Source organism: Python bivittatus, unplaced genomic scaffold, assembly GCF_059951505.1.
Source record: "Python bivittatus isolate LINGU-HERP-01145 unplaced genomic scaffold, Pbiv_v1 ctg000080_np1212, whole genome shotgun sequence".
Lineage (NCBI taxonomy): Eukaryota > Metazoa > Chordata > Lepidosauria > Squamata > Pythonidae > Python > Python bivittatus.
Window position 1 is genome coordinate 8,598,602 of NW_028277035.1, and position 121,896 is coordinate 8,720,497.

A 121,896-nucleotide genomic window follows, 5' to 3' on the forward strand; every position below is an offset into this window, starting at 1 on the left:
ATGGTGCTCAACATTTTACTGAGAAACAGCAAAGGATATTTTGGAGTACTAATGATGTCTATGATGTGACTAGATTAAAGCCTTTGGGATGTTTAGTTACTCATGTTGCCGTACAGGAACAGAAAATCCATAGCTGCAAAGACAGAATTACAGTGGGAACATGGAACGTAAGAAGCATGAACGCTGGAAAGCTCAACATAGTGAAAGTTGAAGTGAACTGACTTCAAATTGACATCTTAGGCAACAGCAAATTGAGATGGACTAGACTAGCACTTGATAGAGCAGCCACGAAGGCCTTGGGAAAAAAATATTCAAATGCCATGATGTGTCTATACCTACAAAGATCAGAATCATGCAAGCCATGGTATTCCCTGTGACACTCTATGCAAAAGTTAACCTCTGAAGAAGCAGGATGGGAAGAGTATTGATGCTTTTCAGCTTTGGTGCTGGAGAAAACTCCTGAGAATACCGTGGACAGCAAAAAAAACAACCGATGGATCATCAAACAAATCAACCCAGAATTCTCACTTGAGGCACAAATGACCAGGCTCAAATTATCCTACTCTGGGCACAATATGTGTGAAGACCCAGTTCTCTGGAAAAGGCTCTAATGCTGGGAAAGGTAGAAGGAAAGGGAAGAAGAGGATGACCAGTAGCAAGGGGGATGGGCCCAGCTATGTTGGCAGCGCTGTTGGAAGGCCTGAAAGACCAGGTTAGGAACAGATTGTCATGCAGAAAATCTATTTTTTGTGGTTGCTAATGGTCAATGATGACTTGATGGCACATAATCAATCAATTTTGGGATTCTTTGGGATATTAAAAAAAAAAAAAAACTCATGCAGTGCAACAGAGAGCACTGTTCTTAACTGTTAGGGTCGTTTGCTTATACTAGAATTCCAAGACTGATTTTTGAAATGATTCTGTCCTTTAGATTGTGATTGAATAACTCTTCTTAGAAGTAAGTGCTAAACATATTTCAGTGTGAGTGGTCACAATGAGAGCTCGTAGTAAGTCTTGTTAACTCAACAAAAACAAAGGGAAGGAGGTTTTCCCCCTCCCCATATAATTAAACAAAACTAAATGCTTCCTAAAACAAAGCATTGAAAGTAGACTATATAGATGTGTAATTAATTGGGGGGGAGGGAACCAGGATGTTCTTTTATATTAGCTCCACAAATCAAAATTTACCATCATTCAGTTAGGCTGGCAATTTATCTAACTCTATTCATGTAAACCAGAAACTTAATGAAACATCTTTAGTTTTCTTGGTAAGACTATTTTTTAAAAAGGCAAAGAGTCCATAGCAATCATATCACAGCTCATATATTATTTCTTGATGCCCACCTATCTGGGCAAGTTAAAACTGTTACTGTAATTATTGTTAATATGGTTATTAGCCAAGTTGGTTGAAAAAGAAAGAAAAAGTAGAACTGTCAAAAAACACTCCCTTCAGCCATTTAGTAGCAGATTAATATCAACAGGATGAAATCATCTTCACAGCTCCACAAGATTAGTCTCTTGCATCAACAACTCACATTTGCACTGACAGCCTTTTATGGTACCATGCATTCTTGTGTAACTCATATTGAGTTTACCTGAGACTGCACAGAAGATGTCTTCTCATGTTAAATCTGATATTTTAGTTAGTATTTTGCATCGAAAGGCTCCACAAGTTTTCCTATTTCATGGCATCTCATGAGCAAAGGAAATTGGACTCCATCCTGTATGCTAAACTATCATTTGTTTTAATTATGGTTTGATTCTGGCTTATTCAAAATATTGCCAATGAGCAAAGTAATGTTTTTCTGGCCACTAGTAGATATCTCTCTCCCTCCCCCCACCCCCATTTTTTAGTTGATCTTGCTTTGTACTTCTATGGATCAGTTAGAGACCTTACTGGAATACAGAGCAAATCAGGAATAAGCTAAGAAAAACCACAAACAAGCTATATGGGTCTCTGCTCCAATTTACATGAAGCAACAATTGCAATCAGTAAAGCTACAAATGAATCGTGGCACAGTCATCAAATGAATGAACATGTGATTCAGGCCGCCCACTCGAAAATACAGAGGGCAAGGTTCCAGTGGGAATGTTCATTAGTACCAGCAATATAGTACAGCAAGGTTTTGCAAGCTGTGCTCCATGACTCCCTAGGATTCCACAAAATGGGGTTCTGTGACAGACTAAGGGCACACGCACATGCACACACACACACACACAAATTCACTTGAACGCAGCCAATTTTCTATCACTAGAATTTGGCTTTCGATCAGGGGTTCCAGGATGTGTTTGTTTTTTTTAAGTAACAGGTTCTGCAGCCTGAAAGAGTTGAAAACCCCTGTTGAAGGGTCATGATCCCCCCCCCCATTTTTAAGCCACCTCTTTGATTTTGAACAAATGCTTTAAAATGTTTTGCTATACTCTGTCTTACAGTCAAAACTGGCTGCCATTCATTAAACTCTTAATAAGTGAGGGAGATCTTTGCTATTAAGTCCTTTTTCTCTGTCTCTCATCTGTCTCTCATCATAAACTGCTTTACTGTGCCCCTAATGAGCAGCTGAGTTTTTAATCAGTGATTTGTGACTGTGAGGACATGTCTAGTTCTGTCCTTTCCGGATTGTTCTAGTAGCCCATGGGAACTGAAGGTGTCAAGATTAGATAAGCCAGAATTCCTCCTCCAGACCACTTGCCTATCTGATCTTTGCTTAGGTTACAGCTGAGCTGACATCCCTCTGAGTCAGTGTTGGCACTGAGTGGTAGAGCTTTATGTACATCTTGATGGCCTGTGCTAGTTTTGCTTCTGGAGCATGTGATAAAAATGGGGGGGGGGGACCAAAAAAGTGTACAGATATCATAGCTGCTCCTGGAAGCTGCCTGAAAACAAAATTGTTCCTCTGTTAAAATGAAATAAAAATTCCGACACCTTTGGGAGCCATGTAAGAGTATAGAAAGAAGAGATCAACAACAAACAAAAATACACTGTCCCATGTTAAAGGAAAGTGGAGTTGGACAACATCAAAATCAAATCAAAACAATAAAACCTATGTATTTGCTGAAGATGGATAAAAGCAAGCTGCAGGGAGTGTGACAGACAGTTTCCTTGTGTGCTAACTACCGCTAGAAGGCAATAAAGAAATACAGGGCAATATAAATCTTTGCTGCCACCTAGTAGTCATTCAGATTTATGCAGCTGAGCTTTGATCACTCCCATACCGATAGAACAGTGTTGTCCAAACTTGGCCATTTTAAGATGAGTGGACTTCAACTCCCAGAATTCCCCAGCCAGCCATGCTGGCTGGGGAATTCTGGGAGTTGAAGTCCACTCATCTTAAAGTGGCCAAGTTTGGACAACACTGCAATAGAACCTGCTGGTGCCATTCTGTCTCTGAGGGGCTTCCACAAACTATGCCATTTCCCTTCCTTCCAGACACCAGCTTCTGCATGGAAGCCCCGGGCCCCAGAGCAGCGGCTTACAGCCATGATTCTTCCTCTGCATCCTTTGAAACGAGGCCTCTTAAAATCTTCCTCCTGTTTCTGCTATGCTTGAGCAGGTGTTCTTCGAATGACCAGGGGCATCTGCTGGGCTTACTGCCTGATATGCTTCTCCCACTTTCCAGCCATGCCCAGAGATAAGTCTTCAAGTGCTGCTGCTCTAGCATGAAAGTTAGTCATAATAAAACATTCTCCATATTTACGGAGAAAATTGAAGGGACAATGCATTTCACCAAGGTGGCTGATCTGTCACCATGAAAAAAAAAAAGTTCTTGGGTTTTTTTAAAGTTAGTATTTGCTATAGTTCCACCAACCATCTGCCCAATGCATCTACCTCCAACATGGTGAATGCTTACTCAACCAATAAGTGCATGCACATGAACTGTGGAGAGAAATTCATGACCCAGGCATGCTTGACACTTTTTAAAGGCTTTGTTTTGTGTTTATGAATTCACAGAAGCTGGAAAGGGAGAGATATCAAATGGGAGAGTAGCAGGCTTGAGTTGGGAGACTTTTCAGGTATTTATTTATTTATTTATTTTATTATCAAACTTGTATGCCGCCCATCTCCCCCAACGGGTGACTCTGGGTGGCTCACAATAATAAAAAAAGAAATAACACAAGTCCCTCCAACCATGGATAAAATCTATAAATAATTAAAAAACATATATTAAAAATGCCCTAAAATCTCCTATAATTTTTAGCCCTAAAAACCTGCAAGATGCTGGGGGGGGGGAACAAACCCATCACCCCACCAGCCATCTCCACAGGTGCGGGCCCCCCTCTGGCCCCCAGGCCTTCTGGCAGAGCAAGGATTTATCCCTTTCCTGAAAGCCATGAGGGAGGGGGCACACCGGATCTCAGGAGGCAGGATGTTCCATAGGGCGGGAGCTGCAGCAGAAAAGGCTCTCTGCCTAGACCCCACCAATCGAAATTCCTTGACTGGTGGGGTCTGCAACCTGCCCCTTCTGCTTGACCGAGTGGGGCAGGCTGAGATGACTGGGGTGAGATGGCTCCTCAGATAACCTGGTCCTGTGCCATGAAGGGCTTTAAAGGTGATGACCAACACCTTGAATTGGACCCGGAAACAAACTGGTAACCAGTGCAGCTCATGCAACAGCAGTGTTATACGTGCCCTCCTAGGGGCACTGAGAACTGTCCACGCCATCGCATTCTGCACCAGAATGCACAGCTTCCGGATACTCTTCAATGTTGGCCTGCCATTCCCTGTGTTCAGCTACTGTATTTGACAGATGGCAGAATCGCCTGAAGTAACAAAAGAACTCTAAATATGCTTGGGAGTGCCAGAGATGAGGACAGCAAGGCACAAAGATACTTTGCAGTTGGGATGGATTGCCCTGTAGTAGGACTCTGGAAGGTTCTCCAATGAGCTCTCCCCTCTTGCCTTGCGTTCAGGACAGGTTGGCATCCTGAGTAGCAACTGATGACTGGCAAAGGTTACAGTGTGGGCCACCTTCTGGATGAGGTTCACTGGGGATTTTCCTAGAATAAAGGAATCATCATTAGGGCTGGTCAGTGCTTCAGATCCACAACCAAAAAAGTGTCAATAGAAGAGAATATCTATAGCTCAGGGTTGAATTGTGGAGTCCTTAGGGTTCTCTGAGCTTGGTTGTTTTCTTGCAGCTGTTTCGTTATGCAAGTAGGTAACTTCATCAGTGCTCTATAAGAGGTGCCACCAAGGACATCCCATGGTCTCCCTAAAAAGGTGCTTCAGAGCATGCAGACGTGCCCACATAGCTTTGTCTGCAACCATCACAGCATCTTTTCCTAGGGGCACGGGGCTGCCCTCTGCAGCCGCAGTACAATCCTGGGGGGATGTATATTTGGGTAAACAAGCTCTATTCATTATTAAATCAAAAGGACTCATGGAACTTGGAGAGGCCCTCCAGAGAGCATTATATTGAATTACGGCGTATTCTAGCCTTTCTGAATTTGGCAAAGGACTAGCAGTATTGCTGTAAGCAAATCTATCATTGTAATGGAGCCTTTTGGATAGTAATTTGCTCCTACTCCTTCCTTTTGGTTCTCTGAACTCACACTTTTTTTTTTTTTTTTGAACTCACACTGTTGTGAGCTGCCCAGAGTCGTTTGAAGTTGGGCAGCATCAAATCGAATACATAAATTAAATAAATAAATGTATCCAAAAGATGCCTTACTAGGCAGCAGACGTCTTCCCCTTCTGTAAACGGCTGCCTGCTATTTTGGAATAAGAAAAGGAATTCTTCCTTACTGAGGAAGACAAGAAAAGTCAGCCTTTTCTTTTTTTTAAGGCAAACAATCCAGTTGGATTTGATTTATATAGGCAAACTTGATGCCATGCATTATAGGGCAAGGTTTTTAAAGAACTAGCTTTCAAAAAGCAGTCCCAACAGCTTTTACAGACTAAGATTTTAATAGGACGCAAATGTCCTATCACATAAATACTCAAGACCAGAGGCCTTATGTTAAAAATTGTTCCCCTTTGCAGCTGAACCGGCTTTTCTCTTCAACAATGCCCACCAACCTGTCTTCTACCACCCATAATCTAAAAAAGCCTCTCTGCTGTCATTCTTCTTTCCTTCAGATCTCTCCCCCTTCTTCCTATTAAGAGCGGAGATTAACCCGTTATTGGCTTTCTACCACTACCATAATCTAGATTCAAGTGACTGGATCTATTGTGTTTCATCGCTGAAAAAACATGCATTTACAGAAACTGCTGAAAGTTTAAATAGTGGGCAAAAAGCAGCTTCTTTTTACTGATGCAGTCGAAGGGTCATTCTCTGAAACAGCCCAGCTGGCAAGGGATGCTGAAAATTTTAATCGGACACATCTGGAGGATGCTAGGTTAGGGATGGTTATAGTAGCACAAACTCATTTGTCTCCTTTTTCCAATTTCATTGAACATTTTAAAAGAAAACAAGCAGAATCAAAAAAAGGGGCACAAAGAAGAGGGGGAAAAAAGCACAACTTACTGTTCTAAGTACTGTTGTACTGTGCTTACTTGCTGATTAACTTGATTTTAACAGTGATTTGTAATTTTAAAATAATGTTAGATATTTAAATATATAAAACTAACTGAACATTATTCTGAGAATTTGGACTTAGTACAAAGTAAAAAAAATTACAGTCTTATTTAGTCAATAAGAAATCCATCTTTATTTAACAAACCATCTATGAACTATTAACTTTACCCATCAGTACTGGAGTGGCAAAATATCTTATACCAGTTTTCCTTAAATGTAATTTTCACTGTAAATTTAATGTTTTTCTTTTCAATGTTGCATGTTAATTGTTCTTTATAAGTTCTGCATCCATTTAATCATAGAGTCTTTTACTTGTTTGGTTGCTAAGTTTATTTCACCAGCAAGTTATAAATAAGGCCCAGTAAGTGCTCTGAGTTTTGTGTTATAAGGTTTCCAAATTCAGTCAAACCTCTAAGGGTTCCATCTTGTTTTTATAATTCCTTTAGAATAAGACTGCTTATTTGGAAACTTTGGAGTTGATCAGGTGGTTCTCAGCATTCCAAAGAGAGATTTTTATCTTTGTCTTATTGACAGTTCAATCTTGCAGTCTGTATGACTTATTTCTCCTCTGACCAGATTTCTTTGCATTTTCATATTCATAAAATAAAAATGAAGGAAGAGGTGATAAATCTTGGCTAATTCTTCTGCTCAATACGTTTAATGTACTGCTTATTATTGGATGGTTTCTTATTATTGTCTATTTCTGACTATATCAAACCAAAAGTATTTGCATAAACCATCTGGAAATCCTGCTCCCTCAACAGAGATAATGCAGCAATAAGATGATATACTATATTCCATTCTGTTATCCAACTTAGGCAACTGGCTTGATATGTTTGGTGCACCACACTGCCTTGTTCTTTTCAGTCTTGCAATATCTTGAATGAAATCCTTGGATGGCTTTTTTTTTTTTTTAACCCATAAAACAGTTGTAGACTAAGGATGCTCCTGAACTATTAGGGATAGATCATACAAGCCCCTGGAGAGGTTTCAGCACCTCAGGCAGACCAGACTCTTTTACCACCTGCAAAATGAAGATTGTCTACTATGACTTTGGCAAGGTATATTCTATAAAATATTCAGCTCCGGTGCCAGATTTGAGTAGCCTCTGAGCAAAGTAAGATCTATCGTATAGGCATCAGCTTCTAACCTTGGCAATGCCAAAATATGCATTGTAGTGTCATAACCAAGCTCCGCCCTTTCATACTCGCCTTGCAACGCCACAATGAATGTTTCATCCCTTGCCCACCTGCCCACCGCTCTTCCCATGGATGCCTATGCTCTTCTGCTGGGCCATTCCCCTGTTAGCGAGATGTGGCAGACTTGCCTGGTACACTGGTAGGCAGCTGTGCAGCACTTTAAGCCATCTGTTGTCTGAGTCAAATTCAAATCTTCTTTTTTGTGATGTCTCTCTTGAGCATTGAAGAAAATTAAAAAGGTAGTTAGATGCCATATTAACCATATTATTATGGTTAGGAGCTATGTAGGAACCACGGATGGGCAGTTTTCCTTATCCCAAAATTACAGAGGTTATCTGCAAGAATGCACTTTTTCTTAAGGAACAGGTGTGTAATCTGAGAACGCTCCAAGAATCATCGATACATTGCAGAGTATATTGTATAATACTTTAATGGTAGCAATACAATTTCCATATTATCATGCAAAGACTTTGGGGTCATACGAAGAGAAAGTGACATACAACATTACAATCACAGGGCATAAAACAAACCTTACAGAACGGAATATCTTTTTGCCAGGATAGATCAACTAACAAACCTGGCTCTTACTTGCAGAATCACAGTCTATGCACATCCTCTGAAGAGCCACAATAGCTCTGATTCTCTCACAGTCAGAACAAGCTCGGCCTTCTCAGAGCTCTACCTGGAAGCAGAGTTCTCAGAAGGCATAGCTTGTTTTAGCCACAAGATCTTAAATACACAAATACCTTCACAGTGCATCCTTGTCTATGCTGCACATATTCCTCTGCCTAAAAACACCATAATTGCTAATCCCTTTATGTGGGGGGGGGGGAGGGGGAGGTTGGCTTCTAAGTAAGGGAAATAAAATAAAATGAAATGAAATGGAGGATATCTCTGATTATCACACATGAGTGGGCCTCCTTCCCTCTCTCCTCCTTCCCCTTTCAGAGACATCTCCAGCAACAATGCAAGAGACCGGAAAGGAAAGCAACCCCCCTTCCCCCTCCTTTCCAGGCATAAAGAAATCACACTCCATTTCAAGAGCCCCGCTTGTCTAGTTCTCTTTGGGTCCAGCAGATTGTTCAGAGAGGAGGCGTTGTTTGCAATTCAAATGCTTGGAGCTCGAGGAAAATAAAACAATAAACTTAAGTCACAAGAGCATCCTGAACAAGCAAGCCGCTTGCACAAACAGAAAACCTTCCTCCTGCCTTGTTTTTTGGGGTGGGTGGGGGATAGGAGCTGCAGGAGAGATATTAGACAGGAGAATAAGGGAGCTCTTGTGGAGCTGAGAGCTTTTTACTCTGTGAAGTACAAACAAACATATTCTCTCTCCTCTAGGTGATGTCTTTAAACAAACGTGACTACACCAAAGGGGGCAGGTCAAACTCAGTCAAGTCTTCCCTTACCTGCCTCAGGCCTAGGCTGAATGTTGACCAAAGGATCAATGGATTTCAAGAAGTGCCAATTATTTCTTTGGTTGTCGATTCTAAATGATCTTTTTAATCAACAGTTGCCCTTTAGCAAATGCTTTTCAGTAGCTGATGTAAGCAAACTCTGCCAGTGGATCTCTTGATTCTGATGCTTTAAGGTTGCTTTAAAAGCAAGATTGGATTTACTGGGGTATTTGATTAGGAGAAATTATTTTTCTAAATTGTTTGACAATACTCACCTATATTAAGAAATAGTTTATTCCTCAGGAATGAATTCTAAAGAATTACAGTCGCCACCATTTATACTCATATTCATATACAGTATGTTCATAATTTCACCCTGCAGAGACAATATTTTTCAGTCTGATCTCTTGGCCTGGAGAAATTAAAGACTGATGGACAAACACTGATGGATGAACACAACATTACTTGTGTATAATACACAATTCACTATTCTTGAAACTGTATGATCAGTTAACTCAGAGTGATGTTGTGGCTAAAACTTATTCAGAATCCTATCTGAATCCTTAAGGTGGTTGTTCTGGGTTTATTTAAATGTGGTGGTTGTTGCCAGTCATTCAAGTTCTTTTAGACTGGGAATGTCAACATTAAATAAGTATTGATTCTTGTTTCATTAAACTTTCTGCTAGGAGGAGGAAGAGGAGGAGGAGAAGCAGCAGCAGCAGCCTTCACAAAAGTAACAGTAAGAGTAAGACAGGCCATTGTTCCACTATGGTAAACTTAAATGAGATGTTTAATAAATAAATATGTGCTGGTATTTTTAATGGATGATTTCCCCTCCCCTTTAGCTTAAGACTGATGACTTCTCTTAATTGAAGTGTCTGACAGAAAAACAGCTACAGCAAAGCAGAGTGGCACAATCTGTGTTGTCTTCTTTGTAAACACAAAAGTTTAAGCAACAAAAGAAAACATGGTCTAGCAGGAGCTTTGAAGGAGAAAAGGAGTTCACATGCTCTTCTGAATGCATCTCCAATAGTTGAGTTGTTAAGACATTCAGCACCATTAATGGGTAATGTACTGTCAGGCTCCATTGTAACCCATCCTTTAATCCCAGGCCTGTCAGTTTTGAAGGGAAGCTAAAGAAGAGACAGTAGTGCAGCAAATGGATGTCCATTGTCTATTCTCCTCCTTTAAAAGAAAAAATAAATTCCTTCCTAAAGGAAATTTTGTCCCACGTTAGCAAATTCTTTCTCCTCCGACTCCCTCCTCCAATGTTTTTCTTAATCATAAAACGCTTTGTGTCATCACATTTCCCAGCCTACCTATGTGAACAGGAAGTGCAAGGGGTAAATATCTACACAGTATCTTTGCAACTCTAAAACATGGTTACAGCCATGGCCATGAATCTTTTATCTCTATAATGCATAGAAGACTGAGACAGCACCATCACATTTCTGAATCTGCCCTTAGTCCCATAAGACTCACTCACATTTCTCCAGTTCTATTAAAAAGTTGGTTCATAATACGTGAAATGTTTCTAAGCCCCTTCATCCAGGCTCAGGTAATTGTCTGTAATGCTCCATTGCAAAGAGAGATATGTTAAGGGTGGCCGTTGGTCTGGGAGTAACTTGCTAAGGGCATCTTGAGGCCAGAATAAAGAAATGGTTTAGGCCAGGATAAGTACTAAACTTGATTTCATTAAATTCAAAGACAAAATAATTAATGATACTTAATGTGAATACTCCCACTGTATTCATTTTTCTTGTCACATCGAAATTTACTATTTCTAGAAATTTGGGAGAAGTGTCACAGTGCTATAGGGGTATATGCCAATGCTGTAAGGATTGCAGGTGGTAGACTGTGGTCTGAGAACTGTATTATTCTGGAAAACCTAAACAGTCTTTATTCTTGCTATTTCAGTTTCCCTCATTTTTGGTGTCCTCAACCAGGATGTCCCCATCTTTTTATTTTTCATGACATTTCTTCATAAATATAAAAAGGGGCACTGTATTAAAATAGTATAAATTAATTATAGACATATTAGCTAACCAAGTTTAGAGCTGGTTATTTACAATCTCAAAAGTAAAAATATCAGATGTAACAACCCCACCCCAATTTAACATATTTAGCCCTATATCCAGTGATATTCTATATGAAACAAGCAACACTGGCAGAGTGAATCGGGCTTCCTCCCTGCTATATGGGGATTATTCCTCTGTGTGTGTGTGTGTGTGTGTGTGTGTGTGTGTGTACGCATCTCCCCATGATGGATCTCACTGCAGAAAGCTTGCGAATAGTGAGATCAGAGAAAAATAATAGGCCATGCAGAAGAAGATACTTTCACATCACAAAATCTTTTATTTTCTTTAAAGAAAAAAGAAAACCCTAACCTCTTTTATAATCTGGCAGTGTCTGTCTAATTTTCATTAGACTGGAAAATCTGCTTTTTGCAATGTCCTGCTATTTGCTACTAGACTGTAGATGTACAATCTAGTTGTTGCTCCTTAAAATGTCAGATGATTTAATAATTAAAAAAAACATCAAAATTCATGGACAAAGAAACAATGGAGGACTGAGCTATTTGGGCAGGATATTGGATCATTCAGCCCTCCATTTTCTAGCCTGTGAAGGTCTGCTGTTTTACAAAGACCAAGTCCACAATTGAAAAGCAGTGTGTAGCAGGGAGGGGGTAAGCCTAAAAGATCAACAGATATGGCAGAAAAAGGAAGGCTGGGAGAGGGAACAAGGGCCACTGGAAAAAGAGAGCCTATTTCATGGCATTTTCGAACACTCTAGAGGAGTAAAAATGCAAGAAGAAGAAAGGGCATGCCTGCCTTCACAGTAGGGATCTTGCTCTGTGCCTGGCCCTCAGCTCGGCAAGACTGACATGGGCCCAGATCTTCTCGCAACCGTGAAAAAGAAATCATCTTTTTTTTTTTTAAAGGATCAGGCGGATGCTGAAGTGTTAAAATGCAAATTCCCCAATTTTTCTTGTCTGAAGGTGGAAGGGTCAAGGTCTGCAGATTCCTTCCTCCTTCCCCATCAGCTCCCATCTCAGTCCTCCCCACCCAACTTCTGTGGATGGCAGGACGGCAGAAGCAAGCGGGCTTTTTGTGTGAGCTTTTCAGGGCTCTGAAAGGGACAGAGCGGTCCCAGTGGAGGGAGCAAACTTTTGGAGGTCAGTGTGGTCAGCTTGGAATAAATGTGTCGTATTGTTTGTATTAAGGATAGGTTCTCAGCAGGGAGCTCTGGAGCCACTGCAGACAACACCAGGGACTATTTATTCAACACTGAATTATAAGGACTCCACTAGCAAGAAAAACATAAACTGCTGCAGTTAAGAGGAACGTCTCTTGCCTCCAGGGAGGCACAACTACCCCCTTTATATTTATAGATCATAAATAAACATAAAGGGCTGTGCTTATCCACTGACACATCTTCATAAAGAATAATTAGAGCTGAAAGTTAATGGTTTTAAAAAGACATCCCTTGCTCTCCAGATAAATAGATCAGGTCATTAAAGGGCCTAGGAGAGAAGCAGCTTATTTTAGCAATGTTTGGAAACAGGCCTTTGTTTCCATGGCAAATGTACAGGCCCTTTGGGGTTTGTCTCCACCAAACAAGTGTCACAGGCCCAGGGGTGTGGGGAGAAGCCGGGGAGGGAGAGGCGCAGGGGTCTCAAGCAGAATGGAACGCAGCTTTGGGCGCTTGAAGGCAGGAGACGGGCAAACATGAAATCAAAGTGGAAAAGCAACACAAACGGGAGTGTAAGTTACTCCTAGGTTGGAACTGGCTTCCCTACAGCTACATAGGATAGCAGTGTGGGAGTAGAGAGTGAGGAACAAGCATCTTATGCTTGAGGAAGCTGTACACTGAGATGCTGGTTGCTAAAGAGCTTGCTCCTTTTGCTCTGTAGGCATGTACCTCTGAAGTTGGGTGTGTGTGTGTGTGTGTGTGTGTGAAGACAAATATCCATCTAAATACAAATGGGGTGTGTGTGTATGTGCACCCCCTCATCTCATGTTTTATGTTTCTGAACTGTCATTTATTTAGCAAACCCTCTTTGAATGCTTGGAAACTCCAATTTTAATTACTGCCACAGCCATCCTAAAAGATAAATTTAGATTATTTCTAAATTATTAAAACAGAAATTAAATTATTTCTGGTTTTCAGATACAGAACAAAGGTTCCTCATTCTCTATCACTTCTCCCTTTTACATGAAGACAAGAAAATGCTGAAATTTAGAGGGGCTAATTTCTGTGTAGCACCAGTCTTGATTTCATTTAGTAAAAGTGTGAATATTACTCAAATGTTGGTTTTAGTGGTGTGGATACATGTGCTTTTTTTGTTTCTACCTTTCTTACCTCTGGAAAACAACATCCTTCACACTGATAAAGCACACGTGGATTCTGCAGGTGTAATCATGACAGACTGAAAAGCTCCTTGCTCTTTGTTCAGCAGTCTATGGAGTTGCCTTGGATCTTTGGTAGGAACTTACATTCTTCTTACTCACCTGCTGTACTTCAGAAGCTGTTTCTTGGTCACTATGCAACCTTGCTTCAAAAGAGTGTAGTTTAGTTTTACCCTTCAGAGTGACGTACAAGGCAGTATTTCTTTTTTTTTTTTTTTAAGTGCTCCATTTTATCTAGCTATTAAGGAAATGTACATATTTAAATATTCTTGAATGCAGAGCATTAGCCATCAGCCCTCATGACAGCTTCTCCGTCCCTTTATTTCAGAAGTAAAGAACCTGATATTGGATAATGTATCTTCATCTAGTCTGGCTCCAGATTCTCCAGATGTTCAAGCTTGAGCCTTCATGGAACTAGAAACCAGGCAGATAGATTGATTAACCTTGAATCAGGATAATATTTGGCTCCTATCCTGAAATATAGCTGGCTGGACTATATTTCTTTATATTTCCTTCAGGAGGTATATAATGCTGATATTATATTAATGTAAAAGATTTGGATTATTATATTAACGTAGAAGACTTGAACTGTTGCTCTGGTAGAGCTGAGTGGGTTTCATCTCCTGGGTTTGCAGGCCACCATAAGTGAAAAGAGAGGCAATTCCAAAGGAGGACTGGCTGTTTTGGTTTCCAGTAAACTATGGTCAGTGTTTAAAGAATTAGACCCTTGTGGTGATCTGGCTGTGGCTATCATGCTTCCAATTGGGCATTCTAGTCTGCCATTTGTTAATGTGTATTACTTCAGGGATATCTTAATCCTATGACAGTCTATTAGAAATTGCAACTGAAGGTATGTGAAGCTAGAGATGACAACTGATAGAGCCTGGGAAAAAATGACTAATTTATATCTTTGCCATTATCTTTTCTTTTTCTCACTGCTTTCTCCCTCTTTCAGGGTGTTTCCATCTGCTTCTGAGTTCTCTCTTCACACTTAAATGTTACTCATTCCAGCAATGCCACTATGAAGGACTATCATAACGGGACAGTATAAGTCTCAAATGTACTTATTTTTGATAATTGTTGGTAATCCTGACATTTATCTATTGCACATTTGCTCTGCACATTTTGGACTTTACCTAATCTTGTAAAGAATATATTTAACAGCCAGCCTTAGCTAAGGTGCTAAACATGTTTTTATGTTTAATGTTCAAGTTTCAAAAATGCAAGTAGCATTTATTATTTAATCCTTTTTTCTCTGCTCAGATAATGTTACAGATCATTACAGTGTATCACAATACAATGATATTACAGATCATTGCTGTAATCACAGTAGCTAAGTAATCTAATTCTTTCCTCCCAAAGCTTCATGAGAGAGATTTTTCCTCAGAAATGAGGAAATTTGTTATATGAACTGCATTGGTGGAGAGGATTTAAGTATCAGCTCATTCTTCCTTAAAACACACCTTCATGTAAAAACTAATTTAGTAATGATTTTTTAAATGTACAGGGAATAGGTAAGAATTATGCAGCAGATATTCCTGGGAAACACAAGTGTGCATATTCTAGAGCTTAGTGTGCAATTAGTTACTCATACTGTAGCCGCAGAATATCTCATGTATATTATTTCCACTGTGGAGGGATAACAACTTGTCCATATATACATACCCATTACACTATTCCCTTTGGTAGTAAACAACAGAGTGTCACAGGTTCAGTTAATATCAAGGATAGATTACCCAGACTCACCGAGATATTCCCAATGAGACACTGCACACAGACTTCTCTCTCCCCTTTTTATATTGGGGTTCCTTTACTTATAAAACCAATATTCACAGTACAAAAGTGTTCTTTTTTCTACCCAGGTGTCCCACTAATGCAGTTTTCACCTAACCTATATTTCTATTGCTCAACTTACTAATATACTACTCTAACTATTAAACACTACTGCTATCCCTAGAATATCTATTACTATTCCCAGGTACCAATGCTCCTTTATAAGGACAATGCTCCTGGCCTTTCCACAAACCTCGACTGCTGCTCTCTCCCTTGCTTCCTTCTGCCTCTCCTCTCCGCACCCAGCACACTACCACCACACAACCACCACCACCTGTTCCAAACACAGGGCTTTTTAAACAATCTCTCCAACATTTGGACACTGAGGTGCTTTAGAAATAAAGGGGAAGGTACACAATTTCCAGTTGCCTACACTCTTTACAACCCATCCTTCCACACAGGGAAAAAAGGATTAAGAAATAATAAACCAAAGAAATTAAAGGTATGAGGTATAAATGGCTAAACTGGTTTACACCAACACCATTCACTAGACATCTCCATAACATTTAGTTTTTATCCTTGCACTCTGTCCTTGCTTCAACCACATCTCTCCACTGCTTCATGCATTGTTTCTCTTCTTTGAACTTCTACCTCTATCTTTTTAAGGATCTCATCACTCCATTCAATCAAACTTTCAGGCTCTTCCTCTTGCTCTCAACCATTCACTTTTCTTTCATATATTTGTTTTGCAGTTCAGTATTCATACTCTTTCTCTAAATGAGCAACCCACCTCAACACAGTTCTTTTGTACTAGACACTTACTTTTATATTCAGTGCGATTCATCCATTCAATCTTAATGCTATTTTTATTGTTCTATCATGCATACTTCTGAAGTATCTTTTGCTTCCTATGCCAAACATTTATTTCTTGAAATAGATTATGTTCTACTCCCTGTCCTTCTTCCAGCATTTAATTTTTTTCCACACGTTTTCTCATTTTTAGTAAATATTCTACCAAGATACAGAGATTTATCCGTATGCTCTAGTTTTTTCACTGTTTATGCTGTTTTGCCTATCAAGCACCACTACTTTCATCTTTCATGCATTTAATTTCATAACTATACTCTTTGTTGTGTTATATAAACTATTTAACATTCACTACACATCATTCAGGTTCTCAGCCAACAACCTGGCATTAGCTGCATACACACTCAGGTCCCTAGCAACATATTTCTAACATCACCACAAACATTTATTATGAATTTGCATTAAACAGCCAAATGGACATCACATATTCTTATCTTACTCTTTGCTCAATGTTGAATATGCAGACTTAAAGCCCAAGGTAAGCCTAATCTCACATTGTGTCTGGCCAAAGGGTCTGGGTCAATCTTCTGTTTAAGGATTTAATGTGGCCATAAGAGACATTAGAACTCTTAAAGTAGCCTGGGTCCATTGTGCTAATGTACTCAAGACTTTAAGTTTGAGGTTTCATAACAAATACTTATTTGTTTTTTTAAAAGACTGCTCTATTACAATGATAAATACCTTGGAAATGTATCATCAGGGACGTAATTAAATTATTTTACTCCTAATGGGAAAAATAAATAAGACTATCTAGTCAATTAGACAACTTCTTACTTTCCACCACCAGCAGCTCAATGCTCTATTAATAATATTGTTTGCTCTGTTATTCTAATTTTATAAGCTCTGGTTAGCCTATATTGATAATCAAGAGAGATGCTTCAAGGAACTGGGTGGCTGCTTATGCACTATCAAAAAGGAGGACAAAAGGTTTACGTACAACTTCTATAGTACATGCATTGTCAATGTAAAATTAGATATAATTTTTACCTGTATTTTTTAACAGAAATACAATGCATCTTCCCAGAGCGGAGAATGTTAGGGCCAAGTGACATGTGGTCCTCCTGGCTCGGTCGGTATGTATTTATTTAAATAATTTCAATGTCTGCCCATCCTACCCAGTGGCTTCACGTAGACAGTAAATAGGAGCAACGAGAGAGTAGAGCCCTGATCTACTCTCAGCACCCACAGATCTCTTCTCCCCTACCAATGCTGATTAGAATTGGTCCTAAAAGGAGAACAGCCAAAATTATGCTTCCCATTTCTGACCTCCTGAGCAAGTCCAGAAGGATACATGGTCAATGGAATTGAAAGCAACTGAGAGATTAAGGAGGGCCAGGATGGATGCACCAACCCCATCCTGCTAAGGGTTATCAATAAGTGTGCTCAATGCCATTTCAGTGCTATAACCACATCTGAAAAGGATCATATAATCCACACTCTCCAGGACCCTCTTGAAGTATAAGCTAGCAACCTTCTCTAAAAAGAGAAGGTTAGAGACTGGCTAAAAATTTTCCAGTTCCATTGAATTCAGCTATTGCTTTTGGAGAGGGTGGACCATTGCCTCCTTCAAAGCATGTAAAACCACCTCTCCCTTAATGAAGTATTAGCCACTACATGGACCCAACCACATGTCACCTCCTGAAAAGTATTGACTAATCAGGAGGGACATGCATCTAAAACACAGGTGCTGAACTCACAGCTCCAAGGTTTCTGTTAACTTCATCAAGACTTACAGATTCAAACTCCTCACAGATAACCAGGCAAAATATGCTTAGGGCAACTCCATAGGAACTGGATCCAGTTTGGTGTAGTGGTGAAGGTGCTGGTCTAGAATCCAGGAGACCATGAGTTCTAGTCCCACCTTAGGCATGAAAGCTGGTTGGGTAACTTAGAGCCAGTCACTCTCTCTCTCAGCCCAGCTCACCCCACAAGGTGGTTGTTGTGGGGGAAAAAAGGAGGAGGAAGGAGTATTATGTATGTTGAGTTATTTATAAAAAAAATAATAAAGGCGGGATAAAAATAAAAAAAAAAAACTGTACAGCTGAACCCCTACTCTGTGCAAGTCTGAATGATTACATCCAACAGATGCCTAGAACAGTCCTCACAGCCCTGTAAATGTTCTCTTACCATGTTCTGTTGGGTTCACACTTCATCTATCTATCTATCTATCTATCTATCTATCTATCTATCTATCTATCTATCTATCTATCTATCTATGAAAAATTCACCTCTCACCCCTGTGGGTGGTATGTGTCTTTCTCAGTCTTGGGTTCTCTACCAGAGGCCTGGGAGTTTGAGGGTTCTGCACAGTATCTTAGCTGTTCCTAGCACTGCACTCTTCTGGACAGAGAGCTCTGATGTTTTTTCCTGGGATCTGTTGGAGCCACTCTCCCAGCTTAAGAGTCATGCCCCCAAGTGCTCCTACCACCACTAGGACCACTTTGGCCTTTACTTTCCACATCCCCTCTAGTTCTTTCTTCAGGCTCTGGTACTTCTCCAGCTTCTCATACTCTTTTTTCTTGATGTTGCTGTCACTTGGCACTGTTACATCTATCACCATTGCTGTCTTCTGGTCCTTGTCTACTATCACGATTTCTGGTTGATTGGCCAGTACCTGGCTGTCCATCAGGGTCTGGAAGTCCTGCAGGATCCTAGTCATGTTATTCTCCATGACCTTTTGTGGAATCTCCCATCTGGACTTGGGAAGGTCCAGCCCATACACTGTGCAGATGTTCCTGTATACAATGCCAGCTACTTGGTTGTGCCATTCAATGTATGCTGATCCTGCCTGCATCTTACATCCTGCCACTATGTGTTGGACTGTCTCTGAGGCCTCTCTGCAACTTGGGTCCTGTCTAGTGTGGTAGATCCTTGGTTCTATGGATCGGTGCTTAGTGCCTGTTCTTGTGCTGCTATGATCAATGTCTCAGTGCTGTCTTTTAGTCCAGCCCTTTCCAGCCACTGGTAGGTTTTCCCAGTGTCAGCCACCTCAGCTATCTGTCGATGGTACTTCCCATGCAGGGGCTTGTCTTGCCACGGCACTTCCTCCACTTGAACTTCCTCCCATGTCTGCTGCTGCCTCAGGCATTCTCTCAGCAGCTCATCTTTAGGTGACATCTTACTGATGTACTCCTGGATGCTCTGGGTTTCATTCAGGACAGTGGCTTTGACAGAGATATATATTTTCCTTCAGCAGCACTCTAGGTATCTCTTAACACCCTTCATCAACTGAATTCCTCTGAAAACCAGGGGGCCCCCCAGGATCCACACACATAGTATCCTCAATTCAATCCAAGGTTTTCATCACTCTCTTATACAAAACAATGACTGACTTCAACTGAACTTTGCACCAGAACCCCAAGAACAACCTGGGCGGGTATCTGGGGTGGATTGATCAAATAAGCCTTGCCTTTCTGTGTGGGGTGCAGCAACAGGAATTCCAAGGGAATGACCTGTACATGACCAGGGATTGATAGTAACATCCCCAATTTCAGATCACATCATCACTGCCCTGAGATAAAAACCAGAACAAATGTGTAAGCCCAAATGTGGGTTGGGCCAAAGATAAACAGGGCCGAGTCCATGGTGCCCATGGTGTCCATGAACTCCCCAGATTCCTCTGAGTTTGCACCCAAAATTGAAGTCCCCCAGTACCATATGCCTGGAGAATGTCACTGCCAAGCCAGCCATAGCCTCAAGCAACTCAGATAGGGAGGTTGCTATGCAGTAGGGAGGCTAGGACACTAGCATCAATCCCCCCTAATCCTTACAGCCCAATTTCACAAACAACTTCTCACAACTTGCTATATGCAATGCCCCTAGAATCCATCAGGGTTTTTCAGATAACAAAAACTATACCTCCATCCTTGTCCTGGAGTCACGGCTGATACCACATACAGAACCCAGCTTGGCACATCTCTAAAAGAAGACCTCACTCCCCCAGACAGGTTTTGTTAAGGCACACAAGGTTGGCCCTCTCACCTGCAATTAAGTTGAGGATGATGGGAGCTTTATTACAGCCTGACCACACATTAAGTAACAAAGGCACCACATAGCAAAGGCACTACATAATGGGACTAAAGAAAGATGGGCTATTTCAAGACCCCCTGCTCCATCTTTCTCTAGTTCTTCTAGTGCTGTCTTTAAATTGAACATTGCCTGGACAGTCCTTCAAATGAGCATGCTGTTAAATAGAGGCATCTGGTACAGCAAAGAAATAAATCTTGTGCAATAGACAGATTGCCTATTAAACATCACATCACCCTGTTTCTCTTTAAATCTGTCAAATTTCTATCTGATTGAAGTTAATTGCATGGATACACTGTTGTCAGGTGCTTGTTTAAACCCTAGATCAAGATCTCCTGAATGCTTTAATGTTTCCCGCCAGCCTCAGTGAGGAAAACTTTATCTGAAGTCTTTGCAGCTCTGTCTTTGGTGGAGTATTCCATATCTCCTCCCATTATCTATCATCCCTGAGAATCTTTTATTTCCTACACATGCCAAGATCTGAACTATAATTAGTTCCGTCACTTTCTGGTGGGAGGGTCTCTTTCTTTCTATTGCTCTTATCCAGTTGTCTTTTAGTATACAGCACATGGAGGATCTACCTGGCCTCCAAACAAAGGCATGATAATTGGACTAATAGTCATTACCATTTGAATGACAATGAGTATTGCATTGAAAAGCCCTTCAGTAGTGTGAACAGCCAGCATAGACCAGGGAATAAGATCACAAAAATTACACTCTGTACTCCCAGTGTTGACAGTGTCTCCAGGGGACAAGTGGTTATGTAGTAGCACTGCCAGCTGTGGCATGAGAATAATGAATAGTCAAAAAGGTGGTGTTTTTTGTTTGTTTGTTTGTTTAGAAAGAGCTAGTAGTGCTGTATCATTAGAGAGAGGAAGTAAATACCTTTTTAAAGGCATACTTTGACAGTCAGCTTCGACTACCTTATTTCATTCCCTTTTTCAGTGCAGAGTAGACTCAAAAAGAAAAGCTATCATCTGATACAAAGTTCATTCCATGAGAAAGAGAAAAATGAAGCCTGTTTCACTTTTCAGAAACCTTTTGCAGATTGCCAGAAATAAGTAAATACAGGCAAATGTAATGTTCCTCCATAGAACTTTAAAATATGCAGATACATGAATATCTGCAGAAGATGCAGATTTTAGACCCAGATACATTTTACTCTAGAGGAGACATGGATAGAATGAGATCTTTGATGTATGCTTCCTCCGAAGTAATTCCTAATAATACTTTATTTATATAATTTATTTACATAAATTTTAAAAACATTTGATTGTCAGAGACTAGGGGAGCTTTACACCATTAAAAATCAGAAGAATAAAGGAAAAGAACAGAGATGTGTACATCCAGAAACGTAACTGCACCAGACAAAAGCAAATCTTACAGGGCCTTACCACTATTCTATCACTTTCCTACCCTATCCCCACTATCCTGGGAGAATAACCTGGTTTTCATTGTCCCATCAGCAGGGTGGGAGCTATATGGATCTCTGGAGGGATACCATTCCAGAGGCCAGGCGGTGTGATAAAGGGGGCACGGTGATGCTGTAATGTTGCATAATCAATGGTCTCTATGATATCCATAGTACAAAGTGGCCATTACAGACAGAATAATTATACATTCAAAATGAAATCGATATATAGTGTGGAAAATGTTGGCTTATGATGGCATATTGTAACTTTACACTGCTGTGGTAAGTAGAGTTTGATATATTTTCATGATAATATTAATAAGTGCTAGTGGTATGATGGGGTTTGCCAGTAATGTAAATATTGTTGGCTAACAGAATTTAAAAAATAATCATCAACGTTTATTGCATTTTGAATCTAACCTTATGGATTGCATGTCAAATAAAGGTAAGTTCCACTGAGCTGGATGGACTTATTTATAAATAAATGTATATAGGGTTGCACCTTAATTCCTTCACAATCAATGATTACCTGGCTCTGGCTTTTCCTTAATGTAATAATGTCAAGGTTGCATTGTGAAACTGTATTGCAACTGAACAGAAAATTACCCTTTTCCTCTTTGATGACATATGATGGCCTTCAACTCCTAAAAGCTCAGGAGGAATGCAAGGCTGATTGTGTGTGTATGCATGCCTTTGAGATACATCCCCATAGAGCTTCCTGACCTCTAAATGGAAGTCATTGACCTTAAAAAGGTTCCATATACTTCTAATGCTGGTGATGATTTTCAAGGGTGTTTTCTGCTCTTTGGTGCTGAAGCACAGGCCCTTTTCATTCCCTCAAATGACAATCAGCGCCACAAAGTATTCTGTACTGAAGCATCAATTATTGTAGAATTTTCTACATTCAAGGGACCAGGACCTAACTGTTTGGCTTGTGCCCCTCTTTATAGGTTACAGCCCTAGTGAAGTAAGCCTCAATGGCTTCAAAAGAATTAATGACATTTGAGGTTGCTCAGAGAAAAGTGGGCAGGAGGGTTCCAGAAGAAAAAGTAGAAAAGGAGGAGGAGGAGGAGGAGAGAACAGCAGCAGCAGCAGCAGCTTCCTACAGGGAATTGAGATGAGGCAGAGTTGAGAATAAAAGCATAACTTTATATAGGTAGGGGCAACATGTTCAGAGCCTTAAAGAAAAGAATGAAGAGTTTGTGTTGAATGCAAGTGGAAAAGAATCTAAAGAGACTGTTGATGAGTGATGTACTGTAGATACACAAGAAGACAAATGGGATTATTTTAACCACAATGGTGTGCATATTGATAAGGGGCTAAAGGGAAAACATGGGAAGAATGTATGACTGTCAAAATAAGAAACAATTTCTGGGATTAAAAGCTTGGCAGATTATCTGGGGTATTTTCTTTCTTCATTTGAGTTGACCTGAAGAAAGGTTCCTGCCTGGTCACTGAAAGAGAGGCTACAAAAAGTTACAACATATCAAATTATCATGCTTTTTAATTTTACCCTCTAAAGTGGATGTGGATTTGGAACCCTTACTGATGCTACAAATCTATCAGGCAGCAAACCGAGTAGAGACAAACGTATCCCCCTCCCCCAGCCGATAATCCTGAAGTGTTTAGTGGATTTAAAACAGGGAGGAGGCTATCAGAACACAGTAGCAGTTGTTGCCCCAGACCTCAAGGATAGAAAAAATAAGCATATATTTGCTCTTCCTATGGATGCTTTTTGGTGAGATCTGTGAATTAGAAAGTATGTTTGAACATACATTGAAACAGCTCTATGATTTGATTTAGCTATATTCTTTTCTCTCCTTTAATCTTCCTCTTGAAACAAAATGTAGCCACTGTTATGAAAAGTTACATTGGGATCATCTTCTTTGAAAAATTTAGTCATTTCTTTCTTCTCTTGGTGAATGACAGCAAAATAAGCCTTTTCTCCAAGGCAGCAGTTTGCGAAGGTTGAGGAATAGAAGAATAAAGATTACACACTGATCATATAGAAGTAGGATTAGTAGTCACATGTGTCACTGTGTCAGGGGACAATGTGTCAGTTGGGAAATGAGTGGACTGACAATATGAAAGGAAAAGAAAATTGTGTATTTCATAGAGAATACTAGTGTTAGATTTTCAAAGACTCCTGTGTTTGCAAAGCCTTTGTACTAAATATGTAGAGATGGATTTTTCTTTCATTTTGGAAAAGTTATAACCATTTAGAAAATGGTTTTTTTCTAAACAGCCTTGATCTCCCATCTAGCTTGGTGGCAGATGCATTGCCCCTATTCCACCCACCCCCTACCCTCTTGCCACACAGAAAAGTTTGTTGATGTAGCTTTGGGGAATTCCTTCCATTTTGCTTGATTGCCAAATAGAACTTTGAGAAGTGCCTTAACAGACTAAAAATATTACTTTGCTAAAAACTGTTTAAAAAAGAAGGATATTGGGTTACTTTTTAATTGCCTGCAGACTTCAAGGCACAGTAGATATTGACCTGTTGGCACTAACCTCCCATGTTTATGTGGTGCCCCTGCAGTTGGTCTGATTTCCATTGAAAGTATCTAGAGTGAAATAAAAAATGCTTAAAAAATAAATCAGCTTAATGCTAAGATGTCTAAATATTTAATTGAGGATATAATGTTTCCCATAGAATTTTCTATAAAGTAGAAAGTAAAACATTCAGTATAGATGGAACCTAAAGAAGGAGAGTGTGCTAATTCTGCTATGGTATTTGTATGTGTTGGTATGTACTTAGAAGTGTTACAGAAGTACAGGGTACTTATGAGTGTTACAGTGATTGAAGGGAACTGCAGGATGATCCTGAGATTTACCTATGATCACAACATTATACAGTTTGTTGAAGTGTCCACAATTCCCATTTACATGTCTCTTCTCTTCTCTTCTCTTCTCTTCTCTTCTCTTCTCTTCTCTTCTCTTCTCTTCTCTTCTCTTCTCTTCTCTTCTCTTCTCTTCTCTTCTCTTCTCTTCTCTTCTCGTATCCAGTTCCCTGTTCTAAATTTTATCTCAACCCAGGGTAACAGTGCTGATTTACAAACCTTATTCAGGTACCTGAGCTCTGTGGGATGACTGCCCCTTTTTAAATAAATGGGGGTTGGGAGTCTTTAAACATAGTTTAAAGAATTATCTTGCAAGAAGGTTAGTGTACAATGCAATATGGGCTCACTTTGACAGCAATGTCACTGTCAGTATGTCCACTGAAGATTAATCTTTTTTTGGAGCTAAATGAGTATTTCTAAGATAAGAATGGAAATTCTGTCATTTTAATGGATATTTATTTACTTACTTATAGAATTTATATGGCCATCCAATGAAATTGTTATCTTCTTTTGTTTGGGGGGTTTATTGTACACTGCTCAATTTCAATTAAAATACAACCAGACATTCATAGGCAAGCAGAAACATACATTCATACCTCACTCCAGATGGGAATTCCAATCATCCTGGCCCCAAAGCCCAAGGAAAAAGCTAATTTTTTTTACTGCCTTTCTGAAGGCCAACTGGGTTTGGCCAACCGTACGTCAAGGAAGAGATGGTTCCAGAGGGCAGGTGCTGAAAAGGCCATTCTGCAGTCCCAAATGCATCTCATCCCCAGTGATATTGGAAGAGCATCCCAGGGCACCTGCAGTATATGCCCTTCATGCCACTCTACCCCTCTGTGATGCCACACTATTTTCTCTAATCTTCTATTCAGCTTTGGCTGAAGCATAAGAGGCCAGTTTTCAACTGGGAATGCTAAAGGCTCTACAAAGCAGAATGTAGAGCCTGATGATTTCCCTTTGGATTTCTTGCCTGACCGTGGATCCTGAATCCTGGTTCCTAAACTCTTCCTGCTCCCTGTAGAGCTATTTTCATAATTTGAGTGACCTTAAACTGAGCAGAGGGAGAGCACATTATCAAGTCTACTTTATACTGGCTGCTCATTTTTTTAAAAAAAGTATCAAATCCCATGCATGAATTCCTTACTTGTCACACATGAGGGGGGTGGTGGAACATTGATTGGATATTGTTTTCACCCTTCCCTATTAGTCAGTTGGATCAATTCATCTGGAATGTCAAGGTTGGCTACAGTAAGGACAACGTGGATCAGCTTTAAACTAGGTCTGGGGAATGGATATTGTGAAAGTGTGGAAGTGCTCTCAATTGTTTTGTTGAAAAATGATATCCTAAAGCTTGGCCAGATGAACATACCACACAGGTACAAAAAGTGAGATAAAACTGGTCATCACTTTGAAATGTAACAGAATGGCTGAATTAGGAAAAATAGAAAGTGAAGTTTCACATAATCTTGATTTCAAAACTGGTTCAGAAATGGCAAGCATTGTTTGTCTGAATGGCATTTTTAGTATCCATAGCTCCAAATTTACTTTTAAAGCACATCACCACCACCACCACCACCAAGTATTATCTGGAACACATCCCACCCCCCAGAAATATGCATGGGATCCTCTCTCCTGGGGTTCCAAAAAGCCCTGAAAATCTAGCTTTGCTCCCAGGCCTGGAGTTAATATCTTTGGAGGGGGGGCTGTTATTGCTGTGTTTCAGTGGCTGTTTTAGTCCAGGCTCTTTTGTTTTGTCTCTGTTTTTAATTGTTTTATCTTATATTAGATTGGGTAAGCCACCCGGACTCTGTGGGAGTTGGCAGCTATAATATATTTAATGAAATAAATAAATACATTATAATATTACAAAGCCAGGCGTGATATTTGTAGCATCTCAAAATAGCTAATAATAGACTTAGAAAATGATGGCCTACTTTGGGATAAAACTGACAGAGGTGGCACAAAGTGCATGTTAACATGGGATGAGTGAGTGTTTTGAGTTCCACTTCTCTGTTTTTCTCTTTTTTCCTGATCTTGGGTTCTTTAAGCCCCTTCTTCACATGAAGGTCCACATGAAAATTTGCAAACATTTTTTTTAATACATGTATTTGTGCACACTTTTCCCAACATACAATTTTAACAAGCAGTTTTCCCCTACATTTTCCTGACATATACAACACTGATGTGCACTTTTCCCTGAGTTATGAACTTTTGTATGAATTGCATTAGAGAATTCAGAAAATCTAAGATACCAAGATATAGTCAGCATATAGGTTCAGAAAAGTACAGTTGAGTAAGTTCATGTTAAATGACAAGAATACAAATTTCTCCACCCATCCATTTTTGATAGCTGCTAATCAATGTTTACAAAATATGAATTCAAACTTAATGTGTCTAAATCTATCCAGCTTCTGATTTTCAATGTTCAAAATATCAGTCTGTTGGGGAAAAGCTATCAACCACCCATGATAAAAAAGAAATGACCTCACCTCATTATAGTTGCTAACTGATCCAAAAGAATATGGACTGTTGGGAAAATGTGGTTTTTTATTTATTTATTACAGATTCATTTGTGACAGTCTACACATACCTCAATCAGAACTGGGTGTGCCTTGGTACTATTATAAAATTATCCTCTTAAGAAATCCATGTGCTTATTTAGGATTCAGGTGATCTGTTTTAGAGAGATCACTAATTGATGTACCCATCTGGGAAATGAGTTCCATGATTCACCAGTTTACCAGCAAGCTTTAACAAGCTTTTTTCCCCTTTTCACACATGTATGGATGTTGCACATAGGGTTCAGGGAAACTAACTCATATGCATAAGATGGTCAGAGTTGGGGAGGGATCTGCTTTGGCATAAGGATTCCTTGTGACCCATGTCCAGTCAACCATTTAGTCACTCACATCTGCTTTCTTTCCATTAGTACCCAAAGGTCCCAGTTTTAGTGCCAGGGCATGGGTTCTGAAGAAAAATTAACTAAATTTGAGAAAATAGAGCTTCCCCATCCACAGAAGGGCAAGAAACAAAGGGCATGTCTGTCTCTAATTCTCTACACTTAGAGCTTTTTAAATACCATCCTCCCCCAATGAAGGTCCTTCAGATTCACTGAAACTGCAACTCCTCTATATGTCAGCCAATATAAGGGAAAACAATACTGACTGGGACTTGGGGAATTTCAAGCTCTAGCCCATTTGAAGTGCACAAAAGGAGTGTCCTGGAAGAATGTGAGGAAAACCCGTTTGCCGTTTGTTAATTTTGGCCTATATTGGTAATATAGGATGACCCACAATCAGTAGTTGGGCTTGTCTCCCAGCATCATCTATTCTGAATGAGTTTTGATTTCTCTGTCATCAGTTCACTGATTGTCCTTGGGACTGGATGTTCCATCCCAGTATTCCTTCAAGAGGTTTTACAAATGCTTCATTCCTTGACCGTATGTAACTTGACTTGATTCATTTTTTCACATTCGATATGCTCTGAGCATTAGAACATGGAACAAACGGTTGTCTTTTGATTAGGGCATTTCTGATGACCAGCCTTTCTGTGTCCTGGATCTTCTTCATCCACTTTAAAACTCACCCAAGGATAATTTAGGCTGCTTTGACTATTTTCAGATCTACTCAGACATTAGGATGCTACGAACATAAGCCTGTTTATGTGCTTGTGAAACTACAGTACACTTAAGAACTGCCTGCCAATGGGTGCGCTCATTTTCTCTTTTTAGCCGGCAACAGAGTAGAGCAGAGCAGAGTAGAGCAGAGAGAACTTTCAGGAACTTAATGCCTGCTTGGCAACCGGTAACTGCCCTGTCATTTGTGTTGGTGATAAAACGTGGTGGCAAATCTCTGCCGCCCTTACCATATCTAATACTGGTTTGCTGACGGTTGGATTCATATAGGGACAGGCAACCAGAGGGCCATGGCTTGCATGCAACTCTTGACTCCCTTTTTTACTACTCTAGAGGCAGTGGTATCTGCAGGGAGGGTCAAAAAAGTCAAGATGGTGGCCATACCTTCATGGTCAAAGCCCTGCCCCTTTTTAATGTATGTCATGTATGTGGGAGCTGCAATGGGATTTCAGGAGGAGGGGAGCCAAGAGTCCCCTTTAGTAAGAAACAGACTCTTTGCAAGCACAAGGCAGTAATACGCTGCCATTTTTAAAGTTGCCTCAAAATACCTTTTCCCCATTCCCAGACAGACACAATGCCACTGATGTAGGTATGTATGGCTGGCAAGGGCAAGCCCCTGGTTGCAACGTTATTTAATTAATGGGGGACTCCTCTAGCATGAGCCTGAGATTGTGCCTTCCTTTGGATTACCTCACTGAACCAGTTCCTCTAAAAATGGACAAATTCCTTCTGGAATGCCTTCTAAAGGCATTTTAAAAATACTTCGTGGCTGCAATACAGCTGCCCTTTGACCAATATCATGTCTATGTGGCACTGCTTAGAATAGCTATAAAACTCAGATGAACAGGCCACTTTTAACTGATTGTTAACCACCAGACTGTATTCTGGGCATTCTAGTTCTCACTCAGCTAACTATGGGTCACTAAGCTTTTACTGCTGTCCTTCCTCACTGGGCCATCCCAAGGCTCCATCTGAGAGTTTTGGCTTACATCAGGATCTGTTGTGTAGTTAAATATATTGTAAAATACATGTAGAGGCATCGTTTTCATGAATGTTTAGTTATTGCTTCCTTTGAGGCTTTCCAACAATTCCTATTCGTCCTTCCATGTTTATGGCGTATCACTTTTTAACTTTGTCGTCATCGTCATCAAGATTGTCATGAATATGATTTCATCTCCCTGGGTCTGTCAAAAAATACTCTTTGAAGATTTCACAACTCTGAAAATAGGCTAAATGTTTTGGTTAATAGTAATTTACTTTTTGGAGGCGAATCATTGCTGAGTTTGAAGTGCCCTCTAGTGGCGAATAATGAAAAGAGAAAGGCAAAGGGACAGAAGAGCGTAGGACTGAATTCTTTTGAAGATCTCTAAAGAACATGATGTCCCCATCCCACTTCCCATCAAATGTGTTTTTGAAACTTCTGAATCACTGGTTTTCTTTTGGATTCTCCCTGATCTTTGAGAAATGAAAGAACTAGAATATTGGAGATGATGATGATGATGATGATGATGATGATGATGATGATGATGATGATGATGACGACGATGTGTTTGCAGCTCTGCTAAGACAAGAAATATATTACAAAAATTATTTCTATATTCTCCATAAATGCATTAATGTGCATTCATAATAATGAAAGATAGAGCATATCTTAGTGCAATTACGAATGCTTATATGGAACCACTCAGGTAACATTTAAATGAATCTGACTGAGACATTAGGATAAGTGAAGCCCCCTTTGGATTATGATGGTTCGTTTTTTGGTTCTGTCCGTTTGTCATCCTTGCCATTTTTTATTCTTATTTTCTGTTCATTATTTTATTTTTTTTCCTTGTTTTTAATGTTTTTATTTGTGAACTACCAGAGTAGTTGGGAGTCAGGCAGCATATACATTTAAATAAATAAATAAATTATCTATAGCACTTTCTGTTTTGTCCCGTTCATTTCATTTAGACCTAGATACAATTTGCTTTTTCTGTCATTAGAAAAATGTAGCATAAAGGGCTAATAAAACCATAATATTCCAGCTATGGGTGAGAATTCTAAGGATAGTAAGTGCCATTCAGTTCCTGATTCAGCACGTAGGAACCCTGAATTTAGATAGTTCATTTTCTCTTCCTTGTAGTACTAATTTACTTGGACAATGGCTTTTTACTGAAAGCAAATGAAACTGAACTAGAGAATTGTGAACAGATGGAAAGGCTAGGGCATGGGATCATTATCTCTTGCAGAATTGGTTGGGTGATTTAGTAATACATGTAGCCTCTCCCAGAAACCACAGTTCAGTCTGATCTCTGACACTGCACATGACTATATTGAGCAAATGCCAGTTTCTTGTCATTGCTCCAAAATCTGACGCTTTGCTTTGATGTTGAGGTGAAGATGGTTGCCATGGGTAGCTTTTAGCAATGAATTAATTGCTACTTGCAAGGTTTTGTCATTCATTTTGTGAAGGCCTGGGCAGACACTGTTCCCCTTCTCTACCCCAATCTCATTCTATGCCCCTATCTCATTCTATGGGAGGAAAGAAAGATTATTGGAGAGTTGCAGAATACAGGGCATCCTCTTCCTGAACTTCCATCTCTTGATATCATCTGGCCCACAAAGTAAGTGTCAGGTAAAAAATGGGCTTTTGGCCAGATGCAGTTCCTCACCCCTACACCAGGAAATTATACCTCCCCTTTCTTTCTGTGCAGTGGAAGGAAAATGCCATTCACTACTTTTTCTCAAGGGAGAAGTTTGTTATATTTTTAGGTATTAAGAGAAGATAATCTGGAATACAGATTATCTAGAGCATCATATGCAAGTGGGTTAATATTTGCAAGTATCATATACTATGTAATTACTATGTAATTATTGTGCTATGCAACTGGACAATTTATTGCAAACTTTCCCTACCCGGAGTCCTTCAGAGATGTTGTTCTCTGCTTTCTTTGTTATACTGTCTTGATTTTTCTAAGAATCATAGTCATGGCTTCTCACTCAGTGGTCAATTCCTTTTGTAGGCCACTCCCTCAGGACTGGTCTTATCATCCTCCCTGTCCTCATGGGAAGGACAAGGAAAGCTACAGGTTCAGATATCTCTTCCCTCATTATAACACGCAACAATATGGATGCCTTCTTCATCTGCTCTAGTTTTCCCCTGAATTGGCAGAAACAGAATACCTTTGTGACTTGCAGGCTTCAGATGATCAAATTAGCTCATCTGAACTTTCCTAACCCTTAAAATAGGGCTGTAAATTGTATGCCCAGGGTACTGCATGTGACCTGGCAACATCTATCTGTGGTCTTCAAAGCCATCTCCCTTAGTGAGTGGGGTCCAAAAAAATGGGCCTTTTCTCATAAGGATGGGGGCTGAAAGAATAGGCACCTTAAGATTTGTAGTTGCTTAAGGACATCCATCTCTCATTTTAAAACTCTTGAACCTCTTCTCAAAACAGCCCCTGGTCTCACTCCCTCTGGCGTGTGAGTCTGGTGAGGGCCTTGAGTCAATGGATGTTGCACTCATCTGCTTTTGTCCTAATCATTTTGCTGTTATCAAGATGGCCATATTACAGTTTCCTGTACTTGTTTTATTTTGAAAAACATAGCCTTTTCTCAAATGTGAGATGACTGAGAATATATACAGACCTGCCAAAAAGTGTGCTGTAATGTGGATTTGCATAGGGGAATTAGAGTGTATTCTGGTTTTGCTTTTCAAGTTGTTTTCTTAATAGTTCCCAACAAGCTTTTGCCTGTTCTTTTTCCCTTTTTTCCTTGACAGCTTCAGTGCATGAAGGAGATGTTTTCTGGCTGGCTCTCTAAGATCTCTTTCTTGAATGGCAATGCACATAAACACGAGCATAAAGAGTGAGTCTGATTCCTCCCAGAGAGCTGTGTTTAGACGAGTCTGTTTTATAGTGAACCTCACGGATCTGATGAACAGACAATAAAAGGCAGCAGAGAAAGGAGACAATGTGCTTTTTCTCTATTGGAGTTTGGCTTCAGGCAGTCCATTCAGCGCCTCTCCCAAGAGAACCAAATAGGCATTAAGGCACAAAGATTCAAACAGCCTTGACTGAAGATCTCCTGTTTGATGGAAAACAACATGACTTTCTGGTAAATATTTAACCCAGGGAACTCCCCTCCATATGGATCCAACTTGCTGAGGTAGCAAAAGGGCACTTTGCCCCGGGGAACATGCCAGCACTTTCCAGTATAAATACCCATCATAATGATAAAAACCATCAAGGCAATGGAGTGCTGTGTTATCATTCCAGGGTGACCTAGGAGGCCTGGCAGAGCAGTGGAAGAAAATGAGCCTGCAGCCACATCAGCCTCTTTTTCCATGCTTTACACTGGTATCAATTTAGAGATGCACGTGACTGGCATTCTGAATTTGTGCTTCAAATCATAACACCCAAAATGCAATGGAGCAAGCCAAGATGGAATTTGGTTTCCCAACGCATATAATCACATACAGGCGTGAAGGAAGAAATCAACACAAGGATATGGATGAATAAGGACCACGAGTTTATTCAGCTGTCAATAGGATTTTCAGTAAGGTACATTTGAACAATTCGTTCAAACCACCTTTCAGTTGAGGCATTTTACTTTGGGGAATGAGGCAGTTGGAGCAAATTTCTTCCTCAGCAACTCAGAAGTTGTCAGTTTCGGGTCCTCAGACAGGTCATGGTATCAGGCAATCAGTCTCTCTGGCTGCTATTTTCTAGCAACTTTCATCCAGAAACATGTGGCTGCTAATCATGAAGACTTTAAACTCTATCACCTCCATAAATTTGTCTAATCTCCTTGAAAAAAGTCATCCAAGTTGCTGGCGATCATCAGTTAGCTTACTAGATCTGGGCTGAAAAACTATTCATTGCCATCTAGCAGTTGTCCAGATGTTTGCAGCTCAGATCTCTAGCCCTAATAATTGCATTGTACTTCATCTTCTGTAAATAATCACTCACCGTGTAGGTTATTTAGATGATTCCGGATCATCCCCATGTTTGAGCAATCAGTTTTTATCTCAGACTTCTGAATATTAGTTGATACTTTTCTTGGGTTACCACTTCCAAATGTTTCAGTGTGAATTAAGGGAAGCCTTTCTGAATTAGTGTCCCCTTCAGCCAAACAGCCCTGAGTTTGAGTAGGCAATGGGGAAACATCTCATGTTCATTCTTGCCTCTGTTACTCTAAATCATGTAGCTGTAGGAGCTTGGGCTGAAGAAACTTCCTGTGATCCTCTCAAACAGTCCTCATGGTATTTACCATGATTACTGTCTTTCTCTTACTTTCTTAGCCTATGGTGACTCTGACTAGCAGAGCAATAAAATGGACTATCCAAATAAGTAATCTTTATCACAACCCTGAGACAAAATAGTGGAGTTTTCTGTGTTAGTATGAAGATCAAGGAATAACAACATAATTCTTGCAAACAGTCAGGTTCAAGTGGGAGAACATCTCTGCTTGACTCTCAAGTCTTTCTCTGTTAAGCCAAAGAATGTGTGTGTATGAGTCTTTGGACTTCAGTAGTGTGGCCCATTGATGACTCTCACTGGCTGCCTTGCATGAAGTAGCAGGGAGATACAGTGCTAAATCATGGCTGCGTGGTCTCTCCCATCTCAGCTCCATATATAATTTCCATCCCAGGTTCTTCCTACCTGAGGAAGAAAAAAAACAATTCAAAATGAAACTAACATTCTTTTTACAGATAAATGCAGTCATGAGAGTTGATCAGCCTGTGAGTTAGTTTATTCCCTCCAGAGACAGTCAACAAATAGTTACGTTGGTAGCCAGTTTAAAAAAAAACCCGGTGTGCCTGTTCCACCTAGTGCATACAGGTTCCTGGCTGAACCTCCCCTAGGAGATAGTATTTCATTTTCCAGGTCAGCTATAGTTTTTGCATTGAACAAAACATTTCCCCGTAATGGGCGAAACAGAATCCCATGTGTTTTGCTCACAGTCATGTCTTATAGGATTAGTTTTCCTATATTGATTGTCTGGAGGGTATACGAGGAGTAAAAGGTGGGAATGGTGGCATCAAGTTCATATATTCATATGAACTTATGAATTATAAGTTCGTATATTCATATATTCCACTTTTAAGATATTAACACATCTTTAATATCTTTAAGATATTAACACATCTTCTTCTTGAACCATTCAGAATCCCATTTCCCTATCTGGAAAACAGTCATTTTCTAAAAACCTAAAAATAATTTCAAAATGCAGGCAAATGGATAGTGACGACCAAAGTTATAAATATTTTATGTTTCAATCTGGAATTGAGCATCAAGGGAAGTAAATATTTTAAACTCCAGCAGTAGCTATGGTGGCTACAGAGAAAGCAACACTGTTGAATATTTTAACATCTGGAGCCACTTAGTGGCAGGAAAAACCACTTTTGAGCTATACAGAGATGGTTAAATTTCTCTTGCTGGGCATAATGTCCACTATATTAGTTAGGCAACTCTTATTTTGTACTTCATGACTGCCTTGCCTGAACTCAAGTATGTAAATATTTGGTGAGGCATTTAGCACATTATCTGAACTGTGGCACAGAATGTACTCAATATACCCATATACCTGTGCTTTATTTTTTTAATAAAGAGAGAACATGCATCTGGTCCTTAAAAACCAGTGCATGATAACATGCAGTTAATTCACTCTAGAAAATATTTTTTTTAAAAAAATGAATGAGGGTCACAGGCAAATCTTACTGTTTACTAAATGCAAGACATCTATCCAGCAGGGCCAAAGTCAAAGTAATTAAGTAAGTAAGTAAATAAATATTTCCTATCTAGCAGAACTCCCCATAACTCTCAATTAATATTTGAATCTTTAAACTATTTGCCCAATATTTCAAATGGGTAACATGCTATATTGTCCTTGCTTTAATGACTGCCCTGTTTAGCGACCATTCAAAGTTATAATGGCCCTGAAAAAGTAACTTTATGACCGGTCCTCGCACTTACTACAGTCGCAGAGTCCCTGTAGTCACGTGATCAAGATTCAGGCACTTTGCAACTGGCAGGCATTTACAACTGTTGCAGCAACCCATGGTCACGTGATCGTCATTTGTGCACTTCACAGCCACCTTCCGACAGAGTCAATGGAGAAGCTGGCAGTAATATTGCAAGTCATAGTCACATCACTTAGCATCAGAGTTGCCAGTCCCAATTGTGGTTCTTTAGAGAGAACTACCTGTATACCTTCATGTACTCATGTATCCTTAGAAACAGGCTGAAATTTTACTTTCTTTGAGATAAGCTACATTCACCCAAGAATAGGTCCCATTGAACTCAGTGAGGCTTACTTCTGCATAAGCAAGGGTGAACACAATGAATGTGTAACTTAGGTGATAGGTGATGCTTGAGATCACTATCAGAAAATAGACATATAATTAGCATTCCCCAATAATGTTTCCTTCAAGCATGTTGGACTTCAAAATCCATTGTTTATAGCCAGCACTGTCCCACTCTCCTTAGATAACAGGAGCCGTAGTTTGCATTTGGAAGGCCTTGAAAGGACAACCAGCAGCAAGGCGGATGGACTCAGTTACAGTGGTGATGTTTGCATCATTGGAAGACCTGAAAGACCAGGTTACGGATAGATCATCATGGAGAAAATCTGGTCACTAGGACTCAAAAATGACTTGATGGCACTCAATCAATCAAACTGGGGAAGGTTGTTCTAAATCACCGTGGCTGAACTCTGCTTGGTGTCAGATATTTGCACAGATTCCTTATGGTCACTAACATTTAAGGGGGTAGTGGAGTTTGGAACTGCCAGAGTATTGTGGGAGTTTGAAACTAAGCCCAAGCAATGGTTAGCAGTGCAAGAACACATGCCAAGCTTTATGTTAGGCTATATTTCTTTTGGGCTCAATTGATTAGTCTGGCTAATTAAACATATAATACATTCTATTATCAGGCATTCACTGACTCTATTTTATGGCTCTTGCAGATATAGATTCTATTACCCAGTTCTGACATAACACATAGGGCCATTAGAGAAGCCTCTGAAGAAGCTATTTTTTATGGATGGCTTTTTGCTAAATTGACTGCTTAATCAGAGTTTTATTAAAAGACTTTTCTCCCCTCCTCCTTTCTGGTTACATCTTTGAACGTCCAACCCTGGGCGGAACAAAGACAAGAGTCCACAGCACAGCTATGCACGGCTTTCCATCACATGAGCACAGTCTTTCTGTTCAGATTTATTTGCCACCAGAGAACAATAACCATGAAACACAATTAGTTTATAACACCTCTGGTACAAGACCTGGTTCTTTGTAGTTCCACAGTCCTAACTTCATTTAGGCCTGTACTTACCTAGTATGAAACTAATGAAAGCTAATTAGCTAATTTGTTCAATTCATTCAATTAAAAAAGAGGCAGTACACCTCTGAATATGCTTTGCATGTGGCATGGCACCGTTCTGTGGCATTACACCTCCACTTTAGTGATGATTCTAAAGTGTACACTGCATGGGTTTCAGTAAGCCCAAAAGGACTGGCAGTGAGGCTGTGAAACTTCTCAATCCCCAGCATATTTCCCATTAGATTGTTTTGTACCTTCCTAAGATATTCTGTCTCTAGACCATTGACTGATAGACATGAATAAGTTGAACTAAATATTAGAGGAGTGGACTGTTTAATATTTCATTGTTAGTATAAATTTCTCATAACGTAAGATATGAGATTTAATTCAGATTTCATTTGTGTTGTGAGTGGTTAAGAAAAGAAATTCTTGTCAGACTTATGGGACTTAATCATAGGCACTAATGGGCAACTAGGCTGCTGTTTCTCCAAGGAGCCTTGAGTCAAATTCTTTTGTTGTCATTACTGTTTTTTTTACCAAAACTTTGAGGAAATATAAAAAAGGGGCAGCAAGGTTTTCATCGTTTACAGTATTTCCAAATACTAATTTCGTGTTCTCTTGTAATCTCTTATTATATTCATTGAATACATTCTTTCAATTTGGACTTGAGGTTGGAGAATAGTTGTCTCACAAGAGGCTTCTCCTCCATGTGTCTAAACATTGGGATTCACTTGCTCATATTAATTTATCTGGGCCTAAAAGGAAAGAAGAAGAAAAGAAGCTGCCTTGCCTGCAGGGCTGGGGAACAATGTGGAATCCTAGCTAGTTTCTACCTCTCTGAGGCAAAAAAAATAAAAAATAAACCAACTCTGATTTCTGGAATTAGGGGGAAGGGGAACTAGCAAAGGAAACTGCTAATTATATGCCTCCCTCAAATGAAGTTGTAAGGTGGCATTTAAATAACTTCTATCCACTAACCAAGTGGAGCAGAATAATTGGGATTGCAGGTCTCTAACCATGTCTATTCTACCTCCCCTGATTGGCAGGATATTCTTTCTTTCTTTCTTTCTTTCTTTCTTTCTTTCTTTCTTTCTTTCTTTCTTTCTTCCTTTCTTTCTTTCTTCCTTCCTTCCTTCCTTCCTTCCTTCCTTCCTTCCTTCCCTCCCTCTTTCTCTCTCTCTCTGTTTTATATGGCCAACCAACTCAAACAATGTGAGTCTGGGAGGCATACAGCATAAAAATGGCACGTTACATTAAGGAGATGTACAACAGCTCTTTGCCTATCCTCTTTTCCCTCTCAGCCTAGGATATACAGTGCATCAGGGTGCACAATATTCTGGGAGTGAGGACCATACACGGCTTTTGGAATGCCAGGGCTCACAGTCCAAACACTAGAAGACGGAGGACAGAAACAGATTACATTACATTACATTACATTACATTACATCAAACTGTGGTTTGGTGTGTGAGCCCTATTCAGGTGTTTCACTGAAAAACTTTAGAGTAGTGAAGAATATGGATTCTTGGCCCTGTCTTTGATGTCTTTGTTTTGGTTTTTGGTTTTTGTTTTTGTTTTTGTTTTTTTCATATTACAGAGGTCAAAGTTTTTGGTCATGTCAGGTTCAATTGATTTCAGCTCCAGATGGTCTTTGTTCTAATTGATGAAGGCTACTCCACTGAAGTGATTTGATTTTGCCAAATAACTGAGCAGAGTCATAATCTTCTAAAAAGCAAAGAATGCTGAATTTCTCTCTTACTGGCTGTGCTTCAGCACCATGGCTAGAGCTTGGGGGTGGAGATTTAAAATAAAAGGAAAAGACAGCCATATATCCTACTTTTTGAATGATTGATTTCCCCAAGCAGAGAGTGCATGGTCTTAGCCTCTCTTGACTTTTCCTTCTAGAAATTAGAGAATTCAGTAGATCTGTATTAGTTAACCAAGGCCTTCTTCTTAACCTGTGTATACCCTAGCCCTGTATGACTGCTACAAATCAGGTCCATGTATCAGAACAGTAACTTTAAAACATTGCTACTATCATGGAACTTCAGCTCTTCTAGACATATATACCTGGAATTATTCCTGGAACGGCCCATTATCAGTCCTTTGACTCTATATACAAACACTAAATCTTAATTGCTTTTTATTACAATTTTATCTGATGCTTTAGATCCTATCTGGGTACTTTCTCATTTCATTCATTTGAAGCTATTCTTATATAATGGTGGTATGATCAAGTTGCTATTTTCCTGTTTTGTTAAAATAGTTAATTCAACTATTTTCAGTTTGGGAAAGCCCCCACAAAATTTGCTTCAAAGCTCATTGCAAACCTAAAAGAGTCTAGTTCTGCTTCCTCCAACTGATGTCATCTCTTCTACAACTCCTAATATTCCCAAACAATACCTTCACCGGACAATTCAAATATTCTAATTCTAATAGTCACTGGTATGCCCAAATGAAATAACCTTATTCAAGCATGAGCCTAAATACTGAGGGCTTAAAGTAGGACATGCATTTGCAACAGTCCTCTGGTATATATGGACTGCCTCCTTTGTTTTGGTCCTTTCTAAAATGAGTGGTATGGACTGGAGAGATTCAGGTTCACACTCACTGGGTGACTTTGGGTCTCTATATCTCACCTACCTTACATAACTATTGGGAGGATACACAGGAAGGTGAAGAACATGTCCATTGCTTTGAGCTCCTGGAGGAAAGGAAGATAGGAATGTTAATATTAAATAATCATTTTATCTTACACTTGCGAACCTTACTTAATGCAGACCCATCAAACTAATTCTACAAATGCAAAATGCATAGCTGATGCTAAGTTACAACTCTGAAAGAAAACAGTTGCTCAAAAGCTTTCTTGTATAGCTGACAAAATGCTTATTTGGTCCTTATTTGATTTCTCTGATACATTAGAATGCAGGTATTCCTGGAATAAAAGGATATGTGCTTAGCTGGATTTGAATCCAGAAATAGTCACACTCCTTTCTCAGCCTTGTTTCTCTCAATAACTGTGTTCTTTCATCATAACTTTTCTATGCTCTTCTGAATAGAGTATGTCCTTAGGGAATGTCACCTGCAGGGATTCTAGGATCAAACCTTAGTTTCTGCCTCCTTCATTAGAACAGCTCCCCCCTCCCATTATCAGTCACATCCCAACTCTATTAGTCTTTCATAGAGCCATTAAGACCTGTTCCCCCACCTCCCCAGAGGGCCTTTGGAGACTGAACAGGCCATTTTAATCTCTCCTGGATGGAGATTATACCATGGTAATCTTTGTTGCTTGGAATGTTATATATTATTTTGTTGTGTTTATGTTATTCTATTGGTTTTTAATCTTATTACAAATCTGGAGATCTCTAAGCCACTTATACGCAGACCTGATTGGAGTGGCATGCATGCCTAGTAAAAGAAATACATTTCAGGTTCAGAACAGACCCGCTGTTAAGGCATTTGGCCTCTCCTGCTGCACCAGAGAGACATCTTTTATGTGCAATATGAAAGATGTAAAGTAACAGATCAAGGGTGGCTGGAAATGGCTAATCTCTTGTTGGAGTTTAGTAATTTGTTTTTGGCCTTTGGTATATTACAACGGAAACATTTTGTGGCTGGGCTTTTATGAAAAAGCTTTAACTCTTTGACAACTTCCGTAACAGCTTTTTTTCCCCCTTTTAATAAGGCATCATATTAAGTTAATCTTTAAATGAAGTTAATTGCAGTTTCTATCTTAGAGATCAAATGCTGTTTTAAATCCTGTGTGATGTGAGGGCAGGGGAAGGATGCCATTTATGTAAATATAGTCATTGGCTCTGGCTGGAAGTGGATGACACAAAACACTACAGGATAATGTTACTTCTAATATCCTAAGATTATATGGTCAAAAGTTGTAGGAAGAATACCTTTGGAAAAATACCCCCAACATGATCTGCAGAATAGGCTTCAGATCATGTTGAGATGAGTAGCTAGGCTGATAGGTTGAAGATTTAGAGTTGCCACCAGCATTTTATACTGTCATACTTTTCTATGAAATGTTTTGTGTATTCCGATACATTTAACACCTAGGCTTTTGTAAAATTATTGCACACAAAGCTATGATTGGATACTGATGTTGCTTTAGAATCTTTGAAGTTCCCAGTCAAGATTATTTATATCGCTCACTATTTGTTAACAGTGGTCATATTTACATTGTGCACTCAATGTGGTGCTTCATAATGCAGTCTTATATCCTAGAGGTTGATAGCCTATTAGTTAGAGCAGTGTTTGCTCATCCTTGGCAACTTTAAGACATGTGGACTTCAACTTCCAGAATTCCCCAGCCAGCAGTTAATCATTTTTGGAGAGGAGAGGGCTGGAATGGTTGGATAATGATATAGTTGCTTGGTTGCACAATTGTCTTACACATGAGTGAGACTGGGATTTTCCAGTTCTTTTCCCAATAATTTTGGGCTGAGTGTAAGGTTTTACTTTATTTATTAAATAATGTAGAACTTTTAGAGGTTAAAGTATAGTTTTCATGTATTTCCCTCTTCAGTGGGAAAATGCACTGCTGATTTTCAGCAAGTGCTCTGTAGAATTTTGGAGAGGATTTAAGGGCAGCAAAACAAGCACTTCCTATTAAAAACAAAAACACAGGTTGCCCATTCTTACAATTTGGATCTAAGTCTCTTTTAACTGTATGGGACTTATTTCTGCATAATATATGAAGGGGTATGATGCTCCTGGCTTAATCCACCCAGATGGGGCTACAAGGAATGTACTAGCAATGAGTGTGTATGTAGCCAGGAGATCTTAAGCCATATTGATGTTTTTTTTACCAGCATTAGTGATTTGTGTCATCCCAAAATGTTGATTGGCACCAGCAGGGCTCTTTAAGAGATACGTTGTACCTTCCATGCAAATGGAGAGAGAGAGGAAGAGAGAGAGAGAAGATTTTAAGAAGAAGATAAGTAGTAGGTGTTGTATCACCCTTTCCCCAGAACTCCAGATCTGTATTTACTACATATCAGCTTTGCAGGTTTGGGGCTTCATATCCCCAGCAGACTATGGCAGGCAGGAAATGCCCCCTTTTCTCCCAGGGTAATTGAGAGGAGGCACGTCTAGCCCCATCCTTTTTCTGCCCAGGCAAAATGATGACCAGCCAGTAATATCATATTACAATTAGATTCCTGTGAAATTCTAGTGTGGACCATTTCTGGGGCACTCTGTTTTTCTTTTCAGTAATGGTATATCATTAGAAGAAGCCACAGCAGCACCCAGGATTAAGGAAGGCGGTGTTCATCGCTCCTTTTCCTGCTGTTCCAGGCAGATTTGCAGCAGGTGCCCGATTCTGCATTCCACCAGGCCCTTCCTTGGACGCCAGCCAGTCTGAAGGCAACAGGGAGCAGCTGTCTACACAGTCTGGTAGGTTAGGGGAGGGCTGAGCTCCCCCTCCCCCCATGACTGGGAAGGGCAAGTTTCGCGATGGCCTTCACTCTAATTCAAGCTAATTCTCTTTTAGTAAGATGATCACATTTGTATATGCATAGCATCAAGATGCTTGCTAAATCCAGGTTTGGGGGTATGTGTGCATTTTATTTTCTTGCTATAATTACAAATGTGACCATTAAAGGGCATATGCATTTCGCCAGCCTGATAAACCTGCCTAGAACAGCTGAGCTTTAAGCATGACATCTTACATTTCTAGCACATTTCAAGATATTTAGACACCTGGTGTCTATCAAGACTTACTTCAAAGCCTCATCTCCTGAATGTCAACATAACAAACTATTTGAGATTTGATCTTTCAAAGCTTTCTTTGCCCTTTTCTGTTGGGATTTTGTTTCCGTTTTAGCATTCAGAGCTAGGTGGAAACAATTGGGAATTTTGCCTTCAATAAGAAAGGACAAAGGAAAACAAATGATACTCCCACCTTGAAATTGCTACATTTTAAGGGAAGTCAGATGATACACACACATGCATTTCTAGCAGACAATGACAAACAGATGTATTTTTGTTGTTCTAAAAAAGCAGTATTAAATAAGGACTGGAGCCAAATACTCTGATTAATAATAAACAAGTGTTGGGAATCCATACACCAGATAGCTATAACCAAGGTCTTAAATCCAATGCCAGTGAAGGTTAAACAAGTTGACCTCAGTTTATAATATTTCCTGCCTCCACTTTACAATTCCATAATTATTAATGTTAGATTTATATCCCTCTTTTCTGCAGAATGCTATTGGCTCACAGCCCTGTGAGGTCGGTTGGGCTAAAAAATGTGCCTGTTCCAAAGTCATCCAATGAGCTTCTGTGGGGGTGGTGGGGAGCTGACCCGGGTCTCCCCAGTCCTCATGAAACATCTTAATTATATCACACACTGATCCACTAGAGGAGACGGTATACTTCATAATCTGAAGTAACAGATTGAAATCCATAAAAGCATATGTTGTCATATTGTGGTTAGTTTTTCTGACATGTCGCTCATTTCTTTGTTGCTGTTGTTTTACTTAGAATAGAGAGGAAGAAGATGGAAGCCTGACTTTTAAAGATCTAAACAGTCATAGAGTTAGGACATGATTCTGGTTGGCCATGGGCTGTGTTCAGCTTAACAAGTCCAAAGTTCTAATAATGTAATGTATCCTAAATTATGTGGCAGGGAAAGGGAAGTCTGGCTGAAAGCTCTACTGGTCCTTTTCCATCTGAAAATACCTGGTGTTGATCCCACATCTATGACAGGCAAGCTAACTAGCAGAGATGATGTGAAGAGAATTTAATTCTTTGCTGAAATGTCTGCAGATAAGGCTAGACTGTCATTGCTAGAAGATCAGAATCTCTTTTGTACCTGCAGTTCATAAATGTCTGTTGATAAAGGACAAACATTCATTGTACAGAACTATAACCTAGCTCATAATAGGTTGTTTTCATAAACCATAATCCAATTCTTGCCCCTCGAGAGGATTGCCAAGCTACTAACAATGAAGACATTGGTCTAAGTGAATGAGAAACTACTATCCATCTTTGGATTTAGACTTGCTGGTAGCCCATGTGCTATTATATTGTTTGTCTGCCTTGTTGACTTTGGGCAATTACTTGGCTTAGCATAATCCATGGTCAGGCACTTTACATTACACATGGAACAGGATAGATTGTCCCTTTGTTTCTATATCATACAGTTTGGGTACTTGTAGGAACATTGGAAGTATCGTAATGCTAAATTGTCTAGTTCGCTACTGGTTCCTCCAGTGAGAGTGCTCCAGGATTTCAGACAAGTATTTTTGATCTAGCAACACCAAGGACTGAACTCTATAAACCTGTCATCTAAAAGATATACACTAATACTGAGCTATACTGCTTATCTTAGCAGAATAGGAGAAAGTAGCGGTCAATAATGTGGTTATTACCCAATGTCAGTGAGAGCAACAGACTATTAAAAATGGTCAATTGGTTATAGCTTTCCCCAAGAGTTTACTTACTTTTTCTAAAGTTAACTTTTTTCCTAAAGTTATTGATGTTGCAATTATAGAGGAATCAGGTTATTCTGGTATTGCAAAAAACTAGAGTTCTACATCAGATTTGGATAAATTCTAAATGGAACTGAGCTAAATTTGGATAAGACTGAAATCAGCCCAATTTCTGAACCAAGCTCCCAACATACTGTTAGTGATTAGGAATTTGGGAAGACACAGGTCCCAGACTATTGGTTAAAAAAAAATAATTTTTTTTTTTAATTCTCCAAGCTCTCCAGATCAGAAAAAGTGGAATGAAAACAGAAAAGAAGAGGAACCATATGGTTTTGTGACTTACAGTTTCTACTCACAGTGAATGGTTTTACTGGAGCTCTACAATATGCAGTGCTTTGGGAAATAGCAGTGGAATGCCCATTTCAGTGTTTTTTGTTAGTCTATTTTCTCAGATCAGATTTACTAAATGTTGGTGGAATCTATGGGAGCTGGTAGAGTGTCCTTCTGGTTGTTTGCATGGAAATACAAGATTTTAACATCTTTCTACCTCTGCAATCATATACTAGTTCTGCTCCTGTCCCTTTGCATTTTCTATGACCCTGATCCCAGTTAAGCAGAAAACAAGAAAAAGCACTGACCTGTTTTATTCATGATAATTCTTTAATCCCTATGCCTATCTTTCTGGGGGAAAAAAATCAATGTCTGTGTGTGCATGGGTGTGTGCACTGAGGGATATAGCTATGACGTACCTAATTTCATATAAATTCCCTCCCCGCCCCCCACAAAAAGAGAACCCATGGAGTTAGTAAGGAAAAGAAAATTATTCTGTCCCTCAAAAAAGTAATGCATACTTATCTTTCTGAAATTTTACAAGTTTTTTTTCCTAGGGATATTTAGTTTATTGTATGTCAGTTTCATCATAGCTGCTTATAAAAAACAGAGCTGAAAATGTTACTCCTGCATAAAAGTTCTTGAACCTTTTCATATGAATCTTGGTAGGCATGATTTATCCATTGAAAATTCTACTTTGCAAATCCAATTCTGCCAAAACATATACATTATTTGCATTTTTCCAAGAGGCAACATTTAAAATGTAGAACCTTCACATCATCCCTTCCTGAGAGATATTATTTCTGAAAATTTCACCCCATTTTATCTATAGCATAAATTATAGTTACTTGCTGTTTTCAAAGGATAGTTAATAAGATATCTAGGGAATCCAGATTTCCAAAATGAATTTCAGATTCAGCCCCCAAATCAAACAGGGATGGAGGAAAAGATTCTTAATCAAAAACAAAGGTTTTCAGAATCAAGGGATCTGTACAGAAAGTACAAAAGTGATTTAAAACATCTAATATGTTATATAATCCTCATGGATATAAATGAGACAGTGTTAAGATTCATGGACCAAATTTGAAGTCCCATAGTGGGGGGAAAAAAGTAGCAGGGGAATATAAGGAGCAGAATCAGACTGCAGAGCTCACAATGAATGTAATAGAAAAAAATATTCAGCTTACTAGCTCTACTTTACTATTCTGAATGAAAATGGAGAACAGGATGTAATAAAGTGCAGTGCACAGAAAATGTTCCAGCTATGTCCCAAAGAGGACATTAGGTGATAAGATAGATTTGCTGCATCTAATCTCCCATCACTAATTAAGGAGACCATAAGATCAGCCTCCCCTCTGTGTCTACCAGGAGCTATCACAATTAATTCTCTTCCATGAGAACCAACAGAAAAGCCGGGGGGGGGAGACTTCCATATACCTTTCCCGCCCTGCCTAGCATAAGCCTGGATGGTTCTAGAAGTCACAGAACATGAACACTTGGATACTGCCCCAGAGGCACATTTAGGACTACAGTCAGTGATGAAATATATGAACTTTGAGGATCACTCCCAGTACCTGTCCTAGAACCTATGGGGACACACCTCTAAGCTGAGCTACATAGAAATATGAGGCACATTCATCAGGAGCAGACAACTTTTCTATGGCCAAGAGGGATGCTAAATTAGGCCTCCAAGATTTCTGGATTGTGGCAGTCAAGTGGTGATTCTATTGGGAAGGGTCCTTTTTTGTTACCATCCTCCCAATCCCATTTTGGGATTGTTGAATTAGGTTTAGATAACATTTATAGTTTATAATTCATTTGTGACCACAAAGAGAGCATTGCACTGTTTTATTTCAATGTTTTTTATCAAATTTCAGTGGCATAACCATAGGGACTCTGGGGCTGCAAAAGGGTGGGGGAAGGGGCTGCATGTCTTTGGAAGTCTTTTCATTCTGATGAAGCCTTGTCTCCCATGCCCTGTGCTATCAGCTCAAGCCTGTAATCTTTGAGACTACCAGAGCAGAAATTTTGCCATTCTTTTTTCCTCCATGATTCTATTTTCTTGAATGTGATCATCACCACTCTAGCACTTTCCCAGGGTCCTTTCCAGCCCTCCCTCCAATCTAACTGGCCTTTGTTGCTGAAAAAGATGGGTAAAGGCTGGAAACGACAGCCCTTCCCTGATGGCAGTGTTGAACCCTTCAGAGGCAACCTTATTCTTTCTATCACAGCTTCCCCTGTCCTGATAATGCATGTGCCTTGCTCAAACCAGGCCTCTGGAACTGTGGCAATCTTCATGGTATTTCCACAGAAGTTGAGATCTCAAAAATGAGTAAATAAATGGGGTCCCATCTCATTGCCTGCCCTCCTAGATTATAGCTCTTTCCCCTCCCAATCCTGCTTCCCCGAGATAAGCCACTGGCATTTTTCCTCTGGGCCTCCAATCAGGCATTATCATAAGAAAGTGCAAGGCATCTATCAGCCATACAGCCCAGTGATTTATGTTCAAAGTTAGGATTATCTATTCTGCCCCAAATCCCTTCAAACAGCAAACCGGATAAGAAAGAAACACATTCACCAGATAAAATTGGAATATAGGTTCATGTAACAGAATGACAGCCAGGTCTTTATCTCTGAACTGCTCCAACCACCTCATTTTGTCAGGAATTGTTCTTTAGCCCTAGCATGGGATCTCGGGGATCTCGGGGATCACCTTAATGGCACCCTTGCAGCTCTCTACCACTCTATTCTGCACAACTGACTGTTTGCATAGATCTTTTCCAAGGGAATGATTGCATCCCAACAATCATTCAAAACTGAGGAATGAAGGATAGAAGCGCCTGAGGCACAGTCAATCCTTGCTGCTGCATAATATCACATTCTTTCAGCTTGCTATGACCTGCTATGTGAATGTATAACATGCGCCTGAGATATGGGGTAAGACCCACAGCAGCTCTAAAAGCATGACATTACTTCAGGCACCTTTCTAAGCCAGTTTAAAAACAGTTGCTCTCATTTGATCCCTTGATAGGTTTTCCAAAGACAGAACTCACCTAGGAAATTCAGAAGCCCCCTAGCTAAAGATTGGTCTCAGAGAGGAAACATACATGCTCCATCCTGCCCTTCAGAATGTGAAGCTCATCTAGGAAGCTTAAATGACTTCCAGTAATCTATCCAGCTTGGGAAAAACTGAAAATGAATGAATGAATGAAAATGGAGTGCTACCTCTTAATTAATCTCCTAAACTGAATATATACATGATTTCTAAGGCTGTAGACCTACAAACAGTTAGGGTGAAATTCTCTCCATGTCTATCTAGAAACAAGTGGCAGATCTACAGCTAGTGAGGCTCGCCTTGACATAGATCTGTATGTACGTACGTACGTACATACATACATACATAAATTCTACCTCTTCTTTTTCATAAGGCAAACCTAGGATCGATGTATTGTTTTTCTACCAGTGCTAAAATTCTCAAGGGTTAACATGCAAAGAAGCTGTTCAAGCCCTAAAACAATATCTAAAGTCAGTCATGGTCTGCTTGAAAGGAATCAGAGTGGTGCTTAATTCAGGTTAGACAGAGGTGGATCAAAGAATTGCTAACCCTCTTCAACACTGTTTTATAGAGGCAGTAAGCATACACATTTAAGAAATGAATAAGTATTTTCTTTGACTTTCTTTACCTGGGAAGTCCCACTTGGTCTAGCTTGCAGCCCATCCTTAGGTTCTGCTCTCAGGTTCTCGCACAACAGAGTTCTTAGAAGTCAGAGGCCAAAATATCTTGATACCAAGGGAGGCTCTTAGGCCCTCTCCAGGAGGTAAGAATAAGGAAGTTTTTAAAACTTGCTTAACATTGCACTTTCATACTGTACACCTAAAGCCTCTTCAGTTAATAAATTGCTTTACTGTATAATCAACTTCAGTGTCTCCAAGCATTTCTCTCAGAAAGAAACAGGATATCGGGAGGCTGGTGAGGACTCCTCTCTAAGATCATTAAACTTCACTCACCCACTCCCTCAAATGACCATCACAATACTGGATTACCTTGCAAGATTGGTGTGATTTATAGGCCCTCAGCTGTCATCCTCTCTTTCGAAACCTGAAAATAACAATAATCAACTTTATCTGTATTCATTAGCACATAATTTGTAAAAAGGACTTAGAAACTCAGAAAAACCCCTTTTAAAAAAGAAAAAAAAGATAGAAGTATTATAAACTCCTGTTTTTGCTCTCACTTGAAATCTAGATTAAAAAGAAATCTCAGAAAAACTCCCTTCTCCATACAGTGTATACTTCACTGTTAGATTTCTTCATTTACTGGCTGAAAGCAGTGAAAAATGTAACAAGCTTTTTTCACAAAATGGACAGAAGGGCGACCACTGTAAATGTTTGGCTTTATATTTCAGGTTCTAGAAAAGATAGAGACTATCTCTTGTTTTTTCATTTTTTGGGTTGTTTTTTTTTTAATGAAAACTGGGACTATTTATTGATTGATTTGATTTATGTAGCTGTCCACCTCACACATGATTCTGGGCAGCTTACAAAGATTAAAACCCAGAAAAAACCCAGCAGATGTCCAAGGATGAACAATAACCCCACTCACTGAAAAAAACCCATTGAGGACAACAGAGCTCATCTACCCCCCTGACCCAAATGCCTGGGAAACAGCTAGGTCTTCAAGGCCTTGCGAAAGGCAAACAGGTTTGGGTCCATCCAAATCTCTGGGGGGTCGCTGTTTCATAGGGAAGGCACTGCCAGTGAAAAGGCACAACTCTGGGGTCCAACAAGATGGCATTGTTTGATAGGAAGAGCCCAGAGCATGCCCTCTCTACTAGATCTGGTGGGGCAAGCAGAAACAATGTGAGAAAGGTGGTTCCGCAAGTTCCCCATCTTGCCATCAACTGGACACCCATGTTTCTAGGACAAAAAAAGAGGACCAATTGTAAATATTAGAAATGCTCATATACACTGCACATTCACTTTACAAGTAAATATTTAGACATGAGTAAAGTAATCAATATGCCAGCAAGTTTGGAAAACGCAACAGTGGCCATGGGATTGGAAAAGGTCAGTTTACGTTCCAATTCCAAAGAAGGGCAACGCCAAAGAATGCTCAAACTATCGCACAATTGCACTCATTTCACATGCTAGCAAGGTTATGCTCAAAATCCTACAAACTAGGCTTCAGCAATATATGAACCGAGAACTACCGGATGTACAAGCTGGGTTTCGAAGAGGCAGAGGAACTAGAGATCAAATCGCCAACATTCGCTGGATCATGGAGAAAGCACGAGAGTTCCAGAAAAATATCTACTTCTGCTTCATTGACTATGCAAAAGCCTTTGATTGTGTGGATCACAACAAACTGTGGCAAATTCTTAAAGAGATGGGAATACCAGACCACCTTACCTGTCTCCTGAGAAATCTGTATTTGGGCCAAGAAGCAACAGTTAGAACCGGTCATGGAACAACCGATTGGTTCAAAATAGGGAAAGGTGTACGACAAGGCTGTATACTGTCACCCTGCTTATTTAACCTATATGCAGAGTACATCATGAGAAATGCCAGGCTGGAAGAATCACAAGCCGGAATTAAGATTGCAGGGAGAATCATCAACAACCTCAGATATGCGGACGATACCACCCTAATGGCAGAAAGTGAAGAAGAACTAAAGAGCCTCTTGATGAGGGTGAAAGAGGAGAGTGCAAAAGCTGGCTTGAAACTCAACATTAAAAAAACTAAGATCATGGCATCTGGACCCATCAACTCCTGGCAAATAGAAGGGGTAGAAATGGAAGCAGTAACAGACTTCATTTATTTGGGCTCCAAGATCACCGCAGACGGAGACTGCAGCCATGAAATTAAAAGACGCTTGCTCCTTGGGAGGAAAGCTATGGCAAGCCTAGATAGCATATTAAAAAGCAGAGACGTCACCTTGCCGACAAAGATCCGCATAGTCAAAGCTATGGTTTATCCAGTAGTAATGTATGGCTGTGAGAGCTGGACCATAAAAAAGGCCGAGCGCCGAAGAATTGATGCCTTTGAACTGTGGTGCTGGAGAAGACTCTTAAGAGTTCCCTGGACTGCTAGGAGGTCAAACCAGTCAATCTTAAAGGAAATCAACCCTGATTGCTCATTGGAAGGATCGATAATGAAGCTCAAGCTCAGATATTTTGGCCACCTAATGCGAAGAGAGATCTCTTTGGAGAAGACCCTGATGCTGGGAAAGATTGAAGGCAAAAGGAGAAGAGGACGGCAGAGGATGAGATGGTTAGATAGCATCACTGAAGCAATGAGCATGAAACTGAGCAAACTCAGGGAGGCAGTGAAGGACAGGAAGGCCTGGCGCAATATGGTTCATGGGGTCACGAAGAGTCGGACACGACTTAACGACTAAACAACAACAAAAGTAATCAATACATTTTACCCATTGATAAACACATTTCTCTTTTCTCTTTCTTTTTTTAAAAAGAAGATGTTTCCATAATAAAAGCTTTCAAAGCAACAACAACGACAACCCTGAACTGCTTGGGGACCTAAATCCAGTGATTTTGCATGGTCACCTCCTGCATTTTGACCTCAAATTATACTAGGGTGAAGGACCTTGGAGTCACATGCTGACTTGCCATGGCCATTTTCTAACTAGTCCCACTGGTTAGATGCCCTGGCCAGTCTTTAGTGCATGCAGTTGCCTGAGCATCCCACAAGGTTTTACCGCTCATGCCCACGCTTCCCTTTTTCTTCTTTTGTTCTGAAAATCTAGGACAGCTCTTCAGGCAGCCTGTGTCAGAAGGTCTCTTGGTCCACATGTCTCACAACGTCTTTGATATATGGGTGAGCAACACGTTCAGGCTGGAGGACACCCAGGTTGCTCAGCAGCAGCTAAGGGACACAGGGCAAATGAGGAACTCGCCCCATCCTTTTATTACCATGATCCCTATTCCAGGACACTAAGACATTAAAACAGTGTCTAGACCCAGCCACCTTAACATTCTTTAGGGAAGAACCACCTGGTGCCAGGTAAAGCTATCCTGTACAACTGATAGAAAAGAAAGTCTTCCAAAGGTTATTTTGCATGAAAGATCATGCACTTTACAGGCATGAGGGAGCCTCTTAATATTATTCTGGGCAATCTGATTCTACTGAAGTGAGTTGTACCATTTTGGCTAAAGCAGCCAGTTCCTAATGCTGAGCCACTTATGAGGAAAAGAAGCAGAAGACCTCCATCCTTCTACCTTCTTGCTAGCCGGAAAACCAGGCAATGCTTTTGGCTCATTAAGAAGGAACCAGCTCATTTGGCACTGAGTCTGAGCATTACTGCCAGTTTTCTGAATTCGGCTTATTGGTCTAATCCCTGCTTTCCCCAGATTCTCTGAATAACAAGCCAAGAATTTCAGTAACAGCCATGTTTTACTTCTGCCTTCCCCTGACTATGTACTACTGCTCTGGATCTAAAATTGTCCCTCCCCCAAGGAGCCCTTTCAAGGCATTAGCACTCTAGGCCTTTAAAAAGTTGTTGGTATGTTACCCCAATTAAACAGAAGTGCATATTTGTGTTTTTTAAAAGAGCCACCCTGTTTTTATTTTTAATGTGCTTGATTGAAGATGCTTGGGAGAAGATTAAGCAAAGTGGTGTTGCATTATCATGTTTTGAGCTTTCCAGGATAAGAGGGCAGATTCATGGTATAATTTATATTGTGCTGCATTAAGCTTTGGAAGAAGTCATTTTGTCTTCAGTGGGGATCTCACTGTGGTTTGGAATATTTCTCATACACACAAAGAACAGGGAAGCCATCAGAATAAAAGATGAAATGATGATGAAACTCCCCCATCCTTCATTTGCTCTAAAAGTTTGTCTGCAGGCAACCGTGAAAGTTCATTTGTATCATAAACCATTGCCACTATGTTCAAAGCTCTTTACTCATAGGTTAGTGTGCATAGGAGCACAATATAAAATAATAAAGAAGAATGCTGTTGCACCAATGGAGTAGTGAATTCTTTCATGGATGCCCTCTGCCTATGGAAAGTTCCATTGGCATAAATTTACTACTTATTCAGGTAGTGGTGAAAGCCCCTTAAAGCCAACTTGACCTTAATCTCATCCATGTTCCAAGATGCACTGCACCTTAACTCCATAAATTCAGTGCAAGCAGTAAAAGGCTATAAGCAATTATGTATTGCTTCAAATATCCTAAACCAAGCCATGACACTAAGTCATCCAAATAAGAATCAGTCATCAGTGGAACATTTATTGCCAAAGCATCCTCACTATTCATGCTTGGGTCTAACTCAAGGGCCTGTCAGTGTTGAAGTTTCTATTGGTCTTTGAGCACAGTGGGATGGGATCTGAAAAAGAAAAAGAACCCTGGTGAGGAATGAGGTGATTTATTATCCAAGCACATCTGATGACCTTCAAGTTAGGAAAAGTTAAATCAATTTTTAATCTATCTTCTGAATAACATTTGTACAAATTACAATTCTACGCCTACTCTTCTTTCTCAGCTGTGTTCTCACAACATTTTTTCCTGCCAATTGCCATTATTGTTTTCTGTCCTGCAGGACATCATTCCTTCATGAGTGAGAGGAGGCAGAAGCCTTATCTTTGCAGATACCCTGTATACTATACAGTCCAGAGTTGTGATGGGATTGGGTTGCCTATAAATAGATAGATAGATAGATAGATAGATAGATAGATAGATAGATAGATAGATAGATAGATAGATAGATAGATAGACTGACTGACTGACTGACTGACTGACTGACTGACTGACTGACTGACTGACTGACTGACTTGGAAGAGGTCATTTAGGCCATCAAGTCTCACCCACTGCTCAGTGTAGGAATTCAAATTAAAGCATTCCTGACATATGAATATTTAGCCTTCACTTGAATGCAACCAGTGAAAGAGTGACCATCACTTCTTTAGGTAATTGATTCCACTATCAAACTGCTGTGTTAGGAAGCTTTTCCTAACATTCAGTCAGAATTTGCCTACCTATAAAACTTTATTCCATTATTCCATGTCCTATGGAATGAGACAGAACAGGTCCTGACCTTCTTCTAGGGTTTTGAAGAATACTATCTCCTTTCTATTATCTTTTCTCAAGGCTAAATATACCCAGCTCCTTCAATCTTTCTTCATAGCACTTAATTACTAGGCCCTCATCAGAGTCCTTTTCTGAAGCTGTTATAATTTTTCTGAATCCTTCTTAATATTTTATTACTGCCTTCTTGGGTATTGGCTAACCTACCCTATGTTGTGTTATCTGCAGATTTAATAAGATTCTCTCCACCTGTTCATCCAAGTCAGCAATAAAAACACTGAAGATCAGAGGACCTCAGGAAGAAGCCATGTAGCACCCCATTCAATATCTCTTTCCAATTTGATGAGATGTCATTGATGAAGATTTTCTGAGTATGATCTTTGAGGAAATTATTTTTCTACTTAATTGTCCTGCTATCTAGTCCATATCTAAGAAGCCTGATAATCAGCATGTAATGGGTGCTGAATCAAATACTGAAGCCAAGGTATATTAAGACCATAGCATTCCCACAGTCTATTACATAAGCTATCTTATAAAAATGAGATAAGGTTAGTCTGGCAATATTTATTCTGCACAAATGTATGCTGATCATTACGAAGTCTGTATATCAGTCTATGTATAGAAAGTGAACTCTTAGTGCAGTCTAACTACTAATTTTACCTGTTCTTGCTCCAGTAAGCCAATAATTAATGGCAGAAAGAGCCTTGGAGTTGTAAAGATCTCATGTTGTTTGCATTTATAACAAAAATACAGACACAAGCCATCTTTAGCACCGCAGTTACAGAAGAGGTAGGAGTTCAGGTTGCTTGTTCTCCTAACGATCTAGGAACTATATGCACAGCATCACAAAATAAATATCGTGATTATTCACAGTTACTTGACAATGTAAGTGTGGCATGGAAAATGGCTTTTTAAAAAATAAAAGAAACATGTATTTCATGACTGCAAATACACTCCTCTCCCCTGCCTGAAGTCAAAGGAGAAGGTAGGAAATGTGGCAAAACATATTCTAAAATAAATACATTATTTATAAATAGAAGGGAAAGGCACCTTTTCATAATGAAATACAGTGGGAGAAACTGTGCTAGGAAAACAGGTTGGGGAGTACATCATATTCTGCCCAGGAGAGCTAGACATCACAATAAAAGAGTAGTATAGACTGGTTTCTGATTTTCTCTTTGATTTTCAACAGCAATGTGATATACCAGCATCAGTTGATAAATCTTTTTACAGGATGGATAATCTTACCATGTGCAAATATCTATAGATCAAGCTGCTGTTAAAGTCATAGTTTGAATGGTTGATTAAAAACTTGACAGATCTGTTTCAAAGATCAGAATAGCATTGAGGATAGAATAGCACCTCTAGCCAAAACATCTGAAGGAATCTCAATGTATCTTTACTCCAGATCTGATGACACAGTTCTTGAATTGCTACAGTTAAGACTCTGCTACACATGTAGAAAAGAAATATGGCTAGAATAGAATTATTTGTATCTCCATAAATCTTTATCCTCCCAACTCTTACCCTTCGCTCTTTCCTGGCCTGAAAAGATAAATGTGGTCTTATCTTTGAATCCGGAAGTTTCTTTTTTAGTTAGACCCCTGGATATATTTCGCTCCCATTACCTTTTTTCTTGTCCAATATAGTAAGGCAGAATAATTCAGAAACTGTTAATCATCCATCTGAAACGGAAGATAAGCACTTTACATTTATTGCTACTTTGAGGTATGGTATCATTTTACCCCTGTTGGCTATGATCTGATATATTTGATCTTTACGTTTAATGCCTGCTCTCCCCATTAATTTCTTAACTTCTGTGGGCTATAGAATTTTGATATTAAAAACATGCATGTATGCACCCACAGATCCTTCTATTTTCCATTTATTCAGAGCTTGAATTTGAAAGGAACACCAAGAGTGGTTTTTGATAATAAAAATACCCCTTTTTCTTGCTCTCTTCGCAATGCATTTACACATTCATACTAAACCTTTGAAAACTTGAAATTAAGACTTCTTTCCTGTTCAAAATCCATTTCTCTTCTTTCCATGCAACATTTTCTTTCTTTCTTTCTTTTTTAAGGAAGAGCAACTGGAATTAACCACACATTTGAGTTACATTCCCTGGGATTTCTTCTTCTTTCTGGGTGATATTTATTTGCTTATGCTTGTTATTCTTAGAAAATGAAAATTAAGGTAGCTAGTAAGAAGCTAGCCAAAACTTCCTTTGGAGTTTAGGCAGGGGGAAAAAAGGTCACCCTTTTCTGTAATGAGCAATTTCAGACCAGTAGCAGCCCATCCATCTCTTACCCCTTTGATAAGATGAGATAGTTTTAATGAGGGAAGAACAGCTAATAGAACTTGTTTTTCTGCAGAAGGAAAAAGCAATTTACTGTAGGAATCTCCCATTTATAAATGATATTATGGGACATGTAGATAAGGGGGCCCTACATATCTATGAAGGCTTCAAAGAAGGAATGAGAAATCCAGCAGCACTGAGCCTTGGAGCAGATACTGAAGCAGTAGCTGGGCTTTTAACCAAATTTGTTTCGCTTCCAACAAAGCCGAGTAATCAGGTTAGTGATATTGCAGGAATTTTCAGGGTCAACAATATCAACTTTTCCTGTGTCTACCAGACAAAGGTCAGTAGATAAATCATCCCACCCACACTTTTTTTTTTTTTTTTGCCTTTGAGTCTTTTCCTAGGCAGGTTGTATAGAAAAGAGAAGAATTAGTTTTGAAATAGTGCTAAAGTTCACACTCCAGAGCACTGCCTACAGAAACCCACTAATTAGCACATTTGTCCTGGTTTAACTGCTTGAAAAATAGGTAATCCTATCTATTCATTTAGTCCCTCCTCACTTGAGGCATGCCCACTGCTTCATCCCAATGGCCTCCATATGTTGGGAAGAAATTCTGAAGCTGGTCAACATCCCTCAACTCCCCCCCCCCAATTTAATATGCATGGCTAACCTATTTGTATAGAGCATGCCTCTCTTGTTAGACCTTCCCTTCAATGCAGGGATACATTGGAATGAGTACAACTGCAAATGCAGTCCTGGGTCGGTCAGGAACAGGGAACAAATGAATATGGCTGGGTGGAATGGGGAGGAGCAGCCCTAAAACCAAAGTATGGATTTTCCTCAATTAAAGAATTTAAACAAGTTCAGAGTCAACTCTCTCTTCATCCAGCCATAAGCTGTTATCCTCTTGAGCAGATGCATGCATAGCAGAAACAGAAGGGCCTGTTAGGCTAAGAAATGTAAGAGGTATCTGTGAGATGGGTGGTGAAGAAAAATGGAGGACTGTCCATCACTTACTTAAGTCTACCAACTTACACAGGTCAGAACAAGAGATGGGGGCAGCTTTTTATTTTTTATTTTTTTGCTTCCGTAGCCCGCATGGCAGGGAATTACCTTCCCAGTGGCCACTGCTCTGGGAGAAGCCCTGGCCCTTCCCTTCTACTCTTCAGAGAATGTTCTTTAAAAACTTCCCTCCATTGTAGAATGGATTGTGTTATGTTATGGCTTTAACATATAACCACATTTGTTTTCTACTCCGACCCTTTTGGATTATCAGATATGTATATATACCATAATTTGCCACACTAATCAGTAAAATGATTTCTCAAACTCCAGCATTTCAGCAACATTTATGCAGAGGCTGCATTTTAGTTGCACAAACCTGGACAATCACTAGATGGCAGCCAAGAGGCACAAATAGTTATAACACTTCCCTGGTGATAGTCAAGAGTTTACAGCTCAATAAAAAATTTGGAAAAATGATAGGGATGGACCTGAGCGCACCCCAGAAGTGAACACCTCTCTCTCATATGCTAGTATGCCAGCTATGAGAATACTTATGCAGCAGCTGCATTTCAACTGCACAAATCCAGCAACCACTATGTTGCCATTAAGAGAGACAAGCTCTTTGCTCCCATTAAATAGTTGTTAGGTTGATAGGTCAATAGTCCTTTGGGGGGAAAAAAGCAGGAAAGAAAGTGATTGGATGATGCTCTAAGACCTTATAAGCACCACCCCTGTGCACATTCTGTAGGGTGACTGAAGGTAGCTCTTCCAGTTAAATTGGAGCAAGGAAAACCCATTAATCACCGTACTTACAATGTCATGTGGAGGAGCTATAAGGATAGCAGCCCAGCATGGCCTCGTTCTTAAGGGCACACTGTGGGGGCAGCACAATTAATGCTGACAGGGTTTCCTACTGGCTCTGAAATGGGAAGAAAGTGGTGCCAAGTATTTGTGTGTCTATTGTAAACCACTGCCGAATGATTTTGTCCTGGTTTGTGAGTGTCCTACTTATCAGTGTCAACGTAATCATTTTTTTTTTTAAACTCTGGCTTCGCTGCCCGCTCTTTCAGTTTGTGACCATGGGGTAAGCCCCATTTCAGGGCTTGTCTTCTCAAGGCTGGTTTGTCTGTCCCTCTTATCATACTCTCCCAACATCACCCATATTAAAATAATTTGAAAGGAAGAAGGATACAGGGAAGACACTAGGGCAGAAGAGTCCTGAGAGTTATTGCGCAACCAGCTAAGAAACTTCAGGGCTGCTGGGTAGCCCTTTTCTTTCTTCATAGTGCTGGAAGGAATGATTGGAAGTGGCAAAGACAGGGAAACTGGATAGAATCACCCCCTGTTCTTCACCAAATAAAATAGCCTGCTCTTTTCTCCTTTGTTGAAAGTTTGGACAGTGGCCAGCCAAGTGTAACAGAGTTTATACATAGTGATGCTATCTTTGGATGGGGGCATCATCCCCCAGCAAAATAAAGGGGGCAATAAGACTTTTATATTGAGGCTCAAGGCTGTCTCACTCATGGGCTGGGACTGAGATCAGAACCAGATCATGGGGATATGAAGGAAAACTGCTGCTCTTGGGCCTGACTGCACCTGTGTCAATGCAATTGGGGACAGGGTCTGATTCAGCAGAGCTAGTTAAAGTGATTGGTGTTACTGTGGACTAGGTTCAGTGAACATTTCACATTTGTATTTTGGGGGGGCATAATGAAAAGGACCAACCTGATCATGAAGATGGCTGTGACCTGTCTCAGCACACTCCTTCCTTAACATTAAGGTGGTTCAGTGTGTAAGACAAACATAGAAGATAGATAAGAGATGCATAAGAGAATCTACCTATAGAAGGAAAGCAACCACTAGTTTGTGGAAATCAAGCATCAATGACAAATGAAAGGGCATTTGTCATCTTAATTAAACCTCTGAGTGTCCAGGATTAGGTGTCTCGTCAGTGAAGAACAGAACAATCTGGCTTATGCTTCTTTTACCAATTTCATTTTTTTCTGTTAGCTCTATTGGCTTCAAGTGTGTAGCTGAACCAGAGCAGGGAGATTTAGTTTCTTGTTTCTTTTTCAGCAGTCAGCATATATTCAAGCTACCTATTACAAAATAATGTACAGCAAGTGTAGAAAAACCTGGGCAAAGTTGACTAGTGATCGAGAACACTGCACTAAAGAAGGTGAATGAACTGAACCTTGGATTTATGGTGTGCTACATTTTCCTTCTGGTTAAAGCATGATGAGAGATAGAGAAAGTGATTCTATCTTACCCAGGGGAATATTAGTATAGGAAGTTGAGTGTCTGGCAATATTCCCAGCCTAAAGCATGCAAGAACTGAGAAAATCTCTTTGGAGTAAAATGGTTGCTTTTATCCACTGTATCTTCCATTCTTATCGGGAGTATGTATTGGAAATATGGTTGTCCCTTGTTTGGAAGCTATAGTAAGCATGGAGGACAGGGTAAGGTGGCAGTATGTGTATGCATGTAATTAACCAGATGTTTTGGCTTAGTGCACTGTGGGAATACAGCCTGAAAGTAATACAGATACTTACTGTATTACTTTTAGACTATCAGAACCTCTGATGTGTCAACCTGCAAACCATAGCACAGGGGTGGAGTGTAATCTGGCAGATAAATTAATGTGCCCATGTCATCCACGATGAACATACAGGCTTGATGCCTTTCTATCTCTCATCACAACCCAGCTATTTGGAACTAATCTCTGTCTGTGGTATATTCTGGAACAAGAAAAGCATACAATTGCCTGGAAAAAGATACAAAAGCCTCAACTCTATAATCCTGGGAAAGATCTTACAAGAAAAATTGATCCAGTTAAATAGGGATGCTGTACAACTTTGATTATTTTTATTTATAATGCCTGTCCAGGTTAGCTGACAGCACCTAGCCAACCTTGTCTGATCTCCAAAAGCTAAGTACAGTCAGGCTTAGAAGACATTCTGGAAGAAGACAGTGGCCAATCACTTCCTTGTTCTTACCAAGAAAACAGCAGACGTGTCCATAAAGTTATCAGCAATCAAGTTCAACTCAGTGGACGCTTTACGATTTATAAAACACAAGATTTATTTTTCTGTTGATCAAAATATCTGATGCAATGTAGTGTAGAGTTAAAAGTTACATGAAAGCAATTCAGTCTAAGAAATGAAAAAATCAGTCCCAAAATTACCAGCATTGTGTCTTAATATTATTATTATTATTATTATTATTATTATTATTATTATTAAAACATTTTCATTGTCCGACATAGGAAATATGATGAAAGACATCTGAAATTCCTCTTGGACGAAATACTTGAAGGTAAATGATACAACTCTAAAAGCTTAATTTATGAACTTGGATGACAATTTTAGTAAAATTAGGATAAAGTGCACTTCATGCATCCATGTATATATTATAATCGGTAAATTAAGGATTACCAGTCCACTCATAAAAATGCAAATGTGATTTTCATGTACTCTTTGTTCAGGCTGTACATGAAAATTGATTTCCTCTTTGATTTAGTCAGAAACTTTAAAAGAAACATCTACTCTTCTCTTTGCCGTTGACTTATATGCAAATCAGATGTTTAGTGTCTGCACTGAAAAGGCACTGCTTATACAATTGTATATACCTTCCTGACCTTGCCACCGTTACAGTGTTTTGACTGGACATATTTGAAATCTTGGGAGGACCCCAGGGAGCTGATTGCCTTGCCTAAGGCATATTACACTGAAGAGAAATTGCACAAAAACACTCTCATATTTTTGCACGCCTCTTTCAATACAGCCACCCAACCCAGGAAAAACTCTCATTAGTCACAACAGTTAAAACCTTATTGAGTTTTTCATTGGAGTTACTGCATCTTTCACTTACCAGGCACAGTATAGCCTGTTTGCTCAAACTGTCTGCCTTATATTTTACAATTAACAGTATTTTAGTAACTCAAACATTTTTTGAGATAAAGTTGAATATAACTGACTAATTCAAATACGTGGCTCCCATGATCAAGATTTCACAAGATTTTGGTAACACTTTAAGCAAGATTGCTAACATTTCTCAAGATGTTGGAGAGAGCTCATAAAATGTGAACAGTCTTGCTTGGCACCTAATGAGATTTTGCAATCTTGTGAGATAGCAGGCTTTTTATGCTGTTGTTGTCATTTGATGGATGGACACAGGCATGCCTCTTGGAGAATCCATAGATGACCTTATACCTGCAAGTGGCATACCGCCCAATGCCTGATCAAAAGGCGCTTGGACTAAACTTGAAAAATGTGTATTAATTTTTTAACTGGATTGCGTTGATAGAGAATATAAACTTTCTTATAAAGGGCAGTGGGAGTTTTTGCACCATGCGCTATTGACCCAAGGGTGGAGCTGGGGTGGGGGAACAATAGAAAGATGAAAACTTTGCAGTTCCTTTTCAAAGTGTCTCTAATTTGTTCCAATTAGTCACATTGCTGCACTTGGAAACTTGGAGAACCCAGGGTTTTTTTAATGCGTTCTTATCTTCCCCTGTCTGTAACTTCTTTAGGTTTACAGCCATTTCTTGTTAAATTTGAATAATTTGTCATCAGTGGGCAGACAGTTCCTTAACTATGCCTATGTTTGAAATAAAAGAATCACTGTTTCTTGGAAGGTTATCTCTATAGGCCTGCAAAGCAGACAAATCCTGAATACTTAGAAACTAAAGATGGGGAAAAAAATGCTATAAACAGACCTATAACATCTGAGATATCAGCTGTGTATTGTGGTGGTGAGAGAACAAAATCTCACATAGCAGTTAACTCCATGGCTATGAACACATGCCAAATGCTGCTTCTAGCTGAATTCATTTCATGGGTTGTCCTCTAGAGAGATTCTGTAATTGACTAAGGATGTTGTGCTGGGGATGCTGAATTTATCTGAATCCTGGGAGTAAAAGCAATATATAAAGTGTGAGGTATTTAGGACAGTGTTCAGAAGTCCTATAAAGGTAAATGGAAATGGAAGTTCCAATGGTCCAGGTGATCCAATAGCTGGGTTTATTGTGGCTTATTCACAGAACCTTACGTGGCTCAGAGAATGCAGTGCTGTTGTGTTATTGGACATAAACTACAGACAATTCTTACTGAATATGGCCTCTCTTTTTTAAATCTTCCCTTCCCTTTCTACCCCAACCCACAACCATTGTCTGTACATATTATGAGCCTTTTATCAAAACTATAGTGCCTTGCATCATTGGCACATGAAAGCTTATGCGATAATATATTTCTTAGCCTTTGAAGTGTTATAACATTCTCTGCAAGAAACTGGCACAGTTACCACTCAGGGATCTGAGAAAATTGCTATAATTGAGATATCCTTAAGCAAAATATGTAACTGATAGGTAGGAAGGGTTTCAACCTGAATGCTGTTTATTTTTAAACTTGTTACTAAAGCAAGAGACAAGATGACTGCAGCTAATCCCACCTATTTCAGCTGTATTAATTTTGTCTGCTTTTTTTACCATTTACAATAGCGAAATAGCACTTTTTCTCTCTCTTTTTTTACTTGGGCAAGGTTCCAGACTCATTTCACAGTACTTCTAAGAGCACAGAAATGGGCATAGTCAGCATACTATGTTCTTACTGTTTTTGAACTTATTTGATATCTATGATGTGGAACCTTTGGGAAAGAATCTTCTGTTAATATTAAGGCTGCACCACTGTTCTGCCAAGGGATCTGCATACTGCAAGACTTAACAGGGCTTCATTTCTCCTCTCTGGTTCTCCCCCACACTGGGTGTACATGTGTGAGCATACATGAGTAAGGGCCCTGTGCATGGGTACATTGCCTGTAATCGCCATCCATTCCCTCTCTTCATGTGCCAAAGTAAACTACACATCTCTCATTCCATGGTCTGCATATGTATATACTGGGGAGAGGTGGAGAGGCTAAATCAGGATTCTTTTGAGACCCATGGAAGTTCCATTGCATCTACCCAAGGGAAAGGTAGCTCCCTGAGTATTTACACAACCTTCCCCATGGTCAAGAGCTAAAGAAGGCTGATCTGCATAAGCAAAAGAGCCAAGCTTCTTTTTGGCCAGTGTCCTTTCTTCTCTGGGGAGGACCGATTATTTGCTACAGTGAGATTCAAACAAACCAATACAAATGGTACTGTACACCTGCAGGGCGGGGCTTGGAAAAGATCAAATAGCCTGGCTGCTCTGATGCAATGTCTCTTTCTAAGGTAACAGTATGAATATGCCCTCCTCTGAGAGAAAATTTTCAAGATTCGGCGAAGCACCACCCCGTGGTATCTTCTTTCCATTCGTTCCTTCTCTTTCTCTCTCTCTCTCATCATCATCACCATCATCTCTCCACCAAACTCATCTGTTCTCTAGTCTGTCAGGCACAGGAGAAGATGGATGGTGTTTGCAAATCTCTGGTCAGCAAAGGGGAGCAAGGGCCATCTGTTGCTGACGGAGAACATCTCCTAAACAAAGAAGGGATGAGAGCAGAGGCTTGTCTCTCTGTCCCCCACAGGGATTTTTGGCACTCATCAATCACCCTAAACAACACAGCAAGCTGCAGGCTGCCCCAGCATGTTTGACCATCCTCAGCTTGCCATCAAATTTGTACTAAAGGGGTAGCTCCTTCCCTAAAATCCTGCAGGTAAGAAAGGTCCATTTGTCTCTTCCATCTTCACTTCCTCTAAAAATGATGCCTGTTTCAGTCAAAGTCCCATAGAAGCCAATTATAAATGTAAGCTTGAATTGCCTCCTTTTTAATGTGAAACCTTTCTAATGTAAGAGTGTCTTAGTTCAAATGTTTGCAGATTTCACAGCAAATGCTCTTTCATTCCAGAGGGGTTATCTGCAATCCCTCAAGGCAGACAGCACCTGAATGAGCTACTGTTTGATACGCAGGTAGTGTGAGATTTTCAAAAGGAATCTAGGAAAAGGACCGATGTGAAATTTGCCATGGGAATGCCCAGTACTGAAAGCATCCATCACATGGAAGCTGAACATTTTTGCGGTAAGGAGGCCATAATAAAGAGAGTGGGGGTGGGGTAAGGGGAGACAATAAATAATGAGCTTCATTCCAGAATTAGCACTTTCTCTATAGCCATCAGAAATAGAAATACAATACAAAATAACATTGGCATTTTAAGATCTACAGTGTCCTACTATTAGTTAGTAATACTAACTAAATTAACTTACTATTAGTTTAAATGGTCACATAGCACAAAATATATTAGTTAACAGAACAGTATTCAAAATGTGTTATTTTACAATAAACGGAGATGGAAATATCATTATTGATTAAGAAGAATTGAAATTATCAAATCAGTTGTGTCCTGATTTTAAGTTTCAGTGCTTTCCTTCCAACTTTTTTTAAAAGCAGCTCTGCAAAATGAAACATGAAATTTGGAACTTAGTAATTTCAGCCATGTGAGTGGTGGTATCCAGCTTCTCAGCATCAATATGATTCCCATATGGCCAAGAACCATTACAGACCAAATGAAGTAATCCTTTGATAAAGTGCAGTCATTTATCCGAAAAGTGTAGCCTTGTCATTAAAATGCAAATGAAATGAGTCCTAATATATTAGCCTGAGATAGGAGTTGAAATGTTTTATGAGAAGTGTGCTTTCATGTGGAATTTACTTAAGTGCTAACAGTGGACTCCGAAGGGGGAGGAATACCCAGCTGTGGATGTTTGTTTATTGAAGATATTAATGAAGGACAGTGATTGAAGTGTTTTGAGCCTTCTTACAGTCTTTCATTAACTCTCTGATCCTTAATCTGAAACTGAGACTTCTTTCCCTTATTCTTTCCTGAAGGGATTGCAACCAAAAACATTCTTTTTTTGATCTGAGATCTCTCAAATCTGTAGAACTAAAGCACAATTGCAAGCACAATGTTTCTGTCTGCAAACCTCCCCCTTGGGCCAGAAACCATGATGGTCATCTCAGAGAATCTCTCCCTTATGATGGGGACTTCATTTGTTAAAGAAACTCACTGGTCCATCTGAAGAAAAGTTCAGAGGCAAAGGAAGTGATAGGGAACCATGCAAAAATAGGTATCTCCCAGAGGTTCAGCCATAAACAGTGATTCCCAATGGCTTGCTATACCTCACGTGCACAGACAAATTCTGCTAGCTTGTTTAATGAGAAGCCAGACTGCCATACCTTTTAGTGTATTTAGCCAGTGGATGAATTAATAACAACTGGGAAGACAGAGTGAGTCACATAGACATAAAGAAGGCAGCCTATCTGCCCTGTTTTAAATTATTTCTGGATTTCCCAAGAAGAAAAATAGTTGTCCTCTCCTAGAGCTTCCTGCTGTGCCATGAAGCTCACTGCTATTTAGCTCATTTAAGCCAGTCTCCACCTCTCAGCCTCATTCCCTCTTCAGGGTGGTTGTAAGAGGAAGAATCATCTGTCATCTGAAGCATCATGTAGTTAGGATGCAATAATTTTTCAATCCCTATTTTATTTTATTTCTAAAATGGGGCTTTACTGTACTAAATGGCGACCAAGCCTGATGATTAACTAGTCCAACTATTCACACCAGTATTAGCAGGGACAGCGGATACCCAATGTTCTTGCAAGATTTGCGGAGTTCCTTCTGAGTCAGGCCTTTAGAAAGAGGATACCAGCCAAGAGGCATTTGTGAGTAGCAGTGTGGAGACAAAAGTGAATTGTTAACTAGCCATTCAGATGGAGAGAGAGAGGTCTGAATCCCCTCCAAGGCCCTTGATTTATGGCTTGTGATAATATGTTTTGGAGCACCACAACCCAGACTGCTGTGCGGCATGACCTGTAAAAATAAGTCTATTAACCCTAATCAATCTCCCATTATCCCCCCTTGCTTGCAATTTAGCCAGCCAAAGGAGCTCTCAGCCTAGTCTGAACTAATCCCGGGGGGCCTTGGAAGAAAAGCAACTTCTTCCTTCGCAAAGCAGGGGTAGAATCATTCTGGGTAGATTTTTAAGCTCATCTTTTAATGAGAAAATGGAGAATTGTTTTCCTTCTGAATTGCCAGGCTAATTGAGGGCTGGAAGTCTTGCCGTGTTTCAGGCCCTGGTGGCTCCCGGTTCCCAGGGCTTTGGAAGGCTCGCTGTCTCAGCAGTAGGTAAACGGCTCGGACAAAACTTCTCCTGCTAACAACTGAGAGAATTTACTGAGAAACCATTAAGTGCTTTATTATGGGAACTAATTATGAAGGTTATCACAAATTCCATGGGCCTCAGAGGGGACTGCCTTGGCCCTTTGTGGTATCCTTTGGAAAAACAAAGTTGCTTTATCCTCTCCAGGGGGTGGTGGGGAGAAGACCCAGGCAGGAACTGGCATGTTTCCCCCTATGCCCAACTGCTAATGTATTCAGCAGAAAATATTGCTTGAATCTGTATTAGGAAAATGCAGCCTATAAAACTACTCTGTCTGAATCCTCTTCAGTTGGGCAGAGTTTAGAGCTTGCTGGAAACTTCAGGAGTTCTGCATTAATGACAGTAATTATAAGGAGCATTTCAGATGGCTCAAAGTGCTTCTCGGCTACTGTCTTCATAATATCTCCATATATAGCATTCTTTTGGTTAGCTTTCTGTCCTCACCCTGTGTTATCCCTAGCTTTTAGTGCTTTTATAATAAATTACTTATGCAGATGCTTAAAACATTTATAATCTGCCTTCTTCTCCAATGCTTTGAGGTAAATGTTATGTATATTGCAGTTTATTAAAAGAAAAAAGAAGCTGAAACTACAAATATACTTTCCTCTTTCTCTTATCCTTCATCAGGAAGCAAAGGAAGTGGATGTGGTAAGGGGGAAAAGAAAATAGCGAAAGCTATTTTCTAGATGACAGTATGAAAGTGCCTTGCCATTGCCTTCCTCAATTATGTTTTTTTCACTTCCCAGTCTAGCCTACAGCACCTCATCCAAGTACTAACCAGGCCCAACCATACTTAGCTTCTTAGTCCAGACATGATCAGCCAAAGGCTACTACCTATCCCGGCACATAGACAGTGGAAGAGAGTAGTGGAAGGGGAAAAAAGAGCCTGGAATTGAGGACTAGACTCACAGCTACATTCATAGATGACCTACACTGAATTTTGTTAAAAAAATAAATCTACCACCCTTTTACAGGTACATTTTCTGATGTATCACAGGTCCAACAAACCAGGTGAGCATATTTCTAAAAAATAAATATAGGATACAGCTGTTAAACATTATAAGAGTTGAAGTACAACATGTCTGAAGGTCACTAATTTGGTTACGGATATAGGTGACTCAAGTGAAGACCATCTCTGAGTGATATGGAAGTATACAATGAGACAGAAACCAGGAGAAAAAGATAAGGATAAGCTTGACAAATAATTAGTTCATATCTGCTCAATAGTAATGGATCAGTTGACTCTACTTGCTAAACCAACAGCTGCTGGTTATGATATTATCCCCAATACTCAAAGAACATGATGCATTTATTTAATAACTTGAATTGAATTTTTACTCTCATAAAATTGGCTTGGAAACACAATAAGTGTATTATAAATATCTGTACCCTGTTATTTCTTATTTCATGGAACTTGTATATGAGGTTAAATATTTACTTTTTAAATATAATTCCCTTCAGTGGGGAATGTGGTTTGAGAGTGACAAGACTGGAGCCAGAATGGAAATTCTGAGAAACAGGGATCTAAAAAACAGACAACTGGAGCTGAGAATACCTAGACCATGAAGTTTGAGAAATCCATAACTCTAATTTTAAAAAAGTTGGTAATGGGGAAAGGGGAGAGCACCAAAGAAAGAGCCATACTTAGAAAAGAACATGACCTATTCTTACCTGTCTCAGATCCCTACAATAGCAAGGGTGCACACCCATAAGCCCCTGTGCCTCTCCCAGCCTCCCCAAGCCTTAGGTGTTGCTTCCAGAGACTCCTCCAAAATTGCTACCCATTGTAATTTCCTTCCTCTAACTCTAACTTTACTGATGTAAAATTAGTAAATACCTATTAACCATGGTGGATTAAACATAAACACTTTGAGGTGATTAAATCACATTTTGTTTTTGCCTTGGCCCCACCTACTTCTTTACCCTATCGCTGTCTATTTCTTATAGTATGCCTCAGACAGGCCATGCAAGGGTCAAGTGTGGTCCTTGGTCCAAAAAAGTATATTTATCCCTATAGGATAGCTAGCTGGGGCGGTGAACAAACATGCTCCTTAGACATATAGGCAGTTATGATTCCTTTAAAAAAGAAGCTAATGAGTAGCCATTATTTCTGGAAGAAATTAGTTTTGGAAGTCAGTACGTATTTATGACATTTTGAAGAAGATTTATTCAGCTTGTGGGCAATACGGATACTTATGAATCTACAGGAAAACAAAGACTCCAATGGCAACCATATTGCAACATGACTCAGACTGCAAGTCTTTAATGTCTGGCTTTGCCTGCTTCAGGATGGAGAAGAATTTGCATGTACTGTATTCAACCCAGAGCAATAATTTATGCCCACTGGCTGTGCATGGAAGTTACAGAAAGACACAATTAAAAAGGATGACGAGTATCAATTTATTATATATTGAATATTATGGCTTTGTCTAAGTTTTTAGATTTATCTTATGAGTCCAAACCCCCAGGTATTATTTATCCATAATTCATCCCCATCTATGAATTTCTCACTGTTTTGAAGAGGAAGATTTCATATTAAAAAAAAAAGTTTATAGTGTGAAAGGAAAGAATTAATGCTAAGCCATCAGTGTTACAAGACTAGTTTATGGGACTGAATTTTGATTGAGGAAAACACCTGAAGTACAAACAAATTATTTTGCACTTAAATCTGCCTTTGCCAGATAGACCATTCTGGTAATTAACTTCTTAGATATAATGTTGCTATTTCCATATAAATTCAGGCAAGTGTGTCTTGGCAAGGGATGCTTTACACCCTGCACAACTTCATGATATTGGGTGTTGATGGATTACATGTAGTTTCTAGGAATCTTGTCCAGTTATTCATGGTACCTCTGATAACATTTTTTTTTCCAGCCAAAACTCAGAAGGACCTTCCAGGTGCTAGGACTCAGCCTTATCTCCAAAAGCTCATCTATCATGAATTTTCTTCCTAAGACTCACAAGTCCTTTCTTTTTCTCTTTGCTCTCTCTCTCTATAGGGAGGTTGGAATATTTACCGCTAATTTTTCCAGTTTCCACTCAAGCCCCTAAAATGTCCCAAAATTGTGCCATCTAAATTTGGGGCAGTTTGAGGTGCTTTTATGAGTGGCAGAGAGGCTTGTCCACCAAAGGCTTCCCACTTCCACTAAATCTCACCAAAGAAAAGATGAGCAAAAAAAATCCCTACCATTTTTCTGTGGACATCAAATGTTGTCCTCCATTTGGTCAAGGAGCAAGTTGTACTACTCAAATCTCAGAAAATTGTCTACCCATAATTAATAATGTAGTCAACAAAGACATGGCTATCTGCAAGGGGAGGACAAAGGAAGGACAAGAGACAAAATGTGCATTGCAATATCACAACACAAACTCTGCCCCTTCCTATTTCCATGTGATGCTGCAATACAGGGACAAAAGGGCAGAGCTTCCATCATGACATCGCAATGCATGTTTTGTCATTTTGGAATCATTGCGGCTAAGAACACATGCCTAACTCTTTGGAAGACTCAAATCCCATACTGGCCAAAATCCCCAGAAGAATTCAATTACCAATCAAATGATGCAGCAGAGAAACACTCGTCCAGTTTCTAGTGAAGATCATCTGATGAGGTACCAGCACTGTTTCTATCCCTAAGCCCAGCCTGAACTTGGAGGTTATGGATAATTTGCTTCATGCAAAAAGGTGAATATGCCTGTTAGCTGGAGATAATGGGAGCAGTAATGGGAGTTGTAGTTCAATACTAGATTGAAAAAGACTAGATTTAATATAAAACATGTGAATGAATCAGAATCTTCTGCACAATAAAACGATGTAGGGTACATATTAATGCTGATGCTGAAAGTTGCTGGCCAGAAATGGTCGACACTTCAGCGGTTCGAGCCCAGCTCCGCGCAGCAGAGTGAGCTCCTGCTTCCTCCCCAGCTCCTGTCAACCCAGCAGCTCGAAAACTTACGTGAGTAGATAAATGGGTACTCTCACCCTGGTGGGAGGAAAAATGCTGGTGGTGCCTTGCAAAGGAGACGGGAGCAGTTGCCAGTAACGCGGAAGCCACGCACGCCCGAAAAAGGCGCAAAGCAACGGAAACCCCGCCTCCTGCACTCGCCAGCTGGGCTTTGCTCTAGGAAGGAGGCAATGCCAAACCACTTCCAAAACACCTTGCCTTGAAAACTGCAGGGACTTGTCCAGGCAGTCACTGCAGAATCAGTAACGATTGAGTGCGGATAATATATATGTTCTCCAAAGAACCATCCAAAGTGTACTCCCAACTGCAGTGCAACCACAGAGTAACAGCTGAGCCACCAGCAGCAGAAACTGAACAGTACTGGAAGAACATATGGGAGAAAGAAGGCGCAAAACACCAGTGCAAAGTGGCTGCAGGACCTGAAAGCAGACCACAGCAATCTCTCAGAACAGGAACCAGCCACCATCACAGTAGCAGACATCCAACAGTGGGTCAAGAACATGAAAAGCTGGACAGCACCTGGCCTGGACATGATCCACACCTACTGGCTAAAGAAGCTAACAGCAGTGCATGAACGCCTAGCAGCACAGATGAACCACCTGCTAGCAGCAGGCTCCCACCCAGACTGGCTAACACAAGGAAGGACAGTGCTGATCATGAAAGACCCTCACAAAGGAACAGCACCATCCAACTACTGGCTAATAACCTGCCTCCCCATAACATGGAAAGTTCTATCAGGCAACATAGCTACCAAGCTACAAGACCATATGGGCCAGTACATGAGCACACCTCAGAAGGGCATTGGGAACAACACCAGAGGCTCAAAGCACCAGTTAATCATAGATAGAGCAGTCGCCCAAGACTCAAGGCCTAGGCAGACCAATCTGAGCACAGCCTGGATTGACTACAGGAAAGCCTATGACTCAATGCCGCACACATGGATCTGTGAATGCCTGGCGCTATACAAAGTCAACAGGACACTAAGGATCTTCCTCGAGAACTCAATGGGACTGTGGAAGACAACACTGGAAGTGAACTCAAGACAGCTTGCACAAGTGGCCATCAAGTGCGGCATATACCAAGGTGATGCACTGTCCCCACTGCTGTTCTGCATAGGCTTAAACCCCCTCAGCCAGATAATCACAAGGTCTGGATATGGGTACAAGTTCAAGAGTGGAATCACCATCAGCCACCTCCTCTACATGGATGACATCAAGCTGTATACTAAGAGTGAATGAGACATCGACTCACTGATCCACCTGACACGGATCTACAGCGAGGACATTGGGATGTCATTCAGACTGGAGAAGTGTGGCAGGATGATAGTAATGTGAGGGAAGGTAGTTAAGACTGATGGAGTGGAACTACTAGTGGGCCACATAGCAGACATAGAGACCAGCTATAAATACCTTGGTGTCCCACAGTCACACGGGAACCATGAGGAGGAGGCAAGGAAGACAGCAACATCCAAGTACCACCAAAGGATAAGACAGGTCCTGAAGAGCCAGCTCAATGGGAAGAACAAGATCCATGCCATCAACATGTACGCCCTGCCAGTCATCAGATACCCTGCCGGTATAGTGAGCTGGCCAAAGAGGACATGGAGGTGAAGACCTGGAAGCTTCTCACAATGTACAGAGGTTTCCACCCCAAGTCCAACACCCAGAGATTGTACACCAGCCGCAAAGAGGGCGGGTGGGGTCTGATGAGTATCAAAGCCACTGTCCTGGATGAAACCCGGAGTATCCAGGAGTACATCAGTAAGATGGCACCCACAGATGAGCTGCTGAGAGAATGCCTTAGGCAGCAGCAGACATGGGAGGAAGTTCAAGCAGAGGAAGTACCATGGCAAGACAAGCCCCTGAATGGGATGTACCATCGACAGATAGTTGAGGTGGCTGACATTGGGAAATCCTATCAGTGGCTGGAAAGGGCTGGACCAAAAGACAGCACTGAGGCACTGATCATAGCAGCACAAGAACAGGCACTAAGCCCCAGATCCATAGAAGCAGGGGTCTACCACACTAGACAGGACCCAAGGTGCAGACTGTGTAGAGAGGCCTCAGAGACAGTCCAACACATAGTGGCAGGATGTAAGATGCAGGCAAGAACAGCATACACTGAACGGCACAACCAAGTAGCTGGCATTGTGTACAGGAACATCTGCACAGTGTATGGGCTAGACCCCCCCCGCCCAAGTCCAGATGGGAGATTCCACAGAAGGTCATGGAGAATAACAGGGCTAAGATCCTGTGGGACTTCCAGATCCAGACGGACAGGCAGATACTGGCCAGTCAACCAGACATCATGGTAATAGACAAAGACCAGAAGACAGCGGTAATGATAGATGTAGCAGTGCCAAGTGACAGCAACATCAGGAAGAAGGAGCATGAGAAGCTGGAGAAGTACCAGGGCCTGAAGGAGGAAATAGAGAGGATGTGGAAAGTAAAGGCCAAAGTGGTCCCAGTGGTGGTAGGAACACTCGGGGCCGTAACTCCTAAGCTGGGAGAATGTCTCTAACAGATCCCAGGAACAACATCAGAGCTCTCTGTGCAGAAGAGTGCAGTGCTAGGAACAGCTAAGATACTGTGCAGAACCTTCAAACTCCCAGGCCTCTGGTAGAGGACCCGAGATTGAGGAAGACACGTACCACCCATAGGGGTGAGAGGGGATTTTTTTTTTATATATTAATGCATTTTACCTTTACAGGAATTGTTGTTCTGATCAGAAGTATCCAGAAGAGTGCTTGAAAATTCATTATAATATGGTTTACGTAGGGGATTGCCCCACTGCATCATAGCCATTACTAATAGAATACAAGAAAGCTGCATTAGAATATGAATGTCTGCAGGAGAGGAAAGGGGCAAATGACAAATACGAGCTGTGACATCTTGACACAAACCACACAACTGGTACTTGTGCACAACATCAGGATGCAAGTAAGAAAAGGCCAGGGTTTGTGTTGTGATGTCACAATGCCAGTTTTATAATTTGATGTTCCTCCTCTTCCTATCTTAAAACTCTCCATACAATAAAATAATTAACATTATATTGGGCTACCTGGCCTATCCTGTCAGGTGGCTCAGTATTTTCATACTGTCATGCAAGGGTTAGGGTTAGAGCTGATACAAAATAAACCATCCACACACAAGTTTGGTATTTCATATTGCCTTTTGAATCTGCTCTGGATTGTTTAGAAACAGAATCTTAATTGGAAAAAAGTCCTAATCTAAAATTTGGTTTTCTGCTGGTTCCACTCATGGTATCTGTTGATGTAGGACCCCAAGTGATGACAGTGAGCAATATAAGCATATCCCAATATTCAACGGATAAACTCAGTTATGAGTAAGTAAACATTCAGAAAACCTGGCTGACACAATCAGTATTTCCCTTTAAGGGAAAGTGTACCCACTGTTCTGTTCGGAGCAAGTGTAAGAAAGATTATGAAAATGCCTGGATCTGCTGCAGTCTATTTGACTCATGTCTTTACAGAATGAAGCCATGCAGAAGGAAAGAAGTGATTGCATGCTTATTTTATAAAAACTAAGAACAGGAACACTGTTGTCGAGCCTTTCAACCATTTCACCAGGTGTCAGTAAGCATGAGGTCTACCAATCTTGCTGGTAAGGGAAGTGTGAAAGCTGATTACCTAGGTTTGGTTTCTCCCTTGAGGAATTTCCATCATTCCCCATTTGGCTTTTATTTGATCTCTGGGAAACTCAACTGTAAATCAGAACTGAGCTGCCTTCAAGTGCATGGGAGATAGGCTGTTTCAACCAAAGGGGGGAAAAATGAGGTAATTTATTTTAGTGGTTTTTTTCCATGAATCTACTTATTGTTTTGCAAAAGTGTTGTATATGTGCTGCACTTCTAAAAAGGCCTGTCTTTACTGGGATTATGGGGCATCATGGGCATTTAATAACCAAATAAAAATGAAAAAAAGAAAGAAAAAAGAAAACAAGCACTGAAATGAACATGCATAGCTGAGGACATGTAGTGTGATGCTGTAAATCAGGACTATCTGCTAGTTACCACATCCCCTGGAGAACTAAGCCTCCATAAAGAATAAGGCTGGATAGGAATGACTGAACAATAACATCATAGTGTTCTCTAGTTATATTTTCATTTCCTACATGTAGTAACCCCGAGCAAACTTTTCTGTGAAGAGGCAGGGAAAAGCCATAGCTCAGTAATACAGCACGTGCTTTGCGTGCATAGGATCACAAGTCCAAGCCCTGGAATGTCATGACTAGACTGGAAAAATGGATGCCCACAGGCTTCCAGGAAGGGAGGGAGTTGCAAGGGAGGTACAAATTATGAACATGCATCCCGGTACAAATCATGAACACCCTGAGTTTCATTATGATGTCACAATGCTTGCTTTGAGATAAAATAGGTAGCAAGATAGATAAATAGATAGATATTTGTCACTGTGGTTTGCACAGGACACCTAGGTGGGTGTCTTAAACCCCAGAGAACCACTTTTAGTTGATGTTGACAAGATTAGGCTATATGGATGAATGGCCTATCTCAGTAGCATTAAGTACATTTATATTTTCCAAAATATAATGAAAAACAATGCTTCCATACTCTTAATTCAGTTGTACTGACCTAGGTACATTATTTCTTTCATAGTTTTTGTGAAGACAAGAATAAAAGGTCCCAGAGTAACTCTGCAACTACCATTTCCTTACAGTTCTAGATGTGGTATAAATTGGATTTGAAAGCCATACTACTAAAGTACACTGTTATTAAATATCAGTCAAATGGAATCAGACTCATTTTGGATCTTAATATAAGTTGCGGACATTAATCCTGCAGAATTAGTTTTGTTTTAAGGTTTTTTGCCAAGTTTTGTTTGATCTTGACAGATGATAGATAGATAGATAGATAGATAGATAGATAGATAGATAGATAGATAGATAGATAGATAGATAGATAGATAGATAGATCCATCCACCCACCCACCCATCCACCCACCCACCCACCCACCCATCCACCCATCCACCCATCCACCCATCCATGCAAATAGTCGTTGTGATCAACAAGAAGTACTACCAGAGCTCAGAGAAACTAGAGGAGAAGGGCTATCATTAAACTGAATTAAAGAATTAGATTTGAAGAAACAAAGGTCAACATATTATTTACTTATACTTTTTCATTATTAGGGATCATTTGGATCTTAGCTTTATTCTGCTAGTTTTCCCTTTTATTTTGTGCATTTATTATTTTGGGATGCTGCTCTTCTTTGGTAAGCTCATGTCAGCTTGCATTGGCTGCTATGTAATTAACCAATATTCTGCAACAACATTTTTTCAAAACGATATTTGGTAAGCAGAAAATAAGGACATGCCTTCTTGTTCCTTCTAGATCTCTAACCTTATGACAGCTGGATCCATATTCATCAGTAAATTCCAAGGATATGCACTGAATTTTGATAACTGCAAAATTCCAAAGTTCATAGTGAAAGTTCTGGATTCATCCTGAAGCCTTGACAGACATTATGAATAATAACATTGTACTTTGTTTTATTCAAGCTCCTCTGAGGCCTATTAAATAACCTACCCAACCAGAATTTCTCTTAGAGAAATCATTCAGCTGAGCAGCATCCAATTTAACTAAGAGAGGGACATAACTATATTTTTTTTTAAAAAAAATTGAATCAGTTTTTAGGCTCATTTAAAAACTTTCCTAAGGCTATTCATGCCCATGGCAAAGCCCAGTTTGGTAGCACAAATAACAAATGAACAATAGACCAAGTCTCTGTTCAAAGAATTCATGTGGAAGAAAAATCACTGGGTGACAAGACTTGAGAAAGTAGATGTGGGTCTACAAACTGAAACTGCAGTACAGGTTTCTAGAGAGCACCACAACATTCTGTGTCTATGTGTGTGTTGCGGTATAGGCTAATGGGAATATACACCCTTTTCTATTATGGATGAGTATGAGGGTAATTCATTTGCTTCAAAAGATACAGTAAATTGTTATGCAAATGCAAGTTAATATGAGATCCGAGAAAAATCAACTTGGTGACTTTTCTACTGCAAAGTGTTGTTCAAGGCTGCCCTTCAAAATTATTCAGAAACTTGGCTGAAACTAGCTGATCTGAACATATTACAACAGTTCTTTATGATCTTCACTGGCTCCCAGTTAATTTTCATTTCCCAGTTCAAAATCCTGGTGTTAATCAATAAAACTTCATGGTTGGGATTACTGCATCTGAAGGAAGATCTCTACCACTTTCCCCTATAAGATTGTCTTTGAAGGACCAGCTCCAGGTGCCCTCTCATCCTGTGATGTGACACGTAGGTACCTATGACTGTCTTTCTGTGGTAGCCTGGCTGTAGAATAACTTCCCCGGGAACATATGTTTGCTACTGTCTTTATTGTCTCTTTGGTGCCAAAGACATTTTTATTCTCCCAAGCCTTTCACAAAGGTGTAGATCAGTGTTTCTCAACCTTGGCCGCTTTAAGCTGTGTGGACTTCAACTCCCAGAATTCCCCAGCCAGCCTGGCTAGCTGGGGAATTCTGGGAGTTGAAGTCCACACAGCTTAAAGCAGCCAAGGTTGAGAAACACTGGTGTAGATGCTGTGGTGATCCTTTTTTTAAAAAAAATACTGCTTTTAATCTCTGTTAATGTGAGGATTTTAGTGGGAAGTTCAATGCAAACATTTTAAATAAATAATAGATTTATTGAAGTTTATTTATATATGCATTATTTATTTAAACAAATACAATAACCTGATTGTGTGGGTCATGACTCTACAAAAGGAAATCTGGGTGTAGACTTGTTGGGTACAGCAAAGTAAGCAGGGTTAAACAAGAAATATTCCACTGACTTGGACACACTTTCCTTGTACTGTATATCAAAAGCTAAGTAGCAAATCAATGCTGTTATATAATGATGTAAGTGATGTTGTACAATATGAACACAACCCAAACAATGCCAAGTACTTTCAACTTGCATTGATTTCAGTGGAAGAGATGTAAGTATGTGCTTTACTCTGCCAACAATATTTTAAAAAAAACAAACTTTCAGACTACTTAGATTTGGTTGGATCATGTCTTAAATTTATAGTAAACAAATGAAATCTGATGTATTTCATAAGTTTCTTTTTTTTCAAGCTTGACAAAGTCTTAGAACATAAATGAAAAGGATGGGGCAATAAAGTATATCTGAACCAGATGTAGGAGAAGGTATTATTTTTCCAGTAAATAATTTTACATTTAGTAAATGCCCTACTGTGGAACTGTAGTGATTCAAGTAACTTTTTTAAAAAAGAACAACAATGATCAATTAATTAGATGCCATCTTGTGGGAATTAAGTAATTCAAAGCCACCATTATATCATTGAGCCAAATTCTTTTAATCATAATGAAAATATGCACAAGTTTCCTACTCTGTCTCCTGTACATTTATTTAGCCAACTACTAGTTCTTTAAAAATCTTCTAAAATAATAACTATATTTAATGAAAACAAGACATGTTTTATGATGTAAGGTTTCCAATGTGGCCCTATACATGTCTATTCAAAAATATGTTACATTCAATTCAGTGAGACGTAGACGCAGAGAATGTGGGTTTTAACATCACTTCATAAAACTGCTTAAAGCCTTTGGAAGTATTAAAGCTTGACTGATACATGCACACATACATGCACACCTACTGTCATCCAGTTGGTTAGCAAACAGGGTATTCTTTAGTTCACATGGTTTGCTACAGAAAATTAGAGGAACCATAGCTACATACCATTTTAAAATTATGAGGCATTCCTAGTCTGCTCCTAAAACTACTGTTCCAAGGCATTTGGCAGCCACTTTATTTTCTCATTTTCAAGGGATGAAAGAACTAGGTGGAAATTATGGAAGGCAACAATGTGTGGTGGTCATAGAAGATTCTATGAAGGCAGCAGGATGTCTGCAAACTAAATGACTTCTCTAGAAGCCTCCTTGATCACAAGGAGCTTGCACAATAGCACGTATGATGAGCCGTAGGGACATTTAACTTCTATACAGAGATGGGGCATTGGGAAGAGTCTTGTGATGTGAGGAAAGAGTAGGTTTCAGGACAGCTGAAGAATCTCTGTGGGTGAGAGGTTCTCCATATGTGTACAAACACATACCTGGGCATCTCATTCTTGAGGTTTTCTTCTGAATGAAACATGTATAGGTTGAAAAATATTGATGTTCAGTTCTGCCTGCTTGGTAATCTTTATTACCATTTATAATCTAGCTTTCTGTGGGAATATGGTCAAAGCGATTTATCGTGGCAAATTTTTATTGAAAAACAGTATTAATGCTGTTCAACTCTCCATGCTGAAGAAATTTAGTGGCTTTCCTCAAAAGCCAGGACAAGGAAAATAGTGTGGTTTAGGAGCTTCTCCATCTTCTGCCCTTGCAGCCAGGACGGATCACTGATTACATATCATGCTATTGGCATATTCTTAAATGGGTGAGAGTCGGTTGATTTGTAGGCAATCACATTATCTGCCCTATCCTTGGGTGGAACATGTACTTGTTATCCAGAGTGGAGTGTAAGTAGCCCTGAAGGTGATGCAGCTATATGTAAATAGGGCTTAATAATATTTCTTTCCACTTGTTATATTGTAAAAGAAGCTCTTGTTTATTTGTTTTCATTGTGACAACTTTCCTAAAACTGTTCAATTTTTCATAGTATCCCAGAGGTGACTGGGAAAAGATCACAATCACAAGCTGACTACTGAGTAGTCCCTGTATGTCCAGAGATACAAAATCCTACACCAGCTTTCCTCAATCTGATGCCTTCTGGATGAGATGTAGATCGGAAACATCTGAAAGCCATCAGGTTGAAAAATACTTGCATAATAACATTTGAGGAATTATTATGGTTGGTCACACAGTCAGCCAGATGTTTAGACTGGATTTGGCATTTTTGTCCACCTATCACATCCTTCCCAAGGGCCTGGGATAGGGAGATGTTGTTGTTTAATAATAGTAAAGGTATCATTGCAGGATATAAGCTGTTCCAAGTAAAGCTGCCTTTTGCAATTGATTGATGGTGATTTTGTCAATGCCGATGGTGTTCAAGTGGTGCTCCAGATATTTTGGAATTGCACCCAAGGCGCCTATTACTATTGGTACTATCTTTGCTGCTATTAATATCATCATCATCATCATCATCATCATCATCATCATCATCATCATCATCATCATAGCTCTCACATGTTTTAGGAGAAAAAAGGGAAATGGGATTTTTATTTGACTTGATTTTAAAAAGTTAACTGAATCAGCCTCTAGTTTCTTATTATGTTTATTTAATCTAGCCAATATGAACTTTTGGAAAGGGGACACTGATAATGGAACACTTTTGGTTAACATCAGTCCCATTAATATAAAAAATCCAATGTTCTGATTCCAAAGAATATGCTATTTTCTGATTTCCTTTTAGCAGCATATGCAGAGGTTCAGGAATTCTTTCTCAAGAGGAAGTCATTTTTCTTTGTAAATTTGGCTTGGTTGCTTCTATTATTTGTGAATCCTCTAGGGCAGCAAGTTGGGATATTCCTATGTTCTCCTACAGCGCTCTGATATTGGAAGAAGAAATGAGAGAGTGTCAAAAGGAAGATGAAGGAGGAGGGAAGGAAAGCATCATTTCACAAATGCAGCAAGCCTGAATTTCAGTGAAATAGCATTATTTAGAAAAACAATATTCCATTCTCTAACAAGGGTAAAGGTTTTGTCATGACGAAAAGCTGGTTTCATCTCTGGGTCATGAGAGGTAGCTCTTTAGACCTCAAGGTCAACATTTACAAAACCAATTTAGGTCAACAGTGGCCAAAAAGTCATTTCTGTCCCAATTAGAATTTTGGTGACATTTCCTAAATAAGGCAGAGATTGTATAATTTCAACACAGACTTTATCCAGTGTAAAACTTGTTGAAATCCACAATTCTACAGTTAGGCCTGTCCATTTGGCCCTTTGCTTTAATATATTAAGAGGATCATCAAGCACCTTCTTCCCCCCAAAAAATCCATAAAAGTTTTTTTTGGTGCAAGAGCTTAAAACTCTCTTTTCAACACATTAACTCTTTTAAAGAAATGAATAAGTTATAAGTAAGTCCACTGTCACAACCCAGGCAAAGGTCAGGACGGGGGTGGGGGTGGGGACTGCAGGACCACGAAAAATAAGTAGTTCTGAGGCAACATGGTTGATCCGAGAGGCCAATTATGAAGCCAATTATGATTTATTCAATAAACACTGATTAAGCAAACATTTGGTTAGTATGATACGTGAAACCAATCACTGCTTCCCTACCTCTTAACTGAGGATGGCAAGAATGGGGAGAAACTGTTCATAGAAAGAAGAATGCCTTCTCTGCAATCACATTTCCACATCCCTGTGGAAGGACAGAGGAAGCTGCTTTAGGCTACCTTTGGTCCTCAGAGGACCTTCACATCATGTCAGTTGTGGTGCTTTAGCAATAAAAGGGGTTCTAGCCTTAATCCTGCTCAGGTTACTCTATTCCACCCCCTCCCACTTTTCCATTTTCCTGTCTTCACTTGACAGAGTATTGTGTGGCCAGTGAGTGTGGTCAGACTTAATTTAGCTGTTTAAAGTTAGTTTTCTTTCTTAATTGATATTTCTTTTGTTGGTTGGTTGGTTGGTAAGAGTATTTGTGGAAACCTTGAGGTTCTCTGAATCTACTGGTCCCTCCCCCTTGTTAACTGCTACATAAAGTTCCCAATTGTTCATAACCTTTCCAGTTATACACAGATGTTGAACTTTTCTGAAGGCATTCTACCACACCATTTCCATTCCTCAATTCCTCTAAATCATTCTGAAGCCACTGACAAGCTCTGTAAAACTTCAGAGTTGCAAATAATCTTTTTTTTTCTTCAGACATGCTGCAGCAGAAATAAATGTTGAACCCAGATGAGGTGTGGAAACACATAACTTAAGAACTGCAATGGTAGAAACAGCTGACATGGAAATACAGTAAGAGTCGGTATCCATTACATAATGCCAGCACGTTTAAGTTAGGATCCAGCATATTTTTTCCAAAAGATACTAGTCTTGTAGACTATTTTTTTGTATTTTGTTTATTTTTTGCATATATTGTTTTTATTATAAACAATAGAAAGTTGACCATCACACCCTTTAAAAGGTGAATATTGGTACGTGACTCACCAACAGGACTGCTATTTTTTCCCCCAGCAGTTTTGCTACCCAACACATTATCCATCAAGATATGTATCTTAGCTTTCAAAATCTTGAATGAATACCTGATCATAAGCATTTCTTCAGTTGGAATTGGTTGCATGTGTGCTGATTATGGTATACTGAAGAGAAAAAAAATCCTAAAAATTGGAAGATTTTATAATATAGAGACTTTTACACATAGGTCACAGGTTCAATCCCAAGTGACACAAAATAATGTTTGTAAGTTACTATCTTTGACGTAAGCTGACTATCCCGAAATACCTTTGTTGGTAACACAAATCAACTGCATATTTTAAGTTGCTGCTTCTCCCAACTTAAACCTCAGTATCCATCCCCTAAATAATCAACTCATCAGATAGGGAAAAGGATACAACTAATAACTTTCTTAATTGACATTTCATTCTTGGATGAAGCTTATTGAAAGCCCCTGGATTCCAAAAGCTGCTATTTCCCCATTTTTGTTTTATAAAAATTTGGAGCCACTGATTATTTCCCACTTGTGGATTTATAGAAAGCAAAGATATATAGGAAGATTACTGCATTTCTCTCCTCATATGTACCTAACTACAACACAATTATGACCTAGCAACTTCATTTTTTTCTGATATGTCTCCATGAGAATCCATTCACCTTATGCCCAGGCCTGAGTGAGACAGGCTTAAGTCATCCTTAGCTGTATCAGTATTCCAACAGAATTTTCCCCTTATTCCAGCACTGTCCAAAACCAGCCTCAGCATGTTTAAACTCTGTCAGGCTTTGTCACTCATTGCCCCAGAAGAAGGTTTATGAGTGAAAAAGATTCAATAGAAGCAGGACAGGCGTCTGCAATAGGGGCTGCAGTTTTCATTCCAATAGAGTTTTCTATGAACTCAAGGGTGAGTAAATAACATGTCAACTTAACAGCAAGGAAAGGCCCTTAGTATTCTATTTGTTATGATTTGCCAGGCAAGTAAGTATACCTTTTCTCATAACTTGGAATGTATTTCTATATGGCACATATCAGAGACTGGAATGAAATCTGGTATCTCCAGCATGGGACTCGGAGCCTCTGTGTGCAAGAGACCTGTTTAAGATACTTCCTTTGGTGCCCTCCACACTCTCTATCCAAGATGCTTTTTTTTTTTCTTTTACAAATTATTATTTTTATTTAAGATGAGAAACTAGAATATTGTAAAGCTAGATGAAAGCTTCCAACATCATCCCATAAGCTTTCTTAGAAATATACCAATAGATGGCTGCAGCCCAGTGCTTAATTTGGAAACATGCCCAGCTCTTTAACAAAGGAAGAGTAAAAAACATCCTGAAAGATGGTGAGCAACAGAGATTAACAGGCAGCATTCTGGGAAAATCATGCAGTGTAAATTGATTATGCTCTCCTATAGCCATATGTTGTAAGAGCATCCACAACATTCTAGTAGTAACCAGCACCACCACCACCCGCACACTGAAGATCTTAATCTAACCTAAGTAGCTTTTGTATATCTTGTAAAGTTTACAACTCTTAAAAACTAAACCATAGGAACACCTATCCATTTGGAAGGGCTAATGGATATTGGAGGTAATCAGATAATTTAACAGATTTTAAAAATGTTGTAGTATTATATTTTGATTACAGTGAACATTTAATTAAGCACCCCATGATATTTTGATTAGTACACTACTTATATGTGGGCTAGGTGGCATGACAGATAGCTGCACAACTGGTTCAAAACTCATACACAGAGTATTTCTCTTGGGTTCCTCATCTAACTGGAGTCAGGTATTGAATGGAATATCACAAAGTTCAGCTCTGGGCCTGTACTCTTCAGTACTTGTATTAGTGACTTGGATAAGAGATGGAGGCGAAGCTTATCAGAATTGCTAATAGGATGATATAGCTGACAATCTAGTACAGAGAAATAAAATCCAAAATTATCTTCATAGATCATAGGAATGGGTTAAGCATAACAGAATGAAATTTAACAGAAACAAATGCAAAGCATTTTTCTGAGGAAACAGAAATCACATGCACCAATCAGAGGTTGGACTCAGTGATCTAAATGATGGATATCTGACTTGATAACAACACTTATCAAAAGATGAGAAAATTATAATAAAAATTATAATAAAGAAATAATAATAATACATTATAATAATAAATAATTATGATTATACAGTAATATAATTATAATTATTATGAAAATAATAATACAGGAATTATAATAAGAAAATTATAATAAAAATATAATCAAATTATGACCTGAATATGAACAACAGTATAATGTCTGTCTGCAAAATATCTAAATTAATTAATCAATTAATTAATTTACTTACTTACAAAGATTTCTACACCACTGCAATTGAAATTCTGAGCAACTCACATATCATAAAATCCAAAATGTCACAATTATTAAAATTTTATCCATAGAAAGCCGTATAAATTCTAGAAAAGAATCTAAAACGAGATTTAGAAAACAATAGCAGCTCAGAGTAGTCTACCTCTCCTCCGCAACTTAATGAAAAAGAAAGAAAATGGAAAGGTATCCCTTCTAGCTTCAGGGGGCAAACTGTTCCATGAATACAATTTTAGGCTGCATCAACAAAACTACAGTTTCAAAATTATAGGAAAAAAATAGCCTTATTTTAGTCTGCTTTGGTTAGCATCTTCTAAGTACCATGTCTAAGTTTTAGGCTTTAGGACAGATTCAGAGAAACTGGAACAGATTAAGAGAATACCAACGATTCTCAGGGGCGTAGAAACTCTTCTTAAGATAAATGAGAGAAACTAAGAGTGCTTAGTCTTGAGAAAAAGAAGACTGACAGGGTTGAAGGATATGATAGTACTCTTCAAATACCTGAAATAATGTCACATAGAAGAAGGTCAAGACCTGTTCTCCCTTGTTCCAAAGTGCAGGAGATGGAGTAATGGATTTGAGTTACATGGAGGCAGATTCCAATTAAATTCTAGCAATAAGAGTAGTTTACCAGAGAGATGGTGGGCTTCCCTTCACTGGATGCATTGATGAGGAGGTAAAATAGCCATCTGTCAGTCTCGGCCTTAATATGGATTCCTGCACAAATCAGTGTTGGTCTTGATGATTCAAGTGACCTCTTTTAACTCTATGATCCTACAATAAGTGAACCATACACTCTTTAGGCTTTTTCTCCACAACCATATCTCAGATTTGATTCCCCACCCACCCCATAGATTCACCACTGACATACTTTTTAGAAAGAAGTTTTAAAATGCTGTAGCTTCACAGAAAAGAACAGGAAGGAATGGAAATATAAAGCTTCAGCTGAATCAACCACACTGTCAACATGCACACAAAAGATCTACCAAAAAATAATAATAATAAAAAAATCCATCTAAAAATGGAAGGGAAGACAGTAGAGAAAAGCTGGAATGCCATGGATGATGTATCCTAGATTCTCCATCATAATGGAATTTCTTTAGACAAAAATCTGATGTCTAATGGAGAAGGGGGGGGGAAAAGCTTAAAAATAACCAAGGTGTCCAGAAGAGATCTCTTCCTGTCCCTTAGTAATAATACCAGTTTGCTTTTCTGTACATTTCTCTCTGGTTTACTAAAATTCTGCCTTTCACTTGCCCAGGACTGGAGGGGGAATATTCATAGCAGATCTAATTTTGGCACCATGGAAGGTCTTTTTTGTAATATATCCCTGGAGCAGGAAGCAATGTGGGTGTGCAAATTACCATAGATGCCAGTTAAGATGGCTAAGCTTTGCGGGGGAGGAATTATAAAGAACAAAGGCTTACATATTCAGTAATGAAGTAGTTATGGCACGTAATCCTATTGGATGTGGAAGGGCAGTGATGAGAAACAAGGACAAGGAAAGCCTAAAGCAATAGTAACACATATTTGCATTGGGAAATCACTTATGGAAATAGAATTCTGGCATGGATGCTAAATGCTAGGGGAAATCTGCCTATTATAGATAGAGTCCAATGATATAAAGACAAATGAAAGACTCAACGTCTTATCTGGGTCATTCATGGCTGCAGAAAAAGGGAGACCTTTTCTCATTTGGGATAAATGTTTTTCCCAATCATATTCAATGCTTTTTAAATGAATGGACAAGGAGGTTGAATATACCGGCCCTAATCATGGCATGGTTTGAGGAATAAACTGTTTGCAGTTATTATCAGTGCATGCTTAAGCCTCCAGGGATCCTATGTTTGAGGAGAGCGATGATGAGATAAGTGGCCTTTGACCACAAGGCCTTTCATCTGAGTTTGAATCAGTTCAGCAGTTGTTGTATTGTGTCAAGCATTTGGCCTTGTATAGATGAAACTAGGGCAGGTTGGTCAATCAGGGCCAAGTTAGCACCCTTTAAAAAAAAAAGAAGGAGACTGTGATTTATTTTGGTACAATAAGGTAAGAGAGCAGGTGGATATAGGGTAAGCTAACTTTAGTCATCAGTATTTATTTATGACTGCTGTATCCTGCATTTCTTCTAAAGGATTCAGGCAATGTAGGTAAGAATGATCTGATTACATGTTCCTACTCTGTGATGTGGGTTAGGCTGACAAAGAGTTCAAGGTCACATGGTGAAATCTGTGATTAAACAGGGATTCAAACACAAGTTTCTCCTTTCTAAGCCAAAACTCCACAGTGGTTCTCTTGCAGTACTATGTGAAAATATGGGGCACCTTCTTGGCCATATTCTCCAGCAACAGGTCTTGGGAGACATGCATACTGTACACATAGCATGGAATATGTACTGTGTTGGTTTGGTATTTACACACATATTTTTTATTGTTTTGATTGTAGTTTGTGATTCTGAAATCACAAATTTACAAAGATGCAGTACCTAAGCATAAGACAGAAAATGCCAGCAAAGACAGAATTTAAAATAGTTCTAGTTTTAAACTGGAGTATACAAGATTCCTAAATATCTGGATCAGAATTCAAAATGTATGACATTTCCTAATGGTTCTAATGCAGATAGACAGAGACACAGAGACATACAGATTATCATCAGCCCCAAATCAATCCATAGCAGGATTAAGAAGGAAGGTTGACAGTTATGGACCATAATTTACAATGCTGGGAAATAGAAGTTTGTTTATTTGTTCTCCTGTAATAGGGTTGAAAGAGATTGACTGCCCCAAAGTCACCAGTTTGCACCATACCTGAAGAGAAACTAGAACCTGGGTTTCCATGCTCCTAGTCCAGCAGCTTAACCCTTATACCATATTGGCTTACATATGTGTGTGTGCATGCACACACACACAAAATCTATATTTTTAATGTCTCTTGGCCTGAACATTAATTAGAAAGGTATCAAAATGATTGTACTGATATTGGCCTTTTGAAACAACAGAAACTAAAATGGGGGGAAAGGAAAAAGGAATTAGGTAGAGACGATGAAAGAAAGAAAGAAAGAAAGAAAGAAAGAAAGAAAGAAAGAAAGAAAGAAAGAAAGAAAGAAAGAAAGAAAGAAAGAAAGAAAGAAAAACATTCTGTCTTTAAACAATAGATTAAACTTTGACTACACAGAAAAATATTGGTCAGACTTTCCTCTACATTGGTATGAAACTAGCTCACTGCTAAAAAGTAAACACATTTCATCCATCCAAAAATTTAAAATATAAATAGTTCAAGGGTATATTAGCATCTTTGAAGAATTTTTTCCTTCCTGTGACTTAGTAAAATACTTATGAATATTATACCAAAATGGGGCAAACATGAATCAGGCCCAATGTATAAGTATCATTTTTCCCTCCACTACTTTAGTTAATTTCAACACTAACCCTCATTAAACATTCCTGGAGGTATCCAATACACTTTGAAAAAAACATTTGTTGAATGAAGTGCATTTTAAGACAAAAAATGATATATTTAACATTGTTTAAAATCTTAGTGCATTGATTAGTTTAAAAAGGGTATTCCAATTCCTCATTCCACTATTCTTGCAAATTACCAGTATGTATCATAATGATTATCAGTTACAGTCCTTCAGAAAGTATCATTATAAGGCCTAGTAATTTGAGGAATGGCCTATCCTCCATGTGTCTGCCCAGCTGATTTGAGCTGATAGGGTTGGCTCCAGGTTCCTCTGATTAAAAGTTGTCATCAGGAGCCAGGAAGTGCACCTTTTTTGCTTCAGCACCTGCCCTGTGAAATGAGGTTCTCCTCTGATGTGGATGTCTCCCACCCTGCTGGCATTCCAGAGGACCATAAAGACCTGGCAGTTCTCCCAGGCCTTGGACTAAGGTGGCTGGAGCCTCCTCTGCTGGATTTTAGATGTCAGTTGGATGTTTTGGAGTTTCTGTTGGGTTTGCCATCTTGTTCTTTTTTTCTTTTTCTTCTGTTCTAGTTTGGTTTTGTTGGATGTTGTTTCTTTTTATATTGTATTTATATTGCTTAGTGTATTGAGAGTCACCCAGAGTTCTCTGGAATCAGGCAGAACCAAATCAAATAAGATGATGATGATGATGATGATGATGATGATGATGATGATGATGATGATTGTTATTAAGATTTGGATACTGCTAACTTGTCTCATTCCTCCAGGTCCTGCTGTGCTGCCTCATTGTGTTGGTGGTAGGGGTGTGTGTCCTGGAAGGGATGAGTGAAGAATGCTAAATGTGTATGTCAAGAGTATGTAATCACAGCAGGGTCACCCAAGGTGTGAAGGTCATACCAACTGCCCTTTTAAAGCAAGCAGGTATCTATATTAGGCAACAGTGACATAGGAATATGCTGAAGGCAGAGGGTCAAAGGTGTAAATTCATACTGCACAGGAGAAGGCAATCATAAACCACTCCTGATTTTATCAAGAAAACCACATGGATAGACAATATAAAGTGATTGACAATATAGGGCCAGATGATCTCTCAGGTCAGATGGCATTTAATATTCTACTGTGGAGGAGCTGAAGATCTGTTAGAGTACTAATGGTGTTTATGATGTGGCTAGATAAGAGCCTTCAGGACATCTAAATTGCTGATGTTGCCATACAGAAAAAGAAAATCTGTAGTTGCAAAAGACAGTATTAAAATGGGAACACGGAATGTAAGAGGCATGAGAAATCTCAATACGCTGAAAGATTAAATGAATTGATTATACATCAGCAAATGAACATGGACTGATATTGGACACTTGCAATCAGAAGATCATACTGTTTACTACTCAGGACATGAAAAACAAAGAAGGAACAGCTTTGTTTTCATAGTCAGGATGGATATAGCAAGGACCATACTTGGGTACAATGCAATCAGTGACTGAATAATATCAATTAGACTTTGCAGAGAACCCTTTAATATGATGATTATTCAAGATTCTGCTCTAACCACTGATGTAAAGGAAGAGGAGATTGATGGGTTTTATTCTTAATTTCAATCTGAAATCAACAGAATACACAAGCAAAATATGCTGCTTGTGGTTGGAGACTGAAATGCCAAAGTTGGAAACAGCAAGGAGGAAAACATAGTTGGACTATATGGCCTGGGAAACAGAAATTAAGCAGAATCATATATCAGTTTCTACCAATCCAGTGGTTTCCTCATCGCTTACACAGTTTTCAAACAACCAAAATAATTTGTAATACATGGACATCATCAGAGTACACCGAAATAAAATTGATTATATTAATGGTAGAAGGTGGAGGAAGAGCTCAGTTATAACATCAAAAACATGGCCAGGGCTGTGGAACAGGTCATTAACTACTCATGTGTAAGTAAGTTCCAAGTCAAGCTAAAGCAGCAGAAAAAAGCCAATAATTTTCCATGATACGACTTTGAGCATATACCCACCATTTTCAAGAAGAACATCAGGAATCATTTTGAAGTCCTAAACCTCATTGATAGGGAACCAGAGAAACTGTGGAATGAAATCAAAGAAGTTATTAAGGATGAATCTCAAAAGAGACTGCCAAAGGCCAAGAAACAGAAGAAAGCAAACTGGATATCAAAACAGATGGTGGGAATTGTCAGAAAAAGAAGAGAAGCCAAAACTGAGAAAGACAAAAATCTCTGGAAGGAACTTAACAAAGAATTTCAGAGAGCTTTTAGAAGAGACAAAAGCAGTATTACAATGACATCAATAAAGACATCAAAGATAAAAACAGACATGAAAACAAAGAAAGTCTTCCAAAAGTTCTCCAAACTCAGAAGGAAGTTCCAAACTCAGACTGATATACTGAAGGATGTCAATACATAGTAAGTGATGCAAAGAAAATCAAAGATGGAAGGAGTATACTGAAATTCTATATAGTAGAGATGTCAACATCCAAAATACCTTAAAAAATATTCCTATCTTATAAGAACCTCTAGTATTAGAAGATGAGGTTAGCTCAGCACTCTGGTCATAATGAAGTTGAAAGGCTACAGGAACGGATGAAATGGAGGAATATGGCAAGCAACAGACAAAGAATCTGTAAATGTTCTAACTATGCCAGCAAATCTAGAGAACAACACAGTGGCCAATAGATTGAAATATTTCAGTCTATATAACAATAACAAAGAAAGGAGTCTTAACAAAGTATGCAAACTATTGCACAATATCCTTAATTTCACATGCTAGCAAAATAATCCATAAAGTCATCCAATGTGGATTAAAGCCTTGCATGGATGGTGAGATACCAGATGTTCAAGCTGGCTTTAGAAAAGGCCTAAGAACAAGAGATATTATTGCTGATGCCCACTGGATAATCAAGAAAGCCAAAGAATACCAAAAGGAAGTTAATATGTGCTTCATTGATTATAGACAGGACTTTGATTATGTCAACAATGTCAAACTATGGATTGTGGAATCCATTGTCCTCATCTGAAACTTATACACAGGTCAGAAAGTCACAGTCCAAACAGAACATGGCAAAACAGACTAGTGGGTAAAATAAGGCGACATACTCTTCCCTTATTAATTCAACCTATATTCAACCTATATGGTGAATATATATTGAAAGAACTGGATGGGAAGAAGATGAGCATGGTTTTAAAATTAGAGGAAGAAACTGAATAACCCACATTATGCTGATGACACTATTCTGATGGCTGAAAATGCAAACAAAAGCTGTAAATGGTTTGGTAATGAAAAGTGAAAGAGTACTGTGAAAAAAATTGAACGTTAAATATAAAGGAGACCAAATTAATGATAACAAGTACATAATCAATCAATCAATTTGTCCCAAATCAGACTACTCTTTCATAAGTATCAGACGTTACCTCACAAAGATGTTTGCCACTTTATCCTTTGTAAAGTTGTAATTTGTTTAGGCTACTTAATGTTGATAATTCTTGGCTTCAGTTTTTGTTAACTATTTAGCTGGCCATTCTTTCATTTTGGAAGATTGTAAGGCTAAACCATGGTTAGCTGATCATCATATAAGTTGCAATTATGACAAAATATCTGACTCAGTATTAGTTAAAGCTGACAGAGTAAACTAAATGACAAGGGTATTTCTCAGAGGATAACTATTCTAATGTCACCATTCATCAAACAACATGAATACCTGATGTGCAACTTTGAAAATCATTCCAAAAATGGTTTCATCTTCAGCTTTTGCCCTTTCAATTAACAAAGCAGGCCTTCTGTTCTGAAGGGCTGATCTGATTTTGGAACAATGGGTTTTGATGACACCTTTGATGGATTTGAAACCATTTTCTAAGACACGTCAGTGCTTTTTGCTGCTTTCCGCTTTTAAATTAATAAAATGCAGAATAATATTTTTCTGGGGAACATAATAGGGACCTGAAAGGAAGCTGCATTTTGGTAATAGGTATTATGGTACAGGACTATGCAAAGCCTTTAAAAGAGGTGCTCGGCAAAGTGTATTAGTACAGCAAAGCAACCCTCCTCAAAGTGTTAAAGCAAGTTGGAAAGCTTGCAAGTTTGCTTTGAAAGCTGTTCTTGGCTGTCCTCAAGTTTGTATGTATGTGCGTGCGCATGTACCTGTGTCTACACAGTTGCTTGGTTTTGCTGTCAGTCTCAATGGAACTGTTGCATGTGCATGCAAATGCATGCAAAGTCAACTAGGGAAAGCCTTCCAAACAGCAACGTTGATCCTTCCTGAAGGCGCAGCTGCTGAAAGCTGAACACTTTGAGGAGAAATATCTACTGTAGCACACTCCACACATCCAGATCAGAGCCAGCACATAACCGTTCAGTACAGCTAGAAAAAAATACGGCTTGATGCTTATTTATTAAATATCAGCAAATGTCAAACACATTTACCTAGCAAAATGGGACAAAAAGCAGGGAGAGAGAGAGAAAGTCACGAACATCACGCAAGAAATACAAACAATAGCTGCTGTTACTGAATGCCAGATCTGTCGGTAATAACTCGGTCCTCATCCATGATTTGATAGTGGATGAGGCAGCCACCCTGGCATGTGTTGGACTTGTGTGGGCCAGGGGGATTTCTCTCTCGGAAATGTGCCCACATGGGTTTCAGATTTGGCATCAGCCGAGAGTCCAGGGGAGGGGAGGCGGAGTGGTAGTCATTATGTACAATTTGTTATGGGTTTTCAGAAGCTCTGCTCTGCAGATAACTGGGGGTGAGACTCCTGGTAGAACTTGGGCTCTTGGGAACAGATGGAACTGTTGCTGTTGTACTGCCATTTCTTCTGCACAGCATCTTCCCTGTCTAAACTGCTGTCCCATCCCAAGACCATCTCACATGCACACAGAGGTGTAGCGGATAAATGGGTTTTACTGGGAAAACAAACACAGGCATTGGTGAGGAGGGTGCAGAAGCATGTGCACATACAGCTTCCTCAGAGTCCCAAAGTCCTTAAGAGCTTTCCTGGCTGAGCCTGCCAGTGGACAAAAATCCAAAGGAGTGCATCAAGGTGTAGTCCAAGTCACAGTTTGAAGATCAGAGTGTCATAGCAAGGTCATCAGCCAGTCAGGTCAGAAGGAACAGAGTTTCCATGAGCAGGAGTTCACTGGTAGGAACACCCTTGTCTCATGAGAAGCCACCCAGACTTTCTCTGTTTTGCCCTGCACTCATCCCTGTGTGCCTTAGAGTGGGGAGTCCCCCAAAACAATAGCCTTTGGTTATTCCAACTTTAACCCCTTCATGTATATAACAGTAGCAGAATAGAGATGGAACAAAGATGACCAGGTGATCCTTCTTCTATTTTGCATGAAGAGTGTGGTGGATGGGGATGTGAGAGGTGTGGAGTTCTTTGACTTACTTAATTAGGAAATGGCTAATGGGCTTGTGTGATTAGCTTGTTTTTATGTTACAGTCATACCTCTAGCAGTCTACAGCTTCCCTGGCTTCCCATGGTTCAGTTCAGCCCCAAGGGAAGCCACCAAGAGGGAACCTCTTCCACTGGGCTTTTTCAATAGCAGAACTAAACAGAAGTCTTACCCTTGAGAAACTCTTGGAGAATTTCTATGCCTGCAATTTTGGATGGGTAATCTTAAAAGCCATTTGTAATCTATGCCATTAAGGTCCTTATTTTCAAAAATATTCCAGGGCCATGAAGGTATTTAGCAAACCCCTATCCTAGGTCAGAGGTGATCAGGGTTCAGTGAAGTTTGCTTCAACCTGTCTGTCATGGAAAGAAGGTGAAGCAGGAAATAAAACATAGTCAAGTTCCAAGAATAAGTAGGCAGAAGGTTGAATTACCAACCAAGCAAATAAAATCAGGCCAGAGCACAAAGTCAGACTGGGGTCAGATGGAGAATAGGTAGCCCTGTTACTCATGGAGGTTCTAATTCAGCTGAACAACAACAGATAATGAAACCATGGGGGAAAAAATCTCCTTTACAAAAGCAATCTACCATTTTATGCATGTATTAACTACACAAACAATGAACCCCAAACCACAGATAAATGAAAGGTCGATACTTAGGACAGGTCTCTATTTTCTAACCACATATATGCAAAACTATGGCTAATGAGACCATGGACAACAAGGGCCACCCAACACAGTTAAAAATATCAATCCTTTCTCATGGATTGTTCTTTGAAAAAGTTCACACCATGTAAACTGATATAGATATTGTTTCAGCTTACAGCCATGTTTTCCCTGGTCCTAGTGTTTTGGATGATTAGTCCTTATTTATTTTGTGAATTGGCACAAGAATCATTACAGTAATTTCTCAAACTCCAGTCTTTTTAAAGTCAAGTGTCCAAACATTGACCTCTAAGGTCAGCTAAGAATATTCAGGCAGACTGGTACTGGAGCTTCGAAGGCCCTTTTGAATCACAAAGGTTACTGTTCAAGGTTTGTTGAGGACTTAAAACCTCTATGCAGGAAATAAGATGTTTGAGCTGAAAGGTTGAATTCAAGATACCCTTATGGCAGCATTTCATATCATTAGTACAGTATTTAAGATAAATAAGGCACCTGTTCAGAATGTCAGCATCCTTGTTAGTCCTAGAGCTTTCCTCTTTACATTCTGAATTTTAGTCTCTATTGTTGCTGCAATGGGTTTGATGATCTCCAGATTCTGATGTTTGATCTGGCTGGTTAAGATGGAATAGCATGCAATCTTTTTGTGCCACTTTTCTGAAAGCAGCTTCTTTGATTTCAATGTTTGATTGTGCTGTTAAATTTCAATTCTTGATATTTGTCAGTGTCTGATAGCTAATATTCATTTTATTAAATATGTAGCCAGTTTTGATAGCTGGCATATTTTATCAAAGGTTTTGAAATTTATGACAACGAAAAATGATGGAATGTTTGACAATGATCAGTTACTCCCTAAGTTTTTATGCTTGAAAGATCAGCTAGAAAATTCTAGATTTTGATGGATAGCCTTTTGCAAATTATTCTTAATTTAAGTTGTAAAACTAGAATTTTGTTTGCCTTTTTTCTTTTAATATTTGGATGGTAGAATTTAAAAGTATGACACTTCCTTCTTTGGAGCAGCAGGAGTTGTGGTTGTCTAGTTGCAGATCCTATTTCAGAATGGCATTAAATAATTGAGCTTCCTTTGGGTTTTTGGGTCCCCTTCTTGAATAAGAGAACTATAGTTATGAGGCTCTGAGGCAAATTAGAAAAGTGTATTAGTTGTCCATGTTCAAATCCTGCACTCATATGATTTTCAGTCAGGGCAAAGCTAAAGTGTTGGTATTTGTCTCTAAGTCACATCCTGTAGAACTACTTTGATAGAGGATAAACTGTGGAGGAGGGATTCATTTCTAGAGCCTCTAAAACAAATAGAAAACCTGTAGAGAATTAGACTGTATGTTTCAAAGTAGTTGTTCCCTTTCTTTATATAGTAGTAGCAATCATACCTGAAGTATGTAGGAGGCTGAAGAATCAGAGGGTCTTCAGAATTTTTAAATGAAGAATTATGGATTCTGGAAGAACATCGGGAATAGACAATCTGATACCTCTCAGATTTGGGGAATAACTTCCATTATTCCCTGATAGCATTGCAGGGATTTGAGATTATGGAAGCTGCAGTCTAAAACATCTGGCAAACACTAGGTTTCCTGTCATGTATGGACATTTTGTTGAACATGACAAATTGGAAATGTAAGCTACTAAAATATTGGCAAAAAAGTTAAGTATATCCTAATTACATTGTTACTTTGGCTGGAAACAGGAAATTAAACACTGTGTGTAGTCCTGGAACCATTTTGTTCCATTTCTGTTTTTGGAAACAGAAAAACCTCCTTTGTCTTGTGTAGTGCTATTGGACAGACCCTCAACAAGAAAAAAATGAAAGGAAAGCACCCATTCCCAAAATGTTTAAGCTTCATTTGGCTTGATTAAAAATACTCTGTGATTTAAAAAAGGAGCAATGACTTTTTAAAAGCTTTATCTAAAGGAGGTCATTTGGGAAGTAATAAATATAGTTCTCAGCATGACTGGTAGGATTGCATGCCTCATAAATAAATAAATACATCAAAAAGAAAATAATAATTGATTAATTTGTATAATTTATTCCAAGTGGTAAGACTGTGGAGTTTCCAGAAATTTTACCAATAATGTTACTTCATCTTTGTTTACCTGAAAATTACACCCACATTATCCAAGGGGTCATGTTCCTAATAAATATATTTAGATTTGCAATCTTTAAAACTATTTCCAGTGGTAATAAACATTTCATTAAAATAAATAAATGCATAAATGATAAAGGGGGAAAGTACCATGCAGAAGTTTTTGTTTTTTTTTTTAATAAGCAGAAGCAGCAGTTTTCCCAAACAGTCTAAGAGAATCAACAGAAGAAAAGAAAAGAAATCGACTGTGAATTAACCCCATTCAGAATTGAGGACTATAGTTCTCTATTTCAAAAGCACCTGAATAGGAAGCCCCGATTTCCTGGCCTTGAAATAAACTGGGCACTGCGCTACCTGGCCTGTCTCTGTCTGGAAAAGGACAGGCCCAGGCAAAGGAGGACCGATTGATTTGTGTACTGCTGACACCATTAACCTCGGACATGTGTAGCGAGTGTTTCTGCTCTTGAAGATGCCCCTGAGGATCTCTCAGTGACATAGGCTAATTAACTCCTCATTAACAACAATGACAGCATTCCCTTTGATGGATACAAGGTAATTTGTTAATTGTACTTTAATTACAAAGTTATTAAGTGCTTAGAGGTGGGTTTAGGCAGAAGACCGCAATTAATGTATGCTGCAAATTGCTTCCAGCCATTGGAAGATGCTATCAGGAACCATCGTAACTCCTCCCCCATAAAATGAAGGAGCAGAACAGGCAAGGGAAATTTACTGGCTAATGCCAGAATCCCCTCTATTTCCTAAGAAGCTGCTGGGAGCAGAGGCAGTGATGCCCATCTGGGCAATTTGGAAGGGCTTTGCAAGCAGGATGGTGCTCAACTGACTTTTAGTGGCTCAGAGATTGTCAAAAAATAATCATAAAACCTACCCTTTATACATGAAATGTTAATAGCAACAGGTTATAACTTTTTCCTTTTTCCTTTTTTCCCCCACAAAGCAAAGGAAATAATCCCTTTTACCAATTTCCCCTTGTTAAAATAAATAAATAAAGACATAACGACAATTCAATGGCAGTAGATGACCACTTACATTCCACCGAAAGGAACAGAGGCCCAACAGCGCTAGCACTTTGAAATGGCCCAAACTGATGGCATCATGTGAGTTCTTGAGTCCTTGTCAAAAAGGATGGACAAGCCTGCCTTGACATGTTTGGATTTTTACAACAGAAATTATGCGCAGTTACTGCTTCTAGACTATTAGGATTTCAGAGAGATTGGCCAATAGAAAGGAAAGCTTTTCTGGAGACCAAAAGCCGAAGACACAGCAGGCTTTTCACCTCCTGATGTGCCCACTCCTGGTGACCATTATCTGATTCATTCTTCATTTCTTGTGCAAGAGGTACAAAAGCATTTTGGGACCAAAAACAACACTTGGCCTCTGAGCACCGTATAATAGAATGTGCTCCAAAAAATAGAGAGGGCCAGGAGAAAGAAGTAAGTGGAGGCAGGACAAAAATGAGGATCTCTGAGGGCTGCATCCAAGATGTAAGGACCACCTGCTACCCTGCCCTGCACCAGGGCCAATAGGGCAGGTAAACTGGGAATTTGGGGAGTTGTAATCTCTAGCCAAAGGGTTGACATTCTGCTGGATAAGGTTGTGCAGATTATCCTTTTCATGATTGTACAGGGTCATATGTTTTCTGGAGCTAAGTTGATTTATTTCCGATTCTGCTCTGGTTTTATTTGAAACAGCTGCAAAACTGGTCTTTCCTTTCGAATCACTGTGGCTCTGAAGTCCTTGCGGGCTGTTCATTTTCTTATTGGTGGGAACTCTGGCCTCACTCTGCCTCTCAGCTTCTGGATTCAAGCCAACCATTATTCTCCCCACTTCAAACACTGCTCTTGGACCTTGTCTTGCTCTGTATACATTTAGAAGTCTTCTCTCTGCATACAGTTAGAAGTCTTCTTGCCCACCCACTCCTCCAATGTAGCTGCTATACCTACATGCAGGCACTGTCCCAGCAATTGGGAAACGCTTGTCCTTGCAAAATGGATGGCCTGCTATTAAGGTACCTTCAAAACTCTCAGAGTTTTTTAAATATCACAAAGGAATGGTGGCAAGATGGCAAGGAAATCTTTGGAAGATATTGGTCCTTTTCTTTACCATTTTTTGCAGTCAAGCACAGCATAACTTCCTCTCAAAGGATAATATGCTTTACACTGTTGGATCGGTCAGCAGAAGAAATAAAGGGTCAGCGATGATTGGCACATTGTGTTCCTTACGTCTTCTCTATATTTTGCACTTGCAGAAGTTAAACAATTATGCTTCAATCACTTTACAAAAGATTGAGGGGTGAAAGTGCTACTAGTGTGGAGGTGTCTTTATCTCTTTTACTTTCCTTCACCTTCCTTCATCTTTTCTCATAGGAAAAGATGATTGCATAGGCAAAATCCTCAAATTCATCACTCAATCCCTTTAACAGTTAAATTAAGAGTTAAATATACGTGGAAGTCCCGGATTAATTTCACAATCTTCATTCAATTGTTCTGGCTTTTTTCAAAATTCCTTAAATGTTTCATCCAGGCATGGATGACCTCCAAGTCTTCCCTTAGTTGAGGAAAATGATCTGACAATACCCCTAGGTTCTCTTTCCCAACTCTCAAACTATCTAAGGAATGTGCAATGTCTTCTACATATCCTTTCTGTATAGGGGAACTCAGGTTACAATGAATTATTCTTCAGTTCAGATGACTGGAGAACAGCAATGAACCAAGCCCTTCATACACATCCAGGCTAAAAAGGTGAAGTGTCTGTGATTAGGGCATGTCTAAATTACAGCTCTACATTGAGCAAGCAGCAAATTAGAACCCACAATAGCAGCTATGCTAATCTTATATAAGAGCCCTGTGGAAGATTATAATTTTATTTATTTTATTATTGTATTAATCAAATTTATATGCCACCCATCTCACTGTACAAGGGACTCTAGGTGGCTTACAAGTAAAAAAGTGATAAAAAACAACAATCTGTACAAAAATATACAAAGTTAAATGGTGGAGAGAGCATCCTCAAGCCACCATTCCCACTGCTGTGAACCCCCATGTGATCCCCAAGCTAATTGACAGAGCCAGATTTTAACGCTCTTCCAGAAGGCCAAAAGACTGGGGGCCAATCTCACCTCAGGAGGCAAGATGTTCCACAGGGCAGGGGCAACAGCAGAAAAGGCTCTTGTCCTACATCCTACCAGTTGAAATTTTTTAACCAACAGGGTCCATAACATGCCCTTCCTGCCCGACCGGGTGGGATGGGTCGATGTAACCGGGACAAGACAAGATGGTTCCTCAGGTAACCTGTGCCCATGCAATGAAGGGCTTTAAAGGTCATAACCATCACCTTGAATTGGACCTGAAAGCAAACCAGCACTCAATGCAGCTCACACAGCAGAGGTGTTACATGCAGAGCCCTAGTGACGCCCATAACTGCCCACACCACTTCATTCTGCACCAGCTGCAACTTCTGGATACTTTTCAAGGGCAGCCCCATGTAGAATGCATTGAAATAGTCCCATACATAGCTCTGGACAGGGCATAATTACAGCATGCTGGCTTTCTGTCTGTGACAGTATGTTACTGAACCAGCCTTGATTACAGTTGGGAGAGATCAAGAGCAAACTGGAACACATCTAAGATATCCTGGATTTTACTGAATCTGTTTTCCCCTCTGAGCCCCTGAAGCTTGCTGTTTTTCCATTGTCATTAGCAGTGAGAAAAATAGCAAACTGCAGCAGGAACTCTTAAGTGAATGTATGCAGTATGAGTGGGTATTCCAGAACATGTGCAATGCTCAGGAGCCCACTTTAGGCAGACAAAAAAATAGATCTAGGTCACCATCCTGATGGAACACATGACTGGGTGAACCAGCCCTCCAGGCGCAATCTGAAACATACTTAATTGGAAGCCACTCAGATTTAAATTCATGGTTAAGATTGCAAAAACTATGAAGTAACCATTGTTCATAGCACTTGAAATCGGTATTCAGTTAATGCAAAACAAATGGAAATCAGGCTTTAGAACTCCCTGCCAGAGGATGTAATAAAAGTAGCAATAGACAATAATGCAACCAAAGACATACTAAAGCTATAGAAGTCTGGAATCTCAATGGTCTTTAACCACAACAGTAGGGGTGACACTTCCTCCTTGTTGCTTAGCATCTTGCTTAAAGCTCAAACTGCCCGAAGCTTTGAACATGCAAGAATAATCTGCAAAGCAAGTGACATTGAGGACTAACTCCTATCAGGACAGATCTTACTGAGCTAAATGGACCATTAGAAGAGCCTTGCTGGGTTTGGCCACATCCTTTCCTCACCCAGCTGGATCCCCATTTATTTCATTCTGTCAGCCAGTGTTGAGAAGTTCAAACAAATAAATGTCACGCACCAGTGTTTTAAAGGCCCTTCCCTGCAGCTGGTCTCTGTCCAACCTTTTTTATTTAAGTGTTCCCATCGTAGAGGACAGCAAAATGATGGAAGATAAACATACAGCTGCTGCAAGAGGCATCATTGGAACACGAAAGGGAGACAGACAGACAGACCGAACAACCAATCCAGCCACTCTTGTGGTTCCTTATTACTGGGACCTCTCAACAGTTAGCCTATAGCAAAATTCTGCTAAGAGCCCAGAATGGAAGCCAAGGACCTGTCAGCTTCTTTCACGCTGGGCTTTTGCCAGAAGGCCTATAAAAATGTCATTGCCTGTCAGTGGCTGATGATTATGTTCCCCTTTTGTCTAGCTCTTGGTAACATACATATATATTTTAAAAGGAGTGAATATCATTTTTGAACTCCTTTGGCCTCCCCCTTGCCTTTTTCAAACAATAATACACTAAATAGGAAGAGACAGAAGCTGTTACTTAAATCTTTAGCTGGTGCCAAGAAAAATGAATAATTAAGAACACATTACTTGCATGGAACTTCAACTAATGCTTTTAAGTTAAGACTTAAGCGGCCAACACTTTTTAAAATACATTGCTGCTGTCCCTACCCTGCCTCTAGCCCTACATCTTTCACATTGTATGCATGCATCAATCTAATGCTTTGGAACAGCTCTTAAAGGAGAAAATGAGGAGGAAGAGACGTACTGTATCTCTACTTCTTTCACACCCCAACATTGCGGCATTAAGATAGCAATGAGATTAAAAGTGTTTGTTGTGTGTCTGCCTTTATTTCCAGTAGATATTTTGGCTCTTCTGTCAACTAAGTTGCCTCTGTGAAGCAAGCATTAAACCAGAAGAATGGATTAATGAGGAGATGTGGTGATGAAGCAACAACAAGAACTGAACTAAATTTGGAGTGACTTTATGAAACTCTTCCAGCTTTCTTCTAGAAGCCAAAAGGCTTTTAGGAAACCACCATACAGGTCCCATGAGTACCCTTGACATCATCCTGCAGGAACCACTGAAAAGAAGTTTCAAGGCAGCCCACAAGAAAAGTCAGTAAAATCTATACAATATACTCTTTAAACATTTCATCAAGGAATATGGGGGATGTACGATCTGTTCTATGGTTTTAGTCCAGACAAGAAATGGTGAAAGGAAGCACAGAGGATGAGCAAAAGCTAGGGATTAAACCTGGTCTGGGAAACCAAGGGCTAAGAGACCAAACCATCCTCTTGGAGCAACATATAAAACATACTTTCTTTAGACTGTCAAAAGCTGAAGGTAGAAAGAAAGATTTGCAAAGGGATGGAAGAAAGTATGGAAAGTCAACTAATTATGCAAAAGACATGGGGCTTAGATAGTAAGGCTATAGGGCCAGTTTACAGAGATGGCACATATTTAAACAGTAAGGGGTCCCAATGGTTTTGTTACAGCTGAGAGGCCATGAGCAAGATGTTCTCCATTTTACTCCCAGTTCCCTCCCTTCCCAAGAACAGGGAGAGACAGAGTTTTCACCAGCCAGATGGCAGTAGTGATGGCAGAAGAACTTTATTTGGATGGATGGATGGATGGATGGATGGATGGATGGATGGATGGATGGATGCTGACCCAGCACTTGTACCTTGCGGTCCAGCACTAGAAGCAGCACTGGCTAGCCATGCTAACTGTAAGGCAAAGTCTATCCTGAACTTTGGATGTAGAAGGGATAAAATTTTGCAGCTGCCTTAGTCACTATGATTGGCAGATTTTCCTTGCTTCAGTCAATACGGCAGAACCTTCTGCTTGCTCTACTTTGAGATTCAGCTCCTCTTATAATTACGGCTTTACTGACAGCTTCAAAAACAGATGTAAGGATCCAGTGTTGGATAATATATATAATATATACAGACCAAGCATGGTTTAGGAATAGCCCAGGCATAACCCCATTCCACTCATGGATTCCCTACTATTAGAGGTCTGAGAATGAGAAACATCAAGAAGGTGGAATAATTCACACCTTTTAATTTAATGCTGAGGTTTTTTTTTTTTTTTTTATGGCTTCTGGTCAAAAAATGCCTTTTTTAAAAAAAGATTTTTTTATCCTGCCTTTATTACTTTTATAAATAATTCAAAATGGCAAACATACCCAATACCCCTTTGTCCTCCTATTTTCCCCACAACAACCACCTTGTGAGGTGAGTTGGGCTGAGAGAGAGTGACTGGCCCAAAGTCACCCAGCCACCTTTCATGCCTAAGGTCGGACTAGAACTCACAGTCTCCTGATTTCTAGCCTGGCGCTTTAATCACTAGACCAAACTGGTTCCCATCCAAATTACTACCAGTAAATATATTGATGTGTCCCCAAGTCTTGCTATCCTGCCTCATTCTGGCAGAAAAGTGTTCCTGGGAGGGATGAGCAGAGAATGCCAGAAGTGTACTCCAAGAATGTATACTCCTAGCAGGGTCACCTAAGGTGTGAAGGTCATCCTAGCTGCCCAGCTAAAGCAATCAGGCATCTATATTGGATAGGAGCTATATGGGAAGATGCTGGAGGCAGATGATCACTTTAGTGACAAGGATAAAGGCATCAGTTCAAGTGGGAGAAGACAATGGTGAACCACTCCTGCATTTCACCAAGAAAACCACATAGATAGACAACATAAAGTGATTGATAGTATGGTGCTGGAAGATGGGCATGGTCAGGTCAGATAGCACTTTGCATGCTACTCTTGGCTCAGAGATCCAGCTGTATCTTATCCCAGTCCTATTATTTTCTCTTTTGCTATGCATGTAATACAAATGAAAGCCTATACTTTTTCTTTGATTGTTGTTTGAATGTTTAAGTTCACCCATTTCCCACTTGGTAAACAGTTCATAATTCTACTATATCCATAATCAGTGATAGGGTTCAATCACAGAATAAATGGCCTGGAGAAGACCTTATAGGTCATTGAGTCCAATCCCTCCTTGGTGCAAGAATCCACCAAACCTTCCCTGAAAGGCAGCTGCGACCCCCCCCTCCTCACCCCCATTTGAAAACTGCAAGCACGGGTTATATTTATATATTTGGTCCCTCCATTCCTGAATCTGTCTTGAGAATTTGTAAATGGGAGTCAATACATGGATGTGAACATAGGTACTTGTCAACATTTTATACATCAACACACATCTACAAGTAGTCCCCAGTTTAAGAACAAGTTCCATTCCCAAGGTCTGTCCTTAAGTCGAATTTGTATGATAGCTGGAACAGTATTATTGTATAATACTGTGTAAGCAGTATTGTGTATTTAACTTGAATTTTGCTACAATAGGCTCCGTTCTTAACTATGAGTCACCTGTAACCTGGGCATTCTTAACCCAGGGACTTCCTGTACTTTATTTTAAAGGACGGAAGTTTCTTGATAAAGCATGTTCTGTATATAACATCTGTCATCAGAGACACAACACAAGTTCTGTCTCTTCTAGACTTTACACCTATGACCACCATCCTGGCAACATTTAATTCCTCTATGAATATTCCTCCAGAGCCAAGCACCACGCTGGCATTGATTGAGTACCATGGTGGTAGTATGTAATGGCTCTCTAGTGATTAATATCAGCTCTTTGTTCAAAACTAACAGCCCCAGTGTGACAGCAACAGATAAATTAACAAGGTTAGAAATATGTAAAAGAAAATATTTATGTAATGGATCAAGTACAGTATGTGATAGCTATATACATCAGTTCTGTATATAACAAGCTATCAATAATATGTGCTATGTGTTTTAGTAATTCCCTCTTCCTCCCCAATGTCTTTGTAATTGTTCTGAAGTCATTCATATGTAGCTTAATAAAAACAGGCTGGTTCAGGAAGAGGTTAATAGTTTTTATTTTCTTAGAAGACACTATTGCAAGCAGGTGGAGCAGAGGACAATTTTGCCATTAGAATTCTAGCAAAAAAAGTATTTGTTGAAGTCCAAACAAGGTGTGGATTTGACTTCTGCATTAAATTGCAAGGCGCTTTGCAGAAATGGCTCTGTTTAGGAGATAACAACATGTCCCAGTGATGAAGGTTGCTGAAAATAGTCCTCTGTGAACAAGCCTTTCCATGGTAAGAATGGGAAGCTGGAAGGTGCCTCTGCCAAAAAATATCAAAGACATATTAAACAGATTTTACAAAGGATTTTGCAGGCATCTGTGAGATAGGGGAGGATATGTCATGAAAAGTTACTAGTTTCACTCATGTACATTGAGTTCATCTCCATATATGAGGTGCCATTCTGGCAGGAGATGCTAACAGGAACTTAGCATGAACCATGTATTTCTTTCGCTGCTGCACCTGCTTCTTTGCACTCTAATATAAAAGTCAGATTTGCAGTTCAGGAATGGCCTCAAAGTCATCATTTATTTTGGATTCACATATAGCGGTGTTGGCACAGAGTGCTTTTCACCACCTCTGCCGGTATACCATCTGTCATATCTCTGGGATTGAGGTAGCCTGACAAGTAATTCCTTTCCACGTTGAGGTGGGCCCTTTGCTTCAATGCCAGGATCACTCATGTCTGGGTAGCAACCATACTTGAGTACTGGAATGGGTATTACGAGCTCCTGCTTTTGAAGACTTCATGGAAAGATTGGTTGGTAAATAAAGAACAGTCAGCTAATAAGGTAGCTTACTGGAGGCATCTCACCTGTATTAAAAAAGGTTCATTGTCTTAAGAACACATTGTCCTAAGAAGTGACCTATCCATGATCACAGGCAATCTGGGAAGAGTCTTCTTCAGGCAAACAGTTCTACCGAAGTTAGTGGGGGGGATTGGAGCTCAGTTTTTCGCTAGGGTAGCCCTGTATCCTTGAAAAGTCTCCTCAGAAGTCTTCCCATATCTATATGCCTACCATCTATTATTTTAAATTTCATGTGTCAGTTCATTTTTTTTTTAACCTTGGCCTTCTCATTTACTTTGTCATGGTTTATATCAACTGCTATTCATAAAAGTCTATTTGTTTCAGAGCATTTGTTTCTATTTATTGCCATTTTAATGATTTTAAGCTTGAATGTGAATGGTAGATGTGTGCATGCATTTTTGTTAAAGTCTGTATTATGTATTGATATGCTGATGTCTGAATTATATTTCATAGGGCTGTGCACACTTCAAAAATGATTTGAAAGAGTGATTTTGGAATTTGCATGAGCAGAGCATCTCTCTGCTATTCATTAAAGCAGTCTGTCATATTTCAGGCTTTTACACAAGCCTGAAAAAAAAGAGATACAGCTACTTTAATAATCACATTAACTTTAATGAGTTGACTCCTTCTGAATCATTTTTGAAGCATGCAGAAGCCCTAATATTTTATAGTATACATAAGCCATTTTGACAAATGTATCTTTCAAGCAGGGTAAAAATAAATCAAATAACTGCTCTAATAATTAATGTCATTGCAATCAAGTCACCCACATTCATACAGAACAAATAATGACATTGTAGCCTTGCATATAATGGAACTAATTTGTATAGTCTAATAGAATTTCTTGCAAATCTGAAACTATAGCTTAAGGCTTCCTGATTAGTAAGGTTGAGGCAGGCAAGGTAAGAACTAATGTTTTTCAGTTCACTCAGCTTCAAGATGCCAAGTAGCCTTTGTGCTTTAATTTGGAAGGGGAAATAGAAAACTCAAGAAAGTTTAAATGGGAAGTTACCAGTGTACGAACTACTGTGATAGATGTCCTCCATCAAGGAATGGTCATAGCTGGTAGGCCAGGAGAAGCATTCTTGTCCACCAAGGTTACTTAAGCTCCCAGTGAGACAGAAGAATGCTCCCAAAATATGTACTTGTTCTTTTAGGTGGAGTGCACCTGCTTCCTTGGCAGATCACTTATTCCCTTCCCAGGCCTGAAAGCCATCCATTAATAAGGCCTCCAGTTTTTTTGGGATACAATTTCAGCTTACTGGCCTTCATCCATGCATTACATTTTCCATTTACAGTACTTCTTTAGCTGGGCCCTAACAGTTATAGACATTGAGGAACCTCTAATGCCCTATGAAAAGAAAGGGAGGCCATGCTGGGGCTTAGTGGAGGGGTTATGTACAATTCACTAGAGAAATCAGAACAGAGTAGTTTAAAAAATTCAAGGGTAGAATCAAATTTGGAATACAAGTCACAGATAATTCCCACCTGAAGCAAAGAGGCATGTTTTGACCTGGAAGAAAAATTGAGAACATCATGTAATAAAGTATTGCCATTTTATTCTGAACTTGCATACATGGCATTTATTGTGACAATGAAAATATAGGCAAAATTAATATACTGGAGCTTAATTTCAGGGCCAATGAAAATCTTGATTTAGTTTAGCAAAAAAAAAAAAAGTGCACACGTTACTCTATGCTTCCTAAATTTCCATATCCTAAGCACATCATATAAAGCATTTTCAGTTGAATCTTGTGCTTCCCATAGCTCACCATATGTGTGTTTATGTATGTATATATAATTTATTGATTTCAACAGAATTATTGAACAGTACTATCTTAAGTGAAAGTCAAGCTATATCTATGACAATGCATTGTATTGTAAACATATTGGGAAATTGAATTCTAACTACATTCTATTCTTTTATTCATTAATTTGCTTTTTGATTAAACCTGAAATCTCATCTTTCTGTCAAATCATGCCCAAGGTGGCTAAGAGTACTAAATTGTGCCCAGTAAAGCACACTGAGAAAAGTCAATAAAGCTAATGAATAAAACGAAGAGAATAAAGAAAAATCAATAAAAATATGATGGTCATGACTGACTGATTGTTAGTGGAATAAAATCAGTGTGTTAAAGTTGTTCAACTCAACATCAGATATCTTTTTGCTTTGGATAATGTGGACACTCCATTAATTGGAGATGGTATATATGAATTAGCCAATGGCATAATTTGAGGTAATGGAATGGGATACAGCATTCTTCCGCCACTTGATGCCCAAAAAGAGGCGTTGAACCTCTATGCCTATATTCTCCAGAGAATATCATTGGTCCAACATTTATGGAGGGTTTCCTGAAAGAAGAAGGTTACGTTATAGCTTGAACGAAGATAATCAAGAGAATGGGAAATTGCCAACATGATTTCTGCATCAGAAGACAAAAACCACTTTCTGCATAAAATATGAAAATATTCTTCAAGCAACTATGAAAAAAAATGTCTATTAATGGAATGAATATGAACTGTGGAGATGTTAAGTTAGATTTTATCAAAAACTGTTTTCCTGGGAAGTTCTGTATTGTACATAGTAGAAAGCCAAGAAAAAGTATGGGGAAAATCAATCATTTAAAACAAATAGTGGTTAATTCCTGCACAGATCCCAACTTATAGCTGTTGGGGTATATTTCAATGATCTGCATCTTAGCCTTTTATTGTTTTTCCTGTACTTAAGGGAATATGTTATCACTTTGGCTAAAACAATACAAAAATGCATTTGTTCTTTAGTGCTGACTAGAGTGCATAGTAAGCACTTTTTAAAAGTCCAAGTGAAATAAACATTAAAAGGCCAACAGCCAGTAAGGCTCATTAAGGATTCAAGAGGCAAGCTCTTATTTATTTTAAGTGAAAGCAAACAAAACTTTTCAGAATATCTTTGTGCCAACAACTTAACTTCTAAGTTTTAAAAGACAATTATAAGACTAAGGGTTTTTTTTCTAATCTGTGTCAGTCATGTAAATATTTATCCATAAATATGTTATATTTCTTCATCAACACTTAGAATGTTTTAACTACACAACGTTCATATTATCTTGTAGGCATTCCACCCTAAAATGTCTACTGCTACACATTTTTAGTTGTGAATTATGTCACAAATATGTATATATATGAAAAAAATTATCTGCGTTCTTAGTCCATGAAATTCAAATTACATCAGTTAACATTGAAATGTGGACCAAACCAAAGCATTAAGCATTCTTACTAGGTGTGTGCAGCAAACCCCCCCCCCCCCCAAAAAAACAGCTTTAGGGTTCTAAGATATAGGGTGCTGTTTTAGATTTGGGAAAATATCTTGGACATATACAAGATTGATTTACATCACTGAGAACTGCAGCAATGAGCTGTATTTCAAGTGTTTAAATGTGATGTGTACAAAAATGTGTTAAAATGGTGAGCAGAATGTTTTAAAAAATTCTAATGTAATTTTCAGTTGCATAATAACTAGAGAAATACACTGTCCATTTTGTGAAAAAAATTTTTTAAAAAAATCAGTGCAGGAGCACATATTCTTAGAAACGGAGCCCTAGCAGGTTCCTAGCAATTTTAATACTTTGTCCCTCCTGCAGTTCTGATATAGATCAGGCTGCTCTGTTGCTATTTAGCACTAGAAGGAAACAGTTATTTGGTGCCAAAGGAAGCTTTTCTTATAATGCCAGTATTCAGAGAAGACCACCACCCCTCCAAAAGGCCTGGATATGAATTGATGTGATGGCAGAGAAAGGGTTAAAGGCCTCTTAATTTCTCTTATTGGACATGAAAGTGCTCCACTTTGCACCTGAAATATTGCTGCTCCTAAGGAATAAGCAAACGTGGTCTGCAAAACAACGTGGTTGAGATGGGGCTGGGCACAAAGCAGGGGTGTCTGCAGACAAAAGATAAGAGGGAGAGAATGACAAAAGTGTCATGACAAAAGCCCCACCTCTTTTGTTGTGACATTGCACACACATACAAAAGGGGTGGAGCTTGTGGCACAACACTGCTTATAACATTTTGATGAATATAGTAAGATCCCATGGATACTCATGCCACAAGGCCTTTTCTTGTTCTCCATAATTAAGACTTCTATTAAACTGTTGTTAAAAGAATCAGAACATCTCTTTGATTCAGGACCCGCCCAGCTCCAAAAGGACTCACAGAAAGCTCTGCAGAGCACTTTATGGAACTTGATTCTTCCCTGCCTTTGAGTAAATACTCTGTTTTTTTGTTCCTTCATATTAACTCACCTACCCACGAACGTCTTTCATTAACATCCATCAATCCTATATTCTTCTAACCCTGCCTGTACCAACTTGATGCTGTCCAGATGTGCTGAACTACAACTCCTATTAATCTGACCAAGTAGATGAGATCTGGAATCTAGCACATCTGGCAGGTACCTGGTTAGAGAAGGCTGTGCTAGCCTGTATCAATATTTGTCTAAGCACTGCTCAACTACAATAATCTCATTGTACATTATTCAGTGGTTATGGAATAGTACTTAATTCAGATATGATGACAAACTAAGGTTTCATATTGCAAGAATTTGGTTTGGGCAGCTCCTCAGGGTCTTAAATCTGTAACCATTTAAATCAGTTCCAGTCAGCAGCATGGTCAATGGCAAAGAGTTATGGAAGTTGTAGTTCAACCCCCTCAATGATACCAGATTGTCTATCCCAGCTTTAAGCTATTGTGAGCTGTTTTGCCCAAATGTGGCAAACCATCAAATTAGAATCAAACCATAGTTTACTGCAAATTTAAAACAAATCTCCTCATCTCATCCTTTTATATCCAGATCTTATGCCCCTTTTTTGTAGCTCCCAGAACACCCAAAATTCTGGGGTATAATTTTGTGAGCTTAAAAAAAAGCAGCAGCAAATTATATGTGTTAAGCCTCTACTATATTTAATACCTGTAAAGCCCTTCCCCAAAGGAACATGCCATTGTTACACCCATTGTGGTCTTCAGTGGCTATAAAAAAGAGAAGTCCACTCACACCCACAAAAATATTGCCCTTCTCTGCCCAATAGGAAAAACAGATTGGGAGAAATAAGCCTAACATTTGTCAATGAGGTGTATTTATTCCTCCAAACCATAGTAAGTTATGAGTTGGCAGAAAATAGGGGAAACGGCATTGTAATTAGTATTTGCTTAAAGTGTCTCATTGATTAGAATTTTAAAATCCATTTTCAGTATCAGTTCTGTTCAACTTTTTCCATCTTAGCATCATGGCTTGGTCTCAAGAGCATTCCTCAGATGAGGACAGGGACCAGGAGAAGGCATTCCCCAAAGCAGACAGTGATGCCCAAGCCAGCATCCATTCTTGCCCTAGACCCAGTAGTCTTTAACCCAGATCAGGAGCCTCTTTTACTTGACCTTCCAGAATGCTCATAAGACAAATGATTTAGGGGTGCTTGGCTGTGCCAAAAGACAGCTGGATTTGGCCAGGCTTCTCAGGTGTAACTTGCTGACAGAAGCGAGATCTAAGCCTCGCCCACTGTGCTTGGGCCAGGCCAAGGGCTGCTGGTGAAAGTCATGAGAACAATGTGGTGATTCCTGCCTTGGAACTCCTAGCTACCAAGATTCTTTCCTGGAATATTGGCGTGGTTTCTCTTGTGATTCACTCTCACTGCTCCTTTGAACGCAGCTTGCCCAGAGAGTCTCTTATGCCATGTATGAAATTGGAACTAAATTTACCATTCTGAGATAAGCCTGAAGGGTTTATAGTTTCCTAACCACAGAAGCACAGCCATTTGTGAATCTAAAGGCCACACTTAGTTTGGGGCCCACTCCCCAAAGTAACAGTTAAGGCTCAAATTTGTTTTCATTTCCTGTGCATTTATATAGTTACTTTCTAATCATGTCTTAAATAATTTCCCCATTCTGTCACAATTAAAAGCCACAACTGGATAACAATTGTGGAAATTTTTGAGGGCTGCACTGAAGGCTTTCAAGCTGCAGCCTTGGGCATGAGGTTTTGTATCTTGTTATATAAAGTATTTTATGATTTGTGTGGGGTATGTGTGCATGAGAAGAAGAATATGCACGCACATTACACATACATATGCACACCTGTAGCTATAATATTATGAAACTACTTGGTATTAATCCTATAATTCTGAATTGCTTTTATTTTATCATCATACTTGCTCTTCCATCATACAAGTGATTCTGTAAATGCAGAATTAAGAGTGAGTTGAAGTCTAATGCCTACTTCTCCCACCTCAGTTTTTGAACTATGTTTCCCTTCATGTGGTTTTCAGACATCCCTCTAGGCCTCAGATTTATTTATTTAAGTATTTTCCCCCTTGAGCACCTGGTTTTCATATGGAACTTAAAAAGGGTGAACGGAAACTGAGGTTATGCCTTCTCCTCTTAATGCAATTCCAGCATATATTAACATTTTTTTATTATTCAAAAATCATAATAATGAAGGGGGGGGGGGCAAAAGTCTGTAGAATAGTGGAACAGAAGTCTGGAGAAAATGCCATTAGTAAAGGAGAATAAACATACCGAGCAGGGACTTTCAAATGCATTTAAAACCGCAGACTTTCCATGGCATTTTGCCTGCTAACAAGTAAATGGAACATATCCTGAATTATTGCAATCTGTCAAGGGGAGCCAGGCTGTGTGAAACCACTATTCTATGCTTCAGGGGTATTTAATTCCCAAAATCAAATGGCCTGCATAAGCTTTGATTCAGCATGAAATTTTATTTTCCCCATTGGCAACATGCATTTTTTAAACTGAAAGATTACAGATTTTACTCCCTTCCATCCTCTTTTTCTCCCCCAGAAAATGCTCATGAGAATTGTCCACTAGTTGATATATTAGTGAGGTTATCTTTTCCAAGTGCCTCCACAGAACAAGGCCAGAAGCAGGTTTCAATACAATAGCCTGTGAAAAGAAGTAGTGGCTAACTATATTCCACGGCCTTGTTCAACTGTTCACTTCCCATGGAACTGCCATCCAGGGGAATATGAATGTCCTCAGTAGGATTTGGGAAGCCAAAGCCAGGGTATAATTTGCATTTTCCATATAATATCACAGGGCCCGCTGGTTATGTCCAAAGGCATATCTCATCTAGCATTCTGTTCCCACAATGATTAAGCAAAAGCCTCTGGAAAGCCACAAGGGGGACATAGGTGCAAAAGCCCATTTCTGCTAGGTTCTCCAACAATTGGCATTGAGGGGTATAATATTCCTGATACTCAAGGGAGGCATCTAGTAGTCCAAATCCCCTTGATAAAGAATTGATTCAGCTCCTGCTATATTTGGTGGCTATTTTCAGAAACTTTCCCAGCTCCTAAATAAGACCCCATTTATTGCAATCCATACTTGGGGAACTATATCCTTCCTATTGTGCCAGAGTTTTTTTACCTCAAGTGAGATAGAAGCACTCTATAATCGCTTAAGGCTCTGTAAAAAACTGAACTATCCATTTTGGATTTAGGGAGAATAGATTAAGCAACTGCATTGTCACAGTCTTGTGGTGGTAGAGGATATGCCCAGGCAGAAATCTACACCTTCTCTTCCAAATCAAAGAGAAGATTTCAGCAATGAACATGATTTCTGCAGTTACCCAAGATGAATATTGGTTTCATACAAAAGACAAACCATGGTGATACACTGGATGTCACAAGCTGTGATGAGCCATGGAGAATTATGTGGAGAGGAAGGTATTGCTACTACTACAAAAGTGTAACAAGCAGTATGCCCCCATCAATTAATGGGAGTTGTATGAGGATATGACAATAATGATAGGCTGCAAATGAGCAATAGGCATGTTGGTCCAATCACTTTTCTCTTTTCTCAGTTGGGAAAATGGTCACATCTCTTCTTTAGTCCTCTTTGTGGTTGGTCACTTTAAAAATATCAGGGCTGTCAGAAATGGCTCTCCTTGTCCCTTTAAACAAGTAGCCTTTCTCAAAGAGTAAAGTTGCAGAGGTGAAGAAATCTGCATCTATATCAGAAAAACAAGGGGGGGGGGGAAGAGGATTGGTCTACTTCAGGGTGCACTGCAGGCACACCTTTGAGTAGTGCATTGGGGGCTACATTCCAAAAAGTAACAGGTGGGGCCAGTATAAGTGCTAAATTTGAATCTCCTTTCAATTTATCTTAATTGATTACTCACTGGTTTGTATTTAATCATTTTCCCCTTCTGTTGCATTACACATTGGTAGCAATTTCTGGAGGACTCTGGAGATGGTCACTAAGGATTGTAAGAGGTGCATGCGGCTTGTGGGGCCACAGGTTGTATATTGTACGTTCCAATCACAGGATACTGTTATCTGAAGAGTGTTAACACCACATTAATCCCACATTCTTCCTGTTACTACGTCCAGAATAGAGGAGGAATAAGGAGAAGCTTGCTGATCATTAGAAACACTTTTTTGGGGTCTTGACTTATATGTATTTATATCTCTGAGCTCCTTTCTATGGTGTTTGTGAATTGCAGTAGTCCAAATGAGAGGTAACAAAGGAATGAGTGACAATTTTCAGTACATCCTGTTCTAGAGAAGGCTACAACTGATGCAGTAGTCAAAACTGGGAAAGGCCCTCTTGACTGCAGCTTTCATCTGGTCCTCCAACAGAAGTTGTGAGTCCAGGAGGGCTCCCAGATGATGGGACTGCTTTTTCAGGAGAAGCACAACCCTATCAAAAGAACCAACTATTTTTTTGAACCCCATCACTCCAGAACCAGTTGTCTTCTGAATCAATAGTTACTCCATCTTGTGTGCATTGAGCCTGAGCCTGTTTCTCCCCATCCAGGTCCTGACAGCCTCCAGTCATTGGTTAGGACTTCTACTGCATTTCCCATTTACCCCAAGGTGGAAATATGAAATATGAAAAAAAAATGAGTATCATCAGCATGATGATGATAACTTACCCTGCACTAATAGATGCCCTCCCCTAGTAGCTTCATGTAAATAAACAGGGTGGGGGAGAAAACCGAGCCCTATATATGAGTGCCTGTGGGCTTAATCTTTTCCCCACTGCAACCAGTGACTGGACCTGACAATTCAAGAAGGAGCAGAACCATTGCCTCCCATTCTGATCTTTTATATGCAATCCAGAAAGATAATGTGGTCAGTAGTATCAAAAGGCTGCTGAGAAGTCCACAGGGCCAGCATAGTTGAACTCCTTCCATCCATGTCTCATCATATGTCATCAGTGAAAGTGACCAATGTGATTCTCTCAAGAATCTCCCCCTCCAACAAGGAAGCAGATCCAATCACCCAGTCCACCCCCCACCCCCAGCCTCTTTAATCAGCCAGGAGGGACAGGGAATAAGTTCATAAGTGGGAGAACTCACATCACAAAAGACTCTGTCCACTTTCTTCTCATCAGCAGGTTGAAACCCCACCCCAATAAAATAGCCAGTTATCTTTATCATCTCACCACATTTCATCTATCCAGTTTCCAGCTCAGGAAGAATACAAGCAATTTTATCCATGAAATTATCAGCTAGATAGTTGCACCCTACATCTGGTGGATCATCTAGCATTAATAATATCTAAGTGAGCTGGCCAACAGTCTGAAGAGTGGGGAAGTGATCTATCCAAGACTGATAGAAATGTTGTCCAGAACCAGAACACACCTCATCTATTCCTAGGTGAAAACCATATCTAATGTGCGGCCAGTAGTGTGGGTCAGGTTCCTAAGGACCTGGGACAAGCATATGGTGGTCATGGCAGCAATGAATTCTAATTAAAAATCTGTATGATAAAACTAGAAGAGGTAAACTAAAAAAATGAATGGGTGCTGAATGTATATAGATGGAATACAAAAATGAGTGACTAGTAACAAAAAAGACATACATTAGGGTGGTTTGATCATACCAGGAAAATGAATGAGGATTGAACAGCAAAACAAATATATAAAGGAAGAGCGAATGGCTTGAGAGGAAAGGGAAAACTGAGAAAGTCATGACTGGATGGAGTTGATGAGATCCTCAAAAAGAAATTTAATAAAAGGGAATGTATGAAGCAATGCATGAACATGCAAGAAGCAAGAAGCAAGAATTGTTTGCAAGTATACAAAGGTATGGAGACCTATAATAGTGAATGATGTTGGTGCAAACTAGTTTGAAAGATTTATATTTTCTTTCTTTCTTAAACTCAAAGAAACTTTTATTTCTTTGACTTATTATTTCTTACTCTGGGTCTGTGTTCTGCATAATGTTGCTTACCCTAAAAGAAAATAGTGTGATGGGCATGTATGTAAGGCCCCCTAAGTTCTGTTTATATGTTTACATTAGGATTTTTTTTTTTAAAAAAAGGTTGTTTCCTAATCATTGTGTCATGGAGTTTTACATTTTATCTGTTTAAGCCCTAGCCTTGACTATTTTTATGGAAAAGTCAGATATATCTATTTGACTATAGTAACTACGTAGTATAAATTCTCAACAGACAAATTAGATGGCTTACTGGATGATTACGTTCTTTGAAAAATCTCTCTCCAAATCTCTTGTTTAAAAGAGATTGTTAGTTATTTAAAAACTAACAAGACTTCAGTAATCTCTGGAAAGATTATAAAAAATAAACTAAGGAAGATGAGACAGAATCTTGCCAATGAAGTTTGTGCAAAATGAGAGCTTCTGTGTTCATACTTGGTTCTCAAGTTGTTTTTGCTGAGGCTATCTACTTCTGTTCCACTGCAGGGTTCTCCTGGCACATTGACCAGGGCCAGCTTCTTCAGTCACTACACTTCAAAGTGGTTTTCCACCTCCGGGATTAATTTGCAGCTCACCACGCATGCCTTTTCAGAATTCCTGTTAAATTCAGCTAAACCTATTTACAGTTAAAAGGATATAGCAGCTTCTCCAAACCAACACCTACCAAATGCATGGAGACTGCAATTTTCAGAATTATCAACTAGCCCAGCTACATAGAAGTACAGGTTTAATGGCAATCTCAGACCCACTTACCTGAAAGTTGGCCCAATGAATTCAGTGCAATTTACTTGTGAATAGACATGTACAGGATGTCTTGTTCTATATTGTACAGAAGATACTGAAGATACTATGTCTGATGCTTCTGAAAGAATGTATAAATTTTTATATCTATAGCATATGTGTGGGTATATACTAGCCCATAGAAGAGATGCAGCATACAAAGTGATCAGATTGTCTCACTAGTGGTCATATCATCTTACTAGACTTTTGGAAAACTGAGCTCATATTTTAATTCAGCCAGAGAGCTCATTGGTGGTATTGAGTGAAGCTCAATCTCTCAGCTAAGATCTTACTCTGGGGTGCGGGTGAGGGAGAGAAAGGACTCCTGCAGTGAAGCAATGTTCCTAAATCAAAACATCTCAAGCAGATCACACATTTTGCATCAGACAAATGTTCCACAGCCTGTCATCAGAGCAAGCAAGATGGAATACTGTGGTAAAGATGCCTGCAGGATATTCAGTAGGTTTAAAAAAGACACTCCACACAGATATATGGAGTCATGCAGCTCACTGTAGAGCCCATGGCAGCTTGTCTGACACTAAACATTTTCCATCACAAAGACTTCAGTTAAAACCTAAGGTGGGGCTATCGATAGGCTGGTGGAAGCAATTCTCTTGCATTGGGCACAGCTATTAAGGAAATGTAGTCTTCTGAGGATTTCCTCTTTCCCCAAGCACACTTGGAGAAGTAGAAACACTTTGTCCAATTTTCACAGCATTTTTCAGTGAAAATTCATCAGATCTGTGCTGACTTAGATGCCACAGATGAGCCCATTCAAATGTATACATTAAACTTCTTGGAGAGATTGTCCAGAGTGTGGTACTTTTAGGTCTCTACAGTATTGATGACCTATTTCTAGCTCTTTTTTATATCTAAATAATTAAAGAAAAAGTATAAGATGTCAATAACAATTATGTAAGGGCAAAACAATTGAGCTTTCATCCAGACAAATCAGAGATGCTTCTGACAAGTTGACAGGCAAATCAAATGATAGGGATTCAAGCTACCCACCCTAAAGTTACAAGTGCAGAGTTTAGATGTTCTCATAGATTCAGCCCTAAAATGTGTTTTCCCAATTCTGCTGGTATCCAGGCAGGAGGTGTATAGTTAAGAGTAGCACATAATGCTAATTCTTTTATTAGGCAATTCTACTAGCTACTGCTCAGTTTCCAAATATAATTCACAGTGTTCATTGTGACAAATATGATTTGCACTTAGCTTGCCTGCGTTAAGATATTCTTAACGCAGGTAAGCTAATTCTGTCCAGGATTTAAGATCTGTGTAATTTTTTTCTCAATCATACCAATCACATAGATAGATGTAAATTAAAAAGAACTGTCTAGATCAGTGTTTCTCAACCTTGGTGGCTTGAAGTTGTATGGACTTCAACTCCCAGAATTCTGGAAGTTGAAGTCCACACATCTTCCAGTTGCCAAGATTGAGAAACACTGGTCTAGATGGCTGTTCCTACATTCTAGAACTCCCTGACAAGAAGTCATGTTATTGCAATATTCTTCTGTTGCTACATGTTGGGTGTATAAACAAATTATGGCTGCTAAGATACAAAAATATGCTAGCTGTTTCTGTGATTTTAATTGGGAATTTAAGGACTTAAAACTGTGTTTTAAATAATAGTTAATTAAATGAATTGAAAGCACATGTGAATGCATTTGGGTGACAACAGAGGTATAAATCCAATACATTAATAAATATATTTAATAAATAATGGCTCAATATATTGAGATTGAATTAAGTACACATTGATGATTCCCATACTCTTTGAATCAGATTCAAAACACCCAGTGTCACTCAGTTCCAATCTGTCACTGATAGCTGGAGAATCTGAATTGAAATCTCACTGATATGGAATTCAGTGGTGCCATTCCTATGTGCAGATGTTCCCTTGGTGCAGAAACATTTCAGATAAAGTCATTCTTCCTTTCGCTTCAGTGGGGTAACAGAGTTGCAGATATTATCTGTTTAAGAGTCTATTTTTGGTTTAATGACTACAGTAGCCTCCTCCTCAGGTATTAGCTTGCTTTCTATTACACATGGCCTCAGGAGATACACAATAATAAGATAACACAAATGTCATTCTTTTGGAAAGTGTTCGCATTAAAGATGAAGACCTTTCTTTGAATAGATTCAAGATATGTAATTCAAAGTCTCCCTCTAGTGGTAAGAAGGGGAAAAAAGGTTTTCTCCCTCATTCACACAGTTCACAAGGTCTAAAATAGTATCACTGTAAGGGCCCTTCCACACAGCCCCAGTCTATCCCTTCATACCCCCTTTAGCAATTTCACACTGCTGTGCAAGGGTTCCCCTGTTCTGCTCCATTTTCCCAAGTTGCTAGATAGCAGTCATGGGGGGGGGGCAATATGAGAATAAAAAAAATGGCAGGCAACTGGCAGCCTCTCTACTCTTGTTCTTGCCTCCACAGCTCCAGAGAAAATACTATATAAGTCCCACATTAAGTGGTAGTAAAGGGGTTGAAGGCTGTGCCAATCTCCCAGAGTATGGAAGGGGCCCTAAGAATAAATGTGGTCAGATGTTTAACCTATTTTAAGCACAGTGCCTTGTTTCTGAATCAATATACAAAAGATAAAACTTCACTGTAAGAGAACTCAGGTAATATGGAAGAACAATAAGTTTTCCTCACTTCACCCATTTTGTTGATTGAGCTATTATAAAACTCCCCATAAACTCCATGAGATTAATTTAAAAACAACAACAACAACAAAGGATTGAACAATAGGTTGAAGGAGCAACTGGAAGACCCCCCTACAACACAGTCATCCAATAACACTTGACTTCCCTGCACAGATGGGAAGGACAAGAAGCAGAACACACTTTAGCCCCACTTTTTCAATGGTAATGCTTAGACATCTTATTCCTATATGGCCAATGGGAGGCACACAAGAGGAGCAGCTCTGCCGAAAGTGTGTATCTCCTACAAGAAAGAAGAAATCTTATAGCTGTTTGTACAGTACTGCTGACTCAATCTGCCACTGCCCCAGGGCAAACACCACATATGCTAGCAGCAAACCATCAGGAACTCTCAAGTCAGAAGGGAAACCACCACAAAAGAGACTGGGAAGTGGTTACTTCCTGACATAGCTACAAGGAGAGGATGAAATGTAAAAAAAGAGCGAGAGAGAGAGGGCATATCCACCTGTCCCAAATAGTTTGTCACCAACACAGGTCACCCACCTCTTCCAAAGAGCAAGTACAGATGACAGACTCTTCAGAAAGCACAGAATTCTGCACTGGATAGTTTACTTGTGGACATAAACAAATTGATATGGCTTTGGGGGAAAAAGTGAGGTGGGCATTCCAAATAAAAAGGTAAGTCTTTTTTTGAGTCATGCTTGAATCCTGGTGTCCATATCGTTTTCTTACCCTGTTATTTTTGGATGGTCTTCTATCCAAATACTAGGATCCCGCTAAGTATTTTGGGGATCAGCCAAGATCAGCCAAGTGTTGCCATTTGCTGTGGTATATTTTAAATACATCTTGTAATTGCACATTTAATACAAGTACATGAATATCTCAGGGCAATAACTTTTATTATTGTATAAAGAGTAAGTGATCCTTAGATAGCCAGAATGCATGATTCTTGATATAATTTCAGGTTCTGAATCACCATCAGGCAATAAAAGTTAATCTTTGTATTTTATCTTTTTATCCCTACTCTTTATTCTTATTAAACCATTTTTCTTGCCTGACCTGTTTTTCTACTGTAATTCAACTAATTTGGTCTTCACATAAATGGGGATAACTTTGCTTTTTAATTTAGCTTCTGTAAAGTTCCCAGACAGGGTTCCTCTCAGTCAAAGGAAAAGATGGAGAAATGAGTCTTGAGGCTGTTCCTTTCTCTATCAGATATAATGTAAGTGAATTCAGTGTGGTTTAATATAATATGTACAACGAGAAGTTCCTGGTGAGGAGGCAAGCTTCTTTTCCTTTAGAAGAGCTGAAATCCTTGTTAGTAGTCAAGAGAGATCAACATAATGTTTAATGTTTTTTCACATCATTGCTCCTATCAGGCATTCTTATTTATTTATTTATTTATTTATTTATTTATTTATTTATTTATTTGTAGTATTTTTATACATGTGCTTAAATGTAAACACAGTACAAATAGACAACAATAAAGTTCACAATGTAGTATAAACTTTAGTTAGAATAACTATATCCTGCTTTCTACTCATGAATACTCATGATGGCTAACAATAATTAAAATATGGAATATAAAATGAAAAGTTTAAAAACCAACTCAGATCAACACTGACATTAATTAACAGTTACAGGCCTGACAAAAGAGAAACGTCTTGGCTGAGCTTCTAAAGTCAGAGAATGAGGGGGAGAAATCAACACAACTGCTTTCCAAAGACTGGGTGAGATGGATATAACCTGCAAGACAAACATCTGAGAGTGGGGACATTTTTAGAAAGGCCTTCCTGCAAATTTTAATGGCTGGATAGTCCACTGATAAATTCAGCCTCTGAATGAAAAATTGAGGGTCAGACAGAGCAGGGAGGACCTTAACAATAGGATGGGAATGGAAACAGAATAGTTGGTGGAAAGAACAGAGGGAGAAGCATAGGTAATATTAACAAGGCAGGGAAATCATGCAGACCATGGCTTCTAGAGTTCTTTCCAACCTCTCAGTAATTGTTCTGCTCAGGGTCATGTGAATAGGAAAGGAAGGAATTTAGAGTGAAGAGGATGCAACATTCCAAACCACCCTCTAACTTTCTGTTCCATAGAGATGCTTTGAAGGAATCTTGGATATGGCCCATTTTTGAACTCAGTCTTTCTTAAGGGTTTATGGTATCTCAGGTTCATTGTACATAATTTTAGTTAGGGTTCTCCCAAATTCTGGACAGCCCCCAGTTAACAGTATACTCAACCTTTCTTTTGCCAAGTTCTTCCCCAAACCATGTTCAGTCTTGCTTGAGTTCAGTTGTTGGAGTTAGGCTAATGGACAAAGCCCTGACTCCCTTTACATGATTTCCTCCCAACGTTTTGTTGGGTTGGATGGAATAACGAGGTGGGAAAAGCATGCAGCATCTGGCTTCAGGAATTCTTTCTAACCCTTTTACCAGGAGTGGGTGCAGGAGGCACCAGCATGTTCTTCTCTGTAATGAAGCCACTGCCCTTCCATAGGGATGCACAGAGGAACATTTTCTGATTTTCTTTTGCTCTGTAGTCCCCAGACTGATCCAGCCAGTTGTCAAAATCACTCTCCCCCCACACAACATTTGGCTCTGTTGTGTTCAACTTTTGCAGTTATTCTACCAATGGATGGACATACAGAATCATGAGTCTGCTTATATAATTTCTTTCCAACGTTCTGTTGGGTTGTGCAGAATAAGAGCAGTAAGAACCTTCACATTTGGATAGGTCGCTTTTTCATTCACAGTTAACAGCTATTTAAAATTTACCCAGCTATTTAAACTTTGCCCAGTTCTTCTCAGCTATAGAAATTATTAGAGATGCCAAGGTTTTCCTGGAGTTGGAATGAGCATAGATGTATCCACTTTCCCCCACCTTCCCAAAAATCAACACTGAAGAAAAAACTTTCAAAAATGGCCAATGAAAATGAAGAAAGCTCAGTAGGCAGGCAAAGCTGATTGATTGCTACTGGAATGATCCTGAATAGAAGCACTCCCTGCTGTGACATCTAGTTGCAGAGCCATGCTTATCCCCTCTAGCCTTTTAAAAATCCTCAATAAACTCCAATTTTCTGCTTTTGTGGGGGAGTACTTCTGAACAGTAAGGGAAAGAATCTTTGCTCCTTCACTTCCAAATGTATTGTCCATGAAGTAATGTTTAGATCTTGTCATTTTGGAGCCTGCTAGCAATGGCTAAAATATATTCAGGAATATTCTCAATAGATTTGCTTAATTGAAACAAAATCATTCACATGCTTGGAATTAGAACATCAGGCCAGCTAGCCTCACTAGTGCTGAGAGTCCTTCCTTCTCCATTTCCAGTTTGAAAGCTGCTTACTAACTTTTTTACTAACCCTTCCTTTTCCAGAACTGTACTGTTATCAGTATAGTAGAGTTCAGAATTCATAGAAACCATAGGAAATATAGTTACTATGGTTTATTTTTATTTTATGTTTTAACAACAATGCCAAAAAGTTGCACAGAAGAATATACCAAAAAGTAGATGTTTGCATGAGTGTGTGTATGTGTGTGTGTGCGTGCACCTATGAATTATGCATTAGGCGTGCACAAATAATGACTCGGTGACTGGTTCTGCATTTTAAAGGCGTGAAACATCTATAGCCACTTGAACACTTGGGGTGGCTGCTATAAGATCCTCTCAAGGTCTTCTCAGCATGTTTTGACAAAGAACACAACATTCTAGTCATGCAGATTCAATATGACAATCCAGAATTATGTTTACATACCCAAGGACAATGTATTAGGAATACATCCAGATGAATTATTCCTTTATGTATTATTTAGGATGCATAAAGCAAGTTCACTGGCAATACTCGACCATATTATACATCCATACATCATTTGATAGCAAGGGAATCTTATCAAGATTATATCACACTCTTAACACAACTGACTCTCTTGAAAGTCTTAAAAACTCTAGGAGGATTATCTGAACTGAAACTCTATGGCATAGAATTCTTTTCAAATCTATTTCAGCAAGCCAGCAAACATTCTGTGAAGATAATTCATTGTGGCATCACACTCTGCAAAAATTATACTATGTAAAGTACAAACTTTCTGGGGTATGTTGGCAGAAGTTGGGACATATTATGTTTGGAACATACTACCATCTCTGGAAGCAGTGCCCAATATGTTAATGTTTTGGGTTGAAAGTATACATGGTACAAGTATATAATGCAAAGTATACAAAGTATATATGGTATTACAAAGTATATTTAGATTTGTCTAAAAGTATCTTTGTTCTTGTGTTTATTCTTCTGACAACCCCATTTATCATATGTGCTTTAATTTTTTCAGTGCTTTGCGATAATGAACCTAGCAAGTAGTGGCAAGGACTGAATCAATGTTTTAAGTTACATCAATTTATATGCAACAGGAAGTATAGACAGGAAACCATTGACAGGATTCATTGTACAGTATTGATGTGTAGTTTTCCAAATTCATACAAGAACTTTCAACCCAAAACATT

At 39.4% G+C, this 121,896-nt stretch overlaps 1 long non-coding RNA gene across 1 annotated transcript; it reads right to left on the reverse strand.

Annotated features, from left to right (window-relative positions):
* Nucleotides 1-32,579: 32,579 nt before the first annotated feature.
* Nucleotides 32,580-99,183, reverse strand: LOC112540179 (uncharacterized). Its single transcript, XR_015795042.1, has 4 exons — nt 99,101-99,183; nt 48,192-48,246; nt 39,012-39,076; nt 32,580-33,712 (listed from the first exon to the last, which is right to left on the reverse strand). It is a non-coding gene; the product is annotated as an uncharacterized LOC112540179 (long non-coding RNA).
* Nucleotides 99,184-121,896: the final 22,713 nt, after the last annotated feature.